General features: G+C 38.7%; 2 protein-coding genes and 1 long non-coding RNA gene across 5 annotated transcripts; 1 reads left to right on the top strand and 2 right to left on the bottom strand.

Annotated features, from left to right (window-relative positions):
- Nucleotides 1-4,774: 4,774 nt before the first annotated feature.
- Nucleotides 4,775-23,242, top strand: CDCA7L (cell division cycle associated 7 like). Of its 3 annotated transcripts, none has more exons than XM_069007096.1 (10): nucleotides 4,775-4,845; nucleotides 11,637-11,783; nucleotides 14,907-15,011; nucleotides 15,498-15,857; nucleotides 17,526-17,600; nucleotides 18,487-18,669; nucleotides 20,070-20,204; nucleotides 21,003-21,152; nucleotides 21,805-21,941; nucleotides 22,307-23,242. In XM_069007096.1, exons 1-10 carry the CDS (start codon nucleotides 4,780-4,782, stop codon nucleotides 22,335-22,337), a joined length of 1,389 nt encoding a protein of 462 aa, XP_068863197.1. In that variant the 5' UTR covers nucleotides 4,775-4,779; the 3' UTR covers nucleotides 22,338-23,242. The 3 variants fall into 3 exon arrangements, with proteins under 3 accessions (XP_068863197.1, XP_068863196.1, XP_068863195.1); XM_069007095.1 differs by having other exon boundaries at nucleotides 14,907-15,038; nucleotides 20,073-20,204; XM_069007094.1 differs by having other exon boundaries at nucleotides 14,907-15,038.
- A 6,668-nt stretch (nucleotides 23,243-29,910) lies between these two features.
- DNAH11 (dynein axonemal heavy chain 11) lies at nucleotides 29,911-128,485 on the bottom strand. Its single transcript, XM_069004751.1, is given in 43 exon segments — nucleotides 29,911-30,148; nucleotides 31,725-31,898; nucleotides 33,792-33,915; nucleotides 37,165-37,354; nucleotides 39,688-39,847; nucleotides 39,849-39,898; nucleotides 39,900-39,911; nucleotides 42,496-42,623; nucleotides 43,686-43,834; nucleotides 44,757-44,919; nucleotides 45,468-45,506; nucleotides 45,509-45,578; nucleotides 46,021-46,067; nucleotides 46,070-46,150; nucleotides 46,153-46,179; nucleotides 46,182-46,188; nucleotides 47,284-47,424; nucleotides 47,912-48,076; nucleotides 49,416-49,541; nucleotides 49,543-49,621; nucleotides 56,771-56,883; nucleotides 58,182-58,418; nucleotides 61,262-61,369; nucleotides 61,371-61,427; nucleotides 61,704-61,758; nucleotides 65,608-65,687; nucleotides 67,649-67,675; nucleotides 72,754-72,855; nucleotides 73,626-73,808; nucleotides 74,287-74,416; nucleotides 74,907-74,944; nucleotides 78,574-78,720; nucleotides 116,924-116,992; nucleotides 116,994-117,106; nucleotides 117,205-117,278; nucleotides 117,280-117,311; nucleotides 119,426-119,564; nucleotides 120,365-120,471; nucleotides 121,177-121,278; nucleotides 121,280-121,321; nucleotides 121,439-121,595; nucleotides 122,394-122,543; nucleotides 128,400-128,485. Coding segments are annotated over 42 exon segments (4,167 nt in total). The 3' UTR covers nucleotides 29,911-30,148; nucleotides 31,725-31,837.
- A 4,535-nt stretch (nucleotides 128,486-133,020) lies between these two features.
- On the bottom strand, nucleotides 133,021-142,194 carry LOC138106469 (uncharacterized). Its single transcript, XR_011149003.1, has 3 exons — nucleotides 142,106-142,194; nucleotides 141,383-141,623; nucleotides 133,021-133,170 (listed from the first exon to the last, which is right to left on the bottom strand). It is a non-coding gene; the product is annotated as an uncharacterized lncRNA (long non-coding RNA).
- Nucleotides 142,195-144,179: the final 1,985 nt, after the last annotated feature.

The raw sequence follows: 144,179 nt of genomic DNA, 5'->3' as shown, positions 1-144,179 counted from the left end.
ATTTGTTGTTTTATTCTATACCTTCTGAGATGGTGATTTGCCCTGCAGAGCAGCACAGATCTTGGCCTTTATTTTTCATTTACTAGAGGATTTGCCGAGCAGGAAAAGAAGATTACAATTCCTCTCAGCAGAAAGTAATCCTTTTAAGTTAGGTATGTCAGCATTCATTGAGAAGTGTGGGAAAGTGCATGCTACTTAAAATGTTTGACAGGTCTCGGAGAAGCGTGGTGGCAGGAAGATGGGAGCAAAGCCCCCAGTTGTGATTACAATGGCCCCCAAATTAGAGACTGTTAGAGGGAGTAATGAAAGCAGAGTTCAGGATCAAGGATTGATTTTAATGTTTATCCAGCTTGGTAAATTCACAGCAATAAAGCCCAAAATTATGACCTACAGTGGTATTTGTTCATCTGAAACTCATGGCAAACAAATTTTCTGTTTACATGGCCACTTTAGAGAGGTGGTGGTGCTGTCCTGCAATTTTACTGTGGATCAGGTTGTTAATGAAGCTTTGTCATATGTTCCTAACCTTTTTTTAAACCACAGAAAGCAAGAGGAGAATGAGATGATCTAAGATGGATCTGCTATACCTGATACATATTTTGAGCAGCTCATAATTCCTTCAGTACACATTTGTTCTGTTTGGAAAGTTATAGTCTGATTGTAATAGTCATACTGAGCCCAAGACAGAGCTCATAGTTATGAGTTTCACTGTATAGTTTTGAGTCCGAAGAGTTGGACTGAGACATTATCAGCAATGCTCTCACGAGATGATGAGCAAGGTCAGAAACTATTCTGAATCTAGCCATTGCAAAATAATTCAGGCTTAATATATAAGGCTGAAGTTGAAGATTACCTGGAATTCAGCTGAACCTCATCTGAGCAGATGATGACATCCTACTGACAAGGCAATAACACAAAAACTGTTGTGGGCTAGAAAAAAGAACTTTGAAATAATATGACTAGAGGTAAAGAAAATGGGCAGGAATTCAGTGATGGAAAATCCATCACTGCGAAGTATTTGAGGTACAGCTGCAGAAAAATTAAACTAACAAAATTTAAAAAAACCCCACACTTCTAATACAGCAACATAAAGAGCAATAACTGACAAGAAGGGCTTGAAATTATAAGAAGGAGAATGATTATGGAAGTATAAAATGAAGTGGAAAGTTAAGGGGAAAAAAAGAGAAACAAAGCCAAACAACAAATTGCATAAAATAGCTGACGGTATTAGGCAGTTCATAATGTATTTGTAACAGCATAATAGCTGCACATCTCTATTGTAAGAGAATTCAATTTTATTCACTCTAATTTAGCACAGGACAGTCAACACAGTCATTTAGAATCTGTTGTTCGAAATCCAAGATAGCATCTTGACAGCTTTTAACAAACGAAGTGCTTCATAACATAGATGGCTGGGGACAAGTGAAAGAACCAAGCCCAGGGTCAGCAGTGGAATACATAACATACAAGTCTTTCAGGAATGTACTGCACAAGAGATCTTTATTCTTTTGTATTTTAAGAAGTCTGCATTTCATTTTTGCTGATATTATACATAATTCCCACATTTTGTCTTCTACTGAATTCCCTCCTCCCCACCTCATGCCCAAAGCTTCTTATTTCTGCACCCTGAGTGACAACTGCAGGTGCTTCAATAGTGGATATTGCCATGCAAACCAGTGTTTAAATGGCCTGCTTTGGCTAAACGCTTCTTTGTTTGCATGTAACTACCTCCTTCACATTCTCTCCTAACAAATACCTTCCATATGGTTGGAATATAAAGGCTTGGAAGTACTTAAATGGGTAGTCTACCATGTGTTACACTGAGGATCAGATGCCATGGTACGTGGAGAGACTCTTCCACATTTTAGGGTGGCTGTGTAGAGAGAGGGGGAAAACTCATCTCATCTGTCCTTCACTTTCCACAGAAAAATGTTACTTTTCTCTAACTTTTATTTTAAGTAAATATTTACAGTGGAGTATTTAAAATACCTAGTCAGACCTGGGAACTCATCATAGTAGGCAGACTGTACAGCACATTTTGAAGCTCTCCCCTAAATGAAAAAATACATGAAGCTTTTAAGTCTATGTCATCCAGAAGATACTGAAGTAGTCAAAACAATCTGAATTTATTTTTAGCATGGCAAATCATGATTGTGTTTGAAGGTAAGCTACAGAGTAACCCACTTGGTTCCTCTGATTTGCTTTTATCAATTCAAAAACTATAAAGGTAGTTATTATGGGCTTATTTCAGCCAGATTACATGGGCAAGTGAATTTCTTGCTGTTCTACTCCCAACTATCCAGACTAGAGGGCTTGTGAAAGACTCCCCATGTCCTGCCAGACAGAAAACTGGGTGTGAAACACACTCTCAGACCTTATCCTGAGATCCCCCAGTTCAGACATAGTCATCAATTGTTCTCCTTTCTTCTCAAATCCCATATGGAGAATGGCAAAAACACACTTTTATTTTACCGTACTGCAAACACTGAGGTACTTCACTGCTAATCCCAAGAGGGCTCTTTCCCTCTGAGCCACCTACAGGAGCCATCCTTTTGAGATGGATGATGAGCAGCTGGCAATAGTCCCATCAGAGGATGTGTGAAGGTGTCATGCTGGCAAGATAGAGAATGCTTTTCAGGGAGCCTTTCAAGGGAGAAATATTCAGATGGAAGAATGGGAAAAGGGAAGAGGACTCTATAAAATGTGCCCTAATCAAGGGAGTTAACATAATTGCAACCATATCAGAAAGTACCCTTCTATTACCAAAGTTGCATCAGGAAAACACCACCTCAACAGTTTTCTGCTGGACCTGCTTCACATTACATTGGGCAAGGGAATATTCACAATGCCAGTGCTACAGGGGGAAGCTGAGTGCGGACCTCCACCCCACCCAATCAGACATCTTTGGGAACACCTCTCTGCTCAAAGGGTAGCTTTTCTCACTGAATTATGGGGTAATCATAACACGAAGTACCTAATCTAGTAACAATCCTCTTGATTAAAAAGGGACACATAAAATGTTGTTAATTTTTTAATAAAAATTAAACCTCCTAATTGAGGAATACAGGTTATTCAGAGGAAAGTAGAAAAAATAGTTTGCCTTGTTTTGTGTTCATCTTTCTTTCTACTAGCTGCACAGTGGAAAATATGATGAAATAGGAACTTGCTTGGAGGAAAAGTGCTTTAAATTTTGATATATTCCCATTTTTTTTCCAATTAATTTTCTCTGATTAGATTTACTTTCCACCATTTGTGATATTTTGAAATTTGAACTGTTGACTTGCTGTTTCAAGGAACCAGCTCTGCTTCCTATCCCTTTCACCTTTAGGTTTCACTTTCACAGTGAAGTTAAAGGCTGTTGACTTGGGAAGCTGGAGAATGCATTTAAAGTCCACCTGTACTTGGCACTGGTGATGTCGCACTTCAAGTCCTGTTTTCAGTTTTGGGCTCCTCACTACAAGAAAGACATTGAAGTGCTGGTGATGCCTTTTCCTGGTCTTAAAATCAAGAGTCATACATGGTTAGAAGGGAAAAAGGGTTTTTACCTTGGTATTTATTTTAAGGATCCTTAGGTGCACACATCCAGGTCATATGCACTGAAATGCACCCTGCAAAAATGCACACTGCAAAAGATCTGGTATAACATTATAGGTCTTACTAATTAGCATATCTATCAAAGATTCCCCAGTGAGAGGCTCAAGTGAGCCCCCCTCCCCAAGGAGCCTTCTCCTGGATGGTTCTATCTTAGTTTACAGAATGTGTTCTGGAGAGGACCTTGGGGTCTGGGGCACACTGATCCCTAGCTACAAAGCTTCTAAAATGTTTAGTCACTCAGCTTGACAAACAAGTCCAAGAATGTAGGCAAAAAGCACTAAGTATACAGAAGTTGCAAAAAAGGTATAGCAGGTGTATAAAAGAAAAGGCAAAAAAATCTTCATGGCATCACTGGAGAGCATCCAGAGAAGGGCAACTGAGCTGGTGAAGGATCTGGTGAAGGACCTGGAACACAAGTCTGATAAGGAGGATCTGAGGGAGCTGATGTTGGTTAGCCTGGAGAAAAAGTGATTCAGGGGACACCTTATTTATTACTCTATACAACTGCCTGAAAGGAGGGTGCAGTGAGATAGAGGTCAGTCTCTTCTCCCAAGGAACAAGTGATGGGACAAGAGGAAATGGCCTGAGATTCTGCCAGGGAGGGTTTCTTCATTTGAAGGGTGGTCAGGCATTGGAATAGGCTACCCAGGGAATTGGTGGAATCACTATCCCTCAAAATGTTCAGAAATCATATGGACGTAGCACTTGGGGACATGGCTTAGTGGTGAACATGCAGTGCTGAATTAATGGTTGGACTTAACGATTTTATGATTCGAAAGTAACATCATCTGCATTCCACCTCCACTCCTCCTTTTTTTTTTTTTTTTTTTTTTTTTTCCGCCAGAGGTTTTCAAGAGGCTTACACTTCTCGCTCGTATTGCGTAAATAAACATTTTAAGTTATTCGGAGGATGACAGCCTGTTCCCCCAAGGCAAAGCCTGCCTCTTTCAGACGAACAGCTGCCGCCCTGCGAGGAGTGTGCAGGAAAGAACAGACGATGCTGGGTGCCCAGGGGCTCCGCAGCAGCATCCGGACAGCAGTGGCCCATCCCCAAGCAGGCCACACGGAGTGCCCCGTCCCCCCACCAGCTTTCCCGCCGCTGCCGGGCGGCTCCACCCCGCCACCGCCCCGCGCCCCTCCTCCCTGTTCCTTCCTCCTCCTCCTCCCGCGGCAGCGCGGGCGGCCATGGCGCGGCGCGGCCGGCGGCGGCGGCGGGGGGCGGTGGCGGCGGCGGCGGGGACTCGCGGCAAGGTGAGGCGGCCCGCGGGCTGGCGGAGCGGGGGCGCGGGGCCGGGTGGCGGGGGTAGGGCCGGCCCGCAGCTTTCCGCCTGCCCGGAGCAGCGGCGGCCTTTGTCCGCTGCCCGCGGCGTGAGGGGACGGGAGAGCTGCCCGCCAGCGCCGGCGGGTGACCACCAGCGGCGGGGCGGCTTCCCCGGCGCGTCCGCACCGCCCCCGCCCGCAGCGCGCCGTGCGGGGCAGCGGGCGGCCCGCAGTCCCGCCGGGCGCCATCCACGTGGCGCGGCGGCTCCGCGGTTGTAAAAGGCCGGGAACGGGGTGGAAGCCGCCTTCGGGGTGGCCCTGAGACGTTCAACAGCGGCGTGGGGCAACTGCAGCGGTGCTGGGACTTGTAGCGGCTCTAATAGAGGCTCATGGGAAGGAGCGTTGTTAATTAGTTGTGAGCCTAGGGGTGCCACTTTAGAAATAACTAATTCATTTATTTATTTTTAATTCTGGCCGCCTTTTGGGCTTTGGTTTTTTTTTTTTTTTATTTTATTGTTGGAACGTCGTGGTGCCAACTCAGACACATACTTGAGTCGTCAGAGAGGCATGCTTCCATCGGCTGTGGTCTGGTCCAAGCCTGGTGGCGCATGCTTGGATGCATCAGGCTGATTATGTGCTTCAGATCTTAGGAGGTGGTATGGCTATAGAATCATAGAATACTTTGGATTGGAAGGGACCTCGTCTAGTCAGCTTCCCTGAATGAGCAGTGCCGTCTTAAACTAAATCAGGTTGCTCAAGCCCCATCCGACCTGACCTAGAATGTTTCCAGGAATGGAGCATCCACCAGCTCTCTAGACAACCTGTTCTAGTGTTTTAGCATCCTCCTTATATGTAGACTAAATTGTCTCTCTTTAAGTCATGGTGAGTTTTCCAGGTGGTGGGAAGGAGTGAGGAGAAATTCAGCATCTCATTCAGCTCTTGCCAATGGAAAGTTAGAGCTTTACATGGGTTTCTGTGGAACTGCAGTGTAATAGAGACTGGAATATTTATTAGAACCTCTGTCCACTCAGAGACTTTGTAAACCTTCCACCTCTGTATGACCTCAGGCCCTCGATTGGCAGTGTGAAGATAAGGGCGCTATAAAACAGTTTGGGAGAACCCTGTTTGACAATAGACACAAATGGTACTTGCTTTTCACTTCTGGTGCTGTAACACAAGACTCTTGCCATCTGCCAGTTCCCTTTCTGGTGCACAGCTGAAAGGCTGCACATCATGTTTCTTTTAAGGCTCAGCAAAGGGAAGAAGGACATGGTCTGTTCTTGGTGCTTTTCTGTTTCTCATGGGAGTTGGTTTTTATCTGAGCACAGCCTTCTGCTGGCTCTGCCTTGTCTGTGATACACTCGTGAGCAGTGAGTTCAGTCCTGGCTGGGCCTGAAGGATGTGGTGGCGAAGGTTTCTTTGCCTCCGAAGTCACAGATTGTCTGCTGACTGTCAGATTGGCTTGTGAGTACGTGCCCCCATTTGAAAACAATTGCCAAAGAAGTCAGCAGTACAAAATTGTTTTGAATCGCAAGACCTGCAGTTCCATTTCCTGTCCCAGGGTCTGATTTACAAGGTCCTGGCACAGCAGTTTCAGTACACAGAGCTTGTTAAAGGGGTGTGGGCTGTGACAAACTGCTTGCACCCAGAAGGCCTGAACTCTAGTCCTAGACTCAGGCAGTCCAGGCATAAAGCAAGGATGCATCGCATGCCTTGGTATTGTACAAAAGTGTTTTCCTTGGAACACTGGGGCTTGGACAGTAGTTAGGCATCACCACAGATTAAAAGGATGCTCTTGAATTATGCAGAAGTAATTCAGAAATAGCTGTTACAACTGTTTGGATTGGTAAGAGATTAGATGGTACAAAGGAAGAAATAGTAGCAGTTGACAGTGTTTGGATTGTGTTCATATGCTGGCATGATACTGTGATATTCACAGTATTACCAGCATTTTTGAAGAGCAGGAAGGTGTTGCCTATGGAAGGTGACATTTTAAAAGATTTGCCATGTGATTATTATACTTGAGCATTCCTTATTTTAGGATAAAGTAGCTTTTTGGGCATTAGCTTATTATCAGTCTAAATAAGGCAATATAGAAACCATATCCTGCTGTTGTGAAAATAGCAGAATTTACCAAAATTTCATGGAGTTACTTGGGTTTAGCAGTAGGTTTACTGGTGTGAAAATTGCCAGAACTTTTTGAGAGAGTACCCTGAAAGTCCCAGGAGTTGTTGCTGTGATAGATTAAAGGCTCAGGCATAATCCATCTTCACCTTCAGCAGAATCAAATTATTCTTGCCAAGATCGTAAAACTGGTTGTTGACTGCTCATTCTATCAGTTGCTCCTTCTTTTTTCAGAACATTCACTTGCCTTTCAACCTCCTGCCACTTAAGCCAGGAATACATTTCACTGTCCAGGGCATTTCATGTTCTTGTGCTTTAATGCTGTTGAGAAATTCTGTAGGTTATCTGGGATCTTCCTTGCCTTCTTAGATTTTGTTGATGCCCATGAGTCTCAGGCTTGTGTGGTTGACAATCTTGTTGACCATGCATCCAGTCTGTGTGATTCTTTTGCACTGCAAAATGGGACTTTGCATCTCTATGCCTTCCATTTCTTCACACATTTGTATGATGCTTAAAATTAAGTTTTTAGAGTGCTGTTTGCCTTTATGACTCCAGTGGAAAAACCAGGATCTTGACTTCTAAATAGTTTCAGTTTATTGGTTTGGCACCTATTGATGTTCTGGCTGGGCCCCTCTATTCTTGTAGTGCTGCCCGCAATTGTCAACCTTGGAGTGTTTCCCTGTTCAGTTGTTCCTTTGAAGTACAAGCCAAATGCAGTGCCTGTAACCCTTGGGTGGTGTGCCTTAGGCTTGCTTTTGGACTGAACCTGGGACAAGTCAAGAGGCTTTCCAGCCTGTGGTGAAGGTGTGACTTTGCACAGGTTTGGTTTGTGTGAGTATCTGCTTGACGTTAAACTTCAGTTATTGAGTTTGAATGTGACTGAAATTGTCTGTCCTCTGCTTTGAGTAGGAATGTCCATATATTGTGCTAAATTGAATTAAGGGAACACAGCCCAACTGATTTTTTTTTTTCCATGGTAGGAGCAAAAATAGAGAATTTTATCTAGCCCTGCTTTCTCATGCTGTAGGTTCTCCTGATACATCACTGTTGGAGAAGAATGCGCTAGTGTGACAACTGGCAGGGAAAGTGATGTGTGCAAATAACTCTTAAAAAATGAAACATGATAGTCAGTGGTGTAGAAATAACATGCTTCCCACCAAATCCATGGGTGTGCATGCAGGCACACCCTGCATGAGAGAGGAGCAAATGTTCTCTCCTCACAGCCTACAGGGCAACTTGCATAGTTTATGGCTTTGGTGTCAGAAAAGTTGCTTTTTCAATTGAAACATGAAAACTTCCTGTTTATGTGGATAGCATCAGGCTTTTCCTTTTTTCCTTGCCTAACAAGGTGGAATTCATGGGGATACTGCTGGAAAAATGTTCTTGTGACTGCTGGGGACCTTGGGTCCCTTACTTTTCCAATAGCTCCTGTGACTGAAATAGTTCTGACAACCCTACCAGCCTCTGTCACCCTCAGCCCTTGGTGACAGACCTGCCAGCCTCCACAGGCACATGCGAGCTGCCTGTCCCTGGTTCTGTGGGAATGGGATCTCCATGCAGCCCAACACATCTGAGTATGCCCCTGGGTGTATTGGTGGTATTTTGTCTAATTTAGGGAAGGAAATCCTGAGAGACGTGGATGTCTTGAGCTTTGGACTACTTCTGCAGAAACATAGGGTTTGTTACTCTGGCAGTTGTTGGATTGTGTGCCATCTGTAGCGGGGAAGGTTTGCTGATGCTTTTGAAAAGTACCTTGTAGGGGTTTTAAACAACTAAGTGTGTTTTATGAGCAAAAATAAATGAGTTCAATAGACATAAGATTTCTTACCAGAAATAAGACTTACTTTTTCAGCAGCTGTGAATTATTTTCAGCTTTTACTAGACTTCTGGTATTTAGCCTTTTTAACAGGTATTTTTAAAAGACATTGTTTCTCACATCTGCATCATTTCAGCTGCAGAATATGTTGAAATATTTTCCCTGAGCAAGCTTGGAATGTTCATCACATCTCTGCCTTTATGACTTTTTTAGGGGTTTAGTGGCAAAAAGATCCTCTCCTGGAGTGCCTGTGTCTTACAGGTATTTTGAGTAGATTAGCATTTTGACATTTCTGTTTAGACAAATATGGGTTTTTTTTCCTTGGTGTATATTAATTTGTTGACAAGAGGTGAAATCCTAGGCTCTGATGCTGATTGTAAATCAGTTTCACAGTGTATTTTAATTGAAAGATGAAGACGGAAATGTCTGTGGCTTCCAGGACTACACAGTAAATGACAGTGAATGAACCCATCATGACAGAGATGCTTGCTGCAAGCTTGCCTTTGATGTCAGTGGACTTTTTCTGGAAATAAACTTGGCTTACGATTTCAGGTGTAGAAATACAGGATTTCAGGTGTAGAAATAGTCTTGTTAAGGAAGATTCCTCGTGAGATTTCCCTTTCTAAACTTCTGGAGTATGTCCACCTTGTGTGTGTCAGGTGTTGTCTGTTATTAATGTAAGCCCTTCTGGTAAAATGGGGACTCATCTGTGACCAAATTGAGATTCTTCGTTGTCAGGCTATGGGGAGCAAGTCACAAACTAAAAATCCTTGAAGCTCTGCAGTAAGGTACGTAAATCAGTACCAGTACCTTAGAAGTTGGGAATGCAAAAAAAATAAAGTTTTCTACTGGGAAAGGATTTTTTTGTTATTGTTCATAATCAGTAATTACAGCCCCCTAATGACTCCTCTGGTGCAGATGCAGAAACAATAGATGAAGAAGAAGAAATCAGGCATACAGTAATCACAGCAGTGGCTAACAGCTGTACATTAGCACAAAAACTAATGCAGTGGCTCCTGGAAGCAATTTATTCATAGCAGTGATGCTCTCAGCTCCTTGTATGTTTTTCCATTAAAATGCATAATGCTTCGTTTTTAACACTGTTCTGTTCTGAGTGAATTCTGTCACAGCAACGGAAGTGGATTCTGGATGTTCACTGTAGGAGGTAGGGGTGAGGGAATATCCAAAGGGGTTTGGATGTGGACAGCATGGCTTTAGCAGCCATACATTGGGTCATGCCATTATAGACCTGGGAAGGGTCAGTTTTTCAGAGATGAATTCTGCTCGAGCAACAGTAAGTTGGTTTTTCATGAGCCTACATCAGCTTTATAAAAGCAGAACAAAAATAAAATTAGGCTCATGTTCACCCTTTACTGTAGCGTTATTTCAGAGAGTGATGCTTCAGTGGAGGTACTGCTTGCTCTTTTAATGGAAGTCGAACTTTTTCAGCAACATTACTTTTGGAGAATGAGCCTCCTTTGGGTCATTTGCCTTGGCACAATTAAACATAAAAAAATGAAAAAATCATTATATGGGGCCATGTGTGAGCAACCTTGGTTTTCTGTGACAGTGGAACACAGCAGTCTACTCTTGGTTCTGAACTTCATCTCTGAGGTGTGCTGTTGAATATTCAGGGATGGATAACAGCACTTTCAGATGAGGACTTGGTCTCTGACCAGGCAGTCATTGATCTCATGTTCCTGAGAGTTAATGAGAGGAGTGGGAAGTCTCTGTGTGGCTTTAGCAGACAGCAGAGGCTTGTTTCAAGTTAGAGTGGTGTGTATGAGATGTATATGTGGTCCAGGGAATGTAAGAGATGAGTATCCGGATGGTGGTGAGGAATGCAGACGCTTTTCTCCCTGAGCATTTGCGTGACTAGCAGAATGGTTTTGCAGGTGATACTGGGATGTGTAAAAATGTGCTCTGAAGCCTGGCAAAAGGCCTTCTTCCTTGGCTTTTACAGCTTGATCTGTTCATCCATACATACACCAGATCCTAAAGCAGCCCATGTGGGAACTTTCTGAAGGCTTCCTTACTATCCTGGTACATGCAGAGGCTTATCTTAAGTATTTGGTGTGAAGTATATGGCCCAGTGGAATGTTTGGATGTGGTGTTAAGAGTCTCCTAGGCTGGGACTGAATTTCTTGAACTCTGAAGCTGTGACCTTGGTCACCTCGGGAAGGCTGCTGCCAGCCCTTGGCTATGCTTCCTCCTCTCCTGGTGGGCCACATGAAAGGCTTCTAGCAAAAGGGAAGTGTTCTTGGTTAACACATTTTGACTTTCTTACCAAGTGTCACAGGAGAAGGTCTGTGACAGTACTGGCCAAGGAGAATGAGTTGCATTAGTTTTATTTTTGGAGTTAGCTAAGTGTCTGCTAAAATCCATGAAGGTACTGTGGGGTCTAACAGTAAGGTTTCTTTGTACTTTAGCACTGTGTTGTGTTTGAAGTTGTGTTCCTTAGCTCTGAGCCATCATTGCTCTGAAAGAGCAGGAGGGGTGGTGGGTTTCCCCATGGGTAAAGGTGGCCATAGCTCCTGCTTGCAAGCATGAGGCACACATGTATTTTTATGTCTCTGAAGTACTTTCCTTGTGGAGTTGAGCACCCTGTGTGTCCCATCCCCTCCCTAATCCCAGATCCCGAGTCTGTATTCAGGGATTAAAGCAGTCTATACAGAATTTTCCTGGAGTTTAGCTGAATAAGGTACAATTTACACATAACATATTTTGTGGTACAGATTTGTGCTTGCTTAGGAATATAAAAATAAATTGTACTTTTGCCAATTTGAGTTTTCCTGTTAAGTTGGTGTGTGTGACTCATATTTTCTGTCTTGTTTTGAATCAGAAACAGATACCCAAGGATGTGGCCAACATTTTCAATGCCCCCAGTGACACTGAAGATTTTCCAGGGTTCCAAGATGATGCTTCCAAACAGAGCTTCTTGTCAGAGAACCGCTATGCTAATTTTGATTCCCTGGAGTCTGGAAAAGAGGTAGGAACAGATTGCCGTAGTCCAGTTATGCTCTTGGGATGCAGTTGTACTCTGAGTCCATGTCAAAACTGTGTGAATTGTAACTTGCACCATAACCCATAATTTGCAGTCCCCACGTTAAAAATAAATGTAAACAATCTTGGTATCATTTTTAGGGTTTAATGGTTGCTTTTGAAAACTGCTACATAATATAAAAAAGAAAATGAGTTTAAGGGAAATAGGTAAGTAGCAAACAGGAAAAGAGAATTACCGTCCTGGATACATAATATTAGACAGGCATTTCAAAGTATGAAGACTTTAAGGTATTTATTCTAGAAGTTTCTCCATGCTGTCTCTGCACTAAAATCATGTTTTAATAGTGGTGACGCAGAGAAACCATCAGCTCCTGCTGCAATAGTGCGATTTGCTGGTTCTTTGCTCTCTTGATGGTGAAGCACAATGATTTGATATTTTTTCTTCTCTGATTTGGTAGCTGGAGATACCAGCTGAATTAATAAGAAAATAATAGAGCTGGTGTGATGTCTTGGGTAGCAAAAAATTTAGTTTTTAGTGTGTTAGAAACTTATAATTACATGCTTGATAGACATGAGCTAATGTGTTATAAGATGCCTTCGTCCTTTGTGCTCTTGCAAAGGTCCCTGTGTTTCATTAGTTAGAAAATTGATTTTTTTTTTCTTCTGTTTTCCTAGTCCATCAGGTCAGCACCTGGTTACGAGGTGCTGATGACAAGAAAGATGATTAGTGTTAGCCAAGAGACAGAATAAGGCTTGTACAATTATGTACTGCTTCTGAGCCTTTACAGGCAAGTGACCCCAGCAGAGCACAGAAACCTTTTGGGGGTAGGGCCACAGTCTGTGCTATGGAGAAGGATTGTGTCTAAAATGTAATGAAGTACTGGACTCTAAATTGGTTTGTAATCTTGTTGCTAGACAGCAGTACTGGTAACTTCAGAAAACCAGGAGGTAGCTTGCTCTTGTATTTGTGTCTTTGTGGGGTGAATCACAAGGGTCAGTGGGGAGAGGTGGTGGTGGAGGGGAAGCCTTGTGTGGGAGCTTCTGCAGACACCTGACTGTACTTTTCTCTCCCTTGATTTCCCAACTTGTGAAATAGAGTTTATGATAATGATCTCTTCTGCAAAGCGTTTTAAAATCCTCTGATGAAAAATGCTGTGGAAGAGCTAGGTACTGTTAGTTTAACATGCATTGCTGAGAATCCCAGTGAGACTTGTTCCAGATTTACAGCTGCCACTGCAACCTTCCTTACCTTTCCTGTGTTTCCCTTGGGATGAGAATTATTTTAAATCTCAATTGGTATTGAATTTAATTCCCTTAGCACGAAATTGTACAATAAAAATACCCTGAGTTCTATCCAACTGCAGCATAATCTGCAGTCCTTGCACACCAGGGCCCTGCATCAGGATGACCATCATCTGGCATTCATGATGCCAAACACCACTATTGCTGCAAAAGCCCATTGGTCCTTGTTGTGCAGGAAATAAAAAGGTTTTGGTGTGAAAGGCAAAATGATGGGAAGATCAGAAAAATTAAGCAGTTCTTGAGAAAGAAGACAAGGTAGCTGCCCTGCTGGGGTGGCAAATGGGCTGTTAGTGCATCAGGTGTTCCCTTGGATGCTGAGGTGCAAATGAGTTAACAGGTAGTGATCTCTGTGCCTGCTTTTCCTCAGGGCTTTCTGCAGTCCTGCTCCCATCACTTCTGTGCTTCTGCCAAGTTCCCACAATTTCTCCAACAGGTATCCCTGATGTGTGTTTTACCTGGTGTAGATTGTTCTTCATAGATGAACAGCATAGCTCTGGGTGTGTTATTTTTAGTTACTTTAGCTAACAAATAGCATAGTTCCCCCCCTCAACCTTAATTGTGGAATTTCATGAAAACACAGAATACATAAAAACTTTAGTTTCCTCCAAGAAGTGCAATTTAACTTTAAAGTAACTTCCCTATTGTGTTTGTTCCTTTCTCAAGCAGCTGCACTGCAGCTATCAACAAAAGAATAAAGTAATTTTCCTCAGAGAAAACTCATTACAATTACCCATAATAATTTGTAGATATTTAAGTATAAAGAAACAGCATATGCGGTGGCTCCCCCCTCCCATTCCCCTCTAAGTTTTTCCACTCATCTATTGTATCTTTTTTTCACCAGATATTATCTTAAAATAAAGAAGTGTGTAATTAAAGTCATGGAAGGAAAGGAATTGAAAGGAAGAATAAAGATATTTTGCAAATGCGTTGTATTAAAGGTCATTTTTGTTTCTTGTGTGGGAGGAGGAAATAACAGAGGAAAGTTGGGGAAACAAACTTACATGTTGCTGACTTTGAAGCAGCAGGTGTGATGTGAGCATGGGTTATATTCCTACCAGGAACAGTCTTTCAAGAGATTAACAGGAGCAAGTTCACTAGATGGTTTTTATTAGTTCTTATTGGAAGTATGGAAATATATTTCTATTTGGTAAAAGCCTTGTGTTTAATTGGGATGTAATGTACATATCATGAAGAGTGTTTTAATGACATCTTTTTGCTTCCTGGTCTATAGGCTGAAATTGAGGAGAACACATGTGAATGATAAACTGCACCAAAAAAGCAGAGTTGAGAAGTTGAAAGGTGGAGGGATGTTACTTAGGCTAGTCAAAGCTCTGTGGATTTGTGTTGATATTGGTCAGTTCAGTGATAGTGTAACAGCATGAGGAGCAGACCCCATTTCTCATTTGTATTTTCTTCTGTTCAAGGCCTGTTTTTTTACATCCAGAAGAAAATATATAAAACAACATGTAATTTACATGCAAGAAAACTGATATTTTCTTTTTATTGAGTAGTAATGAAGAAGGGGAGGAAGATGTGAAGAAGAAAGTTTACCCCACAACAAGTAGCTCAGTTAAAGCCCTGTCCTCAAAATGAAGAAAGAGAGTCTTGCTAAGTTAAAATAACTCAGTGTTGAAACTCTGAATGTTGTCTTCTTGTTGTTTGTTTCTTTTGACAGGCTTTGCCTGCAAAATGCTTTCACAGTATGCTAGCTAGTTGGCACTGTCTTGACCCTCAAAACCTGTTTATTGTGGCTGTGTGAATACTCTCTATCTGACTCTCTCACAGCTACGGAGTGGTATTTTTGCAGGGGCTCCGGTTTCAGTCCAGATACCTCACTGAAGAGCTGCGGAGGATTTTCACTGAGGACACCGACTCTGAAACGGAAGTGTTTGAGGGCTTCGCTTCAAACGAGGTGCATGTGAACAAGAAAGAAGTTCTGGTAAAGGCAGTCACACCTACATGTGAATGTATATGTTGATTTCTTTTTTTTCTGTCTCTTCTGTGTAAACCTCATGTTCTAGTAGGAGTCTTTCTGATACACTGTGATGTTCTTTCTTCATGCTGAATTAAAACATGTTGTCTTAAAAGAGAAAAAATGCTTTATTTAATATAGCATCACATATTAGAAATGCTTCCACTGCTTGTAGATTGTACTGGGCAAGATTGTTCCTCTGGAGACAGCCATGTCTCTATCCCAGGCAATACTAGTATGTAGATGTTTTCTTGATCTCTGCACAGGCAGAAGTTGCATACTGTGAACTTCTGAAAATTTGTTAATTTAGGTGAATGTATGATGGTGCCTTTGGGTAGAAAGACTGCTGTCTAGAACTAGTGATTTAAAAATGACCTCTCTTGTGTCAGAGCCAATAATGTAACACGGGATTTTTCCTGCCTCTAGATGGTGGAGTCAGACTTGAGTGATGAAGAACGCGATAATTTATTGGGTAATGAGAAGGAAGAGGAGGAAGAGGAGAAGAAGAAGTTTTCCCCCAAGAGAAGAAGCTTTGGCCTTCGTGTTGCTTTACAGTTTCCCACCAGAAAGTCATCTGAGAAAAAAGTGCCTGAACAGGCTTTGTCTGACTTACCTCTAAAGGACAGTGAATCTCTCACACCTCTTTCAAAAGAAATAAGCCTCAAGCGGTCAGACAAAGTAGAGGGCTCTGCTTCAGAGTCTGAAGAAGACATTAAAGAAACACAGGAGGAAAGTTCCAGTGCACTGCTTAAGAGAGCCATAAATATAAAAGAAAATAAAGCCATGGTAAGACTTAAGAGCAGTGTTTTGTTCTCTGACATTTACATACAAGTACTTACCTTTAGCATACTTACCTTTAGCTCGTGCTGGAACTTTGGGAAAATCTTATGGTGAATTTTTCTACCTGGGAAAACCCTAGAGGACCCTCAGAACTCAGACATTTACCCCTAAAATAACCTCAAGTCAAATTTAAAACCAGAATAGGACTAAGCATTTTTAATGTGGATGTGAATGAAGTTACAAATGACCACGTTTTGCAGCCTTATATTCAGAACATGTCAGAAAACCCGCTGGTCCTTTCAGGTGATTTATATGGTGTCATATGAACAATAGTATTTCTACTTTTTGTTTGTGTATGATAAATCTGCTGCAGTTACTGATTGGAAAGCCAGCTAAAAACTGCTGAGGATGATAAATGTAATTTTTCAGTTGTGTGGGATGTGATTTTTACAGTAATGTTTTACTGTATAACTGCTGAACCTGTGTGTAGGTGCGGAAGAGAGCGACTGATATTTCCTAATGTTTTTTTCCTCTATTATCCAACATGCCATCAGCTCTCTTTAATTATCATGCTGCTATATAATCTGACCTGATGTTCAGTCTTTAGTAGCTCCTTCACTTTTACTGTGTTTCAGGAAGAGTTGCAGCTTCCAAGCACTCCTGGGGCTCAAACAATACCTTTTGGTGTGGGCCTGCAGCTCGCTCCTGTGTAAAAACTTGCTTCAGCATTGTACCTGCATTTCTAATCTGTCATGTGTCCCCACTGCTGTTGTGTTGGTCTTGCTGCTCCTTGGTCCTTCTCACCTTCCACTCTTCCTTGCAGTTCAACCACTGTGAAATTCACTGGCATCCTAGGAGCAGTACTGTAATGGCATTAAATAGCACTTAATAAATGCTACACTGAAGTATTTACTGAGAAATACTGTATTCAGCTTTTAATCTCTTGATGGCTGTGGCAATCTCAGAGCTAGCAGCTTGGCTCATCCCCACTTCCACTGGCTTTTCAGAAGTTAGCCTCATTCTGGAATTCCAGAACAGGTCAGTGTTTTTTTTGTACCTATCAGCCACTGCTTCTGTGGAAATGTTCCTCCGAGACAACTCATACACAGTGCAAGAAATCATCATCCTGCTGAAGTGCTTCTGATGCTGTACATGCATCAGAACATACATGGGGGGAACTGCCAGTGGGGCTTAGTTGCTCTGTGGCTTTGTGATGAGCGTGTACCCAGTGTCTACCCTGCTTAAGGGGACACTGAGGTCTCTGGCAAAGAGCACAGATGTATCTACAGTCAATAAAAGCTCACTGAGAACACCTTACTGTCTTCTGGCACCCTTTTCTGTCTTTCTTTTCTCCCTCCTATCATATGAACTGAATTTCTCATTATCAACCATTACTGTGTTGTAATGCACTCCTTTGGTGCTGTTTTGACAAGATACTATGTAAATCTGGCTAGTTTTAATTCCCAGTAAAAATTAGTGGGAGCTATGAAGTTGGCAGAATTCTTGCTCATTCAGGACCCCTTTTATGAGCCCCACTTTATTTAGGTGCTTCCAGAAAGGTTTCATGCACATGCTTAGCTATAATTTGAAGTGGATGTGGAGAGTGGATGGTAGGTGGTGTGGCTTTTTTTGCAAGTTGCAGTGAGTTTTCAATGTGACATCACTTGATTCCAGCTTGCCCAGCTGCTGGCAGAACTGAATTCCATACCGGACCTGTTCCCAGTGAAAACACCTGCCTCGACTCCTTCAGTAAGTTCCCGGTACTGGTTGGTGGTGACAATAATTTTTGTTAGACTTAGGATTAACGTGTTTCATCAGAAACTTTCAGCAAGTTCATTCTGGTTTTCTTTGGGTTTAGTCACTTCATTTGTATAGATTTGCTATTGGTTGGGAAGTACCATGAAGTTGAACCATTTAACACAAACTGGAATGATACAGTAGTTATTTCAACTGACTTTTCTCAGCTTTAAGCAGAGGAGCATCAACCCTTCTTTCTCTGTAGAGTAGCATTTTCCCATTTATCTTATAAACTGAAAAGATTTGAGGAAACATTGAAGGGCTGTGTCTTTGGTAGATGTCCATGCAGGACTTCTGTTGCATGAATTCAATCACACAGTAACTGGCAGGTGTGCGAGTAGGAAGAGGATATCTTGCGCCTCCCAAGAATCTCCAAATTAGGAATCTCGAACTAAATGAAGCAGCTGCTTAATGCCCTTTCAGTTTCAAAAGTTTGAAAGAAAATTAACTAGAATTCAGACTGATCCTCAAGTTGCATATTCCTCAATGTTCCTCAATTGTGTAGTCAGATTGTGGGAAAATCTGAATATTTAGCTTCCAAAGAACAGTGAGAACTAACTTCCACCTTAATATGCCGTGTGTTAAATTTTGGTGTAGTTTTGTGATGTTGATTGGAATGGAATTTGGCGTGATGGTGTGGTGTTTTAAAAGTAGCAAAAAGGTATCGTTTGTAGGGAGTGTAATTGGTGGGGTTTGGCTTAAGAAATAATGAGTGCGAGAACGGCAGATCAGTTCATGATAGTACAAGTGTGGTACAGACATTTTCAGATTGTTCCTAGTGTTTGACACTACAGGCATAACTGACAAGACAGATACTGTAATTTCCTTCTTTTTCTAGAAACAGAGGAAAACCCCAAGGAGGACTTTTTCTGAAGGCCAGATAACACGTCGAATGAACCCAACCAGAAATGCTCGTCCACCGGAAAAATTTGCCTTGGAAAAATTTACTGTGTCGGCTGTCAAATTTGCAGAACACATCCGTAGCTATAGGCAACAAAACCTCTTGAAGAGACTCAGTGTGGTATTTGCCAGATTTTGATATCCCCAGTAGTCAGGAACTAGGAAACATTTAAATGGTTGGCCAGCACTTAGACCAGACATCACATCCTACACAAAGTTATTGAAAATCTTTGGTTGAGATTAGCTGCAGAGAAGTTATTCCCAGGCCCTTCTGTCTCATCTTTCACCTGTTAAGTGGGCTTTATTTGTGACCAGTGTTATTCAAGCATATAAAGGCATTTTACTTGTGGTCTGTTACTTATTCTTCATCTGGAAATTATTAGAGCCTGTAATGTAGAAGGCCTTGGAGTGGCAAGGCAGTGGGGTGATGGAGGTGGCAAAGCAGATCTTCTCTGTTACCAGACTCAGAAAAAAAGGCAGAAATCCTCAGGAAATAGCAGAGGGAAGATGTGAGTTACATGGCTGAACTGAGAATGAATTAAAGGAATCTGCACCAGCAAACTGGTAATGTACAGGCTAGCCATTGAAAAGTTGCAGGTTTTATTCCTCCTATTTTTAAAAATCTGTTTTTTCCCTCCTCTAGCTTATGGTGGTAATTTGTCTTGCCTGTATTTTCTTCATAGCCCTTATGAGGAAGACTCTTTTAAGTTTGAATCCTTACAGGCTGGATCCCAGTGCTGCTTGTAGGAACAAGTGCTGGGCATAGTTGAAACATTATAGAGGGAACTTGGCTATTAGAAGAGGAGTAACACTAAATGAGAACCTAGGCTGGTAAAGTACTGTGTTGGATGGAACAGAACTGATCTAGAGTGAAGGACAAATGAGGTCTTCAGAGACAGGTATGGGGAAGGCTAAGAATCAGATGAGATTTATTCATGAATAGGGGTCAAAGAGAATGGTATTTAGAAGGAAAAAAAATCACTTAATTGTGAGTGGAGTACTCTCTTCCACATAACAGGATAATAAGAAAGGGCTGGGTATGGCAGGACTAACCTAAAAGTTCAGTAGAGGTTTTTTTTGCAGCACATTAGAGATTGTTATTGGAGAAAGAAACTAGAGAACATATAAGGAGATTGAAGGAGGAAAGCATGGGAAGGCAGATGATCACAGTAGCTTATTTTGAGAGGGAAGAAATGGAGTATTAAGAGTTACAGTGGAGGAGTGCAGGGAATGCAAAGAACAGCAGTAAAACATGTCAGGGATTTGTGCAAATAGAAGTAGTAATGATGGAAAGGAATTAAATAAAATGAATAAAAAGTGTAGTAGAGAAAAGATTATGGAGGAGAGGGAGAGAAAGAGGCAGTGATTTGGAAACCCTGTTCTTCCAGTGGTTGCCTGAGCCTGTAGTCTGCCAGCTCTGGACTGCATACACATTGTAAATGAAGGAATTTGTCACCAGGTGTGGTGACAGAGACTTCATGACATCACACAAACAATACATACTGAGATGAGTTTGTTTAGCAGGGGGATTGTGGAGTACGCAAAAGACGGAGATCATCAAAGTATTCATCTCATCGTCCAGTGGAAGATATAACTGAGGAGGACTTGGACAACATTGCAATCACTGTTAGAGACAAAATCTATGATAAAGTTCTAGTAAGTGGTTGCCATATTCTTCAGTGTGTCTGTGTGCTTGAAATGAAAAGTCTCTCACTGTTTGACTGGTGTTTGCTAAAAGGTGTCCTTTCCTGAGGCTCTGGGGAGTACAGCTCATCATTATTATGGCACACAGTACAGCTTTGAAAGCTTTGCCAGACTTCTGTGGGCTTGGCTGTGGTGGTTCATATTCCCCACTGGCTGTTTGCCTCTGAGAAGAAGTGGTTTTGTGCCACAGAGCTATTAAGTTAAGCTTGCTATAGCTATTACTTGCCCCTGGTAAGAGTTGGCATCCTTTTTATCTCTTTCACTAATAAAAATGTTGTGTTGTACCATTAAATAATAGTGATCCCTGCTGTTCTTTGTACCCCCAGAAATGACATTTTTATACATGTTGTGCAGTTTCCAGAGTTCTTAATGGAACTCCTTCCTTGCTTTCACTGGATATGGCTATTACTGATTATCATAAAGATCAGCTTACCATGTATTTCATGCTTCATGGTATTGGCAAAGATGAGTTACAAGATCATTTTCTCAGTAGTTTAAGGTTTTTCCTAGAGAGAAGAAAGGACCAGAGCTGTGACATGAGGCTAATGTAATTTGAGACTTCCAATGCAAGTGAAACTGGGCACTGTAAAATTCCTAGCGTTGCTATATGATTTATCATAGTGACAGAACTTGCTGTTCACTGTTTATTTGACTTTGGTTTGAAGTTTCTGCTTATTATTAGGGAAGTTCATCAGTGAGCATTTAAGGTGTCCTTCATACATATGTTTTTCTCTTCCTTTCCACCTTTAGGGTAGTACTTGCCACCAATGTCGACAAAAGACAACTGACACAAAGACAATTTGTCGCAACCAGGGCTGTGGAGGAGTAAGGGGGCAGTTCTGTGGACCATGTCTTCGAAATCGATATGGTGAAGATGTGAAGTCCGCTCTGCTTGATCCAGTAAGTATCATTCTTGAGCCTGGAATGAAAGTGTAATGAATACAGTTTTGTTAGTGATCTGTGATGATAAGAATATGCTCATGGTAAAACGGTGTTCAAACTTTTTTGCCAAGACCAGATGTGTAGTACTAATGACTCTGATGTGGTGGCCCAGTGTGGCAGTGGCTGCTCTGTTAGCACCTGTGCTTTTATGTGCCGTTGCTGAGCAGCTTGGAGATGCCTGACTTCATGTACCAGCTGGTTAATTCAGTCCCAGGAATTGTGCTGTACCAGCAGGCAGGTAGAGCCAAAGGAACTTGTCACAGTGGGTACCCCTCTCTTTTAGGGAGTTGACTACAGTCAGCCTGGCATAGAGTGAATTATCCTTAGGCATTATGGAAGACTTCAGTCTATTTGAAAATCAGTACTGAGCACATCAGAGAACCTGAGGCTTCAAGAGTAAGAAGTATTCAAGCACTTAATAATTCCTCTAATCCTGCAGAATTTGGGAAGTGTTAATAAGGTTGGCTGGCTGGCTGACAGAGGCTTTTAAAACCTCTGAACAATCGCATGGTAGGGAAGCTGTACTCATATTTCTCGGAGCAACAGGAAGGCAAATACAGGATTTTTCATAACTTGCTTTTACCCCCCTCCCACACTCACGCCCCTGCAGGCCTGGATCTGTCCTCCTTGTCGCGGGGTGTGCAACTGCAGCTATTGCCGCCGGCGGGACGGGCGCTGTGCCACCGGCATGCTCATCCACCTGGCCAAGTTCTACGGCTACAACAATGTCAAGGAGTACCTGGAAAGGTGAGAGTTCTGCCCTGTGCTCATTCCTTTTTAAACTGTTACAACCCTTTAAATAACATTTGACTTCTTGTGCCCTGGGACAAATCCTGCACCTATGCAAAAGAAGTTTCTTGGATTTCAGATTTTCTTCTAGGCTGAAATCACCTTCTTTAAAGTGAGGTATATTTAAAGTGAGGTATACTGTACACAGACAACAGTTGTTTACACTTCAAAAATGGAAAGACTTTTGCCTATTTTGAAATCCCTCTTGGTTGGTTGAAGTGTATAGAAGTGCTGTTTTGGAAGTTATCATCTTCAGCAATGGAAATTTATGGGGGAGCTGAGTTTCCTAAAAAGCACTAACACTGTTTTCTCACATCTTCTAGTTTACAAAAACAACTGGTGGAGGACAATTGACAACACTGAACTCAAGCTGTGCCTGCAACTGGTTAATATGTTAACAATTTTCACTTCAAAAGTTTATTACTATGTTTTATATAAAATAGAATCGTAGTGTATAGCATATTAATTTCTGTATTGGGAACTTTTTGATTGATATGGTCTTATGCAAAAGATCTCTCAGGAAAATGTTTTGGTAGAGAAATCTACATGCACAGACCTATATGTTAAATGAAATGGCACTCTTGAACCTTGAGTGGTTAATTTTTAATAGAGCTACACAACCACATGATGGAGAGCTTGGTCAATTTGAGCAATATTTTTATTTATATAATTGTGCAAGTTTGCTGAAAGGGTGTTTAACAACTACCTTCAAGGCATCCCCGTCTTCAAAGAAACAAAACACCTTTGTCTACCAACTCGACCATAAAGATCCATTTTTCCAGCTTTGCTTTCTAGACCTGTTCAACCACCTGTAGTTTATAGAACTTGTTCTTGCAAGGAAGGAAAGGGTACTTTAATCGAATGCCATTATATTCCAGCCAGTGGGAGAATGATTTTTAAAAATTTTATTCCAAAGTGCAATTATTTACTGAAACATGAAAGTAGAAGAGTGTTAAAAAAAAAATTAAAAAATCATCCCAGTAAAAAAAGCCAACAAAACTTCTCACCAGCAGTTTTTGTTAGTGCACCTGCTGCCTGAAGCATCTACCCAGCAGTTGTAACTGGTCTAAATCAGAGTTCAGGATTAATTTTTTTTAGTTACAGTTCATACTTAGATATTTTTTCATTTGTACAACCAGGCTTTCAAACAACTTTGTTTAAATGCAACATATTTGTATTGCATGTTAAAGTATGTTAAAATTCTTGTAAGATAAACATTTCATTTTATGTAGAGAGAATAAAGACTGATCTAAAGAGGAGTATTTTGTGATTCAAACTACACCTCGATGCTGATGTTTCCCTGTAGGGTATGCCCAGCCACTGCCTTGGAGGGACGTCTGCTGAGACCATTTACTTTCCCATAGCAGGTATAGTGGTGCTTGGAGGATCAATAATCATTATGTGGAGAAACACATGAACACAACATTGACAGACGAGGAAATAACAACATAGAACACACAAGTGTTACATTAAGGATTGTGTTTTTGTGAGGCAAATCTCCTGCTCCAGCTGACTGTGAAAAACATTTATCTCCTTTTGCTTTTACTGTGAGGCAGATTGAGAAAACAGCACGTTTTATTGAAAGCTTAGTACAAAACTGCCAGGAGTAAAGGTATTCCTGCCAGAACCCATTTACTTGACTTCTTGATTTTCAGAAAGTCCAAACATAAGTTGTCGTCCTGCTTTTGCTTTTATAAGCTAGACATTCATAATCAGCTTTTGCTTTTATAAGCTAGACATTCATAATCATTTTTAGTTTTCCTTTGATCCAGTGGAATAGCCTTTAAAAAAATGTCTGGCATTGCTGAAGTCAATTCCTGAACTGTGCTTCTGCTCTGGGCCCCACTGGGTCTCCCATGTGCTGCCCACAGTAATTGTAGCACATGCTTTACATGGTGTTCTGTAGAGCAAAACCAGAATCATTTGGGTTTAAACAGTTGCTAAATAGTTAAGGCTACATTTGAACATACAGATGTAGTGTAGATTTTAGATTTGGTTGATTTAGATTTAGATTTAGTTGGCCTGCTGTGCATCATCTCTTGGTATGAATGCAGAGATGAGTACGTAGCAGCTGCCCAGACTTTACTCATGGTTTCATCAACAGGCCCTTTTACTAAAAGCAGAGATTGCAGTGACAGGAAGTTTTATATATGCAAACACCAACATCAGCCTAAACTGCGCTCACAAGGTTCCTTGATACTTTCCTCATCTCCAGATGAGGAGTGAACTGTATTACCCTTGGACTGACAGATGTCTGAAAAAAAACCTCTGAAAAGTTGATGCTCACATTTCAAAAAGCACCATTCAAATGACATCCTTGCCATTGCTCCACTCCCCCACCCTAACTTTCCCCTTGGGGCTTTACCTGCTGTAGTAGCAACTCCTGTCCAAAAGCATGACTTTCCTTTTATTTGGGTCTGGTGAAGAGGATGAGTAAGGACAGTGATTCTCTAATTGCCTTTGGGAGTCACTCACCTTTCTCTAATGAGCTGTAACTTTGTTGACAGCTTTTCTAAGTTCAAACTAAAATCTCATGCTGACAGCAGGGTTGAACTGTTGTTCCTGAACTAGATGCTTCAGTCTCAGGAAGATGCAGAATCAGAAGAACAAAGTCCAATGTTTGTCATGTGAAAGTTGTTACAAGAAGGGTTGCAGCATGAAAGGATGAGCATGGTTTCCATTCATAACAGCCTACAACCATATTACAACTATGGCAATAACAGGCTGCTTGAAAATCCAGATGAAAGAATCTCTTTTAATTCTTATACCTTGCCCAAATTGTGTCATTATACCTCATGCTACTCACAGAATCACAGAGTATTCTGAGTTGGAGGGGACCCACAATACAGGTGTTCTCAAGTACTTCCTTTATTCGTGGTATGTCTCCCCAAAAGCTTTGTAAGTATTATGACCCAGCAAATGAAACATTCAGAATTCTTTATATCTGTTTATTTAGAATTGGCAACTTTCGGTCAAGGTGGAAGAAAAAAACAGGATAGATGATCTTTGTGGTGTTGTTTGGGGGTTTGGTTGGTTGGTGTTTTTTGAGGGGGGGGTTAGGTTGTGGGGGTTTTTTTTAAATTGCAATAGTGTAGATTACTTGATCCAGGTTGCCAACATGTGGTAACTACTAACCCTATTCTGCACCTCTAAGAGCTGCAAAAAAAATCTAGAAGTTCATTATTGTGAAATTTATAGTTTCTGGAATAGTCCTTAAGTTTCTGAACCTCAGTTATGTTAGAGCTGCTGCTTTACTACAATGCAGACCTTGTTCAGACACACTTAAGAGTTACTTAAATGCAGGAAGTATATTTAATGATTAGGATACCAAGCTGGTATGAAATGTAAAGTCACAGTGACAAATGCCAACAATCCACCACCATTCCTAAGCTTCTTGGTGCTGTTCATTGGGTCACAATGCTTTAGTGCAACTCTTGATGCAACTTAACTACCAATAGAGTTCCTGAACTGGGATATCAAGCAATTTAAGTTTATTTCTTACCTTCCATGGAAAGCACACAGATACAGGCTCTTTCCCTTGCTGGGTGGTCATACTCTTTGGTCTTTTTGGTAAGATCTGCAGTCAAGCACACCTTATCCAAAGGCCAGCTGTTCTGCTCTGCATTACAGCTTTAAAAAACAGAAGAGTGCTTTCAATAATTCAATATCCAGACAGCAATTTTAATGTCAGAACTGTCAGCCTACCCCTCTTGGGCCATCATGCTCAAGCCTGAGACTGTGTGGGGTCTGCCCTTCTCTAGAGAATGATGGCAGCCCAGCTAGTGTCCTGTGAGGAGCTCCTGGCCACCTTTCTGCTAAGCAAGTGAAAGATTTATCTCCGTGCCCTGAGTGACCATGCAGAATTTGAGCTACACTGTTACCAAGCACTCCTGTGGCTTCACTGTGGTGTTCAGAATTAATACAAGCTTACATTCATAGATGCACAGAATATTCTGAGTGGGAAGGGACCAACAAGGATCATCAAGTCCTAAATGAATGATCCATATGGGGATTGAACCCACAAACCTTGGTGTTATTAGCACCATACTCTAACCAACTCAGCTAATATGCTGTGATTGTGACAAGAAATGAGATACACTGCTTATTCATTACACTGCTAAACGTTTTCCATCCCCTACTGTGGCAATGACTACATAAAGAGGATTGGGAGACTGATTTATTTTTCTTCTTAGCCTCATAACTTATGGAAGAAAACAGAATGGTACCATAACATATGCACTGAATTGGTTAAATAATAATGGTAGAAAAACTTGCACTCTTAAACCTTTTTTAAACTATAAAATTCAAGCTTTTATTTCCTTAGCTGCTTTGTCTTCACACTGCTGAGTAGCCTGAGGACAAGTTTGGGTTGTTCTCCCTGCTTTCAGGAGATGATTATTCTGATATTAAGGTGATTTTTATCTTTTTATTTAAACTGTGATTAACTCTCCAAACAGCATCACAAACATAGCTAACACCAATGGTTAAAGAAAAATGTCTGGCATTGAAACCATATGCTTGGTGCCCTACAACTGTTGTTGCTGACCTGTCAGAAAGGACTGAGGATGGAACAAGCCAGAGAGCCCCACCACTGCTGGCAGCACAAGGTTCTGTGTCCAGATGTTGAGTTCTCAGCACCACATGAGAAAATCAGTAACCCTAAAAGAGAAGCATCAATAGCCCCTGCCTTAACTGTATGTGTACTGCCTTTTTTAGACAAACTACAGATTTCAAGTATAAAGAGTACTTCTGTCTACAGAGAAAGTACATTGCTGAAGACACCAGAAAGTATAAGATTATGTAAGTATAAGGTAATTGTTTCAGTGGAATTTGTTGTTTCCCTGATGCAAGTATATGTCTGAAATCAGTTGTAGAAGTCATCAGCATGGGATGGGTTGCTGGCAGCAGGGAATGGGGGTATGCTTAGTCCTGTAAAATCTGCTGTCTTGGGGAGAAACCTGAACATCACCATGAGTCATGTTAACAGACCTTCAGAAACTGCCAGAATTTGCTAACAGCTGATGGCTTCTTAAATGCAAATTGTCTGATAGCATCTTCATTTGTGCATTTAAACTTCCTATAAGCCAGAGCAAAGTCCAAATCAGGAACATAAGGAAGTCTGACAGAGGCTCTGAATAATGGCATAATGGAGCATACATTGCCATGAGGTATCAGAAGAATTTCCCAAAACAATGCCTATTTCATCCATGTCAAACCACTGGTGGTGGCAGGCTAAAGGAAAAGGAATTCCACAAGATGCTGAAGACGCCTAGTACTTGGGACAAAGGGAGGTGACGGAGCCTTCGCTTTAGCAAAGTGCTTGGCATTTCTACAAAACCCACTTCAAAGGAAAACTGACTTTCATTAGGACAAAATTTGGAAGAAAAATGAATGGAACAGAGCTGTTGGGCTTGAGTCACTGGAATAGCTCTGTGCATAGTAGCTAAACCCTGTCACTGTGGGGTACAAAGCTGTGTGTGAATGGATGTGCTGGTTTAGTCCATGTGTCTGGCACAACATCACAGAAGAGTGTGTATTGCAGCTCTTCCCTGTGAGCAGAAAACATCAGCTCCCCCTTTGGAGAAAAATAAAAAGCATACATAAAGAATAACTGTTCTTTCATTTCCAAAAAAGCCACAAAACCCCCTGAAATAAGTAATTTGCCTTCAGACCGAGGTCCAGCTTTTTAAAAGACCTATGGATCTCTGAAAAGAAAAAGTTCATCATCTTACAGTCCTCAATGCAAACAAGAGCATGGGATCTCCAGGCAATAGTCATCCTGCATGATTTCTGCTATGTTAAGCTTCTCAGGAAGCATCTCCAGAATATCATCCAGAACATTCTTAACCTGTCCAGGACAATACAACAGAGCCAATAGAAATCCCAGCAATCAACTCTTTATGACTCTTCTACTTTCAAGTCTGATTTCTACAGAAGAGTACAAACATCTCATTTTCTTAGATAAAAACCAGAGATGCCCCCTCCCTCACCTTTGCTGTCTTTTTGGCAATGGTATTGAGAGGAATTGTTGCAAACCAATTAACACTTAGCAGCTTCTATTTAGCTTTACATTTTCAGGTAGCATTGACCCCTGAAGCTTACTAACACATTGGGATGAACTTGGGATGACTGCTGTTACTAGGATACACCCTGGAATTGTCTTGATTTTCAGTCAAGTGTGATCAGTAGTTTGTATTTCTCTAGTACCTAATAGCTTCCATGACCCCCTCCACCACCTACAGTCCTTGCTGTCTCAGGCATTAGGCAAAACACAGCAGAGACACAGGCGCACACAAATCACCCCCAAGAAGAGCCTTTGTCCCTGCAGGCCTGCTCTGGAACTGAGGCAGAACGTAACTGAAGAACAATTCATAACAGTACTAATGAGCAGGAATTGAAATCACAGCATTCATTAATGCAGCTCAGCCTCTGTTTCATCCCTAGCTTTGGCAGACTTAATGATGAATGCCATATATTATAGTCCAGACTCCCTAAAGTGGATGGGAACTGAGCATGAAAAGCACAAGTTTCCCCCAGGAGATGAAGCAATGTTTGGCTACTTGCATGCAGAGCTGTCACATTTCCTCCTGCAAAACCTCCATGATCTGATAGTGATAAGAGGAAAAAAAAGAGCTCTCAGAGGAAAAGGAGAGAGTAAAGAAAGGAACAGAGAAATGCAGAACCAGAGTGGCAGTCACAGGGGACTTTAATTAACTCTGGTAAGGATAAGGAGCTGAAGGCTCAGTCTCGTCATATGCCAGGCTTTGGGGCATCTGGACATAGTTTCTCAGATCTACACTCAAGAGAGGAAGATGCAGAAGATGGCAAGATCAGAAAACAGAACTAGCTGAGATTTGTGATTACATTTTCCTTCCCTGTTCCTTTATTCATTTAATCTCTTAAGCACAGCACCAGTGATATTCTGTGCTTAAAACCCATTCTTTTACATTTTTCTGGAATGAGTTTGGCTAAAGTAATGTATCTGTGCGTCTGACATATCTTGACTATGAACAGAACTACAATGTCCCAGTTAACTCCTTATTAAGTGACAAAGCTTATCCTTGTACTAGGGTTGGTCCATTTAACCCAGAACCTGATAGTTTATCAGATTGTTATTATAAAACAATAACAATGTTATTGTTCTGCTAAACTCCAGGTTCTGTGGTGAGGTGCTGAGGCTAAGAGGTGGTGAGACAGCCTCCTTGGCCAGGTTTTACCTATTCAGACTGCCAGAAAACTAAAACTCCCTGAAAACCTTCTCTTCTGCTACTCCTTGCAGGGGAAGTCCCTTGGAACAGCCACAGGCTCCTGTTTAGATCAAATGCCCAGGAAGGGAAGCAGTGGGAAAGCCTCTGCTTGGGCTCTTTCCTGGCATGGAAAGCCTGCACACCACTTATAGGCTGTGCTGTGAATGCAGCAGAAAAGGGAGTGCAGTCTAGGAGGGACTTCCTATGCTTGGCACAAATGGGAAGGCATAGGAAAGCTATCCTAAGAGGTTTTATCATGCAGGAGATGGGAACAAAGGAAAGAGGTCAAGACCAGACCCACCAATTCAACCAACCACGCCTTTTTGTTAGTAAGGTTTTGTTGCTGTACTTACTTATAAAAGCATACAAAAAAAAGGAGATAGGTCCATACCTTGTTTCCCACCCCACGTTAAATTCAACATGAAAAAGAAATTATCTGCATAACAGGTTAGGTGTTCCTCTGGTCCAAATCCCTTTGGTCCAAATGTGTTCCCAGTGCAGTACACCTTAAGCCAGGCTGGTGCATTATCCCAGCCATTAACACTCATCTGATCTTTTCCAATTTGATGCCTTTCCCCCCCCCTCCCCACCCCCAGAAATTATGTCTATTGCTGAAATAACACAGTAAGATGTGTATTCCACCTGTCATTAACAGCACTGACAACACACTGGATGAAGAACTTCACATCTTTCTCTGCAGACTGGCCTGATCCCTCTCCCATGTATATATGGGTTGCATTTCCAAAGGAATTTTGAAGAGATTATCTGATATTGTTGTCAAGACAACAGCATTGGGGTGCAGTCCATATAGTACAGTGCTTTCAGGTGGAAGCATTTCATCTGTTTCATGTATTTATGGTATCCATCATAATCCAGATTTTCTGGGGCCAAGAAACGTGGTGCCAGTTCTCCTTCAAACTGTAGTAAAAGAATCAATAATGTTACTGATAATGCTGACACCAGTTCTTGAAACATTCTTGTGTATCTATGAAGTTTCAGAAATTTGTTTCAAGTCTGTGGACACGACACCTGCATGTTCAGATACAATGGAACAAGGTTACCAAAGTATGCCCAGCATAGTTACTATTTGCATAATTTCTTGACAATTCCATTTTCTGTGGGGTCACTTCTTCCTTCATGAGGATGCTTTGCATTTATTTTAAGGACTGTCACTACTGAGGCAAGTTTATTTTAAGTACTGAAAGTCTGCATCCCCTCAGCAGCTAAGCAAGGATTCTTATGCCATTTTGCAGATGAGTCTGAGACAGGAGAGAGTCACACAGGATACCTGTGGGAGAGGAAGGACTGGACCCTCAACTCACCTCAACCCTGTCATGTATTAACACGAACCATAGCATTAGTTCTGTTCAGTGTGTCATTAATTAGGGGCTTTGCACAAACACACTGCATTCAAAATAACCTTAAAGAGGTCACAGCGAGAGACAGGTACAAGAGATAGGTAAATGGAGTGTGAAACTGTGATATCACACGTCAGAATATGAGCAACTTGTCAGAAACAGTGATCCCCTTTCACTTCCCACAGGAACAGTTGCAAGTCAGGACATTTCTTTATGTATTGATGTCCCTTCCATTCTCTTCTGCCTGGCTATTGGCAGCCAGGAGCTGGAACAAGAAAAGAAAATCAAGCTACTCCACTGCATCTCTCCAAGTGTAGGAGTCTTGCATGGGCTTTTGTGCTGCTGCTTTGGCTTCAGTGAGATAGACAGTGGTGATAATTTTAACAGGAGAAAAAATTAAGGTCTCAGCCCGCTCAATATTGAGCCAACATTGAGTACTATTAACTGCACTGTTCCTATAGAGCAGGAAGACCCTAACTGTCAGGATATTTAAGATAAGTCTTGGGACTTTGGAGCAGATCAAGATTTTTGTAGGTAGACAGGATTTTAGTGAGATGTACTCTCAGTGGGCTGACCTCCTAAATAAAATAAAAAGTAATAAATAGATAAGAATAAAAATCACATTTTAAAATTAAAAATCACTGTAAATCCCAATAAAAATCACTGTAGCAATCACATTTATTTTACAGACTTCTCCATCTCCAGTGTTGTAAGAACTTCACTGGATTCAAAGAATTTCTCTGAACTTATTGTCACAGAGCTGTCTGCAATTTAAACAAGGCTTGAAGTTGTTTTTGCTGAAGAATATTTCTAGCTGTAAGTGGTACTTTTCACAAAAGCTATTTCTTCCTAATGCAGGGTCCACTCCACAAAATCACAATAACATTTAACAGCTTTTGGCATTTAGAACAGTCTACAACAAGCTACTGCTCAAAATAACACCAGTAAGCACTTATTTCTGAAGTCATTTTAGTTCTGCAACCAGCCATTTACCTGTGCCTGAACTTGCACCACTAACCTTACCCACAATAAGCTATATCTTAAGACGCCACTTTGAAGTAGTGCTGAGGTTTTGAAAAAAGCCCTGCTATTTACCTCGAGTGGAAGATCAATTCTGTCAGACAATCTGTACTTACCAGTCTCTCTGCTGGCACTTAAATCAGGCTTTACTGCATCTGTGGGAGTCGTGTGCACAGAGGGAGGCTGTGGGTTACTGGGGTGTGTAGAGGAACTTGCTGCCCTTCTGTCTTTATGACTGTTCCCAGGCGAGGTCTATCAAAGCTGGCGCACAGTGGGTCATTCTCACGGACCTTGTGGAATGAATTTATAGCTAAAAGAACTCATCATAAGGCAAGAAGTTAAAAAGAGAAGGTAATCTCCCCAGTGAACACAAAGCCCCACTGCTGATGAAGGGGCCATCCTGTTTACATTCATTTGGCTGCCAGACACTGAATGATTTTCTGGTTTTGCTGGTAATTCTGGTCTTTATCTTTTTCCAGTTACAGCAAGAAGCTCAGAAAGATACCTCACTGTTTAAAATACCAGTGGATCCACACTCAGGGTTGGGTCCCTAAACTTTCCAAAGGCCATACAAATAGCAGTGATTCTGTTCAGGTTTCACCATCTATACTTATTTTGCAATTATTTGAATGAAAGTTCAGGCTTGTGAAGGTTAATGGACTACCTAAAGTAGTAAAGCAGTAATTCTTTACTTATCCATAGGCTAGAGGCAGAACTGGAGCCAGCAGGATGAGCTTCCCACCATGCCCCCACGACCTCAGCTGTCATGTGGAGAAATCAGCCTCTTTCGGGGTCAGGAGTACAGTGGTGTTTAGCCTTTCCATCTCCATGGCAACTTACTCTTGGGCATCTTCTTCTGAGCAGTTACTTCCAATTGCCTTCATCTGAGTGTGGCTCTTTGACATATGAAAACCTGCTTGTTCGGGACCAAGGAGACACCAGCCTGCTCCTCTCGCTCACAGCCAAAAGGCAGGCTGCAGCCCACTGCCAGGGGTGAAAGGGGCACTTTTCCCAGCTTAGCCTGGCTCCACAAATGGCCTGCTCACACATAACATGATAATTTTTTTTTTTTCCTCATAAATGAGCTTTTTACCTTTGGATAACAAAAATAACAATTCTGGAAAGGGCGCTTGAATAATTTCTTGGCAGTTTTTAGCAAATTTTGTACAATCAGTTCTCTAAAGTGACTTCCTCAGCAGCTATGGAGAAGAAAACAGGGTTTAAAAATATTTTTCATGTATATATAAAAATACATATATACAATACATATATTATATATGTATATTATATATATGTGTGCACATATATACACACACCCTGATATAAATATCCACATTTGATAAAACTGTGTGTATATGAAAATAGATTAAAGTAGTTTCTGTGCAAAACTTCTTAGAACTAAAGTTATAGTAACATTTTCTTTTTGTAGCCTCAAAACTTCTAGTATTTGCTGCTGATTAGAAGCAGCTTTGGCAATCTGGCACTTTGGAGCCATGGATGCTCCACATACACTTCTTTCCAGACAAAAACTTAATAGTGAAATTTGAATAATTCAGTAATATCAGCTGGTGGTAACCTGACAAAGCTACAGAAACAGGTGAGAGAATAGTGGAAAATTAAAAACAGTCTTACAAGCTATTTTCCCTATTTTAGAAAGAGGGAGATGCAAGGAAATGTATAACATTTCCATTCTATTATTTTTTTGAGGAAGAAAATGTGCAAAGACAAGTGTAAGTTCTGAGGACAGTGCCATTCTGGACTGCTGAAACTGGTGAGGCTATCAGTCACATTGGCTAAAGCGCAGTTCCCTAAGAGATACTTTCCCATGCCAACCCAAATGTTTCTAAATGGAAGCACCTTTAAATAGTTTTCCTAGGAAAATGGAAACCTAAGTGAATCCAATGTCATTGAGCTCACTATACAAGTAGTGTTATGAAGTACTGAATTCAAGTTACCAATTAATGGGACTTGCAAAAGTAAACGAGCAGTACACCAACTCACAAACCCTTTCAGCCAAAGTCTGCTCATGATAAATCATTGCCAAATTTATTCCCCCACAGCCGGACAAGACCTTGCTACAGGTGGGGCCGCCTGAATGAGAAAGCATGTGGTCTTCTCTTTCCCTTAGGCTGAACATACTCTGTACATGTTCAAGAGCTTTAGGCATGTATGAAAGTTCTCACCAGGAGTGGGCTGAGGAATTCTTGCAGACAGACCCAGCAGAGCCTGCGGTGCCAGGCACCTGTGATGTGGCCACCTTGCACGATCTCACCGAGGAGGTAATGAAAGTCTGCCCATGGAACCCACCTGGGGAATAGAATGCATCACTGAATAAAACAAGTCAGCTGTTTAAAGGACAAACCAAACCTGTTCAGCTAAATGCTGCTAAGAGACACAAAAGAAATCCTACTACTTCCTTTCAGAAAGCTGCATGGTTATACATTTGCATTGCTGGGTTTGTTTTGTTCAGCAAATAACATTAAAACCAGATTTCTTTTATTTCAATCCAGTGAGAGGTATATGAGCAAAAATAGCAAATTTGTGATTAAAATTCAGTAAGGGTGTAAAATCTATTATCTGAGCTTTATACTTTCTACCTTAACCCTTATAAAAAAAAACTTTAGAGAAAACCACATTTTCAGAACACCACATTATATGACAGAACATAACTTCATGAACAAGTGCGTGTATTTTCCCATACAGATCTTTAAAAACATAATTCTCATGAGTGACAGGAAGATAACCTACCGTGCCTTTCTTGGAGGAGAAGTAAAAAACTTGTATCTGATTGCAGTCTTTTATATCTCCTCACTAGGGAACATTTAGTTACTGAAATTCTACATTTTTGGAATTTGGGAAGTATTCAAGAACTTCGATAAAAATTGAATTAATATCCCATTACCGCCACGTCATATAAACATTAAGTTTATTGCAGAATTCTAGTCATAATGCCAGTGATAAAGCATGTGGTTAAGGGTGGTAAAACATTTTATTAAAGGAACCACTGTCTTTCTCTTTTATTTGGCTTCAGAGCATTGAAACTTCTTTTTGCTCCCCTTCGGTTTGCAAAATATGCCAGTTTGTGATGAAACCTTTGCAGACAGGAACCTTTACGCCCTTGGGGGCAGTATTTGCCTCCCAACAGTTCAAGTAAAAACTTAATTATAGGCTTTAAATGTTGCATGATGTGACAGAACAGAACAAGTAAAATAGCTGAAGCTATTCCAGCCTGCTTGCTATATAAACTTGTATGCAGCAATTTGATTATGTGAAATGCTAATCCATCTTTATTTTAGACTGGTTCAAAGAAAATGAAAAAAAAAAAAAAATTAAAAAAGCCACTGGAATATAATATGCCGTGCTGCATGCCTGTGATGAGAAGGCTGAACAGAGAATCCCTGTGAAAAATGCCAACAACTTGGATTTAGAACGAAACGTTCTCACAGTGAGAATAAACCTGCTTTTCTCTTTGTCGGCAGCAAAACCTCATTTAATGTTTTTCTAATTTCATATATATTTATCTCAAGAAATTGCTTTGTCTTTTGTCTTTTGGAAGAGTATATCAATATTCTAATGCAGTACAAGCTCATTCAGCTTCACACTTCTGGGACATTGATTATACTGGAATAATCAAAGCTGGTGATATAAAAGGGACATTTTTGTGAGTGTGAGAAAACTGTGGAGTTTGCATTAGAAATATTTTGGGCTGTCAGGTTCACATAATTGCCATTGTACTCTATAGAAAACTGGTCTGTTGTACCCAAAAAACCCACAGAGTCATTGCTGGGTGGGTGGATAATGGAGAGGACAGAATCTACCTCCCCCCTTTACAACCTCCAATGACAACTCCATGAGCATGTGTGTGGGGACCAGAAGGTGGAGGGCAAGAGTGGGACAGTGAGGCAGGATCAGGCATCCTGTACTTCCCATGAAGAGACCTTAACTATCGCAGGTTGGTGTGCTAGAGTTTATCTGAGCAGGAGGAAAAACTGAGATACAAGATTAAATATTCATGGCAAAACACTATAAACCAGTGGAAGTTATAGCGGAGTTATGCGATTTCCACTAGCTGATGGGCTCACTCAAGTCGCCCAGTTTATGCTTTCTGCTTTCTGGTCAATGCCTAATTGTCTTCAGGAAGTTGTTCCCAAAGGACAATAAATTGGAAGACCACACACACACACATATATATATATATATGTGTATATATATATATGTATACGCACAAGGTCATAGACATGCATATATACATACAAAGTCACATTTAAAAAAAAACTATTGTCTTATTTTTCTCTCCAATATCTACATTAAAAAAAATCCCTATGAAGCCGCAGGATAATGAATCACTAAGCAGTACAATGAGAAAGGCCAATAAGCAATATTACCAAGAGGAGAGAAGTAATAATTCTTGCTCTTACAGACCTTTCTAGTATTCCCTGCCATCAGAATCCTCCCTCTCATTAATTAGCAAAATGAATTATCCAGCTTATGAATTGTAGTTTGAAAAGAACAGCTTAAAGCAGCAAGATTTATTAGCAAAGAAAACTAAGGGTTGGAATAAGCTGATTTTATAGACTTGTTTTCTAAATGGGAAACATTATTAAATCATCATAATAAAATTAAGCAATTATTTCACTATGACACCAAGTACCACAAAAAGGAAAAACAGCTTGATGTCCTACTAACTAAATAAAGGTTAGTAGGGGCATGAAGACAAAAAGAAAATTAATTTCTAAGAGTAAATACAAGCTGAGAGATATGGAAGAAACTATATCATCAAGGGGTGACACTTCGATCTCTTTTTTTTCTTTATAAATATCTCTGAAATTTATTTAAACTACTAAAATGGGAGGATCTATTCAATAATATCCTATATCATTCAGTAACAAAAAATTACTGCCTTTTATTTAGGCATTTCACATTTTCACATGCTGAACTTACACAAATGACCTCAACTCAGTATTTAAACTATACAAGTATGAAATATGCTGTAGCTCAGAAAAAAAATCACTCATGTATCCTTAACTTTGACTCAAGGGGAACATTACTGAGAAAGTCACAACAAGGTGGCATCCTTAATACATAATAATGACACATTCAGGAAATGCACCATTATTTATACATGTGACGTGCTGTAAATTGCTTCCATCATCAGAACTAATTGTAGTGATTATTAATGCAGTGTTATGAACTGTCAGAATTGCTGTTTGTAATTACATTTGTGCAAATGCTTCATTACCTGCCTAATGAATTTGGCATATATGCACATGTAAACCCCTGTTTTTGTTAACATAATGAAGGGCATTTTTTTCCCCCTTAGCTACTGATGTGGAACTGGTTTGACCTATATTACAAAGTTCAAGCATCCACTGCCAGAAAAAAGCCCATAACCCCCACCCTTTTGATCTGGTTTATTTTCATACTCAGCAACAGCATCATATAACGCCAGCTACTTAAATAACAGCTTCAGGGAAAGAACTGTGTCCTCCCCATTCAGTATAAACATGTGATTGAGTGGAAATGACCTCGGTGTGTGGTTACCTGACCACTTCTTACCTTCTTGTGGGCCTCCAAAGAGTTGCCGAGAACAGTGACACAGACAGAGGTCTCTGGTGCTGATCGGGTACCTTCCATTCCAGCCCCGAGGGCCAAACTTCAGTCTCCCAGCAACGCAAGTGTGAAAATTGCACAGAGGAAAAAGGATGCTTTTAAATTCCCCTTCTCTGGTACACAGTTCAAGGGTATCCTGTCAAAGAAAAAAGGATTAACTTATGCACTAGCAACCAGCAGTGCTACCGAGAGGTGTGCCAGCCTCAGCTGCCAAAAGGGAGCACTCACAAGCCTGGAGACGGAAGGAGAGTGAGAAAGAGGTTTCTAAAGGATCAGAGGCTATTGGGCAGTATTTTTTGCAGTAATTCCCAGATGCTAAATTGTTGATAGTGACATTTTTATTCCCAAATGTCCCTTAGGAAAGGAGAACTGTTGTGCTACTGAAACCAACAAAAACTGAGACTATACCTAGAACTCCATAAATATTACTTAGATACTAGAACTCCATAAATATTACTTAGATAACCACTACAGTTTCTTAGCTAAATCATCCATAGATTTTATCTCAAGTAAAATTTACTAGTTTAGCTTTATTTAAAAGCTTTCAAACTCACTGAAATTTTTCACCATTTCCCAAAAAGCCATGGTTGAAATTGAGGTTTAATATTTTTCTTTTTGCCTTCATTATTTATAGTGTTAGTAGAGAATCTCAGCAAAATGAGATTCAGCACAGGGCTTCAGCTGGTTTTTAAATTATTTGGCATTTGCCTGTAAAACCTGCAGAAATTAATCCTTATTTCTCTGATATTTTTCTATATTTTATCCTTTAGTTTAAGAAGTAATGAACATAACAAAACTATTTTGATACCCTTGAAAACAATGATGTGTGGGAGGAACATCAGAGGGATAAAGTCTTGCCTTTCAAAAGGAAATAGATCATCCTGAACTGAACAACATGTAGCAGAATCTGGGCAAAGGTGAAGGATTTTATGTCTGATCAAAAAACTTCCTTAAATCAGAATGTTGAGTTTAACCATGAAAAATACAACACAAGTTTCTACCCTGAATAAAACCACAAACCCATGAAGTATATTCCATCTGGATTAGGCATAGTTTGATTTTTTTTTTGTTATTGAACAAAAAGAAATTAAATACCTCAACCAGAAATGTATTAAAGATGGTGTCTGCACAGGAATTTGTGGTAAGCCACAAATACTCACAGCTCAGAATAGTGGGTGAGAAAATAGAGCTAAGTACAAAGCTTAGAAGTTGGTTAATTCAAATTTATACAGATATATATTCTTTCACTAAACACAGACTGAAGCAGGACAACAATGTACATGAATGACCTTTATTAAAAACTTTTTCTAACTTTTTCAGCTTTCCATTAAAAGTATTATTATAATAAGTTATAAAAAATAGATAAAAGAACAAAATGCTGTATTAATAGTCAGCTGCTCAGCTACAAAACCACAGCTATTCTTCCTTTCTCACAAATATCTTTCCAAATCAACCCATACCATCAAAATCAATCCAGTTGTAGCTTGGACACAGCTTTTTTTATTTCCTATTTTTTTTCCCTGGCACTGGTTAGTATTCCTTTTTAAAGGAACTCTTACCCTTTTCACATCCCAGCTCTGCCATCATGTGTGCTGTGCTCAAGTAACAGAGCTGATTCACTGATGTGAATCCCTTGCTGGAAGGTGAAAGTGTGCAGTTCAGCTGCCTTCACCATGGTCTGCTTTGCTGATATGAACAAGCGACTGCTCCAGCACTTCCACTGCTGCAGGGAAGCTGACTCACACCGGGCTTGAAGATCTTTCTACAAGTTCCTGGGGTAGCAGACAGGGATAATCAGGGATCTGGAGGGAAGGAAGCTATGCAGAACCTGTCATGCGCCTGCTCTGCACATTCTCATGTCTTCTTTCTCCTCCTTCTTCTTTCCACCCACCCAGCAGAACCTCACACAGGGAAAGAGCAAAAGACAAAACAACAAATGGCACATAACCCTTACTCTTTAATTCCTTTCTTTATGCCTGACTGCAGGAATCCATACACAGGGTACTGAGCCATTGCCTGCACACCCAGGTATGTAAATCCACTCTGTGGGAGAATGGTCATGACCATGCATTTGGTCAACCCAAATTTAGAGCAGAGCAAAATATGCAAGTACCATTAAATGGAAGAGCTCTGACTTCAGAGCATATACATCTTTTTTTCATAAGTGCTAAAGCTGGTGTAATAAATGCTCTTTCTGTCTTTGTAAGCATACCTGTGCTTGTCTATACTGAATAGTGCAAATGTTTGTGTTATTGTCACGCCTTTCCTCCTGCCCAACACTGATGGGAAACACAGAGGTAGTGCAGGGCACAGAGGGCTGGCAACCTGCAGCTCTCAGGATAGTTTGGAATTGCAATGGTCCCAAAGCCCTGGTCTCCCAGAGAATGGTCATTAATGCTACCACTTCTCCCCACAGGGGAAGGAGTAATTAAACCAAACAACAGGGAAAAAAATATAACTTGCTTTTACCTGGTTGAAACCATAGAGAGCAGTGTGGAAATTAGCCAGCATCCCTGTAGGAGGTTCATCAGTAATTTTAATTGAATTTTCTGGTATTCCTTGGAGAATGATGTGCTCTTCTAGGGTTGGAGCTGGCTCAGCACTGATAAAGACACAGAAGTCAGAATGACATACTGTATTGCCCAAGGAGTTTGTCCAAGGTTCTGAACCACTCGGCTACTTAGATGAATATTCTGTTGAAAAACAGCCAATATGGTTATTGTACAAAACCAAATAAATTTGATCCTTAAGATATTGTCATTGTGAGTTTTTAATGGGAAACAGTTAAGTCATTGCCATTTCTTGGTATGTACTGAGGTTTCACTGTTAGCTTCTAAAATTTAAGGCCTTGATTCTGAAGCTAATGAAAATATTATAAAATCAGGGTTAAGTGATCTGTGGTTGTGGGTGTTATCACATACAAAGACAAGCATTGCTCAGAAGACATCTGGACTCTACTTAAGTGCCCTGTAGAACTGGGAACCTAGGACAAAACATGTCCAAGACATACCAGGAGCAAGACAGAAGTGCTAGACAGAAAAATGGTCCCAGCTATCCTGCTGCTTAGGAAGTATATCAGACTACTTCAGAGTGTAACTGTCTTTAAAGTTCTAGATATACGAACACAGTGGAAAGACACTGATAGATCAGAGAAGAGAGTTATTGGAAAATGTCTGCCTCCAAAGCACCTACTGGTGAAAAACAGTAATATCGAGAAAAGTTTAAAATGTATCTGAGCTAAAGATGTTTTAACCACACCATTATCCAACACTCCACCTTTCTTTGTTACTGTCCTAACATTTCAACTCAAATTGTAACTCATCCGTGAGCTTTTCTTTGGCCCTTCACTGATGTGCCAGAACCTGCTGATTGCACTGACAATCCCCATGCAGTGCAGGAGGAATTACTGCCAAAGAATGCAATATGCCACGCCCTAGCTGCTGCATCACTTTATTATGAGGTCTGCTGGGGGGATATTCCCAAATTGTCCCTTGCCATGTGGAAAAAGGAATAGGGGAATGGAAAAAGAGGGAGACTTTCATATCATGTTATGTGATTGCAGCCTGGACGCACCCGAATTTTCATATAGGCTGCATCCACCCAATGCAAAGTGGAAGTGATTCAAGCCTAAATATAATAACAGCAAAAACATTCAATATGTTCAAGATGTCTGAATTTGAGGTATTAATTACAAGTGACAGAAGAGTTAAAACTGATATCAAAAAAATGAAGTCAGTCTTTCTTCTGCCAGTTTGCCAAACACTGTGCCAACTGCTTTTGCTAGATCTGAAGCCAAAATAATTTTTAAAGTATTTCCCAGGTCAGTCAGAATAGCAGGTGTAGGTTGGTTTGTTTTTTTCTTTTTAATATCTAATTATATACCCTCTAGCCTCCAATAAAATCAAAAGTAAAATACCTCATTTTTTTGATCCAAAAATTTTTGAAACATAAGCTTACAGGGTTTTTGGGCCCAAACCCAGAAGACTAAAGTGTGAGAAGCACTGAGTGCATCCAAATCCCAATAGTTCTAGCTAGCTTAGCTCCATTTGGGATTTGGTCCAACATCTTCATTAAGTTTCCTTTCAGACTTCCCAGAATTCTTCACTATCAAAAAGTTTCACAGCAAAATTGTTGTCTCTCTCCTCTCTCAGAAGCCAGGCATAATAGGCTGGAAAATGGAGCAGGTCTGTAACACCAGAAGCTTCTCAGATGCTCCCCTTCCATCCCTGTGCCTTCAGACACACAGCACTGCCTCTACCATCTCCCATTTTTTCATTCTGCCCCCAGAGCAGCTGAGAACCCTGAAATTCCCCTGAAAACCAGCTTGACTCTTCCCTTCACAACATTTCTATGCAGGGTTGTTTTCAGACTGGCATGATTAGCTCACTCACATGAAATATGGTTAAAGATTCTTCCAGTTTCATTGCTGACGAAGGGGGCAGTTTGTGCATGCTCCCAATGTGCCTAGCACACCGAGACCCCTCACAAATCCCATGGTGGTTTTGTTTCATCCATCAGAAAACACTGACTCTAACCCATCTCTTCATTTATTGCAGGCAACCTGGTTGGCAGACCAAGCAGGCTGCTGAGGTTAAAACCAGGAGAGGAGGGAATCACTCCATTCCCATAACTACCTTAATATCAAGGCCTGGAACATGCATTTGTTGTTTGGCTTCAGGGCTGACAGGTTGTCACATATACACATTGGCTATTTAGCATAAAACACTGGGGAGGGAGCATCTTTTTTCAGTAGCATTTATGGTTGCAGTGCTCCTGTTTGCTCCATTACTGTGCTGGGAAACCACGGCTTGCCAGGGCATCCCACGGATCTCTTTGTCCACTGCAGAGTGGGTTCTTGGTCTGTACAAAGCTGGCCAGAGCTGTGGCTGCTATCTCAGAAAAGCAGCACTCCAGGACTAATTATACAGCTTCCCCAGGGACAGTCAGACCCATTTCATTAAAGTCTCCATTATGGCCTGCTGAATGGAATAGGAGCTCTTAATTAGGCAGGGGAAGTGTGTGCTTGAGGGCAGTCCTACCCACCCACCAGGGGCTTTCTGTTTTATCTCTCCTGTTCCTCCTGGGAGAGTGCACTGTTCAGCAAAACATGACATACACCCTATTAATGTGATGTTCCTCGTGTTACACCAAAAGCAAACGGAAGAAGATTATTAGTTGTTCAGAACTCTTGCTGTAATCCACTGCATATTTTCTGTTCTGGGAACATCCCTCCAGCTGAGGAGGTATTCCCCATCATAGAGACAATTTGACACTCACTTGGAAAAGAACCCAATGGCCATGAGGGACAGCTTTCTTCAGTGCCTCCTTTGCAACCATCTCCCACCTTTGTCCTAGAGAGATATTATGAAATCTTCCAGAATCTATAGTGAACCCAAGCTTTTTGCCTACAATAGAAATAATTGGGGAAGGGTGAGTGACAGAGGGGGAGGAGATAGGAAAATAAGCAAAGCAGAAAGGAAAAAGAATGATAATGCCCCCATTAATTTCACTATCACTTGTGCAATGCATATTACTTCCTCTGAAGCACTTCACTAAACCCTTACAATTTCAACTAGCAAAATTGCAAGCTCTCGACAGTGGCCTTATTGCTAGTATTAGAAAAAGCCCGCAGAAATCTGTTCCCTTGGTTTTAAGATAATGAACCTTTTGACATTTTGATAGATGCTCGGCATTGTTACTGAGCTTTTGAAACTCTTATGGGGGGTACAGAGCAATTCCCTCATGAAAAAGGGAGCAACATGTGGTAGATACCACATCAGTTTTTTAACTGATTGGTTCAGTGGGTAAATGCACAAGCCTCTCACCTTGTGAGGCCTGAGCTTAAATTGAGCACAGTGAGGTCACAGCTGTATTAACCTGGTATTCTCACTATTGTCTGTGGGGAATAGTAATCCTAAGTATAAAGCCACAGAGCCCTATACAATTGAATATAGTTTGTATAATGACCATTATTTAGTCACAGGGGGCACAAGATTACATGAGCATGGAGAAAATTGCCCTCTGGCCCTCATCTAGTCAAAAGGTAGAAAACAGTACAAAGGAAACCTACATTATGCCAAGCAGAGGAATGCTCTAAAAATTTCTTCATACTGTAGTGCTTATGGCCTTACACTTTTCATCCACCCCATTGCCACGAATATGGTGGGGGTGGAAGAAACTTCAGAACTTGAATCTTCTGCTGAAAATAAACTGTGCCCAATTTTCCCACAGTAATGCATATTCCATCCCAGTGACAGATAAATCCAGAAGTCTTTGTTCTGTTCAGTAAAAAAAATACATCTACACATATATGTGTAGAAGCACATACACACAAGCACATAACCATACATCAATTTATCTACATTTCTAGTCCTGCATGCCCCATTTCACTTTCTAGCACAATTTTTCTTTCTTTAATGGGAGGAAAGTTAAGTGATCCTTGAACCAGAAGCAAATAAGAGGCTTACCTATTGTCTCATGATCTTCAAGTGGGTCTAGTCATGAAGACAGGATGAAAAACACAGGAGTGGCTGGGCTGCCCTCTTCTTAGCATTTTGCTAAATCCATCCTTGTGCTTTTCCCATACCTTGAGCCAAGATTTTCCTCCACAAAGTTCCTATATATGAAAAAACAGCTGCTAAACACAAAAGATGTGCCTTGATAAGTACTTCAGGACTGCACCATTCTCAGACTTGAGCATCTTCCACTGATGGTCATTTCGTCAGAGAAAGGATCGGGAGAGTGAACTGAAGGCAGGAAGGGAAGAAAGCAGTGAAGCAAGAGAGAAGATGATCGTCCTCATTTCCCTGTAGGATGGTGGCCATGTGACAGAAAACAGCAACTTCTCAATGAAAAGGAATAAAGCAGGCAATACTGTCACATAAAGCTGGGGCAGTTGGGCAAAAATAAATACCCAGGACAAAACTTGCATTCTCAGAAGTCATGTAAAAATGGGTAAAATGGTGGTGGTGGGGTGTGGAGCAACAGGTCTATAAGACCATCACTTGGGATCAAAAGACATAAAGAGTACAACTGGAAAACAACTGTGTCAGGATTCACAGCTGAATACACACAGAGTCTTTCCTGGTATCATAGAATTTTCAAAAGGGGGACCTGAAAAATTGTCATCCTGTGGGGTTACCTACCAGCTCTAATACCATAATGAGAACTAACACTGAAAAATAAATTTTTAGCTATTAACAGGATAGCTTACTGTATGCCTATTTATCAATGACTGTTCTCCTCAGGTGCCTATATTCAATCTACAAGAAATCAAAATCACAACTCTCCAAATACACTGTGACTCATGTCTTACCACACTACCTCTTCATAAACTTTTCACCAGGACAAAAGGCTGTGAAGGACCACAGTAACTGATCTCAAGTTCTGGTTCACCACCCAGTTTTAGAAGTTACTTGCTTGCTTAAGATCTGAATTTGTCAGACACATGCAAGGCACCACCCTCACACACCCTTGCCCTGAAAGATGAACCCTCAGATTTCGTACCTTAGAGCATTTGACATACTGTCCTGATGGACAGTATTACTAGTTTCTGAAAAGAGCTTTTTTTTTGTCTGCTCCCAGGGAAATTCTCCTTTTCTGGATATTTTGAGTCCACTCACTTCTTCCATTTCTTGGTGGATCTTTAAATATCTTTATCTACCCCTCTGAACACATCCATCACTGCCATAGCCTGGAAGCAAGCCAAATACAGATGCAGTGCCTTTTGCATGATGATGAAACAGGATGATGCTGATAATTTCTGAGGTATGTAAAAAACCCTAGTGCAACCAAGGGACTCAGGACTTGCTTTAAAATACTAAATTACATATCTATACATACAAGCACACAAACATAAAAATAGTATTATTGGTAAGGCTTTACTTTGGTTGATATTACCATTGTCTGCTTGCTGTTAAACATCTAGATATGACAAACTGGAAACTCTATATGGGATATTTCTTACTACAGTAGGGAGTGGAATGGAGTTAAAATTCTGTTTTTAGGGGAGTAGACAAATTATGGTAAAACAGAATTTCCTCACAAGATACAGTATGTGATATCTAAGGAAAAAGGCACTCAAATAGTAAAGAAAACTCCTCTTTGAAGACATCACTAGCTCCACTAAAAAATTATGGTAGAATGCATTACTTTATCTGAAATTGTCTAGTTGAGGCATGTGTGCAGAAATAATAACAAAAAAGATTTAGAACTGAAAAGCAATTTTCCCAAACTACTCTAATGGTAGGTACTCCATGGCTGAGTAGTTAAAAAGTCAACAGGACTCTTTTGTGTTCAACTCTGAACTGAAAAAGGAAATCCAATTCAAGGAGTTCTATCTCTTTACTACTTAGAATAACCTTGATAGCATACAAAATTGAAAACAGTCATCAGACTTGCTTCAGAGACACCTCTGCCTCCCAGTACACCTGAGCCCTGACTTTTTCCAGGGCATACACTTACTAAAATTAAAAGCAACAGGCTGAATGTTGTTTGGATATGTGTTATTTACTTCTTACTTTATATAACGGATCAATTTCAACCCTAATTATCCAACTGCAAGCATCTAAGTCACGCTGTTTATCCTCAAACTACTTTATGAAGTCCTTGCAGCATTTTAAATGAAAATAATTACATGATAGCATCTTTGGGACTTCTGCAATTATTATTGACACTGAATCAGCAGTCATCCTGTGTGAGAAACTGCACAACCATAGGGTTTGGGCACAGGCATCACCTTACAGAGAAGAAACAGCAAATCCAGCAAATGCCAGCATCACTAATATGAAAATTTTTCCTCACCTGAAAAGCTGTTTGGGCCAGGAAAAGGAGCTTTTCGTTTTCAAAAGTCCTTGGCTTGTGAAAAGCCAGATTGAATATGTGACAGCTTCTCTCATGTTAGAGATAAAACACTGAAACCCCCTTATTCTTCAGCCTGTTTGATCGCTTTGTGGAAGATGCATTGAAGGCCTGAAAGTTAGTACAATTATTTTTATTTATTTGAATGTTGCATTTTTTTTTTGCTTTTCTGCTCATAGGAGAATCAGTTTCTTACTGTAGGCTCCTATAACGAGCTGACCTAAGCAGTGTGACATGCAAGAGGCTGACAAGAGGCTTTTAAAGGAAACTTTCAGCAAACCAGGGGTGAGGGCTGCGAACAGCAACACTCTTCTGATGCCTTTTCCTGGTCTTAAAATCAAGAGTCAAACATGGTTAGAAGGGAAAAAGGGTTTTTACCTTGGTATTTATTTTAAGGATCCTTAGGTGCACATGTCCAGGTCATATGCGCCGAAATGCACCCTGCAAAAATGCACACCCCAAAAGATCTGGTATAACATTATAGGTCTTACTAATTAGCATATCTATCAAAGATTCCCCAATGAGAGGCTCAAGTGAGCCCCCCTCCCCAAGGAGCCTTCTCCTGGATGGTTCTATCTTAGTTCACAGAATGTGTTCTGGAGAGGACCTTGGGGTCTGGGGCATACTGATCCCTAGCTACGAAGCTTCTAAAATATTTAGTCTCTTAGCTTGACAAACAAGTCCAAGAATGTAGGCAAAAAGCACTAAGAATACAGAAGTTGTAAAAAGGTATAACAGGGGTATAAAAGAAAAGGCAAAAAATCTTCATGGCATCACTTCAGCTTCCTTATTTAACTCAGCATGGAGACTCTCTCCCTTAAGCAAGCTGGTAATTTTGCAGTGGGTGATCTCCCTTACTCACAGCACTAGATCATTTGGTAGATTTACAACAGGGAATTGTTCATACAGAATTCCTCCAAACTCTTCCTCCCTGGCCCTGTGGGATAGCTTAACACAAGGAAGGTAAACTTTTGCAAGCAGAGTCAGAAAACACTGTCAGAATGGAGGCAGCTAACAAAGAGCCCCGTGGGGATGTACCATGTTACAGACCAGCGGGAGATCACATCGTGCTCTCTTTCCTCAGACACGCAGCCCTGCCAATGTAAACATCTGGTACAAGTAATAACTAATGTATCAGGTATCACTGCTGGAGGCCGAATTCTGTTCCTTGCACTCTGGAACCAAGTCAGCAGGAGACATTTTTACCTTCAGTGAAAACTGGTAGATGGGGCTGACACTGCCCAGGCTGATATTTCCAGAGTAAGGAAGGGATGCTCTTCCAGCTGTCAGTCTGTAATGCTCTCTTGTCGGGCTATCCTGAACTTCATTTTCTTTGGCTGCAGCTATCTGAAAGATGACAGTTGTCTCGTTTATTTTTTAATGTGCCATTATTATCCCACACAATTGCCAAAATATTCCTATCCATGCAGAAAAGAATATGGATAAACTCTAGAAAACTGACTTTATTTCAGACAGTAGCAAACATTTAAAGAAGTAAGCTTCTTATCTTAGACAAACATTAGGGAATAACTGTCCTCTGAAGTAATATGCCTGTTTATCTGTGAAATGATGGCAATTATATATTAATACATTTGTTGAAATTTTATGCTGATATTTATTAATTTTATGAGTACTAATTCAAGCACCTAAAAAATCAAACATGTGACAACTACCTATTGTAGGTATGAAAATATGAATATGGGGAGGACAGCCCTTTCTGGACAGACAGCAATTTGACTATTCCTATTCGAGCTCATAGAAATGTTACACTTAATTAATAATAGACATTTTACAGGTGACTTTAAGTTGTTAGAAACAGGTCAGTTGTTATTGCCTTGAGTTGTATTTCTGCTGCAGCTGACTTTGCTGGTTTGATGTTCTTTACAAGTTCACTGTAGTCTAGGAGACTTCCCCGGGCAGCTGACAAGCTGAGCAGCCTGTCATCCTCCAGCTGCTAGAGCTCAGTCATGAAACCCTTCTGCTGCTTGGTGAGGACTGACTAGCAGAGGCAACAAAAACACTGTGTTTAAACAACTAGAGCAAGAAATAATGTTTTATAGCATTTTTGAGCTGTATTTTCTGTTTAATTACATCATTTAATTTAATTTTGAAAGGACAGTTTGCTTTCTGTCCCAGTATACTAGATTTAAGGTTCTGGACACCCAAAGTGAGAAGGTTTACATCATCATGGACTAGAACTTTATCTCTCTCCTAGTGTCTTTCCTCCTGAGACTACACAAAAGGACTGTGATCTTGCCAGGAATGGCAAGTGGTAATCTACATGACAGCTGAGAAAACCAGAGAATAACACAAGGCTGGAGAACCTTACCTTGGCAGCAGAGTGGGAAAACATCGTCAAAGTCTGCTCTGCTGGACTGACCTTGTGAGAGTGCAAGAGCTTGACTAGTCTTATGGGGAGCTCTCAGTCAGACTCTGACTCCCACCGAAAACCCTGGGTGATACAGGCCTTGTAAGCATGCAGTCCCAGGTGGAGCCCTGTGCAGATGCAGGGGTAGATGGACAGCTGTTTTCAGATTGCATTCCCAAGTATATGGCTTTCATTCTTCTAGGGGTAATTAAACTCCCTGACCCAGTTTGCCCTTGCATGAAGCAGCAGTACCTCAAACAGGTGGAGCAAATATTTGAGGATGAAGTTAGTTAATTCATTAATTTATTAGTTAATTAATTAATTTATTAATTAGTTAATTAATAACCAGAAAGACACACTAGAGAAATAGAAGGTATTCTTGTTATTCATTTCACACCCCTAAGTATTTTCTTTTCACATTTTTATCTTCCAGATTACAGTCTGCCCAAAGTCCTTCCTATACCCACTTACAAAAGCATTTCTCCTCATAGGTTGCTATACATTGGTATGACTGCAGCAGCCACAGAACTGCATCCTTTCAGGAATAAATTAGGATTTATTAACCAAATGTCCTAGCTCCTAGCAGTGCCATCATATCCTCATTCTGACTGGCATGAAATTTTATTTACACTTATTGGATCAAGATCACTGAAGCACAAAGCACTGCAGAGGGCTTTAATCCTGCACTGTAAATGAAATGCAATGCACAGAGCAAAACAAGTGGTAGAGAGAAGTGTGGGAATAACATCCCAATGAATTTAATATCTAGCAGAGCTTTAGGTCAAGACAGGTCCTTTGGGAGCACAGATTTGAGCAAATCAGTAGAAGTACTTTCTACACTTTGCAAACTCTTAAAATCTTTCTAATATGGGCTACTAACAATTACTGTACTGTAGATTCAAACAGACATATTAATTCTAGCCTTAAAATCTCAGAGCAGGCAACAGAAAAACCAAAATATAGTCCTTACCTTACATTTTTGTGAGTCTTGCCTTTCAGCATGAACAGCCTCAGCCAACAGCTGCTCTTCCAGCCTGTCCCTGGTGACAGTGAAATTAATGAGGGTGGTCTGAGCCTGCAGTTCTGGCTTGTAAGGGAGGGTTAGCCAGTTTAGTGTGAAGGATGAGATGAAAATTCCTGTTGAATTCACATTTTTTGCCTTCAATCTTGGTACATCTGGGAAGGAATAAAATGCACAAGAATGGGGATCTCACTAAATTAAAACCTCGTAAGTATCTCAGATTGCAAACAATGGTTACTGTATGATCTTAGCAGCATAGCAAATGCATATAACCCAAACTTTAGGTGCCTGCAACTTAAGAAACAAAAAGAGGATGATTGAACACACCAAAACTATATGAAGAATACACAGAGTATTTCTTAATTCGGGTAGTTTCATTTGCATATACAGCAGACACAGGGAGATTATTCATTGCTGTCCTAAAGAGTCTGGCTTAGGGATAAATGTCTATCATAATTACTTACCAGAAACCTAGCAAAGTTTTCAAACAAATACCAATGAGATAGTTGTTAATTTTTCCTATAATTTCCTTAAATATATAGCCTAAAGAATTAAGCAGGGACGTGTATTTCTAACAAATGGATGGACTAGAGGAGAGGGAATGGCTGGCAACTGAAACAACAAAAATAATGTTTTTTTTCAGGTAATTCACTAAATGTTTCATTCCAAATTAATTATCTGTTGGATGAAAGAATGAGTTATACTAGGTTCACATTTTATTTACTGAAATCCCTTACTGAAGAACTGTCATCTCCTCATCCCTTATCTTCAGTGAGGGGTGAAGCCTGTCCTTTACAGCCACACTGCTACTGCTGAAGTACCATTTTGGAGCCCAGCAGTGAGGCAACGTGAAGTTCACCTTCCTACTTCTGTGGCACAGCACCAAAAAAAATTGAAAGATTGCTTGCAGACTACATGTAGTGTGTGCCATGTGTTTGGTCCGGTGTGACCCAGTGACAAAACTTTTTGTTATTGACTTGCACAGTGAACAGTGTGTCCATTTTCAGGATTTACTTGCCACACATGAGCACAAAACCAGTATTTTCTGTACAGCAGTGCTTTTGAATGTTCTCTGCCAAGAAAGGAGATTCAAATATTAGTAATAAAACTCTGTTAAAAAAAGGATCAAAAGAACATTTATGACATGGAACACAGGTAGACACAAACTCATAAAATTCAAATAGGCATTTGTTAACTCAATTTTCAAAGTGATTGCATTACCATAGATACTAAGCACTTAAAATGCAATTTATGAAAGTCACATCAGAACATGAATAAAACAAGTACTTTCTGTAGAAATTTTAACATTGCTTTTTGCTAGGCTATCCCAGGTCATTGCCAGAGCCAGGGACATAGGTTTCAGCTCTTAAGACCCGTGCCTGCTTCTGACATGCCCATAGCCAGAAGACATGGTCTAAATGAAATGGTGTGCCGAGACCCTTCTGCATTTCACCAGGGACAAGGAAGAAAAGAGAGTTGCTTAAGATATACTTTAAGCTAATTCCTTAAGGAAACCTACTATGTCTAGTGCTGGGAAACCCATGATTCTACAAAACTCAACATCAGACGTATATTGTATAATACTGCCATAAAAACTATTGGAGATGGGTTTTCCAGGCTTATGCTTGTATAATACTGCAATAATTTAGCTGTATGGTCATACCCTTTAGATTACACAACCTCTCTCAGGTGGACGTGAATTCACTGTCCAGTTCTGCAACGTGGTCCCTCCACAGCCTTCAAAACTGGCTGCAGCTGGAAGGAACAAAACTGTAGAGCCTGACATGGAGAAAGCAATCTTGCTTTGCTTTCAAGACACACACACACAGAGACAAAAGACAAGTTCTTCAGTTTGTTTGTCAGAAGAAAAACCTTTGCTAAGGGAGTCACACTATGATTCAGAACATCTATGAGGCAATATAACAAGCTTTAGAGTTCTGGATTAAATGATTTCCTTTAGGAGTTCTCAATTCACAGAAGCAATAAATAACCAATTTCTGTGATTATCACCTATGAAAGGCAAAACCTACATAATGACTTGGTAGGTTTTATTACTGCAGCTGTTGTAGGTTTTCTGTTAATTACAGATTTGGGAAAAAGAAATGTTTTGTTATTGCTCTCGTATGGTTCAAGAGTATAAGCAACAACGATAAACAGAGAGGTGGGGAACCCAGAAGGATGTCTTCATTTTTTTTCAGTAAAATATATCTGTTTAGAGGTTAATTCTGGATTATGAAGAAATTCAGCAAAATAGGCATGAATAGTGGAAGTCCATGATAGAAGGAATATGAAAGAATAGTCACCAAAGAAATTTCTAAGGACAAATTCTTCTTTTAGCAATGTTTTCTTCATGATATCCTATTCCATCAGCTGAGGCAGATCAAATGGATGGAACTAATGCAGCGCTCTACCCAGGAACAGACATAGCATCTTTCATGTGAGTTCCAACACCCTGGTATTTAAGAACAAAGTAAATTAAAGAGAGATTGTTTCCCACTAGTTGGTTGGTTTTTTTTGTGTTGAAATTCTCATAGATTTTGAAATAAAGCAGATTAAGGGATTCAAAAAGGATTTACAAAGCTTTAAAAATCCTGTATATGCCTTGAGTATAAATTATTTTTTGCAAAAGCAAATATAAAACCAAATAAATTCCAGACAATAACATGAGCACTCAGCTATGAGAAGACTAGGGCCAGTGTAACATCTTGTCTGATCTGTCAAACTTGATTGTTTGACACAAAGACCTGCTATTCCCTAGTGTATCTTCTGCCTAAGGTAACAATGCCCAGGTCTTTCAAGGACAGGAACTCATGAAGGTGAGAAATTTTGAATATTGGAACATGACTTCATATAATGAAATGGCTCGAGAGTTTATGTAAAATCTTTTCTTAGCAGACAATTTCATGCAACACAAAATTAAAGCGTACCTTTCAGGGCAGACGTTCTCCAAAACACACCATAACTCTAAATGGCAGAATGGCAGGATAGCTTCCTGCAGAGAGATGTTTTGGATCAGCTCAGCAAGAATGAAAAAAGTGATAAATTTTTGGACAGGAAAGGAAAGGGAAATAATATTTTTCAGTGGGAAGAAAGAGGGATAAACACATTTTCCAGAGGAGCCTTCATTCAGTTCCTGCTGCTTAAAATTAAAAGCTTCTGGAACCAACTTGCAAACCCCAACAAGTAATGTAGAGAACAAAGTTGAATAAATCAGGTGAAAAAAAGCACAGAGTGGAGCTGTTACTAGGCAATCTCAGTAGGCAAACTGTGCAAGTTGGTCAAACTAGTTCAGTGGGAAAAGCACTGCCTTGAAGCTGCACAGCTGGCGAGACGTTCAAGGCAAGGAAAGCTTCTCCCTGTGGAGAAATGGAGCAAATTTTCTTGCTGTTCCATGAATAATAGTCATGCCTCATAAGAATGGAAACTTGTTCATACAAGCTAGATCTGCACATAAATCAGATTTCAAGACATCTTAAAAAATCTTTTGATAATCTGATCTTGCAGCTGAAGAGACACAACTTCCTCTTTGTAACTGTGCAAAGGAGTTCAGCAAGTGTAACAGTTCATGCAAACACAAATAGGAGCCTTATGAACAGGCAATTTATTCCTCTGTCTTCTCTCCTGTGAGCCAAAATTACACTGATCTGTTATAGTTAATGCTCAGAGCCAGTGACTTCCAAAAGAGTGGTGCTGGGGAAACAGGATAGGACACAGAGGTAAATTAAAATATTAAGGGCCTTCCATACCCAACCTATTTGATGGCATTGTTCCTCTTATAGCAGGTGAGGGCCAAAACCCAACACCATGTAGAATTAATACCTGTTTACTGTTATGGCTTGATTTATCTGCTCCAAAAAAGGTATTTGCATATTGAATATTTTTTGCATATGTTGCTAATACGTTGCACCCAAATTTTACTTACGTTTTTTCTTATGCCTTCCATGTTTACATAAAGCTATGTACTACAACTGAGATCTTCTTAAAATTCCTTGATTATTTTTCCTTCTCTTCTGCTTCTCAAAGCAAATATCATGAAATATTTTAACAAAAATCGTAGCATTTTAAAGCCATTTTGAACATAAGGCCACAGTCTAAAGTGCACTAGAAAAAACTGAGCAGTTTTGCAGCTCTGAAATGATATAAAAATATATACTAATTTGAACACCTAAAATTTTTTAGGGTTCTAGATATGTACTAAGGCACTTAAGCATGAAGTCTGCTTTTCAGAGATAACAAGTACCTTTAGTTCACCCTGTGGTCACCTGGTTTTGAGGAAAATATAAATTTATCCATTTGAAGTTCTCCAAGGCTGAGGATTTCTTTCTCAGCCTTCATTCAGAAACAATACCAGGAGCTGGTGTTACAGAATATCTAGGAGTGCAACATAAGAACCATCTTGCAAAGAAGGAAGGGGAGAGGTACTTTCATGAAGTGCTTCACAGATCAGCAAGTTCTCTAATAAACAGGCTAGTAAATTTGCTTTGGAAGGAGTACAAGTTGATAAATCTCCCTTGCTATGCTTTCTGTCGATTGATATGATAAGATATATTTTACTTAAAATTAGGATTGTCTGAAGCTCAGTGGATTTAATTATTTGTAATTATCCAGTTGTTGTCAGTATGTGGCCATTTTATGACAGTAGTATCTACTGTGTGGGTCAGGTTCAACTGTACATCTTTTCAAACACAGAATTAATGTACTATTGATGAAACCATTACTAGAACCAAATTAAAGTCTGGGCTGATGTATTGGTCCATGGGGTGCTGTCAGACATGAAAGGAGTAATTAGTATTCATTACTTCATACTCTGCAACATTCCAATTATTAATGAACTTCAACTGCTGGACTGCACCATATCTATCACAAATACCTTTCTAGTCTTTCTTTATTAGGAAAAAATATTCAAAGTACCTGACAGAACTACTAAAATAAACAAATGACAGGAATGAATCAGGAATGAAGCAAACTCTGCTTATTTGGTAATAAATGGGGTATATATTGTGTGTGTGTATATATATTGTAGTGTGTAAATATGTATATGTATATATATTTATCTTTATGTATATACACACACACAAGTGTTCCTCAAAGGTGACTTGTGCATCTTCAGTCAGGCACAGAATGCCAGGTCATGTAACGCTGCCTAAAATATTCAGCAGAAGAACCTATTTTTTAATACCTTCATATATTTGCTTTTGTGTCCATGTACACATCTTCATTGTGCTACATGGAAGCCTTTGCTAAGTAAATGCCAAGCTAGATTGCTGTGACCCTTGTCCTTTTCAATCCAACTCCTTTCTGTTGTTTCCCACCCCTCTGTCTCATGCCTTAAAGATCTGTTAGCCTGTGAAAATTCTGATCTCTCTTTTAGACTAGTATAATTCTAATTTTTACTAGAGTTTCTTCACTATGGATTCTGAAAAGCAAGCTGCAGGCTCTTACTCTGAAGTACTTCAAATACAGCTATAGAAAAATACAACAAAGGGGGATCATTTCAAGGTCTCACAATGCAGGGCAAGAGTGCATCTTCCAGGAGCTTCAAGTATACAAGGAGATTTGGGCTGTTTTTTACTGCTTAGATTTACTTTGCAGGCACAAATGCCTGAAATATCGGGGGGGAAGGAGGGAGAAAAATCTTGGGTAATCTGTCCAAAATAAGATAAATTCTTTATTTATAATTTCTTTCATATTTTCGCTTTTGACAATGTGAAGCTGGGCAAGCACTCTAATCACTCTTTGACTAACATTTGAGATCCATCCAGAAATGCCTCAGGAGGATGTCTGGCTTTGTATCAGAATAAACATCCCATTCTCCAACATGAAAAATCCAGCTTGATGATGTGTTGCTTGCAAACAAGAATAGAAGAGAGGAACACTTTCACACAAAAATAAGTTAACATTTGAGCAGAATCAATGACATGGCATTTCAGTTCATCAGATGAAGTATTTAATGAGGTCTAACAAGTTTACTCTTGAGCAACCACAAATCAACATTATTCTTTAGGCTGACATCTGCACTGAAGACTCAACAATTTCATCTGAAGTTTTTGTGAAAAGTTATGGAAAATATTACAGATTGAAATTCTCTTGCACCATGTACAAACTCCTGTATTTTCCCAATTATCATCCTGAAAGTGTATATCTAAAGGTATCTAAATTATACCTTAGAAAAATATTTTTAATTATATTTTCTAAGTTTGACAATTTTTCAAAATATAAGGGATAAAGGGGGCATGGGAATGAAAGATGAGATTCACAGACATCAACCCACAAAGGTCAAAACATAAGGTTACCTTCCCTTGTACCATCTACCACTCCTGCCACTGCTGTGTCAGAACAGAGGACACTCATTAACTCAGCCTTGTGTTACCCAGTTTGAGTCTCCTACTGGAATGCCCAGCTGCAGACCTCTGGGATGGAGCTCACCCTTTCCTTGGGAGGGAGAGCCCAGAACAGGCCCTGAATTTGAGTATTCGGAGGACTCGCGTGAAAAGCGAGGCATGTGAGGTTTGGTGCCAGCAGAGCAGGTTTCTGGGTAGAACTGAGCAGGCATTAACACCACTGGGACACGGGCCTTGATGAATTCGTGACCAGCATCAGCTGGACTGGTTTGACACGTGGGAGGTTGGCAGAAATACCAATGTAAACAGTCCCCATCTCTGGTGTACTCATTTCTGCCCTGTGTTCTACCATATCAGTTTTTCCCCATTTGCCTTACTTCCCAGGTTGTTTGTTTGCTTGGGTTTTTTTTCTTTGGTTGGCTTTTTTTGTTTGTTTGTATTTATTTTTCCTTTTTAAACCACTTTGTTATTTCACGCGGTGGCCCAAAAACCAATTACAGCATAGTGAAGGAACAGTTTTCTTAAGCTGATATTGCAGCTGGAAAACCCTATGTTGTTGAATCCAACTCTAGCCTGTCATTTCCAATGCCTTCCCTCTTGCTATGGATGCCTAACACGGAAAGGAAATACTTTCCTTTCTTTTGAGCCAAATTATAATATATGCTCCACCTTGTTTTATTCCTTTTTTGAAGTAAAAAAAGTAAAGAATTCCACTTGAGTTTGAGAAACACACATCTATATAGTATTTTGAGTCCAATTTGGAAACTGAGAACATAATTTTGCTATCTAGTCAGATGCAGATACCAACATTTTAATATCCCCTCATCACCAGGTTTTAGCCATTGTATTTTAAAAAGAAATCATCTGTTTCATGAAGAGTTGAAGCACTAAGCAAAATGTGGCAATCAAAGCAATATAGATCCAGTTGTCATGGAGAAATTCTGATTACTCAAGCATGCATACCTTCCCTTTTTAACTGTATGTCTTCCAAGCAGAGAATCAAGCACGGGATCAATAGAGGCACACACGTTTTCAATTAGTACAGTCTCATCAAAAGCTAAAGCTCTTTCAATGGTCTTCATAACACTTTATTTGAAAAATAAAATTCCCTCCCCCCACCCCCCAATATCAGATAAATGCTGGTTATAGAAGGATTTCCTTTATATAATATAAATCTCGAAGTTTTTCTAAAAGCACGTGGTTAAACCATGGAAAACTGTTCACAAAGAATTGCACAGTGTTTAAGAGTTTGACAGGTTTGAGTTCAACATCTTTCTACCTATGCTGTTGTTATTCCTCATATTAAAACAAAAAATGCATTGCTGGGGCTTTTCTTATAAGCAAATATGAGGGTACAGCCCCACACGGCAGACACTGGAATTGACAGAGATGTTGGGGGAGCATATATATATATATATATATATATATATATATATATATATATATATATAAATATATATATATATAAATATATATATATATATATATTTATATCTCCTGTGTTACAGCTTTTGGTATATCCTCATCTAAACTATAAACACTTTCTTGAAGGGTTAGAATCTGTATGCCTTGGGAGAAATCTGTTTCCATGGGCATGGAAAAAAGAGTAGATAGTAATGGAAAGAAAAGTAAGCAGATAATATAGCTTCACAGAGCAGGGTATTACTGAGTGTGAAAGAAAAATCATGATTATTTTTGAGGGTTGAAAAAAGAATGAAAAACAAACCAGGACAGATGAGGGAAAAGAGCTGATTCAAATGAACAGACAGGCTAGATGATTAAGACCTATTTTAAAAATCAGGCATTACTATGATCATTTACTGTGCAATTGTGTGTTATATCTGGAACTTAGTAAATTAAACTCTGAAACCCCTTTGAAATAGACCATTATCTCCCTAACTCTAAGCAAAGATAAGAAAATGCATGAGGAGATCAGTTACATGCTAGTCCTATCAGCTTACATATAACAACAATAAGAATTAGAAACATGTTTGTTTACCAGGAAATGACCCAATATTGGCTTTTGCCTTTAATGCTGCACATACATGTGAGGTGCACAGGCTGTGTTCTGCTGACTAAACTGCAGAGTATAAGTAAGGTCTTATCATCAGGCTTTCCACCTTATCTCTTGAAAAAGTGATTTGACCCTCACAAGAAATGCACCTCAACCTCCATTTCCTGCTCAACACTTGAAAAGAACATAAGAAGGATGCCTTTTCAAGCACCATTTTAAAAGGAAAATGATGCTATGGATAAATAAGCAGAACTGCTGTAATATTTCAATTCTTTAAGTAAGTACATTTCAACAAACACCAATCCCTTGCAAAAATTAGGGGAACTTGAAGGCAGTAAACATGAAAGCCAATTCTTCAGCTTGCACATCTCCTTTCTTTCCTAGATGTATGACTTTAAGGTCAGCTCCATATTTATTCTTTATCCATTTAATTCCCTGTTGCTGGGGATCTATCATCAGAAGTCAGCACTCACAGTTTGTTAGAATAGTGGCATTTTCTGCTGACATCCTATCACCCTCGTTACTCCATGCCACAGTCATAACATCATCTGTCAACGTGGCAATTGGGTCCAGGCCCTCTGTCATAGGAACAGGAGCCTTAGAATCAGAGTGGAATACAATCATCCAGCAAGGTTACCAAGTAGCAAGACATGACTCAGTGCAACGCACAAGATAACTGGAGGGATATAAATTAAAGTAAGGCCGAAAAGTAAGGAGGATCCCTGTGGAGTTTCAGATGAAAAGAAAGTACTAGGAAATGTGACAAGAAGCAGTTTTTCATATTTATTACAGATTTTTAAAAAGTGTTTTCTCTTAGGACATTTACTTCATAAAAATATTTATAGTTCAATAAAGTTAAAAATGCACCATATATTATACATTTTTTGTATTCTGATACTGCAAATTCAATGCTTATGTATGCTCTTGAGCAGCTATTTCTGGAACATAAATCAGTATTTATCCACAAAAAAAAAAAAAAAAATTATAAAAGCAGGATTCCCATGGCACCTTATTAATATAGTTCAGTTCACTCAAAAGGCAGAGAATGGGGCCATCTCTGGGGGCAGAGGCAGCCGTGGAGCTCCCTGTGGGGCACCAGCTGCAGCAGTGCTCTCGTGTGAGTGCCCCTGCACTAAGGAGGAGGCTGCCACAGAGCAGCCATCTCACAGCCACGCTTGTTGGATGCCAGCCTCTCACAGGCACTTGCAAGGAGACTAAATAAAACAGAAATGGAACATCTGAAATCAGTGCTTACCAAACAGGTATGGCCGGGAAGGGAAATGCCTAATGCAGTACGACAGAGTGAGTGAATAAGTGAGTTATTTGGAACAAACAAGAAGGGCTGGAGGAAGCATAATAGAAGAGCTATACCAGATGCCTGGAATTAATTTTTTCCTTCCTGAAGCAAAGGGCAAACCCCCACCAATTCTTTCATGGTGTTATTCCAGGCTTCCTTATTAGTGGTTTTTGGATTTAATTGAAAAGCCATAAATAAAGGAAAGCACTGCATCATCACTATTAAGCCTGAACTATCTTGTCCCCCATTCAGAAGTATCTTAAAAACTCTTCCATCAAAATTTTCTTTCTCCCTAAACTCATTTAGTCCTCAGTACTGGCTTTTAGATTGGATCTCCTTTTAGAAGTGTGCACTGAAACAACAAAAAAACCCCTCATGTATATCTGACAGTTATTTATAATGAAAAGCATGATATATATTTAATTTGAGCCAAATTTGCACAATTATTAGTAATAAGAATGACACTATACCTCTAATGCAGTTTCTGTGGCAAAGTGTCATAGTTACCATAATATTACAGAACACATACCACCTTAAATTGTCTAACTCTTGATTCTAATCTCTGAGCCCAAGATAAACCTAACTTTCGATGAATGTGCTGAAAATACAAGCACAAAGGTCTCAGCAGGCATAAACTCCCCTCTGAAAGCATGCAGCATTTCTATCTCCCATGTGTAACACATTCATCTAAATATATCAAAAGACTGAAAACATGATTTGTTTTATCTCTGGGCTCTAAGACAACCAATACAATCATTTCCATGAGCTGAAATACTTCCTCGTGTAAAACAATAGCACTGGGGTATTATCAGCATTCCTAATATTAATTTTCACACAATGCAGGAAAAATATCTGCATATAGGGATACATCTATTGTCACTGTATCTGCACAAAGCTGATAATGGCATAGAACTACTTGCTGCTCCTTCTGTAGACGACTACTAATAAACATCTATCTTAATATAACTTTTCAAGTGTATTTGTCTCTTCTTTTCCACTCTTCCTCACTTGCAGGAAAACAAGCAAAACTGAAACAAGGTATTTTGTCTCACTTCTGTTCCGTGAAAGTATCTTAAAAAGTAGAAAATCACAGTATGCTTTATTTTTATTGATAAAAGTGTTCAATCCATTTTAGAGGAGTCTTAAAAGAGTTAAGAATTACATTTATTTCCAGAGTCCTACTATTGAAAATATACAGGGCAATTTTTTCTACCTATCAGAACTAGGCTGCAAGGTAGAAGGAGGTTTCTGAGAAAGGATTTTATCTGCAAACCTGTCCTTTTTGGTCAAAAAGGACAGGTTTCAGATAAAGGAAAGCTCTATACAAATAAGTGACTGCTAAACTCTAGCACAAAGCAAATGTCTACACAGAGATGTCCCCACAATTCTGAGCTGACCTTGGAAACTCGAAGTTGTATTTAACTGTATTTCCAGAGGTCCTCGTAACTCAGCTCACCTGCTGCATCATAGATCTGTGAAATGAAAATGAGGTAAGCGCTGCCCATTTCACATATTTCTGACAAGAAATGAATTAATATGATATAATGCACATAAGAAATAGGAAACAAGTGGGAAGGTGAGGAGCATTTGCAATAAGGAAGAAAGGAATGGTCCAAAGCTTCACAAGTAAGGACGGAGAAAGCTTTGCAGAGACAACTGTAAGGATTAGAACTTCTATTTTACTGAGTGCTATCATGGTTTCCTCTGCGTGCAGAAAAAAGGGAATTATCACAACTACATGCTCTTCCCAGAGCTAAAAACTAAGCAGAATAGGTCTCTCTGTACAGCTCTACCATTTTTACAGCACTTGCTGTTACAAAGCTGTCACAAAGAACAGACTTTGGCATTGAGAGTTGGAAAGGGAAGGGATATTCTTTTGGCACAGAACCTCTCTCTTTCATTTCCCTCTAAAGATACCTGTAATCTGAGGAAAGTATGCCTGTGTGCACGCACACTATATATATATATATATATATATATATGTACACATACACGCATATATACATGTCCTGGAGAACAAATACCTTCTAAGAGTCACTTTTATATGTAGATCTGTATTTCAAATTTTTGAAAGACAGCAACTTTAACAAAATACACTTCACTGGAGACTCCCATTTTGTACAGAATATTTAATTTTTTTTACCTTTAGAGAAGGAGGCATGAAATGTCCCTTTGGTTCCTGGTGATATCATTTTATGAGGGGTCTAAAGTAAGACATAAACGCTGCTGTCAATATGATGTCACCACGTAAAAGTTTTCTTCTGTGCTTTGAGGTTCTCGATGGACTGGCCCCAGCATGTGCTTTTGGACTGCAAAACAAAATTGGAAAATGTTATCTCCTGAGCACCATGGAAGAGACAGAATGTTTAATCTCCATATTATTAACCAGAAGCACACAAAAGTACAACAGGAGGAGTACTCTGTCAGCAAGAGATACACTCCAAAGACTGCAAAAGCTGGAAGCAATCCAGAATTTATGGTGGTGATTTGAAATCTTTGAAGCTGAAAACAATACCATAGAAGCCTTTGTTCTGTTTCAGTAATTGGTGCTTCTGTCTAGATCAGATACAGCATGGTGGACACACTCTAATATTTACAGCATCTGGTGTCCTACTGTCAGTGGAAGCATTTCCAGCAACACTGAGAAAAGGTAAGGAAACAAGAATATTAGAAGACAAAAAACAAGAAGAAGAAAAAGCTGTTTCAACCTCAATAAAGATGTCACTTCTACTTTTTGTTTTACACTTTTTTTTCCAAGGGGAGGAGAAAGGCAGTAGAGTTGGTGTCCCTGCCCATGGCAGGGGGATTAGAACTTAGATAGTCTTTAAGATCCCTTCAAACCCAAACCATTCTATGATTCTGTGAAGACTTGCAGGGTTTTTTCTTCTTATTTGTCTGTCTTCTTTTACCTACTAGCTACTGACATCTCACTCAGCTAAGGCTGCAATGATTTGGAATTTTGACAGGAGAAAAGATGAGGGTGGCCAAACACACAGGCTGCCCAGAGAGGCTGTGGAATTTCCATGTTCCTGGACAAACTGGTCCAACCAGTCCTGTTTGATCAATGGGGATGGATTAGATTATCTCAGAAGGTTCCTTCCAGCTGCAATGATTCTGTCAAAGTTTAATTCTAGAACAGCTTTCTTCATAATTTTTTTTTTCTACAGAGAGCCCTGTTTTCCCTTGTTCTTCTGTAGAGTTCATCTTAACACACTAACCTGGGACATTTAGGATGAATAGTCAGGAATGGTCTTAGATATTGATGATTTATTATAAGCAGCTATGTGGGAGCCTGTTTTTTTATTCCAGTTATGTGTAAAGACAGCCCACCACCTATTTAAAATTTCAGCTGGTTATTAAAGAGTTTCAGAAAAATGAAAGCATCTTCTTTAAAGAAAGTTAACATTTAAGATGTAGATCCTCTCTTTTTCAGTCAGGATTTGTGATGTGGCATAAGCCCCAAACTAGCAGTATTTGGCACGTTATGCTTTGATTGCTCTGTGTGTAATTCCCAGCAAAGGAATGAACATATGCATGAATGCATGCTCAAATAGCTTCAGCATGGAGGGGAAGGTAAAAATTGATCACCCATTAGAGTCATCTTCAAATGGATAAAATTCTAGATGTAAAATAGGGGTAAACTGCCATAACCTTTCTTATTTGTTTGTACTGTTTGAAACACTGCAGATAAAATAAAGCTTCACAGTCTGTTCACTTGCTTTAGGGAAACCTCAGGAAATCATTCTCCAGTGACTGAAGCAGAGAAAGGGCCAGGATGAAAGAAGGAAAACACCTCAGAACTACTTATAAGGACAGTCATTTACCACTGCCCATACAGACAGCTGTTTTTCAGAGAAATGATAGTAATTAAATAATATTTTTCCAGTCCTTTACATGATGTAATCATGAACAGAAAGTATGGTCTATACTTCATATAATTTGATATTAAATGCTTGTTTTTTTGCTGGTGTCAGCTGCTGAAGAGCTTAAAAGAAAACTCTTAAATGTGCTCATTCTTGAAAGCTGTACAGATTATAAAATCAATCTCAAATAACAACTCACTCTCATTTAAAAAATAATTTTCTCTGTGTAAAAAACCAAAGTAACAAAATAATTGTTAGATTTTATATTTATGAAGTATTTTCCACTTATATTTTTCAGAAAAATCCTAAATACTTACTGAAACGTGTTAAACATTCAATCTCATGAAAACAGACATAGAATTTAATGACAACAGAAGACTCAAAGGCTTTTGTTATAAAAGAGGAATATAGAAGATCCACTAAGAAAATAGAAGTATCTTTAATCAAAGTATGCTGCTTAAAAGAGCTAGCATGGATACATTTCACAGTATAAACACAGGAATTTGGTGTGTGAAGGCCTCCTAAACCCCAGTTCCATTCAACAGAGATGCCCAACATCTGACAAGTAAAGGACCATTCCTGTTGAGGGTTCTAACAGCAATCTTTGCAATGTAGCAGTTTTGCTTTGAAGTATTTTAGACATTCATTTTTTGCCTACAGAAGTCATTGGATTTTTCTTTAAATCATTAACTGAGGGCAACAAGACAATAAATCCATTAATTTACAAGAGGGCTTTTTGATTTATCCATTCTCTCTTCTTGTTGTCACTGACTGGTAAGCCATAAACAATAAAGAGCACCCACCTCATTCTCCAAAAGAGCTTTGAAATTTGAAGATTTGCTAAACATAGAATGATTGTCTATTTAAATCTTCAGTAATTTTACCATACCAGCCAAACACCATAAATCACTTGTGACATTGGCTAACAAGGGTTTAAGAGTTGGAACATGCAGTGTAATAAATTTCCAGACAGTTAAAAATCACTATAATTTTATTCTAATGCATTATAGATTGCCTGTAATGTCATCCTGGCCGGGGTGACCCATTTCTAATTTTGAACAGCTGTTCAGCTTGGGAGTTAGTTAATGATTAAATATAAATTGCCTGATTTATTAGTCTGAATGGCTGAGCTTCCAGGTCAATGCTATATAGACAAAATCATCAGTCTTGATGCTTTTCAGAAGTTAACTATCTCCTGTTCTAGTCAAAAAGAATTTATTCTCAGAGGAAAAGGCTTGACATTCTCAATTAATCCTTTCCAATATTTTCCCCCTTAACTTCCATGATAAGATCACTAATAAAACCTCAAATTTTGGAGATAAACTTCTTTTAATTATGTGTAAATCTTCAAGACCTGGAGACTAACTATGGGCAGAAGCCATTGACTCCCACAGAGTTTCCAGAGGCTTTGGAGGTCTGCAAGGCCAGGCCAGTAGGGACCATCTCAGGTGTCTTGGGACGAACAGAAGTTCTCATATGCAGATAGTAACATCAACTCTACTGTTTTTCTACCAAAGGAAAGATTATTTATGTATTTTACATTTCTAGCATAGTAATTTCAGAATCAGATAAAAAAATAGATTCTGTTTTAATTGTGCTGGGGGGTTTTTATTAGTTTTGTGCTCTTACAATAATTTTTTTTCAAACTGGTTTAATATTGATTGCTAGCCTCTGCTGAGATATTTGCACAAACAAATGTATCCACACTCTGATCTTAGAAAGCAAGGTCACAGGGATTTTAAGAAATCCAACTTAAAATATTTATTCAGACTCCCTTGGGAGCTCATGTCATAGTGTAAACATTCCTTGTGCTTTCTATTTCCTGTCATAGACACTTATTTGTCAAAAAAAGGAGTCATTAAAATTCTAGATGATGGATTGAGACAGAACAATTTCTGTAAAGACCTAGGAGAGACTGCTCAGCAATGCTGTGGCTGACTTGAATGGTTCTGTTAAATAGGCATGTGGTAGCTTTAATGATGTTTGTCTGCAAATAAAGCTAATAATCACACTAAAATATATATAATTTTAACATAAATACATTTAATTCTTATTTAAAAATTATTAGTTTCTGTAAAAGGGAAAAAAACTAAAAGCAAATAGCAAATATCTGGCGGGTGCCTTCCACTTAGTTGCAATCTAAAGTGCAACAAGGGCAGATGCAGGGCAGCTCCATCCTGACCTAGAGGATTATTCAGTCTTTCTGCTCATTAACCAGAGGCTGCCCAGGCTGTCACAATGTGTTCACAGTTGTGTATAAATGTGGTGACTTAGTTATTGAGATTTCTCTCTAGCAATCATGCCAATATCGGTTTCTCAGCAGTACTTGATTTTTAGGAAATAAAATTGCGGTGCCACACATTTTACTTCACACAATTTTGCTGAGAGTTTATTTGTGGTTTCAGATTGTTTGGTTGGGTCTTTTTTTCTTTAATCTAAATGATTTCTAATAAGTGTCATCTTGTCATCTTTGTCATCCTCCTCCTCCCCTGCACTCCCCTGCCTTTTTTCCCTACACAATCTTCAAAAATTTAACCTCATGTTCAGCAAAAAATTTCAACTACTTAAAAACTCACACTAGGATGAACATTCAGGCAACATCTTCTTACCTCAGGTCACTTATAACCAAGTAATTTTGTTTATTCTGTTTACATCATCTTGACATCGGACTGTTTCTTCAGCTGCTTTCTCAAGTGAAGATATGAGCTTATGCAGAAAAGGGATGCATAAATAGTGTGGCTAAGGTTTGTTGTTTGGAGGCTTTTCTTGTTTTTAAAAAGTATTATTATTTTTTCTTTTAAATAATATATTTTAATGACAATAATTGTAGACGGTACCTTTAACTTTGAGGGACACAAACTTCAGAGGAAATGTTTTGCTGTATTCTGTGGCTTTTTCCTGCAGCTCCTGGACCAACATAAGTCCATTTACTAACAACACTCTTGGTCAAAAAAACGCAAGACAGAATTGCTATTTTCAGTTTGCATATGAGCCTGGGGACACAAAATGATTCAGCAATTTGCTCATGGGCAGACATTATGGCACCTTCAACCACACTTCTCTGCACTCTGCTCAGAAGGCAGCAACATCCCTGGCTGTGCTTTCAGGGGTTTCATACTGCACATGACTCAAAACAAGTTGCCTCAAAGTGATTTGTTTCTCCAGAGTAACTTACAGAGCTAACAACAGTGAGGTCCTCTTGAGGGCAAAATTTTCCTATTTCAGGTTTCATGAAAGAACAGCAGCAGGAGCAAGGTGTGCATACCTCCACAAAAGCTATTTTTGCTGGTTTTGCAGGATCAGAGATTTGGATCTCTTCTGTCAGGTTTGATGCTTGAATTGGTGGTGTACAACCAGGAAATTTAGTAATTTAGAAAACAAGAAATTTATTGATAAAGGGGGAAAGATGCATCTTATAGATTAATAAAGAAGGTTGACTTGATTTCTTTAGGGATAATGAGGCAGCTAATCCACTTTTTATGGTGATGAATCTTAAATTGAGAGACTAATGAGGACTTATACTCAATAAGGGCATCTAACAGAGATGGGCTATAAGTAAAATGTCATCAGTCTAGCATTCAAGGCATCAGAAGAACAAGCCCAGTAACAGTTCTCTACTCTTTTTTGAGGAGAGACTTATTTCTAGACACCTCAAATTTCCCTGCATGATAACAGAGCTGACTACAGTTCAAGTGCACTCATCCATCAAAGGCTCAGGTAGTAAAGACGAGAGAGACAAACAGTAAGGAATGCCTCAATGTCTGTGGGATTTGATTTTTTTGATACATAATAGTCTCCTTTATCACAGCAGTTCTTATCCTATGATTTCTGAATAGGAAAGTTGTCACTACAAAACACACTATTCCCTTTTGTCATCCTTTCATAGCATGTAACATAAATAAAGTCTGGCAACAGCAGAATTACATATTGCACTTTATACCCCAGCACCCTAAATTCTATGGGATAAATCATGTATTTTAAAAACACTTGTTTTTGAGGAAGCTAGTGCCAGGAAACTATGTTCCACAAATCACAGCAGAGAGCCATCACTCTCCGTAGCAAGCCTGCTGGACTGTGCCCGTGTAAAATCCTTTTCAGGCACAGAGTACATTTTAAATTCTCTCATATATTAATAACAATTATTGCAATGATAAATACAATCATTTATCGATTTTTTGCACCACTTCTGCAAAAAGAATCAGCTTGGCCCAACTTTTAACCTTAGCACCACTAAACTTCTCTTTTTTTCTTTTTCTTTTCATATTACAGGCATAGTTGTGATATACACATGAATATGAAATCATAATTTTCACAAATATTTTTAGCAGATAACTAGCCTCATGAAGGATAGAAATCTCATTTATTTCCACTCAAAATACCTATAAAACAATTTTTCTTGAGAAGAAACAATCCTTTTTCATATTTCCTAACTACCTTTTCATTCAATTTACCATAAGTACATAGTAATTGTTGGACTTGATGGGATATTAAAAATTTAACATGCAAGAAAGGATTTGTGGGCATCACCATCCACAGAATATTTTTCTTCAGAATGTTCTAAATGTTTAAAATTACATACTGTATTAGTATTAGTACCAGCCTGTGTATATTTACCATCCCCCAAAAAGGTTACTGTAACAATATTTGTTACAATGTTGCCCACAGACCATAGAATAATTTTGGTCAGAAATTACCTTTAAGATCATTGAGTCCAGCTGTTAACCCAGGACTGCCAAGCCCACCACTAAACCATGTCCCTAAATGCCACATCTACATGTCTTTGAAATACCTTCAGGGATGGTGACTCTACTTGGCAACCCTTTTGGTGAAGAAATTTTTCCTAATATGCAATCTAATAATTTTCTGACACAACCTGAGGCCACCTTCTCTTGTCCTATCACTTACTGGTTGGGAGGAGAGCCTGTCCACCTCCCTCTGCAGAGCCTCCCCGCCCTCCAGCAGATTGATACTCCTGCCCAGCTTGGTGCTATCTGTGAACTGACTGAGGGGGCAGTCGATCCCCTCCCCATTTCTCATTTAAAGATATATTCTGGAGCCCATGAAAAGTGAAAGGAGGTCAGTCTCACTGTGCTGCCTGGTGAGGGTGTGTTATTGATTACTAGCAGTGGCACTGGTTATCATCACTCAGAATTGCTGGCCACAAAAATTTCCATATGAAAAATATGGACAGCTCTCCTTCCCTCTCTCTCTTTGCCAAGAGAAAGAAGCTGAATTATGAGTCAGGGAGCACAGAATATCCATGAATGCAGAAGCAGAGGTCACTAGCTTCTGATGCTCTGCCTTCAAGTTTATTCTTCAGAAAATTGATAGAGGAAGATGGAAAAGAGACAGGCAAATAAATGACTGGAAGGGAAAAGGGCAAGAAATGAACTGAAGAATAGGGGGCAATCCTGCAGACTGGATACAGTCAGCCGACAGCCCAGAGAGAGAGGTACAGAAAAACATTCATACATAGAGAGTGACCTTCCTTTAACATTAGAAGAATTCTTGTTTTTATGGACACAGCTCTGAGTTGTTTACTCACACAACTCAGATATGGACTAAGAGCTTTCTACAGGCTGATGGGGTACACAGGGTTATCAGCAGCTAAGGTAAATAAAATCTAAGTACTTGTTGCTAAGAGGTGCCTGCATGGTTCATTTTTCTTTTCCCGGAAAAAAAATACAAGTTTACCTTCCCTTTATACTAATTTTGCAGACTTCCTTACACAGTGAATCTTACCTTTAAAAAGCCTGACATGAGCCAGATGGAACAGGCTGCATAGGGCAGGGCTCCACATTACAAAATACTGAATGATGAATTATGCAGATCAAGCAGTACCAGGGATGGAAAAATGGAACTGTTGAAACTTTGCTAGATGTAAAACTCTCTAGGAAAGTTGAAGAAAACTGGCGAATATGTCTGCAGCATTTTATTCAAACTATAAAAATGGATGACACTAAAATGCCAGTGTTTCATGCTGAATTTGCATCTTTTCATCAGCTAATTGTGGTTAATGCTACTGCTGTACATAAGAGTCATCCCCATGAACAGCATGTTGCACATCATGTCCTTTAGCCTATGGATTAATACAAGTTCCCAACGGAGGAAGCTGAGCTGATTTTAAATGTAACACTGAACAGTGCAGTTCAGGATCATTGAATAGGGATGAAAATCTGCAGAGAAAATTATTCACTGTTGACCAGGTTGTGCGTGTTTAGATGGAAAAAAAGGATGAGCCCAGAGAGCAAAGTGCAAAGACAGGAAAGGATCCTGTTCTGTACTCACCAGTCTGCAGACTTCATTCCATCTGAATACTGAACTTGTCTAATGAACTCAGCCTCTCATCATCCTCTAACATTTCACAGGTAGGAAACCAGGCACTAACCATCAGAGGAAATGCATCTCTCAGCCATAGAATTTCCTGTAGGTGAAGCTTTTTGGATTAACATTTTATAAAGTGGGCGTCACATTCCCATCTTGTTACAGTTCTGAAAACACAAACTTCCTTCTAAGATTCATAGATTCTTTGAAGTCCTGGTGCCTGCCAGCTTGAAATTTTATTTTTTCCTTCTAGCTGCTAATCCTGGGGAAGCTACCAATATTTTTTTTATGTGTCTTAATGTTATGTACTACTTATAGACATTTTGATAATTTCCAGTCTGCCACACCGTTCTTAGATAAAATTAAACTTAAAATTAAAACCAGGTTACTCCAATCACTTTCAAATATTTTCTTTGAATAACATTTTAAATCCTCTCCATTAAGAAGAGATTACATGGCTTATGTTCTATGAGTACAACAGGTACAGAAATAATTGTTAGTCCAACAGTACAAAAGCAGTTTGTGGAAATCAGTAACTTCAATCACCTCTCAAATGGAAAAAAGGATGAAAAATATATGAGAATCCTATTCCCATCTGGAATTTGCAAGACATTTGAATGAACAATATTTTTCACTGGCCTGTGCAAAAGATTGCACTGTCACTGAAGCTTTTGAAGTGAAATGATTTGAGGCTGTATAGTAGAGCACCTAAAAATAGTGACTGTGCATTCCTCCTGAGAGATGAAGGCAGCATGTGGACCACAAGAAGCAAATACAGAAATGCCCAAGAGGAATAATTGGCCTTAAAAAATAATTTTGCCAATAATACTGAATAAGGAAATGGTAGATTAAGACAAGGATTATGTAAGTGTATGCATTTTTTAAGGTTTTTCATATACTAAAACTGAATCTCTTCTTGGCATCTTCAAATTTCTGGACTAAGTCACAACTCAGTTACAAGAAACAAGTCAAAACCAAGTTTTCCTGAGTGATGTGTGCAGCACTTTTTACTAGGTAACAATTACCACTTGCTCTCTTAAATGTTACAAATACATCCTAGCACATATAGTATACACACTGCATAGACAGTTATTTCCTTTTTATTCTTTAGATGAAGTTCATCTCGTAAAACATTACTGGATAAACTAAAATTCTGGTTTATTTTTGGAATCACAATACGGTATAGTTTAGAAGGATCTTTAGGGGTAATCCAGTCCTACTCTCAGCTCAATACAGGGCTAACTTCAAAGTTTTCTTTGAATTCTTCAAGATCAGACCCCATGTCTTCTTTCATAAGCTACTAATAAACAAATAGCAATCAAGAAGTATTCATAAAAAGTTCAAATATGTATTATTTTGCATTTGTCAACAGTGAATTTGACCAGCTATAGAGTTATCCATTCAACTACCCCATGAGCTCTGAGCTAATTAGTGTTATGAGTAATAACTGCAAGAGAATTAAAAATTACAGCTACAGTTCTTTAGAAAAGTTCATCAAGTGGACCAGCTAGGGTATGAATCACTTATAAAAATAATAGTTCTAATGGGATCCTCCCACCATGTAAAGGAAATCCTGGTTGAATATGCAGTATGGATTTTATAAAGTGGTTAGTAAAAATATCCATAGTAAATGGCAGTATGACAACTGTTGGCCTAACGCAGGAAACAGACAAATGCAAAGGAACTGCAGCTTGGCCTGAGGTACAGGATTCTTCCTCTTAGGAGCTAAGCATAGCTGAGAGAAAGACTGCTGCTAACAACCCTCACAAAAATGCATGAGGAGAGGAAAGGGGAAGTAAATAAATATTAAAAAAATGGGAAGTAAACAAATGTAAAAAAAGGATGATTCAAATTTGGAGGCTGATTGAATGCAAGGTCACCTAAACCAGGAAAAGGTTATTTTAGATACTGTCAGACAAGGAAGTGAGATATATTAGTGCTCCTTTTAGAGGAACACATTAAAACAATGAAAGACTCCATGAGTTTCAGGGGGGATTGCTGTGTATTAAAAATAAGCAAAAAAAAAATAAAATCTCCCCAAAACAACCCTAGATGGCTATTTTTGTCTGAAAATGTTTGTACATAATAAACATACATCAGTATAGATGTGTGAAATAAAAAAAAACCGTGATGCTTCCCTAAAGCTGTCTTTTAGTGCAGATACAAGCTTCATTAGGGCAGATTTTGATCTGAATGGGCAACTCCAAGGTCATAAGGCTCAGGTGGTTTCACATGGAAGCAAAATACCTGCTGTACCAGCTGATGGCATTTTTGGGGTGGGGGTCAGAAGAGAAAGTGAGATTGTAAAAGCTATCTTTGTTTACCAATTAAAACTGCATCTCCTTCAGAACAAGAAAAAAGTGGATACTACAATACCAGGGAGAAAAACAGGAAATTTCTGAAATAAAGAATTAAATTCTAAAATACCATAACCCACAGGCTTCCAAGAATTTAAATTAAAAGTGAATCTTGCTCATTCTTTTAACATACAAATTCAAGAGAAAACAGTGAGAATAATCCCCACATTACAGATTTTTTTAGTTTTGTTTATTGCTTGATGTCTTAAATGGTGAGATTTCAGACCTATTACCAACAAAAAAGTCTTAAGCCAAGTCAAACTCTTTTAAACCTAATTAATGTCATAGCTTTTGAACCATTTGAAGCTTTCTTTGCTAAGTGAGAGTGATTAGCTTGCAGCAGAAACTCCTTCCACTCACCATCTCCCAAGATACCATAAGATGTCTTTGTATCAAGAGTGCTTTGTGCTGCAGTTGCTCCATTAAATGAACACTGAAACAACAAATAATCCCTCTCAAAAGTTCAATAGATACTTAATGACAAGTGTGGTCTTCAGTTACATCATTAACTCACAGAACACTCATCAGTAAAAGACTTATCGAAGTTTGCTCTTCTATGTGCATGTGTGCACACTTGTACCTGTGTTTGGGGGTCTTTCAAAAAATCAAAGGAGATTTGATGTTGTTCCTATCATATGTTTAATGATAAACATTAACACAAATGAGCGTGAGCTTCTAAAGCCCTTTCTGGCCATTATTGCTATACTCCAGTAGGCCATTACTCATATAAACACTTAGCATATACTCCTTGTAAAACTCACAGCCAGTTACTTCTATCAACCAGCATTTCAATTATTAATCTGTTGGTTATAATGTGCCTAGATGGCTTTGAGGAAATTCAGTCATTTCAGATAAACAGCTTCATGTGCTGCCCCCCAAACTGTGGAGTGTTCTTCAGTACATTTTGGGAGAAAATGGTGATAATCCCTAAAGAGCCTTTAATATTTAAAGCCTTTAATATTTGAATTAGACAGTAATAAAATCAATAGAAATAAAACACATTAAAATAAATAAATAAATAAATAAAAATAATTAAATTAAGTGGGCTCAATGTGTTAGAGAACAAAGCTTATTAATCAAGCAGTACTTACAAGCAGCTTTTTCCTGATAGCTTCTCCTTTTTCTGTAGCTGCTGCTAATTCAAGGTTAGCCTGAGCCAGCACACAACATTTTGGTTCTCTCTCACAATACACCTTGAAAAAGACATACCACATTGGTACATTAGAGAAGTAATTGGTCTCACTTTATTACTAAAATTACAAAAGACTCCTGATGAAAGACTTTCAGATAATCCTAGTAGTCTTTCACTACATATCTTTGCTTTAGACCCGTCTTTCTTCACAAGAGTGAGTCAGGCAAGGATTTCTTTCATTATTGACTACAACAGATTTTATGATACTTATAGAAGGATATCTTTAGCAGAACTGAATGCAACCTTAGTGGACCTACTCTCCAACTAAAATTAATTTACATGTATCACTTTCATGATTTTAGAATACAGGTGGAAATCAGACAGTCATTACACTTCAGTAGATTTCATCTAAAATTGATAAGATTTTGCTGTTTTGTAATTGAATAAGAGCATGCTGTAATACTAGGATGAATGGAGAAATCCTGCTGCCAGGTGCTCGAGGGAATCACAAGTGATAAGCCCTGTCTTACACTCCAGACAGCCAGACTCAGGATGAATGTTTCAAGTGAAACATGTACATCTGGAGAATATTTGCCAACTGTTGCACTGTAATGACAATTGAAAAGTCCTGAACAGATACATCTTTTTTACCACTTCCTACTAAAAATAAATACATGCATACATACTGCTAAGAACTGAACACTTCCCACTTTATCTCTGGTTGATGTTACATGCTCCCCAGAACACTTAGCTGAGCCTCCTGAAATAATAAAAAATTCATTAACCGAAATTCCCACATCAGAGTTAGTTCAAGAGCTGATATTTACATACCTCACTGAATTTTACTATATTGATGACCCAGGCACAGAGACCAGCTGCTGCAAAGGATTTTATACGAACATAATTTGGGTTGAAGTCTGGATCCTTCAAGTAATGCTCCTTGGCAACCTTCAGACAATTCTGAGAAATATGCTCCTTATCATAGTCGATTAAATCTTGCAAAGAGTCATCAACCTGTGAGAAGCTCCAGTGTATATAATGTTCAATTTTTTGAGAAGCAGAAGCTAAATCCTACTTTCATCTCAAATGTAAAACAGGAATCCTGCACTAGCTATTTGGTTTAAACACGTGATTCAGTACAAAGCAAAAATATTTGCCCCAAAAGCCAGAAGTATTCACTGTCACAAACACAATTTGTGATTTATGTCTTGCTTGAGGAATTAGAGATGGATGAGATAAATACAATGAAATGCTCTCCCTTTCATTTTCTCCTATTTTTGCGTTCAATAAACCCCAGTGGTGCTCAGACTGGCTTGAGTTCGTCAACAAAGGTACACAGAAAAGAACAATGCAGGGTCATACCTTCTCCCCCTAAATTCAAGATGCAAGACAATGAAGTTGTGACTTAGTTTCTCTTTTTCTGACTCTCTTTTTTTACCTGTTATTTTCTTCTCTCATGTCAGATTTTATCTGATGTCCCTTTGATAATTACCTTTCCTATAAAGGTTTTCCAGCTTTGGTCCTTGGGGCCTTTCCCTTTATGTGACAGTGTGCTGGTTTTGGCTGGGGTAGAGTTAATTTTCTTCACAGTGGCTGGTATGGGGCTGTGTTTTGGATTTGTGCTGAACACAGGGTTGAGGACACAGAGATGTTTTTTTTATTGGTGAGCAGGGCTTACACAAAGTCAAGGCCTTTTCTGCTTTTCTTACTGTAACGCTGGTGAGGGGACAGGGGGTGCATGAGAGGCTGGGAGGAGACACAGAAAGAGCAGTTTCATACCTTAGTCAGTGACACTGACAGTGGGATCAGCAAATTTGCAGATGATGCCAAAGTGAGTGGTGTGACTGACATGCCTGAGAGATGGGGTGTTATCTAGTAATGCAGGATACGAGACCAGATAAGGTATCTGTACAAAAAAGCTGGGTGATATTAGGGCAGTCTGTTACTCCTGAGGAGTTACTGAACACTGGGAGGAGCTCTGTAGCCTAAGCCATTGCAGTAGATAAGCTGCAAGAATTTCATGATCTAGGTTCAAAATTCAAAAGCTGGAGCTAATAAGAGACTGAAGACTTTTTGCTAAAATTTTCAGAACCATGAACTTTTCCCCCTCACCGTCCCTTCTTCATCTTCAAAGGGTTTCCTTTTAGATACTGAGAGGAAACACCAAGAAGCCAATGATTAGTTCAGTTTTGCACTGAAGATTTCCTTAAATAGTCAAGCATTCTCTCCAGTTTTGAGGTATAGGAAAACATTTAAAATTTGTCAAACTAGCCTCCATCTTTTGCCAAATTTGCTGCCTTCTTTTTATTCCTCAGTTCCAAGTCTGAAACCACAGGTCACAACAAGGGACGGAATGGGAGAAATGGAAATATCCTATATGAAAACACTGTACTTAATTTTGGGTTTGGAAATTAAACAATCATCAGTTCAAGCAGCTTTGTCAAGACACTTGTTTTGGCTTAACAGCGGCTTAGATCGGTGACTTTATATCAGCTAGCATCAGTCTTACATGAAATCTCAGTGCCTCCACAACTTTCTGCAACTATTTAATTACCTGTTTAAAAGTGGATTATGATTTCATTGGGGCAAATTTATCTGGGAGAGTAACCCTGGGGGGCATTCTGTATCATCAGCAATTGTGTGTTTGGAAGATTACCACACACACTTTTAAAGATACATTGCCTGAGGCCAAAGTCAGTTATACTTGGTTCATCCTTATCCTTGTACTTCATGCTCATCTCACAGGCTCATTTTCTGTCAGGTCTTGCTTAAACCTAGTTTAATTACAGAGAAAGATGATATTACAGTGATCAAGATGTTAATACTTGGATCAACCACTCTGCATTGGCAGTAACAAGCCTCTGTAAGAATTTAATATCCTTACAAAACGTGTTTCTACAATTGTTGGGGGCATTTTCCATGTACACATTTATTAGATAGGACACCCACAGATACTGTCTGTGGAAATAACAAATATTAAAAATCAATATGCATTACATTATAAATGACAAGTTCCTAATCAAGTTAAATATGTCCCCCATCTCTTGTGATGTATCTTTTATGATTGCAATTCCCAATGTTTATTGGTTTGCATCTTAGCAATGTATATTTAAAAAATTAAATAATGCATTTACACATGCAGTTCTGATGTGGTTTATATTTTCTCTAACACAATTTGAGACCCTTGCTACTGAAATTAACTGCAAGTAAAAAGTTTAGAACAGCCACATGCTCCTTCTGTTCAAGTTTTTAAGGACATAGCCTCATGAACAAGTATTACATTTACCGTATATTGTTCTTCTAATATGGCATGGTATTTTCCATTAAAATAAACACCTACTATAAGTCACATGAGTTAATTATATTTCTCTCTCTCTTTTTTTCCTAATGCTTAGTTATTCTTTGCTTGCTGATGCCGGCCCCAAAAATATGTGACAGAATAACTGGTTTTTAAAAGAGAAAAAATTGAACAGGTTGCAGATAAGCCTTAGGATAGTATTTCTCAAATCTACTACCCCTTACAAAGGGAAGGAGTTTTTCATGCTTGTCTCTAGAAGTTTAGTCCTCTTCACATCAATAACTTTTTCAGTATAGAGCTCTTGGTGGCTAAGTTGTTAGGAAAGATGGAAGCAGTGTGCCTTTAGCAATCAGACCATGAGTGGGGTGGCTCCATTATACCGAGCAAATAAAAAATGCACTTCAGCTGAGGGCTGTAAATTAAAAAAGCTGGCCAGTCTGGATCCATCTTTGTTCCTAATCCTCAGTTAGTGTCACTATCACACATATACCTACACCATACTCTGCATGTTTTCTCTCGCTGACAACATTCAGAGCTCAAAAATGGCCAGCAAAATGACAGCAGTGTTACTGCCCACTATTTTAAAACCTTACCAGCATCACATTCGTGGTAAAACCCTTGTTTATTACTACACATGTGTGTAGCCCTGCCACATTTATGTGGAATCCAGTCTGACCTCACATTTCCTAATAGGTCTGATCTAAAGTGATTTCAATTCTTCACCTAATCTTCCTTAGGTAATACTTCACTCCAAGTCAATACCTCCAAGGTATTTACTTGCTTAAGGTTGTAAAACTCAAAAAAGCTCTTGTAAGGTCCAGTTTGAAATCTATAGAAAAGGAAAGCAAAAATAATTTTTTAAAGGGTGACATATTTTAATCAAGTAGGAAGGGTCTTCACAAATTACTTAGCTGAAGATGTATTCTCATTTTCTGGGCTTTTTTTGGTAACACAAAAATGATAGAAGATTAGTGTTTAGAAACTATCATTGGCCTTATGAAACAGTTTTAGATTAATGTAGCACAAAATGACACTTTCATTTCCAAAGAAAACATTTCAGAAGTGCAATAAAGCAATGGACAGTGGAGTACAGTAATCATTAGTGTCAGGCGCTGAACTTCATCCCTGAAACAAAGTGGCCCAAAGATGTGATTATCTCACAATAATCACTCTATGTGTTTCACCTAGTTGCTTAATGAAGTAATTAAAATTGTGTTAAGGGTGTATTTTGAACATTCAAATTTATCAGAAGCATATGGACCCAATACAGGAAAAGCATCACTGAAAAGTGTTTGGTAGGATGTTGAGCTGTTGGATCCCATTTGTGCACCTTTAATTAATTGCACTATTTGGACTTGAAACTTCATGACCATTTTTAAGACCTGTATAAGATATGGATCAGCTAAAGGCTGAAGTCTGTAGTTACCATAATACAGAGAAATATAAAGGTCCTGATCATGTCTTCATTTATCTCAGTACCAAAAATCACTTTTCTCTCAATAAAATTAGGATCAGACACAAGGTTATTAGAAAGGTATTAAATATCATCTAATGGTAAGTGTTTAAGAAAAAAACCAGAAGAAAATGAGAGACCATTTTGATTGTTTAGACAGGACAAGCCTTCCCTGTTGTCAATATCTGGAAACTACAGAATTCTTGGCAACTTGAAGTTTCCATAGCTCAAAATCAGGAATCATCAACTATTATAAGCCAGTTAAGAACTTCTCTCTGCACCTTTGGTAAATGACACAAGGTAAATGAGATTTTGTAGCAAAATGACAGACTTGAATGAGCCTTCCAGACTTTAAAGGCAGAGGAACTTCAATTTACAGCAGTCCATACTGATGGTGCTTTATTTCAAAAGCCATGCTTGCAAGGGTAGATGGAAATTTTTGACTCCTGATGAAATTATGCGTTTCTATTCATTCTGTGGTGAGCACTAAAGCATGTAAGCCTTTGCGTTTCCAACACAGATGTTGATTACTGATGCTGATAGGCTGAAGCAAAAAGAAGGAGAGTTAACACTGAGGACATATATTATCAGGAATACTATTACAATCTTAAGATTCAAGGTTTGCACCTTGTAAGATGGTGGAATGAACTTCTGTATCAATTGAGTTGCTCAATTTACCTAGAGCCTCAAAGCCTTTAGAAATCTGAAGTGCCCAGAGATGACTCTTTGACCTTTACTGTATTACAAATAGGTCTGATTCTCAAGATCCACATCCATTAAATGCTTGAATGAGCTCAGTATTTATTGTTCTTTCATCTCATTAAAACAGCTAAAAGGTTAGGAAAAGGCATAATGTAAAGAAAGGTCAAGTGGTAATCATGGTGTGAAATGCTGTTACATGTGTAAGTATAATAATTCTTTAGACTTTATGCTCCCTGGAGAGGAAGTTGTTCAAAACTGTTCACCTAAAAAGGTTTATTTTGTGCTAAATATAGCTCAACATCAGTAAATAGGAGAATTAGACTGACCTTTAGCTCCTCTGCATTTGCAATGGCCTTTTCTTGGCTCAGTTTCTCAGTCTGAAACCCTATCTTAGCTATCAAATCTTCAGTATCTTGATTTTTCAGTTGCAGTTCTGCCTCTTGAGTAGCAAACTCGGATTTTAGATCTTCTACCTACATGGCAAAAGGTAATGCATTATTAGGATCATTAGGCATGGTTCTGAGACCCAAAAGCTGAACTGAAAACCAAATTCATGTTTTGTGGGTCTCTAACTAGAAGCATTGTCTTTTCATTTTTTGTATCTTTTTTCCACTTGTACCTGGCAGAATTTTGTTGACATAAATAATTTAATAGTGACAACCTGAGTGCTCCCACCACAGACCCCACAGCTTGCCTGGGATGTTCAGATGTCTGTCCTGCTGCTGAGGTTGTGGCTGCAACCAGGTGTCTCAGCAGTGCAAAAAGAGGCAGAGCTGTGGCAGCCAGCAAAGACACCAATGTAAAGGCAGAAGGATGTGATAGAAAATGCTCGGTATTCACTCTGAGCAGATAGTTCCAGCAGAGCCTTGCTGAAAGGTTAAGGCACACTCAGAGACTGCTGAACAAAAACTACCTGTTAGTGTGCTGAAATAGGAATTCATTGCCTGCCAGGTGAGAAACTCATATCAAAATACCCAGCAACAATATCTTTTCACATATAAAGAAATTGTTTCAAATAACTTTGTGTTTGGCATGGTTTGGGCTTTTTTTTTTTGTTTTTCTGCTAACCTACCAACCATTTTGTCTGACAGCTATTCAAAATATATTTTAACCTGAGGGGTCTTGTGAATCTGATCTGGATAGGGGCGATAAGACAAAGTGGAAGACAAATATTAGAGGGCTTAAATTTCAATCACATGGAAGGTCTTGAGGGCTCTCCTGATTTGCTGGGCTCCTGAAATCTTACAAAACCTACAAATTTTACCTTTTCAAAATGTGACTTTTTGATTTGACAAAGCTATAATACTGAGTTTTAACAGATGACTGTAGAGATCAGAAATCTCTCCACTCACTTTATTTTTCAATTTGTTTGAGCCAACTTTATGTCTTTTTCTTTAAGAAAAATACTAAACAATGCTCCATTTGATATTCTTCTATAAAGCTCCAGAGTGCAGGGTAAAAATGGCTCAGTGTTCAAGTGCCTGGCTAGATAGTGCCTGGAGCTGTGGGTCTGTCAGCCAGCACAGCATGCAGCACATGAAATTGTCCAATTACCATTTGGCCATCAACAAATCAGAAATCAGAGAAAAAGAGCATTTTAATAATTTACTAGCAGGGGCTACTTTATTGAAAACAGACTTTAAAATCCCTTTTCTGTTGACCATTTTTTTTAAGGTCTTCAGCTGACAAAGTGGGAATAAGCCAGCCAGCTCCCATTATTAACCTCATACAGCAGCATCAAGATGCAATGTTATGCAAAGACTGCAGCTGAGAATTTCATTTGCATAAAAGCACACAGAATTTTAGTTTTTAATAAAGAAATCGCTGGATTATGGGCTGTCTTCAGAACCTGCAAAAGGGATTATGGAACACATACGTGGGTCGGATGGGGTAAAGGCTTCCAAGCCGTTTCCCCTCCTTTCTGTCTTTGTGGGCTGATCACCCACCAATGAACTCTAAGCAGAAGCACTGACTGGGGGCTAAGTGGCACTAGCCTCACAAGGAGGTGACAATACCTGATGGAAAGGCTTCACATATGTTCCTCCTGCTTTCATTACCCCTCAGCTGGTCACTGGCCACACACAAAATCCCTACATATGGAGCTGCCTCTTCTCTCTCCCTCGGTTTAGCTTTTACTGTGGCACTTGCTTCCCCTCCCACCCTTTTACTGTAGCCCCACTACACTCCTCCTCCCTCCAGACTTGGTCCTTGCTTAAATGGATAGTCCCCTCTTTCCAAAGGCAGCTAAAGAGCTCAAAGAGCTTCTATGCAAAGAAAAAACCATAAACCCCAGTTTCAAAAATCAGGTAGTTTCAAAGAAACACAAAAATGCCACCCACAAATAATGAAAAGGTGATGCAACAACCCTGTTTTATTTGCAATAAAATCAAGATTATTTATAAAGAATGAAAGAAAAAGTTGTGACTTTCACAGTTTACCTGGAAAGTTACTGCCTTCCTTCTTTCTTAAGAAAGCTTCTACATGCTATCAGCCAAGTGCTCCATGTGTTGTGACATCCTCTTGCTTTTTTCATCTAGGATATTATAAAGAATTATTTGCTCCAGGAGACTATTTGGAGTGGTGTAATTGTACTGCCTCTTGTTGTGATTGTACTTGGCACTCAGCACATTCACACTGGTGTGGGCAGAAGCCATGAAATCACCATAAACCATGGAGTCCTGGATGAGTTGATGTACATAACCAAGGAAAGAGAACAAATGGAAATGCAGAAACAAATGCTTCCAAACTTAAGTATATCTATATGAGTTAAGTATATCCATACATGTTTCTAAGGATGTCTCGTTCACAAAACTCTTCAATCTACCCTAAATACAATGTTGTCAGCATGTAAAAAACATTAAAGCAAAATGAGCGTTCCCCTACTGTTTTGCATATAAATTAATTAATTTTGCACTGGCATTTATCAAGTCTTCATCTCCACCTAAGCTCAGCGCTTCAACATACTTTATTATTTTTTGATAAAAGCTCCTAAAAAATAGAAATAGAGATTAAACCAGTTCACTATACTGCTATATGTAGAGTTAATACTCCATGGATTTTCTACCTCACCTCTGGAACTCCTGTCTAAGAGAAATCCTCTATCAGTTAAAGAGATACAGTAGAGTGGCTGCTCTAATCACACTGGTCCCCCCACATTTGATATATCATCAAATTCCTATTTGGAGTGACGTGTATTTTTGCCATTAACTTCAGTTTGAACAGAACAGGACACCACAATTTAGATTTCTGAAGTTGTACCATCCCTGCTTATCTGTGCTTCTGAAAGTAGACTAACAAATTGTAATGAGGGCAGGCTTCAGACCACTGTGGAGCCCTTTCGAAAGCTGAGCCTCTAGATACCATAAAAAGTCAAAAAAACCCAGGAACATTTCTGTGCTAGAATGACCTATCAGCTTCAAGGGGTATTTGACCAGAAAAGTATCTATGACTTCATGGAATTCAGATTCACTCCAAACTGTGACAGTGGACCCCCTTCTCTATGTGCCACCCAGGCATGAAACTACCAGCTATAACTCCAGCTCCAAGCAAATCTCAGCACACTGCAGAAGGGACCCCAGAGCATTACTGTGGCCCTGTGTTGGGTCCCACACCCTCACGTGGGGTTTCTCTCTCATCACAGGGACCAAAATGCAGCCAGAGACTAGAAATTTCTTTTCACATACTATGTAAAAATCAAAACAGGCCAGGCACATGTAAAACAGCTCCAGATGGTCATTAAGTCATGTGCTTCTGATCAAAATGCAGAGGTTAAATGCCTGTCTTTATTCACCTCTGACAGCAAGAAGAGGGGTTCAGGATCAAAGCTCAAAGGTGCTTTTTCTAAATTTGTTGAAAACTGAACTAGCAAATACAAGATACCACTCCAGTCCTTTGAATTAGAGTATACTTTCCCAGGATAAACAAGAAATAAGAAATCCCCAGAATTAATTTTTGTTTATTTTAAAGGACCCTATCCACATATGAGAATAAATTCACATATGTGTCTAAGCAAGAGTACTGTATGCAAAATTAAAAGGGAAATACTAAGAAAACCCATTTAACTCCATCACTGTAACTAACTTTCATTTTGTCCTCTATGACTTCTAGCACACTTAAACTTTATAATTTGTGGAGTCACATCTCCCTCATTTTAATGATTATTTATTGCATTCTGTACAAGACGAACCCAGTTCAATTAATCAAGGGAAGCCTAAAAATCAATTAATATGAATTAAATGAGCTACACCAACTCTTAGGAAAGTCACACATAATTTACCAAAGCATTGTCAATAATGCTTAGGGAACTTTGGGAAAATTGCTCGTGAGTGGCTGTTGATGCAGTCAAATGTTTTAAGCCTACATTATTAATATTACAATCAGGTTGATGCAGAAAGACTTGCCATTTTTCTCAGTAAGAAAACTCATTATTTTCTTGTGCTTTTTCGGAGCTAGTTTAGAAGAATACTTATTTCACCTATGATCAGAAAAACAGAAATTAAAGCAAGAACTAAATAAAGAATAATTTGCATTTAAGGAAAGCAGAGGTAAATTGCTTTACAAATAGGAAAAACCAGAACATCATTAGTGGAAGCAAAGTAGCATAAATTCATCTTTTAAAAAATTGTTTGTAAAAGCAAGGCTAGTCAGCAGGAATAGACATTTTATGCAGATTTGAGCAGCATTTAACTTCCAACTGAAATGTGTTTCAGCCCTTTTCTCCTTTTTCATTGTTTGTGACACATACGGACCCTGCAGTACCTCTCTTCCCAGTGAAAGACAACCTCCTTACACATGATCCTTATGAGAGGTCTCTACTCAGCAGCCCTGAAAAGCCCTCTAACAACAGTTTCATTTGTAAATCAGTGAGGGACGGAGTGGGTTCCGGTGGAGCTGGAAGTGGCCCGAGACAACTTGTCTCAATGGGGCAAAATAACTATTGTTATCGAGCTTAACAAAATGGCACAGCATGGGAGACACGCCGAGCCAGAGAGCAGCTGGTTGTAATTCACACTGGTTTTCAGAAAACACTAATCGTTCCCGAACAGACCTCTTTGAGGATTGGTCTTCCCTGCATTTTCAATTTGTCACTTTCTCTTATGATAAGGTCAGCGGTGACAGCACTTCCTGACATTAACAGCTGTGGCTTTTAAAAGGGTCATTGTGGAACTACTAATTGCAGTAATTTCATTAGCATAAATTATTTATTCTGCCATTCATTTATCTCCAGGATTTTTTTTTTAATACTACATTGTACTTTTCAATATATGCCCATTCAGGGTTGTAGGCAAAGGAAATTATTATTGCTAATTTAGCCTTCTTTACGGGTGAAAAAAAAAAGCAAACAAAAAAGAGTTGATACAGTAACAAAATCTGATTTAACAGCAGTTCACCAGAAAACATAAAGTAGCTTGAAGCCAATAATGAAGATTAGGCTGGTACAAATCAAAGCCATTCATTAGTGCTAAAGACAACTGAGCATTAAACCTATATACATTCTGAAAGAAAATATGAGGGTGAAGTAGGTTCATTCTTATACAATCTCTCTACTCTAGGCTTGGCTGATTGACTTTAAACATGAAAAAAACCCCAAGGCAAGTTACAAGCAGTTTATACAGGAATTTTGCCTGCATCCTCCCTCTATCTTTTCTCAGGATGCAAAATAGTCATTACTATCAAATATATAAATCTCAACTCTTTGCAGTTAGGTTGAGCTAGCTGAAACATGCCAAGCAAAGAACAAAAAAGACCAGTGTCACTGAAAACTAACACATGTTGCAGGCAATTATCAAAACTGAGAAAAAAAAGCCAAGTCAGTGTTTGCTTGAAGGAAAAGGTACCTAGGAGATGTGAGTGGGTGGACAGGAAGGAGTTTAAGAGCAAGGAGAGAAAGCAAAATATTGCTCCAGGTGGCTTCTTTGCCACACTGCATGTTCTAAAATACCTTGGAGTATGATGAACTAAGAGCATAATGAATTTATCCTTGGTATGCTTAACAATGTGTGCTGCTTGGTGCTAAGCAGCAGAGAAGCAGCATAAAAAACAGCAACAATAAAATACTCAAAGATGATAGAGATGTATATGGTTGTTATTTTCAAAGAGGTGAATTAAACAATCCTGATCCTTTTATTCTGCACTGAGTCATATGTGACACCAGATGAAAGTAAGAAAGGGGGGGGGTGCCTGTCATGCTGAACTTGGACACAGATTATTTTAAAATACTGTAGATCGTGCCTTATATCAAATGAGGTATAAAAGCACTTGTAAGTTCATGAAGCTCAGTACATGGATTTAAGAGCTGCTACACCCTGTTTTTTTCTTGTGCTCCTTTAAAATGAGGTTTAGCAATTTCAGTACTGAAACAGAAGAGGGCTCTTTTCCTCTCCTCTCTCCCAAGAAATCAAAGACATCAGAATTGATTAAATTTCTGATACTTTCCATTTCCCTTCAAATACCTCTGAACTCACTGTTTCTTGTCCTTAATGTCCTTCCAGGTGAAAAGGGTCTCACAGTGCCTACTTCCAACAGGCACCACGATCAGGGAGCATCACTTGTTCTTTCTGTTCAGATACTTTCACACCGGGCAAAAGGGATGTTCACAGCAGCACCCTCCCCGGAACAAACTGACCGTGCAGCTCACCATCTCCCTGCTGAGCTCAACCTGACCCACTTCTTTCCCTGGATAGACTGTGTCTTCCAGAAGGGTTATTGTTTTGAAAACAAAGAGGTAGAGAAAAAAAACAAACAAACAAACAACCCCCCAAAAAACTTCCTTCTTGGTTCCCACACTCACTGTGAGTTTTTTATGGTTTTCATTCACCATTTAAACCCAGAAATTTTCCATTTTTTGTTAAAGCAATATAAATATGATGCCCTATTTGTATTGAACCCTTAAGAGAAAAAATTATCATTAGCTTAACTTCAAGCTACCCTAATTAAAAGTAATCTGTAATATTGTTATACAGCATTAAACAAAAAATCCTTTATCAACTACTGTTGCTCAACTTTTTGAAAGTGTAGAAAAGAGAATTAGGAGCTAAGTGTCAACTATGACAAAATAATCACTCAGCAGTAGACCTCACACTGCTGATCAACAATAAGGGACAGGATGATTGCAGTGTGTTTTAGAAGCCCAGAAATAAGTGAGCACTAGCTAACAAGATTTCTGTGGTAAGAACAAACAAAGGACTTTCCTGAAGTATCTAAAATGGAGCAAGCAAAATGACACATTAACACACCAGCACTAAAGAGAAGGAGAGGAGACCACCTCCCAAAAATCTTTGATGGAGAGGGGATGGCAGACTCTAGCATTCCCTCTTCTTCAGGGTGGTCCTTTTCCACCCAGCCCCTCTCACTCTTTAGATATCCTAATACATCTCTGCAGCTGTCTTGTTGCCCCTCCCTTTACTAACTTGGTCATTTTGCCTTGACTTTCCTTTTACTCCTTCTCAGACCCTTTGCTTTACACCTCTCCTACCATTCTGGTTCAGTTTGGCATTTCCTTCCTGTCTCCTCTCTCCACCCATAGCACTGACATGGCTTCTCTGTTATTTCAATGCCTCTGTTTTGAGTACACTTTCCTCATCACTTTAAAATCTTTCCCCTGCCTCATCCTATTATTTTTTGCATCCTGCTCTTTGTTTGTTGGTCTTCCCATCGGCTGCAAATGACTCATGTCTGTACTGGTTCATGTACATTGATGACACAAACCCCTTAATTCCCTGTCAGTAAAGTGTCATGTTATTTTGTTAGTTGACATTTATGTCACTTCCTGGGAATCAAACAGTAAAGATACTTACCAGGAACAGTTAACACCAATGTGAAAAAAGGAACTCATTAACAGTTGCTAAGATCAGTGAAATATTAAATATCAAAAAAGAAAAGAATGATAGAGGAACATAATGCTTTTTTTTTTTTTAAATAATCCCCCCAAATATTTTATCAATATACTATATATTAGATGTATAGATGTATAATTATTATATATTTATATACAGTAATATTAAATGACTAAATTCTGGTGACCAGATGTATTTTCATAGGAGAAAAAAATATAAGAAGATAAGGACATGAGAAAAGAATATATTTAAGTCAAAGTAAATTCTATTTTCTTTTCTTCATTAAATCCTCTCTGTTTCTTTCAAATAAGAAGTTAGTATCACATTAAAAATTAATGCAATTGGATATCCCGCCTCCCCCCCCCCCGCCCCCTCCAGCTCACCAGACAACAAATAACTATCCTGATGACACTATACGTCTCTGTTAAAATAAAGCAGGAGCAGCTGATGGAACATACAAATGCCAGGTTTATTTGCAAACATGTCTCCCTCCCCCGCAGCCCTACAGGAGGCATCCGTGTGCCGCCGGAGTGCGGAGCCAGGACCGTGTAGGAGCGGCAGCCAGGGAGCCTGGACCGAGTCCCGCAGCCCCGCTCCCCTCACGGCCCCGGGGACAGGGAGCTCCCGGGGGTTCCCTGGAAGCAGCACCAGACATCCCTTCTCCTCTCCTTCACCTTCATTTCACCACTATTGCTGTGTTTTGTATGGGTCTGAATGGAGGATAAACACTGCAAATGCAGAGAGTTGCCTGGTGCTACACTCGACTAAAACCAGATGGCTCTTCCTTGGGAATTCCTGAAATCCTCAGTCTTACATGATCAAAACCCCCTTATCCAAATAAATGGTCCCAAATATAATATAAATATAATGTCCAGAAGGAAACTTCTGCAATGGCAATTGGTGAAGGAAAGTAAGCATTTTCCAGATCTCCGTGAGTAACTCCAGCAGTCTCACTGCCAGCACGGAAGTTGCTGCATGTTGTCCCATGCTAGGAAGGACATCAGAAGCAGCTGGCTAAAACTCTTAGAAGAATATGAGAATATTCCTTTCCCCTGAAGAGAAACTCACTAATGCATGTGGTTCGTTTGGGGCTTTTTCTGAAAACAAACATGTCATGCTCTGCATCAGCCAGCAACAAAAAGAGAATAATTGCCCAGATATTAAAATGCTAAATGTATTTGCCATGTAGTGCCATGGATTGCCTTTACAGGGGAAATTTCCACCTTTCTATGTGCTGAATAGGCAGAGAACTATTTGGTTCACCTGGACAGTGCACAGCAATATTTCAGCCTCACTTGCTACAGCTCTAGTGAATATATTTAACTGAATTGGAAAGGGCTAAATAAACTCTGTATCTATAAGATCCTAAAAAGACTATAATGGAAGGATTCTGCAAAGACAGTGTTATGATTTACATGCTTCTCTTTCCCCCTCTTCTCTGCCTGTGCTAGACAGCTCCCTAAACTCTTCTGAAGGCAGTGACATACCATTAAAATTCAGCTTTTAGCAGGGGTGAACTTGAACAACACCAAAGGCAATAAGTATGCAGGAAGGAGTAAAAAGAGCAATTTTTCCCCCCAGCTTATTCCGTTATTGATCTTTCAGCGATCACCGATGCTTTTTTAGGAAACTGATGGCCTTGAAACTGTACCTCGACCCCTTCAGCTTCCTCAATGAACCTCCTGCTGCTGGAGGAAAGGGCCTCCCATGGCCACTCATGAAGCCAGTCAATAGCAGGGCAGTTAACTATGGCTGGGAAGTTCCCAGCTCACTCTCACAGCATGGCACTGATGGGACAGAAACACCCGACAATCTGCCAGAGAGGAGGGAGGGAACAGGGAGAGAAAATAATCACACGGCAAGTTGAGGCCATCAAAGAGAGGCATGCAATGAACCATGGTCCAGCACCAGCCAGTACAGAGCTGAGGCTCCAAGCCAAATTTGGCAGATAATAAACTTTGTCAGCAACCTTGGGCAAATAGGTTTTGCACCCTTTCCCTTGTACAAACGTGGCACTTTTGCAGCTTCCTTCTGCTCTCTCCATGTTGGCATCAGTTACTCAGTTTGATAGCAATACATGATAAGGCAGGCACTGGGACTGGCTGGCATGCAGACAGCCAGAAGGTGCACATTCAGCTGGCCATGGTGACAGAAACCCAGTTCTTGACTTTCTAAATCTTTTCAAGTCTCTTCCTGACACTTTAATATGCAGTGTGACCCCTCTAAAAGAGCAGGAAGAAAAGGAGATTTGGATCTTAGCTTTCATGGGAATTTTAAGGGATGATTCTTAATAGAAGTGCAGAGATGCCCAAAAAGGGTAGGCCAAAGTATTCAAAGGAAAATAAAACTGTGACTGAAGTCTTGATATCACCAGGTCTACACAAAGCAACTCGCATTTGAGAAGGAAGGGTTATTCTAGTCCTCAGCTGTATCTTGACCCTACTTACTGCAGGTAGCACATGCTTTGGCCATTGCATATGCTCTTGGTTAATTGGTAAAAGGACAGACATCAGGCTGTTAAGACAAGAATGGAGTCTCTCCTATATGCTTCTTACTAAAGGAGCTATTTCTATTGTACAGGGCCTCTCAAACCATATGGCACTGATGTTGTTAATTCCAATAGAAAATATCCAAATGGTTTCAGAGGAGTTTATAACTTGTCCAAAAGCCACAAGTGCCAGGACAGAGCCCAGTGAGGCATGCCAGGGAAGTGACAAGTTTATTTTTCCTTTGGACTAATTGGGAACTGACATTCCTATTAAGAGAAAACTGGATAAAAAAGCAGAAAGCTGAAAGAAAATAAGTAAAAAAAGAAGTGATGAAAGGAAGAGGTTGAACTGGCTCAATACTTCACTGAGTTTTAAAGCAATCAGATAGGAGAGATAAAGGAATGAGGAGAAAGCAACAATAGAAAAAAGGTTCAACAGTATCTGGAAAGAAGATTGAAAGGAAAATGGAAAAGAATTGCTACTATCTCATAGTTTCTAAAAATACATCTCTGCACTAGAAAACACAAGACAGGAATTTACACAAATAACCTAGATACTAGAACCAAGTCAAACCAAGAATACCCAGGTTGTCTAAGAACGTCAGAAAGATAGACCAATCAGCAAGTTGGCTTAAGGTACAGAAGAAATCATCTACTTTAAATGTTTGAAGAGGCAAATGGCAGAAATGTCCATGCAGAATTCTAGACAAGTGGTGAAAATTACACTAAAACTGTACAAAGACACAGAAAGATCTTGGAATTTACTGCTGATGAGAAAGATGGGCACACACAGAAGAAACAACCAAAAAGATACAAGAATAAATGGTGTCTGCCACAAAACTGAATCAGAGAAGAACAAAAAATGTAGGGGAAGAATCTGCTAGGTCTGTTTCGCAACTCTTGAACACTGCTGAGTTTTCTGAATTTGTTTCCTGGTTACACTGTGTGTCCTTCAGTTAGACATTGTTTCTCCCTCACATCACCTCATTTTCTGGGAAAATTCTACAGTCATTTGTAATACTCATGGTGTCTCAGCTCCATGTTGAAGCGCAGGGAACTTAATTTTCTCTTTTTTTATTCCTCTAGTAGCCACCTTCTCAGATCTGCACACCATCCCTGCCGTGGTAGCAGCAGCAATGGAGAGCCTGGAGAGATCTGTCCCTGCTTTGATGTGCTTCTCACAAGTGCCCTTGCTATAGCAGTGGTGCCAAACTGAATCTATCACTCCTCCAAAGCTGCAAACCATACACAGACTTGCTTGAAGTTTCATCTTCTACACCCTCCTACACTCCTCACATTGCTCATATATGGACTTAACTCCTTAAGTACTGGACTGCAAGAAGAGTTCAAATCAGAGTCTTAGGACATTTGCCAGAAGCAAATCAGAATTTAGTGTTTTCTTTAGTCTTGTATCCTAAGTAATATTTTATTCTCCCTAAATATTGAAAAATTGTTTGTATGGGATGATTACTGTTTATATCAATCCTACATTGAACTTTAGGGGAGAGATTGCTTTCCCTATCCAGTGTAATTTGTTAGGAGCAATTTAGAAGAATTGTATGTATAAGGAGCTGCATTAGTTTATATGAACTGCAGATACCTGAGGAAGGTAAGACGGGGATTTTAGGACTGTTTACTTGAAACCTTATTCCAATATCTAAATTCTAGATTTCCTAAGTGACACCCAGCACTCCTCTGTTCTCCCCTTGTCCTTGGCAGATGTATTCAAATGCATAAGCACAATTTTACAAGTACAGGTTTACAAAGCAGTAGACAACAATTGAATGAAACTGTTACGAAGGCTAAGAAGAGAGAAAGTAGATGAATTCTGCAAAACTGAATTGTAGAAACCTTACAGAGAATGAAGAGAAATTATCAAATCCAATAAAAAGATAGTGATAGGTAAAATGAGTCACTTACACAAAAACTTCGTAGATTATTGTGACAGGATGAAGAACAATGTCTCAATCATTTAATAAATTACTTCTTGGACTAGCTAGTCCTAGAGTTCAGACCGTAACATACTATTCATAATTTTCATTATTTTTCCTTAAAACACATAGCTAAGAGATTTTTACTACATTGTATTGTTAGGCAGGAAATTCCAGCACAGCCCTGGATATAATATGATACCCTGATGAGATAAATATCTATTTGTTAATTACTTTTTGTGAACAAATACATAGGATACAGCTGATACTTGAAAAGGTAGTAATAAAAAGAATGTAACCAGATCCTGACCACAGCATAACCCTTCTTTCTCCTTTAGCTGTAGTGAAGTTTGGTAAATTCTCACCATAGATTTGATGCGGCATGTTTTCGGGGTTCATTTGCATTCCCCCCAGTGAATTCCCTAAACTACAAAGGACCTTGTGCACTGCTTGCTTTGCACACAGAATAATGAAGATGTCATGTGATCTGATAGCAAGAGAGCTGTGAGGAAAATTGAGTAATTATTACTGACTACATTTTGAACAATCTTTGCATAACCAAGAAGGTCTTATTTTGAAAACATTTATCTTTTGTCCAAGCCATACATTACAGCTTAATTTGACAGAAGGAAAAAACCCAAGAATAGGAAAGAATAGGAAATTCTCCATGTAAAAAATGAAGAATATCTTGCAAGACAACCAGGATATAAATATTACAGTAATCATATAGAAATAGAAATATGTAGTAAGTTCTCCAAGATAAACACATCCCTTTCTTTGAGGATTTTTGAGATTTAAACACACACAACTGAGTAATGAAGACAATCATTGTGGAAAAAAGAACTGTTATCTTGTGAAATCCATATCAACTTCCATGAAGCATTCGCCACTCCGAAGAACACAACCCCCCTGTTTTCTCAAGTGTCCATTTGAGCCTCACACTCACACGTCACTCTCACTACTGATGTGCATCTCACACTATATTTTTTTGGTCCAACCTTCTCCTGCTCTTCTCAAAAATGCAAGCCCTCTAGGTTCACTAAGTGCTTTGAACAGAGCAAGACAAAAGACTAAAGAGCATCTTGGCACATACTTGACCTCTGGTCTGATGGAGCCCATCCTATTTCAGCATTAGTGCACTCATGGTTTTCCCATATGAAGCTAAGCAGTGCTGCTGCAGGAGTGAGGAGCTGCACAGACCAGGAGTCAGTCCTGACCAGCTCTATGCCACCACCATCATTTTGTGAACAGAGCACAGGAAAAGCTGTGCAGGAGCAGGAAAATCCATATGGACGCCAGCCATTTCATGCTACTAGTCCTCAGGACCACAAATGCCCTTCGTAGTTTTACTAATACAGATGTATCCTTAAAAGTCAGCTCTCTCAGTGCTCAAGAAGAGATGGCTGACATCCAAATCAGAAAAGCCTGGAGCTTTTCATACAGAAACAGGAACTCTGTAAGAGCCTGCCAACTGCAGAAACAGATGTATTCTGTGCTACAGAACTTGGAAATCCTCGATAGCTACTCCCCACTGAACCAAACAAAGCAAACAACAAAAAATAAACCCGAACCAAAAATCAAAACAAATCTGGGGTCAGTATTAGTTTAACACAGAATCATAAACCCTAAAAACATAGTTCTTTTTGGCTGGGATTTAAGCACTCAAGCAGATAGATATGTATTTATGCCCTCAAAGGAAAAACCATGAGAGCTGGCCAAAAGCTGAGCTCTGATGGGGCTTCACAAGTTCCTTGCAGATTCACAGATAAAAATAGATGTTCTGTCAGTGGCAAAACAAACCAAAAGGAAAAGGTTAATGTGTCCTAATGAAAGAGGATTTGGAAATGAAAGATGATAATTTAAAAGAAAATTAATCATAAAAATATGGACAATATTGCCTGTGGCAATGCAGGACACCCACTCTGCCTATGTTTGACTTTAATTCTGGTTGAAGCATGAAAATACTGTACTGCTAAGTTCCATAGCAAATGGGGAGCCACCTAAATCCTGACAGGACTATAGAAAGAGGAGATCATTGTACAGATGTGATGACTAAAGTAGTCATGCCAAGTTGGAAGGAAATTGGAGAAATGGCATTCCCCTAAAGCAAATTTCATTCTTAATGCTGGGACTTCACAACAGCCACTGAGGGACTGTAAATTTTACATGAGGAAAATACACTATGAAGAAACTTGCTCAAGGAAGGAAGAGCAAGTATTTGTAGTACCCATCAGCAGCTCATGAAGAAAACTGGCTACACATGGACTGAATCACAGATTCAGTTCAAAAGAAAAATCACTTAGCATGTCTGACTTTGGAATATATAGTAATGTTTGCGAGCACTGAGGAGACTGAAGTGAGAACCTGGAAAACATGCAAAGATGAAATGCTGCAAAGAGTATACTTACTAGAAAGAGTACATTTGAGGGTATGCTTGTGTAGGGCATGAGGGCTGTGAGGCCTTTGGGCACAGTGTTCACATCTTTGGGGAAAAGCTGATGGGTTACCATGACAAGTAAAGTAAAGTAAAGTAAAGTAAAGTAAAGTAAAGTAAAGTAAAGTAAAGTAAAGTATAATAAAATCAGATGGAGCTCCAGAAAACAGCAAGACTGACTGAACTCGTCATATTCATGCTTTTGAGAAATAATTGCTTCTTCTGGCCTTTACTTTTCCAAGAAATTTTGGTGATGTGCAGAGTATTTAAGAGCGATTACTGCACAGAGATTTGGGATATTGAAAAAATTCTGGAACCCAAGTAAATCCCTGAGCCTTAGAAATGTCTCATCTTGTGTGTGCCTTAGACCCATCAGCACATTAACATTTACAATGTTCAGCCATCAACTTTGTTTGCTTGAGCATCATTCTTCCTTTATAATTTATTTCATCATTCATTATGAAAGTTCTTAAAATTCTCATGTGCATATCTGTCCTCACATACCCTTCAGCTGTGGACCCATATTTTATAATGGTGCAACCCATTGTCTTCACCTGATGTACTTTCAACTTAAATTTGCACCTACACACATGGCACGTTCTCAGTACACTGACAGCAGAATTGACTGCAATGTCCAGATTGAAAGCAATCAAAACAAAACCAACACAAACCCAAAGAGAGTCAAAGAACAGCCCTGTGTAGTTTTGGTTCCTGAGCTACAGATTCCTCAGCATAAACAGAACTGCAGGATGTAAGATTATAAGTGAGCTCGAGGGAAAACGTGGCTTAATGTAGGATGTTGATTTTTCCAAAACGAAAGGGAAAAATGAGACTATATCACTTCACTGAGCTTTAACATTATGAAACTGCCTAAATTCACCCTTTTGTTCTCTTTCACATTATATTAGTCTTTTATTCTTCAAATCTAGGGAAATGAGGAGGTGATAGGTCACACTGCAACTAAAAGTTCATACAGATATTTACCAGTGTGTTAATTCATGAAATTTATGTCTCCTTCAGTACTATAATGTCTCTACTTTTCTTCCCTGCAACATGAATAGATACCTCCTGTTCTTGCCTCCAGAAGTGCTAATTTGCACAGTAGGGGACTGGTGAAATTGTTGCAAGGTAAAAGGAGTTTGAAAGCTGGCTTTCAAAAAACCCTTAAAAATAGGGAAAGGGAAAGGGAAAGGGAAAGGGAAAGGGAAAGGGAAAGGGAAAGGGAAAGGGAAAGGGAAAGGGAAAGGGAAAGGGAAAGGGAAAGGGAAAGGGAAAGGGAAAGGGAAAGGGAAAGGGAAAGGGAAAGGGAAAGGGAAAGGGAAAGGGAAAGGGAAAGGGAAAGGGAAAGGGAAAGGGAAAGGGAAAGGGAAAGGGAAAGGGAAAGGGAAAGGGAAAGGGAAAGGGAAAGGGAAAGGGAAAGGGAAAGGGAAAGGGAAAGGGAAAGGGAAAGGGAAAGGGAAAGGGAAAGGGAAAGGGAAAGGGAAAGGGAAGGGAAGGGAAGGGAAGGGAAGGGAAGGGAAGGGAAGGGAAGGGAAGGGAAGGAAAGGAAAGGAAAGGAAAGGAAAGGAAAGGAAAGGAAAGGAAAGGAAAGGAAAGGAAAGGAAAGGAAAGGAAAGGAAAGGAAAGGAAAGGAAAGGAAAGGAAAGGAAAGGAAAGGAAAGGAAAGGAAAGGAAAGGAAAGGAAAGGAAAGGAAAGGAAAGGAAAGGAAAGGAAAGGAAAGGAAAGGAAAGGAAAGGAAAGGAAAGGTTACTGTGGGAATAGGGAAAACATAAATGGTAAAAATGTGAAAGGAGAAAATGAAGAGAGATATTAGAAATAATTTTTTCCCCATCCTTTCTTAAAATAATATACGAATACAATAGTCATGAAACAGAGACAAATAGCACAGTCAGAAAGGGATATGCAGAAGGTAAGCACCACTATTGACCATGTCACTGAAGTCTGTAAAAGTGAAGATGATACAGAATATGTCACACAAATCTCCACTGGCCTCTGTGTTGCAGAATAAATTTGTGGAATGAAGAAGTAATGGCAACAAAATTACAGAGAGGAGGGAACTTCAGCAAAATTTAAGCAGGATTGAAAAAGAGAAGAGGAGAGGGGTGAAAAAGAGAAAGTGGTATGTTATGAAGTGTGAGAACTTGGCAAAAACTCACAGTCAAATCAGAATGCTCTTTAGAACAGTGGTGGTTAAACACCTCAGAAAACTGAGAAACATAGAAGATCACTGCTATATGAAGGCTCTTCTCCCTCCCAGTGAAACTGAGCATTTTCATACAAAAAGTATGGAGCATATATCCCTTTCAAAACATTCTCTTTCTTAAGGGTTAATGTTTTTCAGACTTCTCATCTTCTTATCAGCTACACAGATGTTTCAGATGACGTGTGAAATTGAAGCCTACATAACCTGAAAGTTCCTAAAGATGCCACTGCAAAACCAGTTTTCCCAGATACTGCTTTCCAGCTCTCAGGAGAGAACTACAGCCTCCATCCAAAACAGTGTCTCTAAAACAGTTGTTGCAATTGTGGTATCATATTAATGTGTATTCCTAAAAAGTTTTAAATCTGCAAACAGCTACATGGATATTTTTACTTTTCCAGTTTTAAATGGCATATGTAAAGTAGAAAGAATTAACATTTTCTGTGAAATTTCAATTATTTGTGCAAATACTTAAGACTTGAATACACACACAGAATTACAACATATGTAATTAGGGAGCATATTTACGATTGCATTAACAGCACCACAAACTCCTCATGAGCACCTCACTTCTCTCTGGAGTGCATCATTATGTCCAAGACATAAGACCATGAAACTAAGACACAGAGCAGCTATGTGACTTTCCTATGAACAGGCAGGAAGTCAACAGATCTGGAAGCAAACTTGGTGTACACCAAGCCTCCACACAGGCAGGTTATTACAGGGGTAACACAAGAGAGGCAGCTTCGGTGCCACACGTCAGCAAGTGAGCTTTCAAGAGAAGTATGCCAACATATGCTGGGTTATGAGATAACTGAAATATGTTGCTATTTTGATCAGCTCATCACTGTTTCTTGCCCCCTGAAATATGCCTTACTTTCTACTGCAGCCACACTCTCAAGAACCACCTCCAACAGTGTTCTCTGATGTCCATCAGGCCCAGGGCTCAGACTTCTTTTCTAACTCCTGCAACTGTGACCTTCATGTCTTCATCACGGAACAGATCTGGAACCTCTCCTGTGAAAAGACAAAGGGGTAGGTAGGAGACGCCTTACACAACAGATGACAAATAATCTTCTACATGGTATTCACCCCAATGGGGTTTAAGCACGTAACAAGAGCTATGGTATGACATTACATATATCTAGTAACAAAACAGTCTCCTCCTGTTCCCTATGTCTTTTTGCCTAAAAGGAACTATTCTTTTCTTTTTTTTTTTCTTTTAAGGGATAGGAAACAACATTGTTTTGAAATGACAAAATATTTGCCCTGATAGGAGGTTCACTTGCAAATTATGGGCCCCTCAGAATAGTGGTTCCTTATTTCACAGGCTGTTGGTAAATTGCTTACTAGTTGGGTTGCAAAAGTAAATATAACTTTTTAAAAAATCTTTCGAGATACACTCCAGCATTGTGCATTTTTTCTTCCATCTTATCTCCACGCACCCACATTCAGAGTCCAGATTCTCTAATCTTCAAAACATGGGTGAGGCATCATTGCTGCATGCTATAGTTGTGCAGTCATAGGGACATTGCTTGAAATTAGTGAAATCACACCAAAACAAACATAACATTAAGTCAAAGAGATATTCTCCTTTCCCCCCAGATCAATGCACTTATGCATGGTAAGCCTTAGCAATTTGTCTCCTCAATGGGCCGTGCTGCCTTAAGCAAGTCAGACTCAATGCTCAAGTTGGATGGCTTGACTTGGCTGCTCTAAAATCTCCCCCTACAAATACCTGAAAAAGAAATAATCTCTTTAAAGTTCAATGCAAACACAGATCATTTGTCACTGGAAAAGATCTTTCAAGAAATTTGTTGCTTTAATCACCTGATGCCAACAAGTCATTAATCAGCACAAGAAAGCGTTCATCTGGAACTTGGGCATCTGTCAGCAAAAACACTGTGGGCATGTTCTTGGCACCAGTCTTGATGTACAAACTGGCAAGATCTACCTGTAAGGAAAGGAGGCAATCACTCATATTCTGTTAAAATGTTGATAGAGAAAAAGTGTGAAATACATGTTAGTGGTGGCAACACATCAGTGACTTCTCCTTACTTTTTTTCAGTTTATTTACATATCACTAATTTGCTGTATAATATCCAAAGGGGATTGCAGTTTTTCTTATTTTCCACATCAGACACTGAAGTTTTGCCATGACCTAGTAGTAAAGATTGAAGAAGTCTCTCCATGAATGTACTAAAAAGGGATATTGCAGCCATGAAAGTTCCATCAAGAACCTTACCATACCAAAAATGTGTGGGAATTGCATTGAAGAGTCAGATCCATTTTAAATTCTGTTGTTGCTGAAAGACTTTTTTTTTGTTAGTGAATTTATTTAGGAAAGCTTTCTCAGCTGCAAAAAAACCCAACAAAACTGAGGTGTGCACTTTTGCACTTTTTTTTGGCTGCGGCCCAGAGGGAGACATGGTATGGGACCATGTGGTATAAACATGGAATGCTTTTTGGCTTTGGTTTCCAGAAAGAACAAAACCCACATCAGTTGCATTTGAGTGTGACCACATTTGAAACACAGAATAAGGTCAATGCTGGCTGTTATGAACAAGCTGTCACAGAACCTAGCAAAGCAAATTTTCAGGCTTGTTAACAGAGGCTTAGAAATTTTCCTGCTTGGAAATGACAAGCAGGGAGGAAATGACCACTTAAGTCCACATCTTACACTGCACATCATTTGGCCAGGGAAGGAGGGCACAAGAAGTTAGACACCGTGAACACACTGAAGAACATGCTGCATTTTCCAAAGCAGAACAGCATCTACCTCCCTCAGAAAACCAGAGACTGAGAAAGCCTTGGGCTACACACACTGTGGTGGTTTGGTCATGGACCAAGGCTAACAGAAGGGCTTTTTGGGGACTGGCATCCACCAAATCTGGCCACAATCAGATCCTTATTCATCCACATCTGAAATTCAGAAATATTGGTTGCTGTCCACATAGAGTGAAGACCAAAATGTTCTCTCCTGTGCTGTTTGGTCACATAGGGCTCAGCCTTGCAAGGTCTGTAAACCTGATAAGAGCATCTCACTCAATTATATTCCTAATCTTTGCACATGGGCAGTTTAGGTGACTAAAGGACTCACATGCAACAAGGACAAAACTTTTTCTTATGTTCACCCACTTCAGCTTTACACCCCTAAACCAATACATGCTCAATGTCATGCAAAAATTTGTACTAAACCATTAACTATAAATATCAGAACTCCAACCACATCTTTGTAACATGTGAAGCAGCTGCCTTGGAAAAGTGAAGAAACTACTAAAATTCTGTGAAGCATATAAGCAGGCACTTAAATACATTTTGACTACACAGGTTTCAAAAATAAAGAAAACAAGAGGTACAGCTGGAAACCACAAGAACCATAGGACTTGTTACTGTAAACTCCACTGTTTTGCCTGTGATTTTATCAAGCCTGTGCAACAAAACACATTCTTGAAGTAGTGAACTCAACAGACGCAAATAATATCTATTATTTTGCCCTGAGGCCCTGGTTTCTTCTGTGTAGTTTGGAAAAGCTCCAGGGAGCAGATGTATCCTGCCAGTCCAGACAAGCTGTGTTTACCACCTACTCCAGTCAGAAGTTCATAACCCCTAGAAGCTTATAGGATAGGACTGATTCAGCACCTGATGACAAAACACCAATAAAGTAATAGTAACATAAAGTAGTTTCAACAACCTCCTAAGCAAAGTTTCTCAATTTCTTTTTATTGCATCAAGCCTGTTTTTTTCCTCCCCCCCTTTCTTTTTTTGGTCTGTTTTTCGAAATAATGTTCTCCTGACACCTAAATGTACATTATCTTCACATCAGCGTTTGCTATTGCTTGCAGTATTCGAGCAAGTGAAGAGTTCTTTTCCTTTATCAAATATTGAAGATCTGCCAATGACCAGAGCTGTCTGGTTACATATTCTTTACATTGAGTTGCTCCAAAGCATCCCACCAGGATTCTGATGGGCCTATACTGAACTCAGAACAGAGTCCTAGTGAGCTTGAAGGGAGGTGGACTGGGCTGTAGGAGCATATGAGAATTTCACATCTGGCAGTCTGCACCACAAAGGCTGAAGGATGATGAATCACTTAATGACAAATTTGCATCAAACTTTAATTTACTCTCGGAATATCTCCCCCAGACTAATTAAAGCATGCTGTTATTTGCTGATCATAGAATACTACAGGAGGATTGAGGCCAGATGAGGACTTGCCCCAAAATTAGACAAGATCTAATTGCTAAAATTTTGAAATGCGTGTTTGAGGTAATTCCTCTCACAGAAAATTATGTTTGAGACATTGACAGAAATCTCTTGCAGTTTATACTCTAATAATTTTTATAAGCATCTAAAATTATTTTCAAAATTTCATTTTTTAACATTAGATGCAGATTCTAGGAGATGAAAGACCAGATCTTAGAGACAGCATGTTGGACCTTTTGCTCAATTTTTCTTACATGTATCAATGAAATATCCCCTTAATTCTCTTTATGTCTCATGCCACTGAAAAAAGTTATTGAAAAAACTCTTGAAAAAAACATTGATGAGAACCTTCTTAAATAAAGGGATAATGTGTCTAATCTCGTTGCATCTAATAAAGAGCTAAAAACCTGTCCAACAAAAACATTACTGGAAGCCAATTCTCTTTGACTTCACTGTAGAACTTTGTCAGTCTTATTCATTATTTAACAATGGATCCATAAAAAAAAAAACCCATAAAAGGTGCAGAAAAAACTTACGGGATTTAATTTCACAGTCGCTTTTCCAGGACTGCCAAGTTGTAAGCCTAGGACACCCTGCCACTTTGCCAAACTGAGATACTACTCTCTGTCACTAGGCTTCAGAGAGAAGATAATGGTTTACCAATATTTTCAAGCAAAACTAGTGATACCTGAGAAGGCTTCTGTCTGCAGGTCTGATGATTATCACATCAACCTCTAAATCAGACCAAAAAAACCTACAGTCCCTATGAAAGGTCCATATGGTTATCTTTGAAATTTAAGCATTTCTTTAATCCTCTTGGAGTGAAACTTCTACAATAGACTGCTTTGTCAAGAGTGCCTTCTCTTACACAGCTCCTGTCTGATTATGTGCAAAGTGAAAAACGATGACACTGAAATCCTAGTCCAACTCACTGAGAAGAAAAGTTTGTGTGTTAAACCATTTGACACTGCCAATAATACAAACTGCTTCAACAAAACTTATCTCTGCCAGCAGGGGCCTCTGTCTCTTTCTGGAAATCACTGATATTACACGACCAGAGCGACGGTATCTGTTGAAGAAAGATTACAAATAATGACAAGAGCAACAATGAAGTCTGTGCCTCATTTACTCAGCAAAATCTTCATCTTCTGAAAACTGGCTGGCTTTCTTCTGTGCTGAAAAACAAAGCAAATGTAGTAAATCAGATTTTAGAAACAGAACAGAAGCTGAGATTTGGAGCCATGATAGGTACTGAGATATTGCCTGACATGACAGAAACAAGTTACATTAAACTGAAGTAAGGTAAGCATACATATGAAAAACAAGGTATGGATAAATAAAACAAATCTATGATGACACTTAGAAGTCTTGGCTGGTTTAGGTTTAAAAAAGTACAAGGCTGGGCAGCAAAGCAGCTCCAGGTCTGCCATGCATTATTTAGTATATGCTTAAGGTATTGTCCTGGCTTTGAACTAATCTAATTTTAAAAGCATTTTCCTTTTCTTGGAAACAAAAGACAGATATTGCTTTTCTTATAAAGGCCTGATACATCATTAACTAATTAAAAGATAAGGCAAACTGTCTACAGCATTATAGATTATCTTTCCAGCCTCAGAAAATAAGTGGTGTTAATTTCTGTGGAGTGCAAAAAAAGGCTGAATCTCTGTTTAAACAAACAAAGTGGAGGTTATTTTTAACACTGAGCCACAATCTGCTCTTCCATAAGGGCACCAGCAAAGTCTATTTATCAGCTCTATTGCTGCATGGTGCCCTGCATAAACCTTCCACTAAGAGTGCTATGAGTCTGCACTGCAACAACCCCTCAACAGCAGAAAGCAACGACTTCATGCAAGCATAGTTAGCATCGTGATGGATTACATGTTTCCTTTTTAGATATTCCAGCTACACCCGCTGCATGGCACCCTCAGACAAAATTGGGTTCATAGAAGCATGTCATTGTAGCTCTCTAGGAACTCCTCAAGTTGCTCCCCACTGCAATGCACAGTCCCAGTAAATAAGACCTATCACCACTCAGCTTTTAACTTGCTGGCATGAGGCAAAATACTTTCCAGCTACCAACATACCTCAAAATACTTGTCCATAGTGTCCATCATAACTTTGTAACAGAAATTACAGTCTTTGCTTTCCCCTAGTTTATCCCCATAGACATGTGCCAAGTCATGATCCAGAGATACTGAATATCATTTGGTTGCTGTAAACACTTGGGTGTAGGAAACAAAATGCCCTAAAGATAACAAAATATTTTCTTTTTTAATGTTGTCATGTGGCATCAAAATTGGATGTCTTAAGGAAGACTAACTGATATATTCTGCAAAGACATTAGTTATACTTAGTAGATACCCATAGATACTGTGCTTGAAACCATACATTCTTTAACATGAACCAGAATGTCTCTAAATTAGCAAGTTCTCCAGCCAGTTGAACATGCAAAATATAGTTAAAACAAATGTCTGCTCTCCACTTACTGGGATGCTTAGGTGGGCACAGGGCACATGGAAGCAATGGCACCACCAGGACCTTTCATGGTCACTAGCCCTGTTTTCCAACAGTGCTCAAGAAAACAGGACAGAGGTCATCATGACAAAATTAGCACTTTCTCAACTGTCACCTCAAACTTCCTTCTTTCACAACTTCCACACCAGGATGGGTGCAAACACGGATGATGGGCCAGTGCAATCCCACCAAAACAAGGTGTGTGGTGTACAAGAGGACCTGACAAGTCCTTCCCTCCTCGCCTTCACAGTGATCCATGGGGTGGGAAGACAAGAATCATATTCTGTGAAAGAACAGAGCTGCACTCCAAGGAACAGGAAAGCAGATAAAAACAAACCAGGATCAGACTCATGGGATTTTACAAGAGAGGCCAGGATTTACTGACCCTATTATATCCTTCCCTCATTTCTGTCTTTAATCTCTGGTATGGTGTTTCGCTACCCTTTGAAGACCCTGCTTCATGGAAAGGGTTGTCAAACACTGGAACAGGATACCCAAGGATATGGCTGAGTCAGCATCCCTGGAGGTATTTAAAAGATATGTAGATGTGGCACTTAGGTACATGATTAATGGTGGACGTGGCAATGCTAGACTTATGGCTGGTGTCATTGATCCTAGAAGTCTTTTGCTACCTAAATAATTTTTTGATTTTATTATCATTGTTTCAGAGTTTCTTCAATCTCTGTTTTATTCTACCTAATCTTCCAAAAGTTTTTTTTCCCTTTGAAAAGTTGACCTTCTCCTCTCAAAAACCAACCAAAGAAAACAGTAAGCATAGAAAAGTTTGCAAACCATTGCTCTATTTCCACTAAATACATTTTATGTCTCATCTTTCTAGCCATCTCCTCTACCTGACTATGGTCCCCTTAGGGCAGGGACCATCTTCTACTTTGTACAAAAAGCATCTGTTCTTCATCAGTCCACAGTTCAATGTCCATCATTAGATTATAAACATCAGCAAAAATAGAGTGCTGCCAGGCACATTAGCCCATGATCTAGACCTGAAAGCCATTGGAGAGGTCTCTCATATTAAGGATGTAGTGGAACTTCATACCAGTTGGTGGGAAGTTTTGAATCCCTGCCTGGTGAAGACATACATCTGCTGTAAGGTGGCTCGAGTACTCTTGATTACTGGTGGAGTACAGGCTTGTTGCTGGAAGTGGAAGCAAACTATCTTTCTATAGATGGCAATCAGGGAATCTGAGGAAAGGAAGTTGAAGGCAAATACTGTAAAATGTCTCTGAAAATAAAAAGGGAAAAGGAGATGAAGATTCTCCAGCATTGGACAGCAGATAAGAGTCAATGAAGTGTTAAATGACAATACAGCCTGGTGAGCATATAGCTACTTGTGTGTCACAGAAAATACTTCATTTCTAGCTTCATCCTTAATGCAGTCCCACAGCAGTTGCATGTCTGGTTACGAGCCCCAGGGGCACATCTGACAGGTGAATGACCACATGAGACTGCAATTCAGGGGACTTTCCACGTCATAATAAATCTAGTGTGGCTCTTTGTGTTTAGCTATAAGAACAGAAAGATTTTCAACCTGTACTAAATTTCAAACACTATGTTTTCTCCTATTCCCTTTCATCTCCTACCTATTGTAATGGAAAGCGAAATATTAATTATTTCATGTATTAAATACAGGATTGCTATAATATGACACTTCAAACTCTACCTGGAGCTTAGCCTTGATAATGAAGCTGCCAGCAGCTGGATTCATATAAGCAGCATACTGGAAAATATGAATTTCTTTAATAGTTAGCTTCTGCCTAACATAATTGAGAAAGAAAATGTAGCTTGATTAATATTAGTGACGAAACACTGAAGAACTGTGCATTTCCAAGCTTAACCTCAGCTGAAGAATCAACAGTTCTGTCCTACAGGAAATCTGGGATACAAATATCCATGGAAGTATCAAATTGGGATTGACATTTTTAAACTAAGAATAATCTCACATTTTCTATCACATAATATTTTTTCAAAATTTCTGTTCAATTAAGATACTACATTTTCACAAAAGCTTTTGATGATAAAGCTTTTTTGTAATGAAACTGGCTCCAAACATACTTGGATGAGTAAAGCATGGTGAAAAGAAGTACAAATCAGAATGCACACAATCATCACTCATCACAGATAAGAGCAAAATTACCTGATCTCAATAAGAAAAAAAACCAGTGAAGATCATCATAGAGTGTGAGGGGGCATGCTCCTCTATTTGTTTCATTATCCAACACTCTTTCTGGCTCTCCAGATGACACAGCTCCTGGTGAATTAAAAGGAGGCTGCCTAAAAAGTGAAATTAAAAAACAACAAAAAAAAAGGCTCTGAGTTGCTGGAAATTTGTATTCTTTTTGTCCAAATATAAAGAGAATCTTGTTTCTTTAGATGTCAGTGTACATCTGAACTAGGAAAAGCAGGTCTTTCGAAGAAATACTGTGAAATGAAAACTCATGAATAATGCAGCTATTCCCTGCTCAAATCAACAAATCTTTCCTTCCCAGAACTTCACAGAATAGTGCCTTCTCTTTCTTTCCATGTGTTTGCAATGGATTTTACTCTATTTTACAATTCTTAAGTAGTTATATTAAATTCCTGAATTGCATGGTCAGCATTTTTCTTGATTTGATCTGTTTTGTAAAAATGGAAAGTTTTAACTTTTGGGTAGGCTTTATTTTAAAATAATTCAAAACCATTCAAAAGAAAGAAGCATCAACCCTTTTAAGCACTAAGGACTTTGAGATCTGAACTCTGAAATCTTTGTGAAAGAACAAAAGGTTTCTTATCCCAAAAAGAATATAGTTTTGGGAAGAAAACAGGAGAGCATTGAGACAGGAGCTTTGCATGTCACTGAATTAGACCTGACTGATTTCTCCAAGCCAGAGATGTTTCAGATTTGAGTAGTTGCTTCATTTTCTTTTCTCTTTACATCTTGTTCCTTAACAAGATATCTAGCTGACGTGTGGTGTCATTCCTTCATGGGATGAAGTATGATCTAGTGAAAAAATGTATTCACTTCATCTGCATTAAAAGATGCAAGAACAGTACCGATCATTCACGATGTTTTCTTTGTAAGTCACGTATTTTCTTCATGTCACATAAGATGACATGCTTGTATATGGACAAGAACCTAATGCACATTTATGATAACAAATTATTTACACAGGATATTGGTCTTCCTGTAACAGAACAAACTAAAACACTAATCCATTGATTTTGGACTGGAAACTTTGTATTTACACAGGTTCTGGTGAAAGGATGCCAATATATTTTAACTGCCAAAAAATTAAATTGTCCTTTGAAAAGTAAGAAGGGAATTCCTGTTGTCACCTACTCTAGGAGGCACTGCCTTGGCAGGGGGTTGGACTACATGATCTCCAGAGGTCCCTTCCAAACCTAACAGTTCTGAGATTCTGTGATTCTGTAACTACCTTCTTCGCCCAAATCAACTGAAGTATCCTTCAGTGGCCATTTTCTATGTTTTTATTCTCATGGCAGAGACAGACTGTTCATTCGAACCAGTATCATAAAGCTTCTATGGATTTTGTCTGTTGTCTTTACAGGTGAAGAAAACGCAGAGTGTTAGAGGCTAAACACCTGGGAAGCTGCATTTCAGGGAATCTGTATCACAGCCATCCCTGCTCTCAATAGCCAATCAATGGGGCCAACATCCAGCAGCTCCATCAAAAGCAGCTGAAGGATACTTTCCTTCCAAGGCTCTCCATAGCCCCTTTGCTTTCTGCTTCTCTTTTCTAAAATGGTTTATAACCTCCCAGAAGCATATGCTTTTCTCTTTAATCAATTAATTTTGAAGCTTTCTGTTTTTTCTGTGATTTAGGGTTGCCATGATGGACCACACCACAGAAAGTATATCATAGCATTAATAAATGCTCACCAGTGTCAACGATCGACATGCTGCCAAATCAATGCATGAGGCTGATCCATTCCATATCTATCCACTTCAGGCATATTCAAATCACCAGTAAAATAGATAAGTTTCTCATTCTTTTACTGGACCATAGGTATGACCAGGTTCTTTCTCCAGCTTTTTTCCAAATATCCCTGAAATGTAACACAAAGGCATAAAAATTATTACCGTATGAAGCAACATTGAAACTAAACAAAATCAGGAATTCAAAATCATGCTGGCTAAAATTCATGAAACATTTCACTAACTACAAGGTTGGGGTTTTTTTTAACTGTTGAAGTCCTTAGTAATCAGAGAAACTCACAGTCTCTGAGAACACATCACCCTGGGATTCTGAATTCCAGAAAAGTCTTGTTGATTTACTTGATTGACTACTTCACAGCTTTTGAAAATCTCACAGCATATCCATCTGCATCCTTTGAAACTGAAATGCTTTGAATGTGAACTCCCCAGGTATCCTGACACTCAGAAAATTAATCAGTGAGCAGATTATTTTCTCCTTCTCCTTGGAGAGATTAAATAAAAACCAAAATACGTAAAGTGCAAAAATTTGAATGATAGCTATCATTAAATCAGGACATTTAATCAGGAATCTAATGCAATATCATCTCCCAGACTAAGGAATATTAAGGTGATTGTATTAAATTTCAGCCTATTCCCCCAAATAAGGTGCTTACACGATGGTCAATGCAGACCATTAGGTACAAATTTACTACAACAGTGAACAAATTAACTCAAAGGTCCTTATGTATTCATCAGAACTGTAAAATACTGAGACACAAACTTTCAGTTTATACAATTTTTATCCAACTGCACTGCTTCCCGTAGATATGTAAGTGAAAAAATAACTACAGAAAGCTGCTAAGTCATGTTGAAAACACAGAAGAAAAAAACTTTTATTAAGCATTATTATAATTCTGAACTCTGGTACGATGTGATCCTCAACTTTTGCCACTTGATGAAGTATTCCACAGATACATAAGAAAGTATTCATCGTCCACAGAAGCTTGATTGCTAATTGCACACTTTCTATTCTGCACATGGAAACAAGAACCTGCAGAAATCACTAGAAATTTATTAAAGCAGGACTGGAAAACTAACAATCTTCCTTCCTAGGTCATATATTTTTGTTGTTCAAATTATCACAGAAATTATTTTGCACAAAATAAAACCACAGTAATAGGCGAATGCCAAGGAAAACTTCAGTAAGACACAAAGACTGGGACTCTCATCTTCAACAAGCAGGCTAAATTCTCTCTGTTTCAGAGCTGGGATTTGAACCAAAGGGTGTTATGAAACATTTAGGGAATATAGTGGTTAAAATTCTTACAGCACAGCAGAGAATTTAATGCAGACTCAATACTGTTCGTCAAGAAGAAAAAGATTTTTCAAAAAGTTATGTACATCTAATCGAGATTTTTTTTTTGTCTAGTCAATAATGTAAGGAATTTGGGATACACCTGCTATTGATTTTGAGATGATGAAAGCCACAATTTAATAAGACTTTAATATTTTTCAATAAGAAATGCCTGTATGAAAGAAAAGAGATATATTATCTGTTCCATGTATAATAACTAGAATAGGCAAAAATGGAGACTACTGACTTTTTTTTCTTTTGTGTTGCACTGTGTGTTAAAATACTTTGGGTTAGGCAAAAGAAAGACTGAAATGTAAGTATATGGTTGTGAAATAGTCTTGCTTCTTTGAAAACTGGGCAACCTGTTCATGAGAGCTTGTATGAAATAGAAACTGCACTTACACGGGGACAGCTGAATGCTGGACGTTGCAGCAGACTTGTTAGTTCCTTGGGCAAAGCAGAATAAACAAACACATCACTGCAAGCAGTTTCCAGTAGGACTACAGAAGTACTGTCGTCTTAGATTTTTCAGTGAAATGAATCATCTGCAAACCTCAACAGTGATTTTGACAGGCCAACTCAACAAAGGTAACAAATGCTTCCAAGGCCATTTCTGTCTAGTCACAGTCAGCTGAAAGGATGGTACTGACTGGAGAAGTAAAATAAGCAAATAAAGAGTGAAGGTGTGCTGGAGGACAGGACAGAAATGGAAAACCTCAATGTATTTGCAACTGGATGATCATAAATTTTGGGGAAAAAAGCTGTGACTGCACTTACCCTGCTTTACTACCACAGAAGGGAAAAAACTTTTTGCAGAAACCATGTGCATATGAAAGGCTTAAAGTGTCTTAATTACATAAAAGACAATTTTGCTCTTTTATCTCAGTGTGTAGCCATAATTCTAAACCCCGAATTAGGAATCCTCCCTCTCGATCCTCAACCTTATCTAAATTTTAAATAATGTCCACAACTGTAATCTATATGGACGTACACATTTTTGTTCTCTGTGGCAGTGTTCCTGACTTAAGTATTATTGATGACCCCATACTTAATATACCAATATTAGTTTGCATCAGAACATGCCCCCATCAAGAAACATTTTGAAATTTTCTGCTGTTCTAGAGGCAGAGCGGGTGAGTCATATGCCTTGGGGGAATGCTAAATAAAACCCTACACTATATGCTAATCTCACCCACTCTAGCAGATACCTCAAAAAAAGTTATGTGGCTACAGATATGATGAGAACTGACAGAAAATACTGCAGATTAAAAGTTGTATGATCTGTAAGAAAAACCTTTTAACCTCTGAACTATGGAAAGAGCATAGCAATGAATAGTAGTGAATCACTATAACAAGTTCACCTCTTAAGCTATTTTTAATGAACTAAGTCTTAATTTAAATTGCTCATTTGTACAATTTGCTGTGAATGATTCTTTCCATTATGAAAACAATCCACAATTTGACTGTTCCTAGGACACATGAAGGCATTTCAGTGTATCACTTGAATGCATTTTCCAGGAAGAAATACTGGTACACACAAACACAAAAATCACATAAGAGGCCATCATTTTGATCTATACATGACAGTACAAAATCATTCTGTCACAGCTCACCAAGACAATGTTGTAAACACAATGGAAAGGGAACACCATGTACTTGTTTCTGGATCGTCGTGCAGTTCCTCACCCACTGTGATTAGCAGAGGGATGTGGTAGCAGAGCATTTAACAGGAGGAATTTGGCTAAAGAGCAGTGGACAGAAGGAAGAGCTGCAGACAATGAGATGATCCATTTCTTGGCTCATGTCTTAATTTTTCTTAGAAGGTGCAGTTAGAAGGTTCGTAAACTCTCAGACTTTATGCCACAAGACTGTTGGTGGGTGTGACACACTTGGAGAACAAGAGCCTGTGATGTTGACTTCACTTCTTTGGTTTATTTAAGAAGTTTCCTGCAAGAAGAATACACAATCTTTGCTGTCCAGGAGCTCCTTTCATCAGCTTCTCCTTGCAATGGAAAGTGTTATGTTTTTGTACTCTAGAGCCATGGCCATAGTTGCTACTGGAGTGGCAGTCGTTAGCTGAAAAATCTCTCCCTGATCGGAGGAATTTCTGAAAGCCTTTTAAGGCTGATTCCTCATTAAAGGAGCTATGACAGTTTACAACAGCTCATGATCTCACTCTGATGCACAGCAGATTTCTCCAAATCTTTCCATTCATTTTGAGCGGCAAAAAGGCGATTAAGTTCTGTTAATTCAGGATTCCATGTTAACGTGAATTTGGAAACACTTCAAAGGAGAAAACTAAGGTATAAAGAAGACAAAATGGTCTCTGCTTATCTGATGTGAATACAGAAGAAATTAACACAAGCCATGAAAGGAAAACAGGGTAAAAACTTATTCAATTAAGATTTGTGGATTTATACCTATTTTTTTAAACCTGGTGAAAATGTAATCCATTAGCAGCAATGTAGATTGGCTGGAAAATTAGATAACTGATTGCAAAAGCAGTTAAATTACACATCAATGTGTAATTTATAATAATAATGTAATAAATGTTTCTAAAGATTTTATCTGAAGACCTCTAAAATTGTAGAAAGTTTTTCAAACTGAAAAATTGTTTTTGGTATCTTCTCCCAGACATTTGAGAGGATAAGCAAGTGTTTTAACTTACTTCTCTAGTGCTTTTCATGGTATGAAAAGATGTAGAGCAATTGGGCACATAATTTTTTCAGTATAGTTGTTTCCTGTTCAAGTTATGGGAAGGATAAAAAGAGAGATGGCAAAGATGGCATATCCACTGACCACTGGGCTCTCTCTTGATTGTGTTCTTCATGAAGAGCAAAACAGACAGCTTTTATGAGCCTATTTTGCTCTGACTCTCTGACTCCTCTTGTTCCAAAATCTACCACCAATATAGCATTTTTGGCCAACTTACAGCCCTCTCCATTTGTGCATTATATTTCCTTTGATCTGCATCCATCTCACCCACAGAGACTCCAAACTCCACCAGACAGGGACTGACCCTTCTTGGGTGTTGTATGGTACCTAGCAAAAGTAAACTCAACTTCTGACCATCCTTTTCAGTACACCTACAGGCACCATGCAGAGAGACCCAGGCCACCCAAAGATGACTCAAGGCTTCTTGTGAACAGAGGTAAAGATAAGTTTTCTCATCCGCAATCAGAGAGCAACTTGTGGGAGCACAGTGTCAGTTCCAGTTTGCACCAAGCAGTTTCATCCTCCTCCCTTCCCCTTGCCTGCCACAACTTTCGAAGTTTTCCAGTTTGCAAAGCCATGAACTTTGCCAAGGCCCAGACAAGAGCAGTATTCAATGGTTTTGATAAAACTGTAATAACTGTGGAATATTTTTTATCATTGCTGTTGTGGGAAGATAAGTTCCTCACATCCATATGGAACTCTGGAGCACTGCTGATGTGTGTGGTAGCTGAATGAATTGTTGCTCAGGAGGTAGTCTTGTCGAGTCAGAGACAGCACCAAGCCTATTGCCTATAAACACTGGTTTTCCTACTCCAGCATTTCCAACAAACAAGACTGCTTTGCCTTTTATTAAGAGTAAATCAATAAAGTACCAGAGATGTAGAATCTAAAATGCGTGAACAAAGACTGACTAAAATTGAAAAGGAAAAAACCCATCAAACACTTGCACATCACAGTTTACTTTTAAAAGCAAACTGTAATTTCTGTCTCTCTCTCTCTCTGGCTAGGACGAAACTCTAAAAAGTGATGAAACAGGATACACCATTCTTTCATTCTCAAACAATTACTACAAGAAATTGGTTTTTTTTTTTATTGGATTACTTTTTGCACAGTATTTCTACTTGAAAAATTTTACTTAACTTCTTCTAATAGGAAGCTTTTGAAATGTAGTTGTAGCTGAAATGCATTTGTTCCACCTCAGCCTTTACAGAACACCAGTCTCCCTATAACTGTTAGAGAAGCAAAGACTGGTGCAAGATGTAGTTGGTTTAATTTCTCAATTATTTCAATGTAATTTTTGGCCTAGCTTTCACCATACCTAAAACCATTTGGACAAACAGTTGACAATAAATAGCTTTAACTACTGTGAGCACCTAAAAGTTTCCTTGCCTGATAAATCTTTTTTTTCCAAGCTCTGTATTTTCCTATCAAATATTAACCCTCAAAGACAACAAGAGATTTGAAAATGGACCACATCTTTTGATCATCAGCTCCATATCTCTATGTCCATAGACTTCTAATCTCCCCAGGAAAATTCCTTCTCATCTAAGCATTAAAAAGTTGTGCAATACAAGTTAATGCAATCAAAATAACATTAAGTACTTGAGAATGTCCTATGCAGAGCATACTGAAAAGAAGTGCAAAAATAACCAAACCTTCAAACAGAGGCAATTACAGCTCCCAGCTCATGCTTTCTATTCCTCCACTGACAGGTATATATCATACTAACATAACTTCTACAATTTGTCTTCCACAAATATAACTCTAACTTTATCAGTTGTTCAACAGCATAGTGGAAAGGTGATGAAGTGATTTGCTGCCTCTAGAACTCAGATACTTTGTGTGAAGATAACTTACCTGGCAAAAAATTATCTGTGCATAAATGTGGCCACAGGAAAATGTTAAGGCTTCAATTTGTGGTGTACAGTTGCTGTGGACATTATTTTCAATTATTTAAATGGACTTGGAGCCTGAGTTTCTCTTATTATGGAAAAAAGATACCCCACACAAAAGTAGGTAGATGCCTAAAGAAGGCTGAAATCCTGTGTGAAGACTGCACTTGGGCAGGCTTCTGGGAGGACCTGTGAACCTGTGTAGAGAGGAGCCCATGCTGGAGCAGCTTTGCTGACATGACTTTTAACCCCATGGGGGACACACACTGGAGCAGTTTATGGAGAACTGCAGCCCGAGGGAAGGACTCAAGTTGGAGAAGTTCATGGAGGCCTGTCTGCCATGGGAGGGACTGTGATGGAGCAGGGAGGGGAAGAGTATGAGGAGTACTTCCCCTGAGAGGGAAGAAGGAGCACAGACTAGGATGAGCTGACTGCAACCCCATTTCCCATCCCCCTGTGCTAATGGGAGGAAGAGGTAGAGAAAACTGGGAGTGAAGTTGAACTGGGAAGGAGCTAGGAGTGGAAGGAAGTTATCTTTAAGATTGGGGGGTTTTTTCCCACTACCCTACTCTGATTTGACTGGTAATAAATAAAAATAATTTCCCCAAGTTGAGTCTGTTGTGCCCATGAGAGTGTGCTGTGTATTTGATTTCCCTGTCCTTATCTTGACCCAAGAGTCTTTCATAATATTTTTCTCTTCACCGTCCAGCTGAGGAGGAGGAGTAATAATGGCTTGGTTGGCACCTGGCATTCAGTCAGGGTCAACCCTCCACACTACTGCTCTGATTAAGCAGTATATGTAAGAGAGGGAAAAAACCCACTTAAATGGCAAAATTCTCTAAAATGCCTATTTGAGAATATATGTAGGCACCAAATAAATAATACACTCACAGAATAAAAATTAGAAGGAAGGCTTAATATATATAATGGAGTTTGTTGCAATTAATCTTCAAGAAGGATGTTAAAAATGCCAACCGATATCATCAGATACTCATTGGTTTCATCCCAGGTTCTAGGTGTTCAGGAGAAGAATACCAGCTCTGGATATTGTAGCTGGGGCAACAGCTTTTAAACGTGTACCTTAAACAGCAGCCACATTGACAGAGTCACAGGCACACACTAATTGTTTTTAAGGGTCAGAACCTAGAAATCATCAGTAAACTTTTCAGCAAAGGAAAGCCAAGATATACTGTTTAACACGATGAGGGCAATTGCGTTTATTACAGCCCCACAGAATGCAACACAATGCACACACTATTTCTTGAACAATGATAAACAAACTCTGCTTTAACATGCCTAGAGTTTTTTACCAGAAACACAGAGGATGACAAATTCAAAAGGTTTTACTTGACCTTGTATGGGTTTTTAGAGTTTGATTAATTTAAAAGGTGGCTAGCCTGCTTCACCAATGTGAGTTCTCCTGAAAGCAGATAAAAGCAGAGGAGGAAAAATCTCTCTCACGGTCAATGGAAATAATCAGAAAATGATTCAGAGCAGGACCTAAACTTAAATGCTCCAAAATGCTTCTTGAGAAAGCCACTTTCTGTTCCTCAGAAAAAGTTAGATTATGTGTCTCGCTCTGGCAGTCACCTTGCTGAGTAACCAGAGGGGTACTAGGGTTTAAGCTTCTAAGACAGGAAAGCTCAAAACTCCAATCACTTTACAAAGGTTACATTCAGATTTTAGATTTGGATTTCATTTTATTACAGCATTTCAGAGAGCCCACAAAATTGGTTTAGTTGCATAATTAAGAAGGAAAGAAGATGTCTGTATCCTACTGTGCTTAAGCTGACTGATTTAGATTTCCTACACTTGCTTTCCATAGTATAGTTATGCAAGGACTTCAATAATGGAATCTTAAAACTATTTTATCAAGACTTTCCAAATACCAGCTTCAATAATCTTATGATTAATATCTCAAATTACATCAGCACATCTAGGAGGCGCAGTCACCACTACAGTATTTGTAGGCTAATTTAAGGCTTTTTGTTGTGCCAAATAGGCAAGGCATAAAGTGTTAATTAGGTACTAAAATATTATTTAGCAATAGTGAAAACCAGAGGAATGATAAGAATAAAACAAAAAGGGAATGCATACTGCAAAACTGTCTCCAGAAAAATAGAAGAAGAAGAAAATGGGAAAACAGGTAGAGGGGAAGCCACTGTAATTGTAATGGCTCACCTTGTTAACATCCATAACAGTGTTAAGGGACTACATTCTACATAGGATCTATAGGATCTATAGGATTTCTAGGATCTATATCCCTGTTTAAACCAAACCTTTTTGGCCCCTCCTGGGTAATATTGGGTCATCCTCTCAGAGAAGATGACAGGAGACCTGCAAATTATATTTCAATATAATCTTATTACTTAAGTGCTTAACAACAACACTGCATTGCAATTAAAACTTCAGAAGATGACACATCAGTGAAAAAAGAAGCTTTTGTAACATCAAACCCATGTTTTCTTCCTTTGTTTTTTTATTAGGTGGCTATTTAAAATAACAAAAAAAAATCAGTGAACACTCAATACAGCAAAATGACTGCATTTTATGTAATAATGACCTATTCCTGTTTTGATTACAGGATTGTGTCATAAGTCTTAATGATATGGGTGAGATAAGGGAGGCACCATCTGGGAAGAAAATAACTGGCCCTTTAAGGCAGCTGGATCAGCATTGTTCAGGCTAATACTTTCTCTCTACCAGCATCCTGCCCTGCCCTCCAGCCTTTCCAGAACCACAGTGCTCTGCACACACATTTCATTGCATCAAAACTCAGAAAAACACAAGAATTCTATCTCTTACACGTTCTCTGAATTCTGGTATTGTCCATTTTGGATGGAAAATGACATCCTAGCAAGAACACGTCTCTTGCCATCTTTCCACTCTCTGGTTTCCTGGTGTTTAAAACCACACAGTTCATCAGCTGTCAGAACTTCTGCATTAAGTTCATTCCAAATTGGCATTTTTTTTGTGTGCACAAACATGTGATGAAGAACTTTCAGAACCTGAAGAGAAGGAACAGGGTGCATGTCAGTGACACTATTTTCAAAAAGTAGGAATTCTTGACTTTTTCCTGAGCTGGACCTCTAACTGTAAATCCTCACACTCAGCCAATGGTTTACATTGATTTACCCTTGCCTCTGTGCTAGTTTAGTCCCAAATTTCCATTAAGCCTAAGGATAGGAAAGGATACTCCCAGTCTGAAACAGCCGTATTCTGCACTCAATTCTAATAGAAAGTGTTAAATGGAGAAGAAAATCTATGCAGCTGCCAACATTTAGTAGCAGAAATAGGCAAGCATTATGTATTAGAATTATTTGTCTAATGTTTTGGCGATAAATTCCATGATGTCTGTCTAGAAGCCTAATTAAAACATCCTGCTTCTCCTTCCAGAACAAAGTATTACTTAGTCTATCTGTCAGATTGAATGATCATTACTTCATGCCATGATTAACTGTCCTTTGGGACATGCAAACAACACATAAAAAGTAGAATTTTCTTGCAACATTTGAGCTTTCCATTGCACATCATGTGGCTGACCGAGTGGCCTCAGCAGCGTGTTATTACCCTGCAGCTTCAGGCAAAGGCAACATGAAGAATGTTTTATGCAAGGACCATGGCAGTTTCTTTACCATGTGAGATGGAAAGCATGTTACACAGGCAGGCAGGTACCCTACCCTTTCCATTCCCTGCAATTCCAGCAACAAACACAGAGTGACACACTGGTTGCTCCTCCTGCTGAGAATCCTACCACGCCGAAGGGACACACAGTGAGCATCTTTCCTCTCCTGTTGTAGTTTTTATCACAGAGACACAATTATTCACAAGAAAGTTCTCCTCCCTTTACCTTCTTATTCCCTTTAATAGGAAAAATAAGCTTGCACCTTCTTGGCAGAATTGCCTCAAAGAAGCTGGTGTTGCATCAAGCAACACTGTCTCTCAGAAAATGATAAGAGAATTAGCGCAGAGGAATGAAAGCAGTTACCTCAGCAAGTGAGAACAAATCCTATTCTTCCAGACAGCCACACAGTCCAGCAGGACTGTGAAAACCCAAGGATACAGAACAGTTATCACAATTCTGCCATTGCTTTAGCAGAGTGAATTCTGCAATCAGTTGTACAGCTGTAATTCAGAAAAATATAAACTCAGTCTCCTAAAGTAATACATTGCTTCCAAAGAAATAGTTGTGAGTCCCAGAATGGAGATATCTTGGCTGCTTGTGGATTTCTGTTTTAGTGAAGAGTATTCACTCTGATTTTCCAAAGTCTAACAGGAACAAGTTCACGATCCTCAGTGCTTTTCTTCTGATTTACCCAGTTAGCAGGAAACAAAATGCTCTACAGAAGGCTGATTGTAAAGTTCATAATACCCAAGGCATACCTTATTGTCTTTCACCCTTCTGTCAGGATAATGGAGCAAGATAGATGAGCACAAATCCTTTGTAAATCTTCTGATCAGTCACATTCAGCCAGCTTGGTTATTTCCAACATACCCTAAAAAGGTAAGGAGTGTGCTGTCACATAGAGCAGATGAGGATTTCCTTGAAGAAAGGTGGGAATATGTGCACCTTTTATTTGGTCTGTATAATAACTGGTGTTTCTGTGTTTCACTTTATTACCCTGTCTGTAATTAAACTAAATTAGTGCTTAAATTTACCTTATGGGCAACTAATTCTTGTGAGTGTACATGCATGCATATCTGTCCATGCATGTTTTTAATGTATATAGCACAACATGCATTATATTATACATAAAAGCCAGAGCACACAAAAGTCACATACAGCCATGCACATTCCAAATCCACACCTTCTTATTTATATGTTTTTTTTTCCCTTACTCTTCTTACCTCACTATAAATATCTGACCAACAATGAATTTGCTACTAAGTACAAATTCTTGTTACTGTATACAAACAGACACATTCATCCCTCTAGACTGTCACTGCACACAGCTTTCCTAACAGGATACACATTTCCTTATGGGTATATTTATCATACTGAGGAGCATCACTGCCATGATGAAATGCCTTTGAAATACTGAGTCATTGAGAGACACTTTATCAATACTGTAACATACTCAAAAATAATCTTCATGTCTAATACAACCAACCCACTAGCAATTATTTTGATCAAAAATCTTAAGGGGCGTAATTAAAGACAATGAATTCCTTTACTTTGAGAATAAAGTTCTCTTTTGACTGCAAGTACAGCTCCAGGGTAGATTGTTTAACCATCTGCTCAAAACTGTAAGTTCCTCATCCTCGGAACATCCAGAGCTGGAAACAGGTCACTGATCAGGCCTGTGAAAATTGGGATATCATCTGTCACTATTTTATGCAAATTGAAATCTCTTAAGACTCACAAAAGCACATGGAAAAGGAGGGTAAACAATATATCACAAGAGCATTAATTCCTTTTTTTTTAAGGATTCTGTTTTTACTCAAAGGCAAAACACCAGAAACAGATTTTACGCAGTCCTCAGGTCTGTTCTTGTCTCCTCTTTTCAGGGACCCAGCAATTATGAAAACACTTGATAGCATGAAGTGCCCAGTCATAAAAGCCCTACAAAAACATTTTAAATAGTCATGTGAGCACATGAAATAAAACTAAGTGGTAATGCTTATGAAGAAAACAATCATTTTACAAACAGAGTAAAACAAGACATTTTTATTCACCTGTAGTCTTTCAGTGGCTTTCAGTCAGTGGTAGAGTTGACAAAAAAAATAAAAGGGTGAAATGTATATATCTGTTTATCTATTTAATCTTCTACATTCCAGCATTTGGTTCCCTATTCTTAACTGGCTACCAGCTGGGTAAAGTTTGAAAGCATATTCTGCTGCCACACCTAGGAATTCAATATAAATACAGCCTATTAGTATTATCAATTCCACCCCTCACCCCCGCAAAAAAACCAACCAACAACCCAAAACAACAACAAAACTGGAAGCAAATTCACAGCTTACAAATACACCATTTTAAGTTGACAGATGCCATGCCTCTATCCTCTTCCATGATAGCAGTAACTCTGTAAGTGGGAATCAAATGCATTAAATACATCACAAAGAATAATACTTTAAAAAAGTAATGTTCAAATTCAGGGCGGTTCATGATAAGTAAGAAAAAAAATTCTGAGGTAATAAAGATGCCAATTATCTGCACTGAAAAGGAGTCTCCACATTTTAGAAATGGTACATCTAGGCAAAGAAGTTAAACAGAGCTGATAATGAAACCAGGAAACTTAGGTATATCCTATGCTTAATAAGATTTTGGTTAGATTTAGGGAAGTGGGTTTTTTTTTTTTTCAGAAAATTTTTGTTGTTGTTTTTCTATCTGAAAAGGTGTTAAAGAGCAGGATATGCATCTTAAAAGCAGCCTGATTTGTGGATTGTCCAGTGTAAAAGGACTTTATTTGCCATGGCATGACAGGACCAGAAGTCCCTTCCTTCACAACGTATGTACTTGAAAGCCCTGATAACCCTGTTCTGCAGCAGTTTCCATAGGCTAGGATCCTAGTGCCCCGAAGGTATATTTAAATTTCTAAAAGTCCCAACACAGGAGAAATACTCTCAGAACTCTCTGAGCTGCTGTATATTTTATGCAGAAGCCCAGAATTTTTTCCCAAAGGTATTTGATTTCTCCCATTGCCGTTAAAAGTAAACCAAATGAGAGTTAAAAAGTAAACAAAGAAGAACACTCTAGATTTTGCTTCAAACACTAATGTTAATATTACTATTGTTACTATGATTAATACTGAAGTGGCAAACAATGGTATAAATTACTTTTCTCAGTTCAGAATGTGCCTCTGGGATAAAGTAATCATTAGATTCAAGGAATCCTTGTTCTAGTGAAGCAAACAATATTAATTATCTTTAGATACGCGTGGTTTAATTTCATTATCTCTAGAAAATTGCAAGAATGTGTCAGGAAATCTTGAGGATGTTTAGGGATAACTTCAAAATTATGCAGGCATGAAAATAAAGGGTTTTTTTATTTCATAATGGCCCTGCCTGCTATTTGAGTTTACAGCTTAAGGTTCAAGGGTTCTCCAAGTTCTTATTCCACTGATAAAAATGAATATTAAAATGTCTTGTGAAAAATTCTACAGTTGGAAATTATTCAAACAGCATATATATAGGGAAGAAGTCATGCAACTTCTAGGTTTTACATTTTTAAGATAATATTTCTGAATACAGATTCTTTCTAATGTAATAATTAAATTATTTAGAAATGCTTTTTCTCACCCTTTTTTTTTCCAAACAGTTTTCCACTGTACTTACTGGGGAAACTTTAAAGAAATGTTCGTTCAGTTACAATATGCTATCTATTTTTCAAAATAATTTCTATCCTGTTATTCTATTCTCCAAGAGATAGTTATTTACATGGGAGTTACACAGCAGCACAATGTAGTCAGTCATCCCAGGTATGAAGTGGTGATATACAATTATTTAATGCAAAACTAACACATTACAAACATCCCAAGGTAAGAAGAAAGGACACTTTTTTCCAAATTCATGTCTGACAGCTTATTAAGGATGGACATGTGATTTAATGTGTCTTTAAAATACAAGATAAGACAATATACATAAATGCCTCCTATTATACAATATTCAGCTGCACTGGCATGGAGCGTGTGTTGATGGATATGTATTAAATCCAGAAGCCCAAAGAACCCTCACCAGTTCAGGGAGCAGCTCCCTGCAGAGAGGTTACAAGGTGATGAACTTCCTGGCTAACAGACATGCATCAATTAACCCTTCAGCAGCCAACATAATTTCAGAGACCAGTTCAGTATCAGGGACGACCACAGCACAGGTTCTAGGGAAGAAAACAAACCCCATAATCCAAATACACAGATTAGTATTTAAGCATGGTAAGAATAAGTCAGTTAAATCAAATGTCTGATGTGTGCAAACATTTTTAAAAACAGAGCTCAAGAGAGTCACAATTAAGAGTGTCAATCAAAGCTGACAAGGACCCTAGTTCAAAGCAAAATGAGCTAATTAGGCACTGGTGATTGTTAGTATTCCATAACACTACTGCACGAAAGAGGCATCTGAGAAACACAGACAGGTACTGCCCGAACTCAGAGAAGGTACAGGCTGCAGTGGTGTCACTTGCCCCGAGCCCTGGAGGCACAGCCAGCAGCTGTACAGGGTCTGGAAGTCAAGTGCAACACAACCACGGCTGAAACTGACATCCTTTTTTAAAGCAGTTAGATTATTTTTGGAGAGCTTTAGTGCTTTTAGATGAAGGCTTGGTTGCCTTTAGAGGTTTTACTGTTTCTTTGCTAAATGTAACTGCTCAAATTTTTAGAACAAAATTTTAATGACACAAAGTAGAAAAATCTCATTCAATCTCATTTTTAAAGCAACATGAAGTAATAATGCTATTGCTGAACAATGCCCTCATTTAAAATCATTACTTAAGTTACATACTAGCAAAGAAGAGATCTTGAATTCTGTATTCAGGCCAGCTACAAAGCAGCAAGCTTGCTCCTCAGAGCTCTTTCTTACTACTGAAAACCACAAATATTTCTTTTGTTCCCCATTCAGAAATACACTGCTGAAATAAATGACCAGTTTTAATTTTGTCGTATTTAAGTATGAATGGGGAACCTGAGGTTCTCATGTAGTTCTGTCTGACCTGCACATCCAGGGATCATCGTAATAAATATTCCAACTCTGGACTTCGGTGTAATGTTTTCACCAAGAAATACAAACCTGTTAAAAGGAAAATAACAAAAATAAGAGTTAAAAGAAAGATGACAAAAAAGGAAAACTTACTTGGCCTTAACAAACAGAGGTATTTCACTGGTAGGCATCAGCTTTTAGTAATCTGTCTGGCATTGAATTCAGAAGAAAAAGACTGGACTGTTAAAGCCACAAAGAGTGCATGTGGCTGGAGCATATTTATGTCTACAGCAGGAATCATCTTTTGAAATATAGAATAAAGGAGACTAGTAGGGATGCAGAGGGTTTAAAAAGGCCAGGAGACAATACTGAGTAAAAAAAGCCCCCAAAAACAGAGAAAGAACATAGGACAGTGGAAAAACAAGGCACGTCTCAAAAGCATTGGAAAGTCCTGGAAACCACTGAGATTTCTTGCAAAGTTGAATCCCTCCACACTCTTCACCCATAGGATGCCATGATCTCACATGGTGGGACTTGAACTGATTTCAATAGCAAAATAGTAATCTGGTAGGACCAGGATTTTACTCACATTTATTGCTACATTTTGAAGAGAGGGTTATTTTTGGGTAGTACACGACACAGGTGATTTTGTGTTACCATCTACTGCCTCATTTAGAAATAGTTCCAGAGGAACTTAGGAGGAAGATATTACTGGTTCAGTATTTATAGCCTGCAAAGGACAAAAAAGCACTCTTAAGTGCTTATTTATAATATAATAATTTATAATAAGCTACTCTCTTCTTCTTGTTCCTAATTTTATTGTGGATAGTCTTTAATTGTACTGACACCACTGACTAGACTCCTACCAAGAGATGATTGAATTCATCAAAGCACCCCCAAAGCTCCTGTCTGGGCCAAAAATTTATAGATATTCCCTACAGGCTAAAATTAAAAGTGAAAGATTTAACATTGTTTTCTTGAAAGCAACAGTTTCCAATGCAATTCACATGAAAAAGAAGCTAAACAACAATCTCCATACTGCTGAACAGACTATCTCACCTCATCATCCATGTGATCTGAAGAGCTGAAAATTTACACCAGCATGCCAAGGGCACAGCCTAAATCTTCCATGATCTCTGTCTTATCTATGCCAGCTGGTCCTGCAGGAGCACCACTCACTGCTAGGTGGAGAGCCTGGGTTAGAGTAACATAACACCTTAACATAAGAAAAGGGATTGTTTGCATTGCAATGAACTTCTACAACATCAGGGCCTTTTTTATAACTCTTATGCTTCATGGATGATTTATTCCAGGTCCACTTTCTCATTATATTTTAATGTCCTAAACCACAAATGTATCTCTTCCTTGTTCATGTAAAATCACGGTGTGGTACTACTTGGAAAGTGCTTATTTTAGAAAAGAAAACTAACCACATCAACATTTTTTTAGCAAGGAGGAATATCCTATGAGTGATCACACAGGGCAGGAAACATGAGGCTGTAGTTGCTGCTTTGCCTATTTCAAAGACTTGAGCCACAGAATTTGCCCCCCACAACTGAGGGTTGTAAGCATTAAGCCAGCCAGGATGCCTGGCTGTATCTTTTAGGAGCCCTTATTTTAACCAGAAATTCTACATTGAAGCCCAAACCTTTCCAGAAAAGAAAAGTTCCACTGTATGTGGTGTGAAAAAAATACTTTAACAAATGAACAAAAATCTTTGCTGAAAACTCCTGATTAACCTTAGAGATCTGCTCATATCCCCCCTTCAGACTAGGCAATGAATATATAGATTAATTTATGCAAAAAAATATTTCAGTTATTATAAATGTAATGCCCATTAAAATCATACAATTTCTTGAGTATGCATATCGACATGCACATACATGTTCAAATATATTGATAACCTTATAATATACACATGAGGTAGGAAAGAACTCCAAACTTCTAAGAAACATTTAACTTTTTATTCACTGAAACAGATAAAGCAGGCACTGTTATTTGTAGCAGTCATTACTCAGCAGTCAGTCGAAGGTTAACCTGCCAAGGGGTATTTTCCAAGTACTCATAAAAGCACTGAAAGTGAGCATCACAAATGTTGGCAAAACAGCATATCCCAGCTGTGGCATAGCTGTGACAGTCAAGCAAAAGCTCTGCAAATGGAGACCTAAGAGCCATCAAAGAGTCATGATGCCAGGTAGGAGCTATTCAGGAGGTAGAAATGCCACCCATTACAAAGCTGCAGCTGTCATCAGCAGGTCTCACACCTCATTCCTAGTCACTTATGACTAATAACTACTACAGCCTATTATAAAGGATTAGATGCACCTCAAGGCATTAGTGCTTTTATACAGAAGCAAGTGTAATAGAAGACAATTTTAATAGAGCTATTACAGCAGAACACATCTATCAAGCCAAGACCTCTCCATACAAACAATGCAGTCTTTGCACGGGAACTGACATTACTTTGACCACAATGAGTTTCATTTTACTCCTCAAGCCTTTTTCCTTCTTATCTTAACATTACCTTAAAACCCCATTTTATTTCTGAGGCTCAGGAGGTCAGAGGGAAAATAAGAATTCTTTCCTATTTCAATCCCAATCCAGTGAAACATTTTGTTCTTTCAAACCAACAGCATGTGCCACCAGATTAGTTTTACCTGAACAAAAGTTACACACAGAGTGAGCACTTTGGTTTAAATAAACATTCAAAATTTCTGTTGTATGCACTTATAAAAAGTCACCACAGGAAGAGGAGTGACTTGCTTTGGAGAGGCACATGCCTCTGAAAGGACAACAAAACACACTGTGAATTACTGAAGGCAGAACAAACTGTGAATGCAAAATATAGCTGATTCAAACATGCACCTTCTGGGCTTGAAAGCTTGCTGATACATCTCTGGCATGAACATCTTTGGCACAAATGGTCATGATTTTTTTCTTGCTCACCTGAGGAAAGTTCTCCAAGCAGCTCGGTAATAAAGAACATTTAGCACAGTGACCTGAAAAGATTTAGGTAACCCACTAAAACCAGACGGCTTCCAGTACCATCTACCATTATTACAACTCAAAATTAGTTCTGCCTACATCATGAACTAAATCACCATAAAAACTGGCTTGTACATATAAATTTTCTGATATTAGACATGAGATGCCAGAAGAAATCCCGGTTTAAACAGAAATTTTAACCATCTCCAAAACAACAACAATCCAGGTGAGCACAAATGCTGCAGATGGTCAGCTAGGCAGGGTATGAGGAATGGATGGATAAGAAGATGCACATGAAATGGAAGTGAAAATTCTGTGGTGGTCATCTCCATAGAGATATGTACCAGACTTTGCAAAAATTGTACTAATTGTACGAGAACATTTATTGGCAAACTAAAAATAGCCCTTAGGAAAGATCAGAGACATTTTAAAAATAGACAAAGCAATAAGGGGATGATTACAAAATATGATATAGATGACTATAGAGAGTTATGTAATATGAAGTGACTATGGAAATATTCAGGTTTCATATTAATGAGGGAAAACCCCAATCTCAGCTACTGCATGTAATTCCAAGGAGGAAAATATAAAAATATATGAAAATATCAATAAAAAAATGTAATGCCCTTTCTATTAAAGGGAAGTTTAGACACTTCTGTCAGATATTCATGACCCCTTTAAAGACTCTTTCCTATTTTGTCTTTCCCTTCAGCAGATATTCTATGTTGGAAAAGAAAATCAAAACCACTGAAAGTTTTCACAAAGAGAAGGAGTGCTCACAGCACAACAAAAACATTCAGGAGAAGTTTGAGGTAAAAAAGGGCAAAGCAAAAATCAAGGTATCCTTCTGAAATGGGACTAAAACTAAATATAGACATAAACTGCTTGGTTTGACATAAACAAGCCCAATAGCTTTGGCTTCCTGACACAAATATATGGGTGTAGTGTTTGTATACACATTGAATGTGTACTCTGTTCTTAGCACACCATTGTGGCAGTATCTTTGCTTTTAGCTTTTGTCTCAGTTCAGAATAATCCCACAAAACTCCAGTAATCAAAATGTGATAAAAATGCCTGTGAGGTAGCAAAAATAGAAGAAAAAGCCATGTTTCTTTTTTCAGTGGGTGCTAATAGCAGTTTATTTACTACAGCATTAAAATGATTTAATATGCTAATCACAACTTTTTATGGGACCATTTTCACACTCTATTTTCTCTGAATTAAACAAAAAGGAAGTATCCACAGCTGCTTCTTGTGGCAATCCTTCAGGGCTGATGTCAAGCCCTCATTCAGCCTACCAGAGGCCAGTTCTACATCTAAAACCCACCAGGTTTGTGAAGCGGTAAGTTCAGCCTGGACTACATAGTCAAAACCTCACTGTTCTCCCTTCCTCTCTTCATAGGCCAGTATGGCCTCCATGGAGCACAGATGTCCTGGACTACAGACAGTTTCCTCAAGGTGTACCAACCAAGACTTCACCTTTTGATGCAAAAAACCCCAAGCACACATGAATTCATGCACATAACATAAAAGGTACATTTTATACTAAAAACCAAAGGAAGTTCATCTCATTAATCTTCAGAAAGGATTTTCTTTATGTCAGCATTTTTCCAAACTTAAAATGAGAGTGGATTTTTCCCTCCATTTTCTCTCTCACTGTACCTTCAGTAGGATTCAGATGAGATACCAGATATTGTTTTGTTTTACATAGCCACTTGACTTGAACACAGACAATCTCTTAGAGCTCCAAATATGAAAGTCTGGAGTTTTTGTGTTTGCAGCCCCAGAGTAAGCACAGACAATACAGGCTTTTCTGTCTCTATGCACTCAAACGTAGCTGTATCTTGGAGAAACCATCTCCAAGAGGCAGGCTGCATATATTTGTCCATTCAGTCTAGGGCCTCCCTGCTGCGACAATCAATCATTAGAACCACAAGCAACATTGATTTTACGCAATGTGAATGCTTATGCATTCAGCACTGTTCTGAGAACAATAAGTTATTGTCTCAGAAGTTGCTGATCTGTTCTCTCTGACCTACCACTACCCAGTTAGTACACATACTGGCTGGCCACTCGGAAAATATGAGGCTCAGAACCAGCTGAAACCCTGTTTAGCTGACAGGGGATGCGTCTGCTGGAGGTTTGGAGAGGTGTGTGCTAAAGGATAAGACAGGACTATTATATTACTAATATAATACTTATAATTTATAAGACTATAATAGAAGATTAAGTAAAAGGAGCAGAAGAAGAGAGGAAGTATGAGCAATGTAACATTCAACCACAGTCTTGGTCAGTTGTGTGACTTTTAGTATTTGTTTTTTTCGTTTTCATTATTTCTAAAAAGTAAACTTTCTACACTTCTTTTAGAAAACACTTTATGTACAAGAGGAAGATAGACTTTATTGAATTATTAGTAAATTACACAGTATTGGGTAACAAAATGTTCTGGGTTTATTATTTTTTATTATTTTTTCTAAATTTATATGATTAAAAGTAGCATTTCATGCAATTGAAAGTGTCTATCTAATCTACGTCCCAAAGAGGGCAAAATCATGAAGGACATTTCACACAACTCGACATACCTGACCATTAGATCTAGATTTGTCATGGAACAGAACATACTCCTTTTCTCTGCTGTACATCCCAAGGGCAACATTTCCTCTGTATTCTCTTGAAATTTAAGATCAGCAACATTGTCAAAAAGTTTGGTAAGATGATGGGCTATTTGCATCCAAAACCACCAGATGTATAAAGGAAACCATTTGCATTAGATTTGTGTCAATCACACTAATGCATGCTTCTCTTAAAGTGGATGACTCTCTGACTGTTGCATGATTACTACACATGAGGTTTTAATGGGAAAAGCTGGGCCAAAATGATAAATCAGTGAATGGAGTTAGTTACACTCCTGTCAGTTGTCAGAAGAGGCTGAAGGACAAAAAAACTGGGAAGTCCTGAAATTGTTATTATTTATGGATAATGCCATAATTAATGTTATTATTTATGGTTAATGTTTATGTTATTATTTATGGCTAATGCTTATTTTACAAATTGCCTATTAAGATCTAAATGCCATTTGTAGCTACACATCTCTCCAAAGACCACGGAATTTGAAGATCACTGTCTGCACACCAGCATGCTCTATGCCTGACACCTAGAACAGAAGACTTGTTTGCTTGCCTTATATGTGGATGAAAAAATCCCTGAGATTTAGTTATGTGAAGAATCTATGAGAACCTACCATCATGTTTGAAAAGGCTCCATGTTCAAGCCTTCATCATCTCAGAAAGCATCCGTTCTTCTGTTACAACTCACAGCCCTTTGAAAAAAAGGTTTTGCCTGAGGCACACTAAAAACTGTAGCACTCAGAGAATTGATGGCTGTGGCTGGATAGTAACTGAGGCCAGGAGTATCATCTGGCATGTAGATAACATAGTATGAAGCTTCTGTAATACATCAAAGTGCCTGTGCTTTTATACGGATTGGTGTCACAAAACCTAGCAGATTATTGTTCAAGGCAGGAACACAGAAGGACAGCTACAAAAACATTCCTTGTGCAAGGATCAGCAGCGCAGACAGCAACAGCCTACCAGACACCATAGATCTTCCAGTCTTACTTATCATCACTATGCATTGCTTGCCTGAAATTTGATCAATCTGTGCTAGAAGAAGAATAGATTCGATGATCTCACTGACCTTCTCCATTTCTAATTCCTGCAAACCCACAACCCAAAACTCCAAATAAATGCAACTTCCATGTGGCTAAGTTTCCAGCAAAACACACTGGGATTTGTAACATGCCTTTCATCTCTTCTTGCTGAACGCCTTGTACTTAACTGAGGGAAAAAAATGTTTACTATCTTCCTTAGGCAAAATGTTCCTACTTTCAAAGTAAATTAATGCTCAGAAGCAAAGGTGCTGTTCAATGATGTTATCAGCTCACAAGGTTAGCTGGAAAACTTTCCTTTCTGTAGAGAAAATGAAGTACATTAATACACAAAGAGGCTCAGCTGTTTTGGCTGTATTCCTCTTTAAAGGATGTCTAGCAAATCTGCTGAAAAACCAAAATAGAAGAGAGGAAAAAGTATGTTCTTGCTTTCTAAGTATACAGCCAAAGCTTTTTCACAAAGAGTGCGTCTGAAAAAGAGGCAGAGATTTTAATGACACATGCCTTTAATCACCTTAAAGCCAAGAATTCCCTCCCATATAAGGTAAAAATCAAACCAAACATTAAAACATAACAATACAATCCACTTTTGATTTAAAATAATAATGATGAACACAGTTGTAAGGAACAGAGAGGGTGGCAAATCTTTCATGTTTCCTTTCCAGAAAATGAAAGGGAACATAATCTTCTGTTCATTCAGACCAAGGAAATCAGAGGAACGGAATTGTGCCAGAAAAGTCCCCCAAAAATTAAGGCTGGCCAGGGGGAAACTCCTCTTCAACTTTTCAAAGAGTCCAGCCTTAGCAAGTAAGGGAGAAGAAAAAAAATTTCTAACTCAACAGGGCAGTTATCTGCAGATAAATTAAAAAAGAAAACGACCAAAACAAGAAACGAAGAAGTATGTAAGAATCCTTTTCCTGCAAGGAGGAACAGACTGTGACTCTAAACATTGCTGCCTCTACAGCCAGAAAGAGTGAATGCCAGTGGGAAGTTCAAGGCATTCCTTCAACTGTGTGAAAGGAGGACTTTAGTTGCACGGAATCCACTACCTCCTGTTGCAAGTGTGAAAGAAGGATTCCCAGCTCCCAGAGTGTGGGTAGGGAGAAAATGAATTTGATCCAAACAGAACATATTTTTAAGACCTTTGACAATTTTGACATCATGCCATCCCTAAATAATGAACCAATGCCTCAAGTTTAATTGGTCATATAAAAAGCAGCACAAATCCAGTATGTCAAATAGAAACAACAAAAATATCATCAGATCATCTTGCACATGTACAAAAAGGAAACAATCTGACAGCTCTCATTTCCTGATTGTTGCAGAACTACACTTTAGAACAGTTTGCAATCATACTGGAAATTTTACCTGTTCTGCAGAGCTTCAAAGCTTCCGTACAACTTTGGCTTTCTTGTAGCTTCCATCACATTTTCTTTATTTGTTATGTCAGTCATCAACTCCTATACAGAAAGAAAGGGAGCTATTTCAACTCTCAAATTTATTTCTGTTTTTTATACTTCATACAGTTTACTAAACTGGAACAGGAAAACCATGGGAAAAAGAGCTGGAAGAATATGCCTAATCAGCTTGTTTTAAGTTCTATTTCTTAGAGGGAAAAAGAAAAATAATTAAAGGCACAAACAACTATTTTGACAGGTTTTAGACTGAATGTGAAAGAAAAGTAAAATGAACAGAGAGAACTGCAAATATCACTGATGATACTATTAAAACTCTTCTAAAAGTTCTTTTAAATGACAGATTTTAACAGAATTTTTAATTTAGATTATTTCTGCTCATGTGTGCTCAATGCCTTTTTCAATATGCACCATGAAGAAACTTATCCATAGATTATTTCATTGCTCTTAACAGGGTTCTCAGCTTGTACAAAAAATATACTTTTTTTGGTATATAGCTGCTGTCAATGTTTCTAAAGTATAGATTTAAACAATTAGAAATATATTTGAAATTTCAAGCACAGAAGCTCCCTATAGAACATTATCCTATATTAGCTTTTCAGAATTGTACATGATGAGAACTTTCCCTGGTATCTGCAGACTGAATTACAGGTATATTGACAACACAAAATTATCATCTTTACTATGCAACGGTTCAGTGACTTTTTTGGGTCAGAGTGAACAATTAAGGCACAACGTTTTGTTTATGTTGATTGCTGTAGTTACCTTTGGCCATTAATAAATAACAGACCATGAACTTCTATTTCAACCATCACTTTCCTAAAAGGTATGGAGTTGGCAGAAAAGATTTCTGCATCTCAGCAGTATTGTGTCTCTATGTGCCCCCAGGAGGTTAAAAAGATAACAAAGAGTAAATAAAAGAAGATCTTAAAGACAGGTGAAGGAATGACCTGCAGATCTCTGTCTCAAATTGTGACACCACCAACTGCCAATCTATGTGAAAGGAAAACAAGGCACATAATTACTTTGATGAAGATACCACATGTGTTGAAATTCCATCCAAATGGGAATGACAGAATCTGCCACGTTTAATTTACTTTGCCAGCCTTTCATTTGTTCAATGAAATATACCACACATTTACTCTTCAGAATCATTTGCATCTGAAACCAGAAAAACAAATTTTAAAAAAGCCAAAAAAAACTGCACTAATCAAAATAATTTATCAAATAGAGGAACTAAAGCTAACAACAGCTTAACAAATTCTCCAGTAATTGTTACTATTGTATATCATAAGAGAAGACATCTTTACACACTGAAAACAGACAGCATATTATTAAAGGATTTTTTAAAAATTGAAGGAAATACAGGCTGAGAAAGCTGAGCGTTTTTTTAACTCCTACATGGAGATAGGAATTTTTTAGGATACATATAGTTACATAGCATACATGTAAATTCCCAGTACTAATATCTCGCAAAAATATAAATCTGCAATAAAGATTCAGGAAAAAAAGTTTTAACTAACCAAGTGTATCAAGGGAGTGAATAGTATTGATACAATAATAATATTGCTATTAATTAAATTCTTATTTGCTTGTTACATAAAGTTTCAAGCAGCTGTTCATTGGACTGAATTAAAGGAATTTCTATTCTCTCATGCTCTTGGTGAAAAAATTCCATGGCAGTTCATGTTTGGCTGATTCCTGCCAAAATCTGGGAATAATAAGAGCAATAATAACATCTGTCTATATATATCACATTTCATACTTTGAATTGAGAACTTTAATTAAATTATATGTAATTTAAAGTGATGGTAAACTACACCACAGACAAGAAGTTCATTTTGCTAAGCTGTGAATTTTGATACCTAGGTAAATCACATGAAAATATTCAGTTCTATCATTAATCTCTTGCAACAAAACCTTAACAAACAAATAGTTTGTTACATACTATTCTGCAAAAAACCAGAAGAAAAAAAATGTACATCTCTCACCTTTTCAGTACTCAACTCTTGTGCAGTGTTGACAACTACACTTTGGACTTCATCTTCTACCTTTATGAAGCTGGAGTCCCAGAAGGTCTGACAAGGGAGTATCTCCTGCTCCTAAAAGACTGGCCTGTAAAGAAAAGAGACAGCAGGCAGCAAAATAAGCCAATGAACAAGAAAAGTCAGACATAAGCATATAACAAAATGTTCAAATGGAATCTAACTAAAAAATACAATTAAATATAGTTATATGCACTCTAGATACCAGATGTACTTGCAGATTTACACCAAAAGTGTGGACTTAATCAGCCTAGCAGAAATATTTCTTGATGCTGTCACAGGTTTTTTTGGTTTTGTCTTGCACTGTGGTGTTTTGTACTCCATAACACTAAACGTAAGTTTATTTGCACAGCTGCCATTGAAGCTGATGTGAGATACAGACTCAGTATTTGCAGACTAGAAACCTTGGGGAGTGATGGAGGTATTTGCAATATTTTGTTACTGCTTGGTAGGATATCAATTTTAAAAAACTTTGAAATTTTTATCTATGATTTGAAAAGATGACAGTCAATTCTTTTTTCATTTTCTTTTTGTTAAAAACAAAATCACAATTTTGTGCTAATCCTGTTTAGGAGCTTTCTGCATTAAAAATAAGTTTAAATGTGCTTTTATTAAAACTGTATGTGATAATTTATTGGTCTATTGAAAAAAACCCCAGTTCTCTTGCATTCTCTTCTATGCTTCCAGCTTTACAGATTTTTTAATTCTAAAAATGACAAAAAAAATTTGGAAATTAGTCTTAATTTTTTTTTTCAAAATGGTTTTGAAATTTTGAAAACCAACAGCTGATCCACATTATAACCTATGAACCAAAACCACTGGGATTATTTTGAGGCAGAAAAAAAAAGAATCAGAATTGGCCAGGTGGAGTCCACACTTTTGAAGCAATTTAGGAGAAGATATCTATGATGAAGTCTGATTTTTCTCTTAAAGAACTAATAATTGGGCATGCAATGAAGCTTATTGGTTTTTGAATGAAACAAATGTGTAAACAAGAAGAAACTTTATACCTGTTAGGTTCAAGACTTTATATTCAACCACTGTACTGTCTGTGAGCCACATCTCTAGTGTCCTGCAAATAGTCTGGGGAGTCTTTGCTGTTATTTTTACTTCATACTTCTCTTGTCCCATTGGAATGTTCTTCTGCAGGGCTACTGTCAACACAACATTGAAGATACTTCAAGCAAAAGAAGTGCCCTCCCTTTAAAAATGGGTACCTTCCCTGCAGCTCCCAACACTCTGGAGCTCTGTCCATGAGCAGAGCAGATGAACCTTTGCAAATTCCACCTGTAAAAATCATTTTTTTCTGGAGGGGTCTGTCACAACCCCCCACCCTCTTTTTTATTTCACGTACTTCCTCAACTCAGAGAAGTGACAGCATGGTTTTACCTATAGCTCCACAGGGGCTGGAAACTCATACAGAAAAATGAAGTTTTAAAGGAAAGCCCCCAAAACAAAGCATGTTCCAGAACATTCAGTTTGGACATGAGTAATAAACCCACCGAAACATCCAAGTGGGTGGGAAGAGTGAGGAAGGGGTGGCACTGAGACAGATAAATTACAGAAATAGACGGCTGTGGAACCTGCCTTGGCAAACCTTCTGAGCTGCACATCCATCTGTTCCACATTAATCTCTCTCCACTGGGTTTTAGCCCAATCATCAATGCTGCTCTGAAACAGAAAGTACAGATAAAAGCACCAATAACATTTGGTAAAGAACAAGCTTCTGCTACAAAACAGATAAATGGATGCTGGGGAAAGCCCATCCTACAGCAATAGCTCGTGGGCCTTAATTTTTTCCTACACCACCATTACTTAGAAAGCACACATAATAATCCATCTTCTCTAAATTAAACTCAAAAGCCAAGAATTTTAACAGTTTCATGCTTCAGTATCTGACAAAAAACATACACGTTCAACTTTCTTGAGCCATTAAACACTCGCCTATATCCACAGGCAACATACAGGTGCACCTCGGAGATGTGGGGAAGCTGCCCTGCAGCTCCTCCTGGGGGTGCTACAAACAAAATTACAGAAAGAAGATCTTTTACACGTATTTTTAACCTTGCCTATGGAGGGCAGCATCTTGAGGGAAAGAGAACTTTGCAAGACTGATTTCCCATAGGGGTCTGTACACTGACTTTTCTGGACTCTTGCTTCGAGATTTGTAGAGCTTTCTAATGTACAATCCGGAGTTCTGAAGTGGAATTTTATGGATTTCTGAATTTTTACTCAGTTATTTTAATTAATCAAGCAAGTTATTGGTATTAAAAAACTCTAAAAGAAACTACAAAGTTTGTTTTGCTTTGGGATTATCTTGAAATTGGTTGACTTGGGAACAGAGATATTTTTACTCTGGGTATCCTAAAACATAGCAACTACAATTTCAAAAACAAAAGGAATAGTAAAATCTTCGGTATTTGATTTTTTTAGAATCAAAACAATAGCACTTCTAGGATCAAATTAAAAATATGACTTTCAAATATATTCTAAATTTATAAGTAATTTTAAGAAAAATCTTACATTAATATAAACACAAATATCCCACACTTGAGCAACTGCACTTCTTTCCAACATTGTTTCATGTGCTTGCCTGGAATAGATACTTCAAATAGTTCTGTAGATAGATTCCTGCATTAGAAACATTTCTTTTTCCAGCATCTCATGCTCTTGATTTGCCTGGAAGAGGGAAGGAACACTCAAAGTTGCTGTAGGGTATATTGAGCTTACTTAACCTGTCAGTGAAATTTATAGATCCTCCATATATGATTCAATATAAATAAAGATGAGAGAATTATGGCAAAGAGGTTACAAAGCTGTGTTTGCATTGCCTCTGAAAGCATCCAAAAGTACACAAAGGACTCTATATTCAAACCATAAAAAAAAAGCTGCATAGAAAGAAGTTAATTTATATTCTTGTATTCTTTAACTTATTAAACCACTTCTTCTTAAAGTTGTATAAATGTTAACAAAGTCCCCTCATGATGCTTTAAAAAAGGTCCACTAAATAGTCTACTTTAGACTACCCTATTCAAGAGGACATCATGCTGTGTAAAAGAACATGAGCAAGCATTCTGAATTTTTAACTTTTTTTTGTGGTGAACATATGCAACACTGGAAGAGAAACAAGACACCTGAATTTTGTGGCACTAGAATTATACCAGCATCTTGAAAAAAAAAATCCCCAAACCAACAAACAACAAAAACCCCCAAAACACCAGTAAAACAAAAACCCTCCAAAACAATCCATCAAAACAAACCAAATAAAAAACCCCAAAAACTTAACAAAACCCCAAAAGACCCAACTCATAAATATTTTAGTGTGTACAGTGAAATATCATTAACTTTTTTACTGAAAGGTTATAAGCAAATATGTTTTTCTGAGATTCCTCATCACCTCACTGAGATGAACACACGGATTTTCCACGTCAAACTTAAAGGGACCCTCCATTTTAAATCTTTCTCTGGATTCCATCTGCTTACCCATGGAGAACAGGTAGCAACACTTGTCACTGATTATGTTCTTATTAAGAAAAACAGAGACAAAAAGGACTGATCCCAGAATTCAACATACGTCAAGTAAAGCGCATTTTCTTCTGATTAACTGCGATGTCAGATGCCTAAAGAGGAGTTACCTTGTGCTATCCCGACACAGCTCTATTCTCAATGGCATGTCATTCTTTGGGAAACTCCTATTTAACAGAGTAATATTTTCTTTAAACAAAAAGTATCACACATGGCAGAAATACACCAGTAAAATCTGTATATTCCCAGTGAGAATACTCTAGCATCTACTTATGAATAAGAAATTCTAGTTGATTAATTATTCAACCAAAACTATACTCTGTATCATAGCTTTTACTAGAATTTTTGCCAACTGTAAAAGAATTCATTTTATGGATCATTGGTAATTATAAACTATTTGAACTTAATAAACTCAGTAAATGTATAATCACATAAAACTTCATTTTAATTACATTGGGAATCTTCCACACAGTAAAACAGAGAGTTCTATTCCTGCTGCTTTAACACGCTTTCAAATATGTAAAGATGACCTGGGAATAGCTTTATCATTCCACAAATCTCCCCAAGATCTCACTGAGAAAAAAACATTCAGTGGAAAGAAATTCCATCAGGATGAAAAAGATATATTGAGAGGTGGTTTTTGTCTGAATCAAAAGTACAAGAAAGGGAAGCTTGAATCTGAGTCACTTCAGAGTAACTAGAAAGCCAGCTAAAGGTACACATCAAAAATCCTACCAAAAGTACTAGACCAGATGGGCACAGAAATAGAAATTTCACCATGGACTGGAAAATTTACTGATACTGGACAGAAGTTATAATTATTTGATGAAAAACATCAGTTTAACTTTCACGCAACTATATTTATCAGAATTTACAGTGCAGTGCATATCCCAAAACAGACCAAATAAAGGTCTCTCATATGCAGATGCTGCCCTTAAAACGATAGCTTAGTAAGTTCTTCTTTTAGTGTCAGTAGGAAACACTACAGCTGCTGGGCTTTCCCATCTATTCTTGGCACCAAATTTTGCTTAATTCAGGTAATTCCCAGAAATTTCACTCAAAAAACTTATAACTGGGATGAGTGTGGGGCAGAATATATAGAGAAAAAGGTGGCTGAGGATGTCTGTAAGACAGCACCACCTGACAGCCATCAAATTCTACCTTTTGAATCAATATTTGAACAGTCCCAAACTACTGCTAACTGTGACATGGAAGGCAAAGTAACACAGACACTCACTGGAGTTTCTGTATGGGTCTGGGAGGAGGCTTATGAATGTGAACATGATTTGGTCACTATTAAGAAAAAAAATTAGCAAAAAGTAACTGTGGGCCCTATTGGAGCAAAAGACAACATCTCTTTTTGAATTGATTTTCCATCATTCACATAAAACAAGTATTTAAAGAACAAAAGAAAAGATACACACACTTTATACAATCAGGAAGTTATGTAAAATTGTTTCTTTTCTAACATAGCTAAAGAATGTTGGGTTGGTTCAACACCGAGAAATACTTCACCTCTCTCAATAAAGCCTCTATCTAAAGGGAAGGAAGGAAGAAACAGTTCATCTTATATTTATCCTTTCAGAAGCCCCCACACAATGACTTTTTGTTTACTTTGCATTTAACCTCAGATACACAGGCATTAAAATACCATTTTAATGACTGGAGTATGAGAAAGTATACAGGAGACATCATTTAATTAGTATTCAGCAATTTTGGAGTAGGGATTTAAAGGCTTTTTGAAGTTTGAAAAATTAAAAGAACCACTGCATTTTACAGGGTAAGAGCTAGCTGTTATTATCACATTCCTGCATGTGTCTCTGGGGAAACCATTTACTACAGTAATGACCTCCTTTACTGTTCAAAGTAAGAACTCTTCCCTGAGCAGGTGTAGGGCAACTAGATTTCCTGCCTGGAAAACAAAGACAACGAGCCTGATGAGGAGCAGTTGAGGGAGCTGGGGTTGTTCAGCCTGGAGAAAAGGAGGTTTGGGACAGGCCTTATCACTCTCTACACCTCCCTGAAAGGAGGGTGTAGCAGGTGGAGGTCAGTCTTTTCCTCCTGGTGACAAGTGACAGGACGAGAGAAAATGGCCTCAGGTTGTGCTAGGGAAGGTTTAGATTGGATATTAGGAAAAAAATTTCTTCACTGAAAGTGTTGCCAAGCATTGTAACAGGCCATCCAGGGAAGTGGTGGAGTCACCATCCCTGGAAATACTTACAAGGCACATAGATGTGGCACTTAGGGATGTGGTTTAGTGGTGGATTGGAAGTGCTGGGTTTGAGGTCATACTTGATGATGTTGGAGGTCTTTTCCAACCTGAATGACTGCATGCTTCTATAAAAATATATAAGGCTTAAGATTCTAAGATTCATTCATTCCTTGGAAGATTACTGTCATTTTTGACTGTGAAGTCAAGGGCAAACATCAGTGACATATTTAATTACAGTTCTAAGTACATACCTTAGGGTCCATCAGGAGTCTGTTTTGAGGATTACGCTTATTAAGCTTGGTTTAAATTAAACGGACAAATTTAATCCACCTGAATTTTCCATTTACTGTAGGTCTGATTTTTATATTGGTCAAGAGATTTTAACTTCTCCACATGTCTTTGGGAAACAAAGGTATTTTCTGGACTTTCTAAGAATTTGCAAGGAGGAAACCCACACCCAATAATTTTTTTTCTTTTACCATTAGCACTTCATGAAAAAAATCTGGTGCAAAGCTTTAGTTGTCCCTTCCTTGCATGCTATTAGCTATGTCAGTTTTCAACACTGGACTTGTTATTACTCAACAATTTAATTCTTGTGTGCCTAAAGCTCTCACAGGAGCTTCCATCCCCTGCACTCCCACCTGAAAGCATGTTTGCTTAGGATCAGGACAAGAGGAAGGGACAGGGCACAATTTTCAAATAACTTGGATGTCCAGGTCCCCCATAAGTATCTTCAAAAGTCTTGCCTCCATAGAACAATAAAACCCTTTATGGACTCCTATGAAATGTAGGACCAAAATGTCTGTATTCATTCCTTCAGTTCTTTAGACCATTTAGGCTTTCCCAAAGTAACCAGCACGTTTTTCTTAATGATTTAATTATAACCTCCTCCTCATCCCCCTGCCTATTAGAATATAAATTAAGGTATTATGAACCAGCAGAAAAACTCTCTTTTATTTTTGTATTGTTCAAACCTTTTTAATGTGTTCATCATGTTCGTTTGCAGTTATCCAGTTCTTCACCAAACATTTACAATGAAATACTGCAATTTGGGCAAATTATCTCCACAGACAAGTTTTTTTTTTTAGAAAGCTTACAAGATGGTTAAAAGAGTTTGAAAAGAAACTAAAGAGAGAAAAAGCCCGAACAGCAAAGTAAGCAGTAGAGTTCTTTCTGTAGTACTCTTAACATGAAATCTCACCCAAAATGTTTCTGAGGTTCAGAGATTGGCACTGTACCAAGCTATACTGTTGGTATGCGCCATGTGCTTACCAACAAACCACATGTTTCTAAATATGCTCTTAAATTATCCCCAGCAGATGAATTCTAGAATGCTAAAGAATGACAGATTAGCTCAGATCCTAGAAAGTATGGAATTCGACTTTCCAGATCCAGACATATACCCCACACTCTTGATACTTTCTAAATCACAGAATATTCTGAGATGGAAAGGACCCACAAGGATCATCAAGTCCACCTCTTCAGCAAAATCCTACCCTGCACTTTCTAACTTGTTTGTTTTCTCCCCTTTTTTTCCTCAAATATATCCTCTCTCATAAGTCACTAGGCTCTTCCTCCTGAGTCTCACAAGAATTCCAACTCTTACTCCTAAGTTAATGTTTTCTAGAGGAAAAAAAGCACCCAATCCTGTAAAAGCTTACCAAACAAGTGGCAAGCAGAAGTAATTTTTCCAAGTTGCCTTCCATTCTCATTGGTATCTGTACCTTAGGACAAGTTATCTGCCTTTTGAAAGAGTAGATGTAATAGTGTATGTATTATCTGAAATCAGTGAGATAACAAGTTTGGAAAGAAACAGGGTAAACATTAAATGCAAGACACTCATTTAATTGCTAACAATGCCAAAAGTGTCAACCTCAGGAAAATTCATTTATTCAAAATTAGTAGTTAGCTATTCATTATTACTGCCTTATACTTAGCCCAACTAATTTGCAATACTGTACCACAGTTTGAGAGTAATACAATGTCATAGAATGTCTAAAAGGGACTTCAAGAGTAATTAGACCATGTTCTTGCCCCAAGAGGACATTTGCTACACCTATGCAATTTGCAAAAGAGGTTTTTTTCTAGCTCTCCCTGGAAGATTTTTCAGTAATGAAGAGCCTGTCACCTACCCTAGCAATCTGTTCCAGCAATTCATTATGCTTGGCATAAAGTGGTTTTCCCAGCCATCACACTTGAACCTTATACACTTTAAATTAAGTTCAGTATGTCCTGGGTGTAGAAAATAGACTATTTCCTTCCTGTGTGCAGAAATCTTTAATGTATTTGAAGATTTATGCCTGTTCTCTCTCTTCTTCTTCAGCCTCAATGACTATCAACAGATCCTTTTTCCCAAAGTGTAATGCCTGAGCACAATACTCCACTAGTGGCTTCATCAAGGCTGACAGACATGTGAGATCTCACATCCTTGTGCCTTTCAGGACAACCACTCATCTGAACAATTACATACTTACCTCTTTCTTAATAACTTGACTTCACTTACTCATGTTCAACATATGACAACTCCTAATTCATATTTTGAAGAACTGTTCCTAATCAGTTATTTCCTATTTTACATTTTCATTATTCCCATATAAGAATAACACATGCTACAGCAGAAACAAGCTCCAACTATCCAGGTTAACTATACGCTATACTGGGTGGAGAGCCTGGACACACCTGCCATCCATGGATTCTCCAAGCCTCGTGCAGACAAATGCAAAATGCAGAGTGTTAGTGAGCTGAAAATATCCCTGTTTCTTTGAATTACATTTTAGATCTGTCTTTAGCTTTGGTGATGTACTAACTACTAACCTGTAGTTAGTACATCACCAAAGCAAGAACAGAATCATAGGACACAGTTTGATTCCCAGCTGCAATACATACGTCAGTATTTCAAGGCATTCAATTCACAAATAGCTTAACTAAAGCTGTAATTTAACACCCAAAACTAATGATGAAGAAACAGTTTCATATATATGGGTACTGACTTTGAGCACAGATTCTAAACTAGAACAGTCAGGAAATTCTACACAAAGAACTGAGGCAACACATCTGTCAAGATCCAGGATTTGGGCTTTAAAATCAGTATAATCATCTTCAAACTCCTATAATGTTAAAAAAAAAAAAGAGAAAAAAGTATAATATGCATGTTTTTCCAATGGAAGAAAAATCTGATGGATGGCATATGGTAATGCTAAACACATATCTCACCTCTGTCACTGAACACACTTCTGAGATTTTTCAGTACTGCTTTAACCAACGAGCAATGGTCGATACCATTAATGGGGAGAATTGTTTGGGGTTTTTTTAACAGAAACTGAGTTAGCAACTGAAGGATTTGCTTAGAAATACAGATTGATTTTAAATAACAGTTTAAGATACAATGCAAGTGTACCACAGCAAAATCAATACATGTGTGTACTAGTGACTTCTTTGCTTAAGAAGAATAGTAAGAGGGATAGCCATCTATATTGCCCTTGCTTTTTTATGCTGTTTCATCCTGTTAACCCTCCTGTTAAATAAATATCTTCTCAACAAGTTTTTACAAGGCCAAATTATGTCTATGTATTATCATTAAGAAGGTTGTTATGTGCATCAGATCTCAGCTACTCAAATACTTGAAGTCAACTCCCTACGTAAACAGTATCTTTTGACTCTGAGTCATTGTTACATTTAATTAGGTTATCTTAATCCATGGCTACCACATGAATCAGGCTATAGAACAATAGTAATTTTCTATAGCACAGATGTACTCTATTAATAATCAAGGTAATTAACCATGTTCACAGATGCAGACTTTTGGAAAAAATAATAACAGAGCAGAAAATAGAGGTGCATATTAATGCGGGCTCTAAAGGGAGAGCTCCAGCACCTTCTGCTTTGTTCTGTTAGCAACACAAAGGGCAACATGCAACATGTACATGTAAAGCTACACTTGTTACGTTGCTAAATACGTTAAACTTTAATCATCACTGAGAAATTTTTTCTTTGCAGCTTCTCTGCACCTCTTTCCTGTTGCAAGCCACTTGAAAAATAAGTCAATAAAGAAATAGAAGTATCAGTAGCCTAGGTGGACATTTAAATAAAATCCAGCACCTTTGAATGGGCATATCAAATTAACTTGTTTATTTAAGAATTTTCTTCCTTTCTAACTCCCTCCATCCCTCAACTAACATGGATTTTGTTTGTTTGAGGTTTTTTTGAATACACAGTACAAGCCCACTCATATGGGCTTGTATATTTTGTACATATACAAAATCCATGACAGGATGAATTACTGCACTTCCCCAAGGCAAATAAAGGAATTTAGATATAATTCTGTGGCTAAATTGGAATATATTCACTTTTAAGAATATACATATTTACTCATCAAGAATCCAAGTCTGAGAAGCCCACATTTGTGCCCTGAAAGCTAAGCACCCTTTGATACTCTTTGGGATCAGACACCCCCCAGTCACACCACAAACCAGATCATTGCTTTGTTCTGATTTTCAGGCAATTCCATTCACATTTAAACCACATACCTGCCTATCCAGAAGCATGTAAGGCTTGTTCCTGGAAATATGTGGACACTATTCGTATATCATGCACTTAACAGCACGAACCTTGAAGTTTCTGACAAATAAATTAGCTACAAGATGACAGCTAATGTTTGATAAAGCTTCTGATTAGGATGGTAAAACCCAAAGGCAAATAGTTTCTGAAGAACCTAGAAAATAAATATTTTAGTGGTGACAGTAAAACCAGTCTGTAATTGGTGCTTGGTATTTCAACTGTGCTTCTGCTGTCAACACTAAGACTGCATGCATGAGGAAGAATGGCTCAAACTTGAAAACTAATACTCATTGACTGTGCTTTACCAGGCAATAAGCTGGAAAGTCAGCAAATTTACAATGCACAATGCTCATTCAGGAGTGTGCTAGAAAGGCTGCTTTTGTCCTAAGTCAGTCAAGTCACTAAGGAAGCACTCATCACCTCAAAAATGGATCAGCTCAAACACTCCTTCAGTCTACATCTGACCAAATATGATAATTGCTGTACACAATTACAGTTTAAAACTGTTATTTAAGCATCTCATCAACATTTATGTTTATATACTCAGTATGCAGGGAATCCTCCAGAGGGGCAAGACCAGGTAAACTACACACATACCTCAGAAGGGGTGTCTTGAATCCACATCTCCCACAGACAAGCATGCTTCAGAGCTTCCCGGTGTTTCAGAAGGGAGAAAAAAGGCAGCAGGAGGTCACTGCTGCCATTCACATCTCCTTTCTGAAGCAGCTTTGTGCAGGGATCAGCAGGAATTTACTGTGAATTGTCAGGAATTTTATCAGGAGCAATGAAATTCAGAAGTACAGTAGTGAGTCCTGGCCCTGAGATATGGAAAGCTTTGCTATGGATTTGAAAGCAGTACCAGGATTTTAGTCCAAAGGCATTAACAACTTTACAAGGCTTCTGCATGAACTAAGCATGTGCCATTAATTTAGTTCAGATCTGGTTTATGATCATTCCTCTGGGTTTTTAATTACCTAGATTAGGATATATACTTGCAAGAAAAATCAGTGTATGTACACAGAGAATATACTTCCTACTCCATCTAACGGAGCAGTAAAACTCTATATTCTGCTAATCATTTTCTTATAAGTACCATTAATATATACTCTATTATATTATTTTGTTATTTATTATTTTAACAACTTTAATATTTGGGTCTGTTTCCAAAAATTTTCCTATTTAAATAATACCTTATCCAAAAAAACCATTTCTCACACATAGAGCAATCTCTCTCCTTAACACACTGCCAAAATTGCCATACAGCAGATCCAACCTCTCAGTGGCCAGCAAAGATTATACCCCTGGGGAGGCTGAGCCCACCTTCTAATGGTGTGCATCTGGGCAAACCCAGCAAGCTTGTGGGTACACAGGTGCCAGGAGCACAGGGAAATGTCAGGGACACAGCTAGGAGAATCCCTTTCTGGATCAGGATAGTGAAGAAGGGAGTTATCCCAGGGCACCCATTATATCTGCACCTGGAGCTGGGCACACACCTGTGAGGGGCAGACCTGGCTTCACCAGCCCCCTCACTTCAAGTGGAATTTAATCAATATTTCCCTGCTCCACAAAGCTTCAGGGTAAAAATGAAGGACAGGAGACAGAATTTGGCTGCCTTCCTGCCAGCTAAGTGCTCTGGCCAGCAGGCAGCAAAGCCAACTACATAATATGATGGAGTGCTTCTTTATTTGAATTTATGTTAGAAGGGGATTAAATCCTTCTAAAACTCTAATTTTCCAACTTCAAAGATATTAATAGCCACGAATTAACATCAAAATTTTGAAAATTACCAAAAAAAGTGTCTAAAAAGCACAATAATAAATATTCTATTTTACCACAAAGACATACCGTGACTGCTAATGAGCATAGTGTTAGGAGTTATTTTATCTTTTATTGCAAGACACTTCTATAAACCAACATTTTAGAGAATTTTAGAGAAAAACATTCTCTTTCTTTTGAGTAAAATCAACTGATTTTGTATCTACACCAGAACTGCATGTAAATTACATCCTAACACTCAGAAAAAAAACAGACCAAAAAGACACAGAACTGAAAGTTCTGTATATTATACGTGAAAAATTAACCTTTTTTTTTTTTTTGTGCAATGTTGGTTGTGTATTTTGTTTTACTTTATCCAAATTTATTTCATTCAATTAAGTTAAGTTTATTCACTCAAAATCTTTGGCGAGAGCCATCTGAATGTTTCTCTACATGTGACACTTCTAAATAAATCACCTGATCAGGAAAAAGCATCCAGACATCTATCCTTAAGAAAATTAATTTCTGTTTTAAAGAAGAAATGGTAGACACTGTACCCAGCTGTGTTGGAAGCCTATCTCATGCCTAGTCCCATTCAAAGCTATAAAATTCCCAGTGTCACAACCTCCAAGTTTACAGATACTTTTGAATAAACAAGGAAGAAGCAGTACAAATGCCTGTGTACAGGGTGCAATATTACTCCGTCTGTAGTCTGAAGGATCATATGTTCTCCTTCTGAAGAGCTTTCCAGAAACAACTCAGTCATTCTGCAGACCTGCTCACTTTAAATATCCCCCTTGAGTCCAACAAAATCTAGCTTTTCCAGCTTTTGAAATTCCAACATAATAATGAAATTTTCCGTGATCAAATTAATAAAAATTAATTAACCTCTACAAAAAAGTCAGTAACATACCTATGTTTGAGATGGTTTTTGCCATTTGACTTTTTCCCTTCTGGTTTGGCAGAATGAGCTATGAAAGAAAAGTGAAGGAGCAAAAGGTATTTCCAGAAAGGCTTTATCCTGGTTGAGTCCCTTACAGGATTAAAACACAAGTGGAAATGAATTGTCCCATAGAGCATACACATTTAACTCTGTTCCAATTTCAGCAGATTATGTTAAAAAAGACCTAGATGAAAAAGGGCAAGCACTCCAAAACACATACTTTCATGTATAAACACATGATTTATTACAATAACAGAAAATGTTGCTATGAAAATTAAACTTAAATCTTTCCCAGAGGAATAAAATTGAACACACTTTAACCTCTTTTGTGATGTGTGCCAAATTAATTTCTATGGTCTCTGACTTCACTCGAATGAAGTAATTGTTTTATTTCCCAAAGGGATAAAAATAACAGTTTCCTTGTATGTTTAGAAATGAGCAATAGCTATTCTCCCTAGGAGCAAACCAGTCATGAGTTCCCCTAGCAGACCCCCAATCACTGCAGACTCCTCAGCTTCCCTCAGCTGTCCCCTCACCCCCTGGCACAGGGCAGGGCTCTCTGTGGGCCCACCTGATGATGAAGAACCAAGAATTCCAGCAGGAGCTACTTCATGTGCAATGGCTGTGCACGATGTCTCTCAGCACGATGGCTGCCACTTCTGTAAAACTGCTGGCACAGGATGCTCTTCCCAAGCA

Source organism: Aphelocoma coerulescens, chromosome 2, assembly GCF_041296385.1.
Source record: "Aphelocoma coerulescens isolate FSJ_1873_10779 chromosome 2, UR_Acoe_1.0, whole genome shotgun sequence".
In the NCBI taxonomy this organism is placed as follows: Eukaryota; Metazoa; Chordata; class Aves; order Passeriformes; family Corvidae; genus Aphelocoma; species Aphelocoma coerulescens.
The sequence above is the reverse complement of the archived record's forward strand: the minus strand, read 5'-3'. Positions and strand labels throughout refer to the sequence as shown.

Bases quoted from the DNA above. Each gene is read 5' to 3' on its own strand.
- CDCA7L (XM_069007094.1), top strand. From the start codon at position 4,780: ATGGCGCGGCGCGGCCGGCGGCGGCGGCGGGGGGCGGTGGCGGCGGCG. The intron at 11,784-14,906 runs GTAGGAACAGAT...GTATTTTTGCAG, and splicing joins CCCTGGAGTCTGGAAAAGAG to GGGCTCCGGTTTCAGTCCAG. The intron at 17,601-18,486 runs GTAAGTTCCCGG...TTCTTTTTCTAG, and splicing joins CACCTGCCTCGACTCCTTCA to AAACAGAGGAAAACCCCAAG.